At 44.0% G+C, this 144,179-nt stretch overlaps 1 protein-coding gene and 1 non-coding gene across 2 annotated transcripts; one reads left to right on the forward strand and one right to left on the reverse strand.

Annotated features, from left to right (window-relative positions):
- Positions 1 to 14,162: 14,162 nt before the first annotated feature.
- Positions 14,163 to 85,288, forward strand: GCLM (glutamate-cysteine ligase modifier subunit). Its single transcript, XM_077452890.1, has 7 exons — positions 14,163 to 14,462; positions 23,826 to 23,891; positions 48,237 to 48,321; positions 60,256 to 60,312; positions 69,562 to 69,764; positions 82,455 to 82,569; positions 84,666 to 85,288. Exons 1-7 carry the CDS (start codon positions 14,343 to 14,345, stop codon positions 84,836 to 84,838), a joined length of 819 nt encoding a protein of 272 aa, XP_077309016.1. The 5' UTR covers positions 14,163 to 14,342; the 3' UTR covers positions 84,839 to 85,288.
- A 35,614-nt stretch (positions 85,289 to 120,902) lies between these two features.
- On the reverse strand, positions 120,903 to 120,987 carry TRNAR-UCU (transfer RNA arginine (anticodon UCU)). The gene is given in 2 exon segments: positions 120,903 to 120,938; positions 120,951 to 120,987. It is a non-coding gene; the product is annotated as a tRNA-Arg (tRNA).
- Positions 120,988 to 144,179: the final 23,192 nt, after the last annotated feature.

Below are 144,179 nucleotides of genomic sequence, written 5' to 3' on the forward strand. Positions count from 1 at the left end.
AATAATTCTAGTCCTAGACCTCCTCTGCAACTGAAAACATGTAACCAGTAAAAAAAAAAATTTAAGTGTCGCCTATGGGGATTTTTTAAGTAGCGACGTTTGGCACCATTCCACGGGCATGTGCAATTTTGAAGAGTGACATGTTTGATATCTATTTACTCAGCATAACTTCATCTTTCACTTTATGCAAACATTGGGCTAACTTTACTGTTTTTTTTTGTTTGTTTTTTAAGCACAAAACTGTTTTTCCCCCCAAAAAACGCGTTTGAAAAATTGCTGTGCAAATACCGTGTGAGATAAAAATTTGCAACGACCACCATTGTATTCTCCAGGGTCTTTGCTAAAAAAAAAATATATATAATGTTTTGGGGTTCTCTGTAATTTTCTAGCAAATAAATGATGATTTTTACATGTAGGAGAGAAATGTCAGAATTGGCCTGGGTGCTCCAGAACGCCTGATGGCGCTCCCTGCATGTTGGGCCTCTGTATGTGGCCACGCTGTGTAAAAGTCTCACACATGTGGTATCGCCGTACTCGGGAGTAATAGCAGAATGTGTTTTGGGGTGTAATTTGTGGTATGCATATGCTGTGTGTGTGAAATAACCTAATAATATGACAATTTTGTGGAAAAAAAAAAAAAAGGAAATAGGCCGTCAGTACTTCAGGTGTGATCAATTTTCAGATATTGGCACCATAGCTTGTGGACTCTATAACTTTCACAAAGACCAAATAATATCCACCAATTTGTACTTATTTTTACCAAAGATATGTAGTAGTATGAATTTTGGCCAAAATTTATGAAGAAAAAATGACTAATCTGCTAAATTTTATAACAGAAACGAAGAAAAATTCATTTTTTCGCAGAATTTTCGGTCTTTTTTCTTTTATAGCACAAAAAATAAAAAACCCAGCAGTGATTAAATACCACCAAAAGAAAGCTCTATTTGTGTGAAAAAAGGACAAACATTTTCTATAGGTCCAGTGTTGCATGACTAATTGTCATTCAAAATGTGAGGGCACCGAAAGCTGAAAATTGGTCTGGTTATTAAGGGTGTTTAAGTGCCCAGTGGTCAAGTGGTTAATAATAGAGCTTGCAGTCAGTAGTGTTAGGAGATAGTGCGTGCTATCTGCGTGCTCTGTACCCAGTACATACCGCTATAATATAGGGCAGGCCCCTACTTTCAAACATCCAACTTACAAACATCTCCTACTTGCAAACGCAAGGAGACAGCAGCAAGTGAGATGAAAAAAGATGGACGACAAAACAAATTATACAGGGGTGATAACCCTTCCCTATGTTTTCCAAAAAGCTTAAAAATCGTTTTTTTGACTGGAGCTACACTTTAAAAATGTAACGGTTGAAAATGACAAACAGATTCAACTTAACACAACAAACCTACACAGTCCCTGTCTTGTTTGCACCGCCTGTATACTGCTGTTCTGAGTATATAGGGCCTGGGGGGCCACACGCATTTCCTTTTTTTAATATGGGTACGGGGTTCCCCTTAATATGCGTACAAGACCCAAATAGGCTGGTAATGGGCAGGGAGGGCTACCCATGCCATGTTTCTCAATGATTTTCAACCATATTGCAGGAACCAGATATAACACAGTGGCGGCACAGTGGTGTAGTGGTTAGCACTCTCACCTAGCAGTAAGAAGGGTCGCTGGTTCAAATCCAAACCACGACACTACCTGCCTGGAGTTTGCATGTTCTCCCTGTGCCTGCGTGGGTTTCCTCCGGTTACTCTGGTTTCCTCCCACAATCCAAAGACATGCAGGTAGGCTAATTGGCTTCTCTCCAAAGATTGGCCCTAGTATATGAATGGGGACCTTGGATTGTGGGCTCTTTGAGGGTAGGGACTGATGTAAGTGTGCAATGTACAGGGACAATTGTAGACACTCAGGTTGAACTGGATGGACTGGTGTCTTTATTCAACCTTACTAACTATGAAACTATGAAACTATGAACATTAAAACCGCAAGCAGTTTTAAATGGTGTTATTTCCGTTTAATGTCATTTTGTGCAGGGACTGTTCTAAACACGGGAAACACGTGGCACTTCACAGGCATACTACAGACACCCCCCAGGCACCATATTTAAAGGAATATTTCACTTTTTTTTTTTCACTTTAATCGTCATTAAAATCAGTGCTCCCGCCAAAACAGCAGTTTTTAAAACTTTTTTTTGCAGTGACCCATGTCCCCTGAGGCAGGAGGCAGGTCCCCAAACCCTTTTTAGGACACTATCTTGCATATTAGCCGTTAAAATTAGCACTTTCCATTTCGAACGTTCGAGTCCCATAGACTTCAATGGGGTTCTAACGTTCGTACCGAACGCGGGGGTCGTTCGCAGGTTCTGGTGCGAACCGAACCGGGGGGTGTTCGGCTCATCCCTAATCAAGATGCAACATTAGAAAGGTAGCACTTCCCCTCTGGGGAAAGGGAAGCCATGAGCCCTAAGGCCTGGAGAGGACATGTTTGAAGACTTTATGTAGTAGGTAACAGTACAGTAAGCTCTCCTGTATAGTTAGTGGTAATGTACATTTATTACAACCAGAATATGTAAGTAGGAGTTTGCACCCCCTTTAGAGAGGTCCCTCTGTGTGTAATTGAGGGTGGAGTTTGTACCACTTTATAATCAGGTGTGGGCATACCCCCCAACATTTTGATATGGGAATGAGGGACACCTACTAGCAAATGTAAGTAGGCATAGGACACGCCCCCTGCCACACCCCCTTAAAGCAGAATTAACCAAAAAAAAAGGTTAATTAAATCTTTTTTTACCACTACTATTCCTTTATATTGGCATTTGAAATGTACAAATGCAGCTATTTAGAATTTGGATAAAAGATTTAGCACTGGGAAACACTTTTGAAAAATAAAAAGTGCATTTTATATACAACTATATAGATCAGACCAAAATGAGGGACAAATGAGGAGGAATGAGGGACACAGGGACATTGCTCCAAATCAGGGACAGTCCCTCAAAATCAGGGACAGCTGGGAGGTATGGGTGTGGGTGGAGTCCTGGGCAGAAGGTGTATGGGAACAGGTTACCCCTAACATACACATTGTAAGTTTGTAGTCTGGAAAGGAAAAGGCCTTTTGTACCCAAGACCAGAGAGAGACTCTAGGTGAGGATCCATCGTAAGAGGACTGATGGTGGAGGATGGCTACACTTTCTGAGTTCAAATTATTTAAACTATTATTGCTTGTATGGTTGATTTGGAATGTGGACATAAAGAAGTTGTTGATATCATTTCACAGTAAAATTGTTAAAAGGATACTTGTGTGGACACTCCTTTATTTGTATAGGTGGGCCTTATGCCAAGAGAATGTCAGTACAACATGGTGGAGTTCTTCTCCTTAGGCTACATTCACACCCGAGGTTTAGGCTGGTGCGAAGTGGACAGTCCACTGGTGAATCTATATGTTGAGGGTCTGTTTTTTTCTTTTTTTCTTGGAATTCAGCTTTAAAGTGTTTGTAAACGATCACCTTGTAAAACAACCCATTCAGTTTAAAATAGAAATGAAAAAATATTTGTGTGTGTTTGTGTGTATGTATATGTGTGTATATATATATATGTATATGTGTATATATATATATATATATATATATATATATATATATATATATATATATATATATTGTGGCAGCAGGCAGGTAAAGTCACCTGGTTGTATCCAGGATGGTAAATATGTGTGTCCTAGATTCAGGCTTTATGCAGACTTTTACAATTAGAGGGGAAGAGTTAATGAGCCCAGCTGAAGTAAGTGGGCTCATTAAGGCCTCTACAAAAAACCCCAGCATGCATAGGGAGATGCTCCATCCTGGAACCAGTTTTGTGTGTATAGACTGGGGAGTCTGAGATCTGTTCTGTGCGGTGAGTTAACGCCTGTGTGGCAAACCCCTACAATAGAGACAGGGACTGGGGCAGCACAAGGCTGCACCCAGTTGTTAGACAGGGAGTCTACGTGTGTAGTTAGAGGTCAAGTTGACCAGGATTTATTTTCTTGTTTTATTTTGTTTGGCTGTTATATGTATCACTGCATGTAGCCTAAATAAACCGGATCTTTTGTTTTTTGCACCTACACCGCTGTCTGCTGTGCCTGACTTTGTGTTGTGAACCCATCCAGGGGGTCACACACACCCGCTACCGAGCTAACCCCTCACAATATATATATATATATATATATATATATATATATATATATATATATATATATATATATATATATATATATATATATATATATATATATATACATATACATACACACACACAAGTTACTGGGATCTATTGACGGTCTCAAGTTACTGGGCCACTTACCACGGGACATCCCCTAGACGTGCAACAAGGAGAATGGAGGGTAACGGTAAGCCCAAAAATAACCAGCAGCTCCTTCGGGGGTTAGTGCTACATATATAAGCATGTGCAAGATTTGGTGTTGGTGGTGCATGATGGGTAGACAGCTGCACAGAAAATCAGGCAATTAACATGAGAGGGCTTCAGATGCCCACAACTAAAATGGAACCTGCCTGCTTATGAGATCAGTAAGTAAACAACTATTTTTAAAGAAAGTAAAGGCAAAAAAAAAATATGACATGTTAGAAATGTTCATTTACAGGTTGAGACAGTTCCAGAGCAGTCTTTAAAAATAAAATGTTTGAGTGACTGGAACTCTGCTTTAACCACTTGCAGACCGGACCATTTTGCTGGTCAAAGACCAGACCACTTTTTGCGATTCGGCACTGCGTCGCTTTAACTGACAATTGCGCGTTCGTGCGACGTGGCTCCCAAACAAAATTGACGTCCTTTTTTCCCACAAATAGAGCTTTCTTTTGGTGGTATTTGATCACCCCTGCGGTTTTTATTTTTTGCGCTATAAACAAAAATAGAGCGACAATTTTGAAAAAAACGCATTATTTTTTACTTTTTGTTATAATAAATATCCCTCAAAAATATATAAAAAAACATTTTTTTCCCTCAGTTTAGGCCGATACGTATTTTTTCTACATATTTTTGGTAAAAAAATCGCAATAAGCGATTATTGATTGGTTTGCGCAAAAGTTATAGCGTTTACAAAATAGGGATAGTTTTATAGCATTTTTATTAATAATTTTTTATTATTTTTTTTTTTTACTAGTAATGGCGGTGATCAGCGATATTTTTATTGTGACTGCGACATTGTGGGGGACCCATCGGACATTTTTGACACATTTTTGGGACCATTGTCATTTATACAGTAATCCCTGCTATATAAATGCAGTGATTCCTGTGTAAATGACACTGGCAGTGAAGGGGTTAACCAGTGGGTGGCAGTGTGGGTTAAGTGTTCCTAGGGGTGTGTTACTAACTGTGGGGGGGTTGGGCTTTCATTTAGTGAACACTGATCTCTGCTCCAATCACATGGAGCAGAGATCAGCGTCACTAGTTGCTAGGCAGAATGGAGAAATGCTGTTTACACGGCATTTCCTCCATTCAGCCGTCCCGTGAGACGATCGCGGGTATGCCCGCGCTAATCGAGTCCGCGGGTCCCGCGACCGGACTCACGGGGGTCCCGACCAGCGTGGCGCGCTCCCGATGGCAGGGCGGCATTGAAGATTGGACGTACCTGTACGCCAATATGCCTGCCCGTGCCATTCTGTCGACGTACATCGTCGTGCGCTGGTCGGAAACCGGTTAAGTGATCACATTCCCTTTGTTCTCAGCTGTGTAGCAGAGCGTTTTAGAGAGAGCGGTAAAAGTCCTGTTCGGTTTTTATACGTCTCTCTGGCTCTGCTCATACATTTTCAGGAATCTCTGATCCATGATCCAGTTTGGGTCTTGGTCCTCTCCAAAAGCCAATTTAAACTCACCTGAGACAGGCAGCCTGTGCTCTGGGCCTGGGAGCCTCATACAACTTCTGTCTAGTAGAGCATCAGGTTGGTAAAAGCTATTAAGCTGGGTATGTGGAAGCTGACAAGCTGAAAGCTTGCTCCACCTGGTAGTTAGAATCTGTAAATAGTGTATAGTTAGTGCCGAGACACGGCTAGGTTTTTGTTTGGCTAATTTTTTCCTTTTTGTTTTTTTGGAACACTGTACAGCACCTATATATATCACAAATAAACACCACACTGTTTGTCACTACCTCACTGGATTTGGTATCTATGCCTGAAAGACTGCTCATCCCATGGAGCTTTATACCTGCTACCTTTCCCCTAGGGTCCACATGGCTACTGAACCCATACCAAATCTTCAGGCCCTCCTGGCTGCAGCTGCTTCTCTCCACTGCCTGTGCCACCCCAGCCCACTCCACTGGCTCTGCACCCATCTCAGACTGCACTCTTCTAGTCCTTTCAGGCATGCCACTCACCAGCCCTCTTGGCTGCCACCTGTTCTTCCCTGGAGACTTGCCCGGCAGTGCTCTCTCCCGCTGTACTCTTGCTCCCGTGTCACCTGTCCAGGACACCTTCGTTTATCATGAGAAGGGTCCTGTCTGCACCCGAGCCCCAGGTCACCCCCCCCCCCCCCCCAGACTGGGGAGCTCTCTCAAAGGCCCAACAGCCTAGCACTCCATCTCCAGCTTCCTCCACATGAACAACTCCTCCAACTGGGCTGACCCTGCATATTTAAGGAGGCCTGCCAATCCAAGGGGATTGGTTAGGGCTCCTCTAGACACTGCAAGCAGCTCCCCCACCACCCCCCACCTCCTTTCCTTCCATGATATTCTAGAAGGCTTTGGAAGGAAGTGGTAGGTCTTGGTGATGCTACTTGAGTCACCAGCTCTACGCTGAGACACGCCCAACTCAGATCAAAACACACCCAGGCTTGGCTGCCAGCCAAGCCTGGAAATCTACCCACTCTCAAAAAAAAAAAAAAATCACAATCCTTCTAACATACTAGAGGGTGCTACACACCCAAAATGGATATTCCGCTTTAAGGACTCCTCGCCCCCTTTAACATTTGGCATGTAATTTTTTTTTTGGGGGGGGAGTGGGGAAGCGGGTACCTAGTTTTGACAGGTACCCAGCTAACACTTCCTGCTCTCGTCGCCTAAGCGACTCCTTCTCTCCCCCTTCCTGCAACATTCTGGGACACATCACAGGTCCCAGAAGATCGCCTAGCCATTCAGGACATGCAGCATGACTTGTGCATGTGCTGTGCGCACCCGACTGTGGAGCCAAAAGCTGTAACAGCCGAGTGCCCACACTAGTGATGCTGGTGCCTGGGAGAGAACCGAAGCTTTAGGCCACTGGATCAGGTGAGTGTTTAAAGTCAGCAGCTAAACTTTTTGTACCTGCTGACTTTTAATAAGAAACTGCAGAAACTCTGCTTTAAAGGACAAGCCCAGCCTGAGCTTGTTTTGGCTGTGCTTCTCCTATGGGTCACAGGAGTGTAATTCGTTTTGCACTCCTGTGACCCGTTTTCTGCAGAGAGCGGACTGAAGTCCGCTCTATGCTCTCAAGTGATGTCTGGGAAACCAGTCCAGGCATCATGTTATCACGAAAAAGTCAGAATCCACCAGTTGCCTGGACTGATGCCTGTCTCAGCCTCTCAGCGAGCCACCGAGACGGCCGCTCCCCACCCCTCCACAACTCAGAGCTCCAGTGAGCATGGAGGAGCAGAGTGGAGAGCTGCTGACTGACTCCAGAGCTGTGAGAACTGAGTCATGGGGACGGATAGCCTCGTGCGTATCGACGCCACGCATATGCCGCACCAGTGACGTCCTTTTTGGTTATTGCTGTATTTTTCCGTCTGGCTGATGTACTGCTGGGAATAGGTTTGATGCTATTGGCGGGCAGACGCTTCCCGCCCGTCATCACGCTGCGTGACGTTGGTGTGTTTCCCACCCTATTTGACCGGCCCACCTGGGCATCCCCAATCACTGCACACCAATACTCTGTACCTGCTATTAAAGGGTAATTCTATATGTCACGGTCTGTTCATCCTCTATTATTTCACTCCTTTCACTTTACACCTACACTGATTTCCCATGAACCTCACCTAACAGGTGTATGTTCCTTCAGGATTCTTCAAATGGTACTTGTTCACTTTTTTCTGGTTTGTTTATACATTTTCACAATTTTCACTGGTCCACCTTATATTTAACTTCTATCTCTGGTTTGCACACTATCCAGTAGGTGTATTTTTACCTACGCCTTATCTCGCACTTTTACGCCACTCTCTTTCACCCTTTCTCCTCTACGTATTCCAATCCTCTCAGCACTTGACAGTGCTGCCGGGTTTATTGTATACAATTCTTTTGATTTATCTTGCAGATTTACTTGCCATCACTGGCATTATACTGGCATTATACTCAATACACTACATTTGTTCACTGGTTGGGGACTTTTCGGTTTGGGCCTGTTGTTACGGGTTTTTATGTGGTGAGTTTACACTTTTCATTGAACAGAGTTTGGATAACACAGGGTTAAATGGAAAAGTCATAAATTAACTGCACATTAGCTGGACAGAATGCTTGGGGAGATAGTGATGTGTTCCTGCTTAGGAGATGTATGTTAGCTTGGGGGGCTGCAAACTCTGCAGGGCTCCAACACACACACTTGCTGCTATTCCAACCCTTCACATACTTCCACATGAACTTTCCTCCTGGCATTAAACTTTGCCAGGTATTGTGCTCAGCTTACCACCCCAAACTGATGCTCCTCCCTCAGCTCACCTCTCTCCCTGCATATCCTGTGAGCAGAATAGCTGATCTACCCGTCAGCTAGACCTAGACCTGATCTACCTGTCAGCTAGCTGTGATTGACAGGTAGATCGAAGCGGAAGCTGTCATGGGGCCCCCTACTGGCAATGCCTGAATGGTCAGGTGTGTGGCACTTACTATTGCGAGCTGTGTTGGCAGCTGCTGGTGTAGCACCTGCCGCACAGCTCCCATACTTCAAAGTCTTGCAGGACACGGCTGCTAACAGGAACTGAGTTCCTGTTGTGGAGAAAGTACAGGAACTCCGTTCCCATGCTTTCCCGCAGGACTTGAGCCCTGGTAACCATGTTTTACATCCTGTTTATATGTACTGTATGCTATGTACACTCTAAGATGTCTACATATGCTTTAAGTAACTATTTGTCATATACAACGTTACGCAATTTGACATTCATGTGCAATAAAAAATTCTTTACTTTTACTTTGTGTTTGAGCCTGCCTCATCTAAAGTCCCATACTCTTTTATTATATTTTGAGAACCGAGCCATCGGTGATGTTCGATCGCTCGGCTCTCAGTGTAGAGGCACCAGGGGACCGATGCAGCATCGGACCAATGTTGCATCCACCTAGGTAAGTATGATCGGAGGGGGGGGGATTCAAACCCATACTTCTCTTTTAATTATATATTTATTAATTATATATACATAATTCATTTTTAATAAACTGTCCTCTAGATGGCGCTTCTCCCTTTCCATACACACAGGAGCTGTGGGACAAATTGCATGCACCGCATTCCAGTTCAAATTGCATGCAATTTTTTATTTATTTTTTGCAGTGCAATTTTGCCCATTTATTTTGTATTGACGCAAATCGCACCACAAAGTATCAGCACTCAGTATCGGTGAGTACTTGACTGAAAGTATCGGTACTTGCTGATAAATAAATATGGTATTGGTGCAGCCCTAGTGAAGGGTAATTTCTCATATCCCCCCCCCCTCCAAATAGAGGGCTAAATATTTCTGCTCCAATGGAGGTGCGTCTATAAGGATGCACTGGCACCGCCCCCTCTCTCCAGCCACCCCCTCTATGACCAATGGATAGAGTCATGCATAGCATGACTCTATTGGTGGCCACCGCTGCTGCCCTCTATTCACGAGCCTGACCCCTTTTCAGGTGCCTGAATTACAGCGGCTGGGAGTGTTTTTGAAGTACCTGATTAGAGCCATAGGCTCTAATAGGTGTCAAAAAAGGTGCACTGCGAGCGCCATAATTGGCGCTTGCTGTTCATCCATGTGTGTTAGAACAGCTAATGAATATTTGCTTTTCTAACACTGATCCACCTCTCTGCCAATCAGGTGCTCGGGTCTGTTATCCGTCATCTGATTGGCTGAAATGCCAGGTGCTGTGGGAGAGGACGGGAGAAGACGTATGGAGGACACTGCTTGCCGCTGTCACCCACTGCCACACTGAGACCAGGTGAGTGACGGGCAGGCAGCGGGTTTTTGATGGGCACAGTGGGCATTTAATGGCACAGGGAGGCTGCAATTGATGATTTTTTTTTTCAGTTTGTCTGTGCCCCCCAAATTTTTTTTAGCATTAGCCGCCTCTGCTCTATGCCCCAGGTGTTGCCTTGCAGTGTCGGCCAGAAGTTCAGGGAACAGGGGCAGAAGGGGATGCAGGTTGAAATGCTCTAAATTGTAGGTGTCTCTTACTTTTTCCAGAAGAAAATGCCTATCGCCTGTTGCTTAGCTGACTAAGTGTGAAATAATTGCAGATAATGTGAGGCTCTACCCAGGGCCGTCTTTAACCACCTCAATACAGTGCAGTTACACCCCTTCCTGACCAGACCAATTTTCAGCTTTCAGCGCTCTCACAGTTTGAATGACAATTACTCAGTCATCCTACACTGTATCCATATGAAACTTGCGTCCTTTTTAACACACAAATAGAGCTTTCTTTTAGTGGTATTTAATCACTAGTGGGTTTTTTATTTTTTGTGCTATAAATAAAATAAAACGTAAATTTTGTGAAAAAAATGCCTTTTTCTTCGTTCCTGTCATAAATTTTTGCTAATTAGTAATTTTTCTTCATAAATTTTGGCCAAAATTTATACTGCTACATATCTTTGGTAAAAATAACCCACATTAGTATATATTATTTGGTCTTTGTGAAAGTTATACAGTCTACAAATTATGGTGCCAATCACTGAAAATTGATCACTTCTGATCAGGCCTTCAGTACATCAGGTGTACCTCATTTCTTGAGACACTAACAAGTCAGGAAAGTACAAATACCCCCCAAATGACCCCTTTTTACAAAGTAGACATCCCAAGGTATTAAGTAAGTAGCATGGTGAGTTTTTTTAAGTTGTCATTTTTTCCCACAATTCTTTGCAAAATGAAGATTTTTTATTTTTTTTTATTTTTTTTTACTAAATTGTCATATTATCAGGTTATTTCTCACACACAGCATATGCATACAACAAATTACACCCCAAAATACATTCTGCTACTCTTCCCGAGTACGGCGATACCACATGTGTAGGACTTTTACACAGCCTGGCCACATACAGAGCACTAACATTGATGTAGTACCTTCAGATGTTCTACGAGCAAAAATTACGCATCTCGTTTCTCAACCACCTATTACACTTTTGAAGGCCCTGGAGTACCAGGACAATGGAATTTCCCATAAAATTACCCCATTTTGGAAAGCAAACACCCCAACGTATAATCTGTGAGGCATAATGAGTCTTTTGAACGGTTCATTTTTTTCCAGAAGTTTTTGGAATATGTGGAAAAAAATTAAAACGCATTTTTTTTTTACACAAAATTGTCAATTTATAAGATATTTCTAACACATAGCATGTATATAGCAAAAATTACACCCCAAAATACATTCTGCTACTCCTCCCGAGTATGGCGATACCACATGTGTAGGACTTTTACACAGCCTGGCCACATAGAGAGGCCGAACATTGAAGTAGTACGTTCAGGCGTTCTAGGAGCATAAATGACACATCTCATTTCATTCCTACCCATCACACTTTTGAAGGTCCTGGACCACCACCAGGACAGTGAAATTACCCACAAAATGACCCCATTTTGGAAAGCAAACACCCCAACGTATATTCTATGAGACATGGGCTGGAGATAGGTACTCGGGTACTCTGATGGCCTGGTGACAGGTACTCGGGTACTCTGATGGCCTGGTGACAGGTACTCGGGTACTCTGATGGTCTGGTGACAGGTACTCGGGTACTCTGATGGTCTGGTGACAGGTACTCGGGTACTCTGATGGTCTGGTGACAGGTACTCGGGTACTCTGATGGTCTGGTGACAGGTACTCGGGTACTCTGATGGTCTGGTGACAGGTACTCGGGTACTCTGATGGTCTGGTGACAGGTACTCGGGTACTCTGATGGTCTGGTGACAGGTACTCGGGTACTCTGATGGCCTGGTGACAGGTACTCGGGTACTCTGATGGCCTGGTGACAGGTACTCTGATGGTTTGGTGACTGGTATTTGGGTACTCTGAAGGGCGGTGACAGGTACTCATATGGACTGTGACAGGTACTCGGGTACTCAGATGGACTGTGACAGGTACTCTGGTACACAGATGGACTGGAACAGGTACTCGGGTACTCAGATGGGCTGTGACAGGTACTCGGGTACCCTGATGGACTGTGACAGGTACTCGGTACTCTAATGGACTGTGACAGGTACTCGGGTACCCTGATGGACTGTGACAGGTACTCGGTACTCTAATGGACTGTGACAGGTACTCGGTACTCTAATGGACTGTGACAGGTACTCGGGTACCCTGATGGGCCGTGACAGGTACTCGGGTACCCTGATGGGCCGTGACAGGTACTCGGGTACCCTGATGGGCCGTGACAGGTACTCAGGTACCCTGATGGGCCGTGACAGGAACTCGGGTACCCTGATGTGCCGTGACAGGTACTCGGGTACTCTGATGGGCCGTGACAGGTACTCGGGTACTCTGATGGGTCGTGACAGGTACTCGGGTACTCTGATGGGCCGTGACAGGTACTCCGGTACTCTGATGGGCCGTGACAGGTACTCGGGTACTCAGATGGGCTGTGACAGGTACTCGGGTACTCTGATGGGCTGACAGGTACTCTGATGGGCTGTGACAGGTACTCGGGTACTCTGATGTGCTGTGACAGGTACTCAAATACTCTGATGGACTGTGACAGGTACTCTGATGGACTGTGATTGACAGGTACTATGAGGGGTGGTGACAGGTCCTCTTTATTGGGGGGGGGGGCAATCAGTATGATTGGTGTACACTGTATGTGGTAACGAGATGTTACCGCAATCTCCTCCTCACACACGATCGGTGTGTGAGGAGGAGAACCCGGTAACATCCCGTTACCGCAGTTTGTTTACATTTTTGTGATCGGCTGTGAAAGGATCACAGCCGATCACGTGGGTAAACAGCCGGCCAATGGCTATTTACCAGCGTCGGTGACGAGCAGTGTTCCCGGGGAACACGCCGCCACCGACGTGCACGCGCAGCGCGCTCGCGATCGCGCACATGCGCCGTGCACGTTCGGGGTGTGACCATCTGTGATGAAGTCACGGCCGATCACGTGGTAAACAGCCATAACGAATGGTTGTTCACCCCCTTCGGTGGCGAGCGGTGTCTCCGTGACACGCCGCCACCGAAGAAACAGGGATGCGCGCGCACGATCGCGCGCATTCCCTGTTTAAACGGGAGGCCGTCCTATGACGGCCTCCAGCCACAATAGGTGCGCCGCCTGGCCGTCATTTGACGGCCGGCGGTTAGCAACTAGTTAATATTGATTGGACCCTGGGCAAAACTTTTCTTGCCCACCCCCCTCCATGCAGTTTTGCCCTCCACCTGCTCTGAGACATACAATAAATAGCAGCTAGACCCAAAATCAGTTTATTGAATCAGATCAGGCAGCTATTGCGATTGGTTGCCAGTGTATCATTACCGCTCACTGACTGGTTGCTAGAGGTTACAGCACACATTACAGCTCACTGATTAGTTGCTAGAGGTTACAGCACATCATCAGGGGTCATGCTATACATATGGATGCCACCTTTATTTACATATCGATGCAGCTATTTACATATGAATGCTGGTTATTTACATGTAAACACAGGGTCTGTAGGTGAGTCATCTGTACACAACAACAGGGCAGAGCTGGGCAGCATTAGTAGCAGTACTTCACACTGAGATATCAGGACACAGCAAGAGACAAGGAAATTTAAACTGGCATAGTTGGCAAGTATGAGGCAGCTGCTTTGGGCCCCACAACAATGACAGGGCAGCTGCCCCTTTTGCTCTGCCTTAAAAACGACCATGGCTCTACCTAGACTCAGTCTCATCACTCTGTTCATATACCGGTACTTATGTATTGCAGTGATGATGTAGGTAACACTCCCGGACAGCAGGGGGCGCTGCTCCGCTCTGATGATAATAATAGAAGCGGCGTGCGCAGTGTTGTATTAGAGTGCGGCGGGCGCACGTGTCTCGGTGCTCGGGGCTGGCCGGCTGGTGAGTCACTATTACGCAGCACTTTTTCTGTGGAGTCACCGTGCTACGGCTATAACAGCGGAAGGCGGAGAGTCGCTCAGCACACCGAGGAAGGCAGCGGAACGACAAGGAGCTCACCTTCCCTCATTCATAGAGGAGACATGGGTACCGACACCGCCCGGAGCCTGCTTAGCACAGCTCACACCCTCATCCTACACACCGGCAACCTCATGAACTGGGGCCGCCTGAAGAAGAAGTGTCCGGTCGCCCCCGGCGAGGAGGTGAGGAGACCCCCCGTGACTTCCCTATAAGTCTGTCTTGTCATTTCTTATTCCTCCCACTGCCATACATAGACCGATGTGATCGGATCATTGTCCCGGGACTAGATCATCAATAATCGTAATATGTGACGGGGCCCTCGCCCAATCATTACTTTATTTTCTATGGGAATAGTATCTGAAACCTTCTTCAATTCTCATTCATCATATTGTAAAGCTCTGCGCTATATAAATTCTGAATAGTAATAATAACGACCTGATGTTGTCCTACGTATGGCGATCATTGTCTCCTCCTTATCTGTGCCCAAAAATGTCTGTCATTCAGAATTTTGTTTTGGGGTGTGTGTACAACTTCCCCTTTTTTTTTTTTTTTTATCACTAGATTTTGATACATCAGTATGTATTTTTCAAAATCTATATTTATAAAAATATAGTGTGTGTAAATTCTCTCTCTCTCTCTCTCTCTCTCTCTCTCTCTCTCTCTCTCTCTCTCTCTCTCTCTCTCTCTCTCTCTCTCTCTCTCTCTCTCTCTCTCTCTCTCTCTCTCTCTCTCTCTCTCTCTCTCTCTCTCTCTCTCTCTCTCTCTCTCTCTCTCTCTCTCTCTCTCTCTCTCTCTCTCTCTCTCTCTCTCTCTCTCTCTCTCTCTCTCTCTCTCTCTCTCTCTCTCTCTCACTTTTGTATACAATAACTGCCACTCACAATCCCACTAGGAGTACACGAGGTTGCACCTCACCTGCTACTGATTGTTGTGTTTTCTGTGCATTAAAGGGCTAAGCATGACTTACACAACACAGGGGGCGGTTCCAGTTGTCAGGGGAGAACACTCATTGGCCTGCAGTGGGCACACCCACTCATTAAATGCTCGCCTACATACATCCATCATTTCAGAACGTTGTTACTTATGCTTTCATTAGTCATTTCCTCTCTCAGGATGACTTGCTTTTTGCTTGTCTTATGTTCAGCTCTTTTCTATGTCCAGGCTTCCTTAAAAGTGTGTGTTTAAGTTAGACCATTTAATTAAAGAAGAACTCTGAGCATCTAAATAGGAAAATCTTTTAGATCTCCAAATGTATTGTTTAGCAGATTTACTAATCCAGAGGGAATAAATCATTGCCTGTGCCCATCCTGCATAAACCTGGCATGAGAAGGCAAAGTTTGCTTATCTTGTTGATTGCCGTGTCCTTTTTGGATCCTGACTTTTGGCCACGTGTGTGTGTATACAGCCACGCTGCTTCTTGGGAAAGCTGCATATACCAGGCTCTGTGAGAACGTGCTGAGGTGTCAAAGCCAGGGTCCAAAAAGAAGTGTGTGTGTATAGCTATCAAATGGTGTTTTCATGCAAGGTTTTCTTTAAGGTTGCTTTTACAATGAAAGTGACAGCCATTAGCAGTCAAGCTCACTTGTTTTACTAGTGCTTTTGGCCGCTAGTGTGGTGCTTTTAACCTCAAGGGGCTAAAAACCCACATGTTTGCGGCGCTTCCAAAGCACTGCCCATTCATTGCAATGGGTAGGGGTGTATTGGGAGTGCTGTATACAATGCTCCTAAATACCCCAAAAATGCTGCTTGTAGGACCTTTTTCTATTGTCTGGCAAGTGGGTGTGAAAGCACCCATTGCAATGAATAAGAGGTAGTTTTCAGGTGCTTTACGGGTGCTTTTTCTAGCACTAAAATGCCTGAAAACTGCCTCAGTGTGAAAGGGGTCTTGCATCAATTGCATTTGTTGTATGCCCCTCCTTCCCGCTGCTGTATTACATGAAACAACGTAAGCTTCTGTTAGCAGCAAACACATAAAAGGTGACCGACTGGCTCAAAAAATCCTGAGTCAGCAACCTAGCAATAAAATGACACTATGCCTACACCAGCCAATTGCCCTATGTATATATTCACTACAACCTTAAATAAAATGTAATCTCTTTGTAATAAGACTGTTTAAAGCTGAATCCTGGGGGGAAAAAATATTTTTTTGGACACTTGCTATGTAAAAGATTTGCCTGTAATGTGTGCATAGTACTGCATTAGGTTTCATTCATCCCATACATGACTGTAAGCACCCAACTTCCAGCACTGCAACTGACTGTTCAGGCTCTTCAATGGGGCATATGGTGGTTGCTTGCTCTCAACATTCTTATCCCCTCATCCATTCACAAAACGTGGATTAGGGGAGGGGCAGATTAACCCATGATCCATTTTGTTCATTCATAGAACACCTTGTAGTCTGTGAATAGACTACAAGACATTTTTGTTAAAGAGGAAGTAAATCCTGATGGGTGTTAATATCCTTTGTTTCCCTGCAAAGGTAAAGCGTAATGGGCTACTGGGATACATAACCCGAGCTAGAAACGGCACAGCGTGCCCTTTCTAACTCCGGCTCATGCACAGAAGGAATCGGCATACAGCATTTTGCAAAAAAATTGCATTTTGTTGTGGGGTTGTGTTAGGGTTTTTTTTTATTTTATTTTTTTTTTCCACCAAAAGGTGAATTTAAACTACTTTTTGTGAAGCCAGGTGCTTGCAGGGTATCCAATTTACACATCGGCTGATTCAGCAGAAATCCACTGAAATTTAAGCCCTCTGGCTAGTTTTAGACGAATGCAAACTTGCTTTAGCGCAAAGTATTTAAGCCAGTAGTATAGCATTACAGCCAAGAAACCATCGGCCCTAATATCTTGACCACTGATAAAATGAATAACATTGATTCTCATTAGTGGCATCTGAAAGTGGGTGGGATATATTGGGCAGCAAGTGAACATGTTGTCCTTTTTTAAGTTTGTTTTTTGAAAGCAGAAAAATGGAAAGGATTTCAATGACTTTGACGAGGGACAAATTGTAATGGTTAGATTACTGGGTCAGAACTGCTCCAAAACTACAGCTCTTGAGATGTTTACAGTCTGCACTGATCAGGACCTACCAAAGGGGTTCAAGGAAGGAAAACTGGTGACAAGCTCATAGTTGGCCAAGGCTCATTGATGCGCAAGGGGAGCGAAGTCTGGCCTGCGTAGTCCCATCTAATAGAAAAGCTATGGTTAGTCAGATTGCTGAAAGGGTTAATGCTGGTTCCAACAGAAAGGTGTCAGAACCAGTACATCGCAAATTGTTTATGGGGCTGTGTAGCCACAAACTGGTAAGGGTGCCCATGCTGACCCATGTCCACAGCCAAAAGCTATTTACAATGGGCTCATGGTCATCAGAACTGGAGCAATGGATGAAGGTGGCCTGGTTTGATAAATCGCATTTCATTTCCCATGTGGGTAACCGAGTACGTGCATGCAAGAGGGCACCAGGATGCAGTATAGGAAGGAGGCAAGCCGGCGGAGTCAGTGTGACGCTCTGGGCAATATTCTGCTGGGCATCTTTTAGGTCCTGCCTTTTCATGTGGATGTTACTTTTGGAGTCCATGCCCTGATAAGTCAGGACTGTGTTGGCAGCAAAAGACGAACCTACTCAATATTAGGTGGGTGGTCATAATATTATGTCTGATCTGTGTATTTCTCTCAGTACAGGTTACCTTTTATCATAGTTGATGGGTGTTTACCAGCAATCCAGTCATAGCACAGCCTTTCTTTGCAGGGGCATGCATCTTCATGGGAGACCTTCGTGCACGTGTTGGTATTTCCTAATCTCATTATGTTGAGTAAAAAAGTAACTGCCTTGAATAAAACACTACTCAAAGCAGCATTAAACCAAAAAAGTCATTTATTGCAGGTTACCAATCATTAGATGTGTGGTGGCTGCATTAGTCATTAGGAGCACAGGGAGCAGATTTGGACAGCAGCATTGTCAATGTGGGGAGGAGAACATCGTATATACTAGCAAATTTAGATACACTAATAAATTTGAAGCTGAACTCCAGCTAATGCCTTATAAACAGTTAGACCCCTTTCACACTAAAGCGTTTTGCTAGTGCAATATTAAAAATGGTGCCTGCAAAATGCCCTAAAATGGCTGCTCCGTGCAGGCCAGGACGTCAGAAAAAGTCCTGCCAGCAGCTTATTTGGAGTGGTGAAGGAGTTGTGAACTCGCAGCTCCTCCACTGCTGCTCCCCAGTTAAATCAATGGGACAGCAATGCGATTCCGCCGTTGTTTTGCGGGGGGATTTAACCTGTTTTTGGCCGCTGAAAATTGTTTTTAAAAATAATTATTTTTTTCTGTTTTATAAAATTTTGTTAATTGGTCATCACTTTTTTTTTTATATATATATTTTGGCCAATTGCTACATATGGATGGGGGAGGTTGCAATGGGCACAGATCAGTGCTGTGGGCACTACAGATCCAGCCCACGGCGCTGCTGTGCCCGATCTCTCCCCTCACTATACTGATCAGTAGAGCGAAGGGAGCGAGTAACCAAACGTGACGCCAGTTTGTTTACAAGTGATCACTCCGTCATTTGACGGAGTGTTCATGTGGTAAACTGCCGCTGTCAGCTGCCATTTACCGTGATGCGTCTCCTGTTATCGAACAAACAATACCCGACAGGCTGGTTGTACTGAAGTCGATTAGTTGATCAACTTCAATAGAACCAACCCGTCTATAGATGGATTGAAATTCAGCAGGAATCAGCCGAATTGTGATCAGTCCATGGCTGGCTTTATTGAATCACTATATGAAAATAACAGAGCCTAAAAAAAAAGAAACAAATGCAGTCATCTAATTGGTAAGGTGCAGTATAATAGATACTGCTTCAATCAACCAGCATAGATTACGTGTACTTGTCAGTCATTGCTGCTGAGTCTGTTGGTTTTAATCAATATTGAGATAAGGGGATCAAAAGTGCTAGCGCCATGCAAATAGATCATTACAAACCATTCATGCAAAGAAGTGTGTGTGTGTTTTTTTTTTTTTTTTTCTTCTCAGTAGGTTGATCATTTTCTCATAATGTAAAAAGGGCTGTGACTTCTTGTATGTTGTGCAAGCTTGCATGCCTGTGTGCACAGCGGACAACCCTGTGCCACCTTATCTTGGGGATGCAATGTACAATTTATAAATATCAAATTTTCCCACCTGACCAATAAACGGTTACATTAAAGTTGGCCATACATGTGCTGTTAGTCAATGCTCCTTGCTAGAAGCATGATAAAAAATCACTTTATGGGTATGAATGTGGCGCTTGCCAATCTCTCTAATCTAACAATACAAAAAAAAACTAACTATATAAATGGTCCTCTGAAGGTACTATGAGAAAAGTAGCTCCACAGGAATAAAAAGTGTCTGGGGCTTGATATCACAGTTGTGAAGAAGCAAGGGAAAAAACACTTGCTGTCAATAGACTCTCTAAATGGCTAAATTGACTCAATAGTGCTCAATAAAAAAACACCTCAATAATCAATAGAACCTCAGTGATCAGTATAGATTCTCATAATAAAGGTAGTGTTCTCATAAAAATATTAATCCTCAATAGTATTCATGCAACTAAAAAATTTATAAACCATGAAGTATAAATAACAAATGTGGGGGAAAAAAATTGTATACCTAAAATCAAGTCATACAATATAATTGTCCACAATCAGCAAATAGCTGACACAATAACGTTCTTAGATTAATAATATAATGTAAACAAACATGGATTCGTGCAAATAAGCAAAAAGATGTGCAATTATGCAAAAAACAAAAATATGAATATAAATCATTCCATCGTGCAAACAGCAAAAATAAGTTTTGTGCAAAAGTCCCATACACAGTGCAATTTCAATTGTGGTGATATTTTCCAATGTTATTTTGAATGCCACAAAGAGCTTCTGTGCTCTTGTGTGAACCAATCTGCAGTATTCATGCAGAGTGTTTCCCCCCTAAACTCACCAGTTTGGGGGAAACACTCTGCATGAACACTGCAGATTGGTTCTATTGATTGAGGTGGTTTTTTTTTTTTTTTTTTTTTTCTCCCCCTCTCCTATTGGTTTGTGCATTGATCTCCCCTTATTTACATGATCACAAATTGGTGGTGACTGGGGAGGCTGCTTTTAAAAGAAAGGGGTACTGGGTATCTTTTTTTTTTTTTTTTTTTTTTTTTTTTTTTTTTTTTTTTTTTCCTTCTGACCTCTGCGCAAATGCCGTGTGACATAAAATGTTGCAACAACCGCTATTTTATTCCCTAGGATCTCTGATTAAAAAAACATATATCATTTTTTGGGGGTCTAAGTGATTTTCTGGCAGAAAATACAGGACTTTTACTTGTAAGCAACAAGTGTCAGAAAAGATTTAGGGCCGGTTCACACTGGGGGCGATGCGAGGCGACACCGACTTGCCTCGCCGCGACCTCAGCGGCGATTTGCAAGTGACTTCTGTATAGAAGTCAATGCAAGTCGCCCCGAGGTCGCCCAAAAGTAGTACAGGAACCTTTTTTCTGAGTCGGAGCGACTCGAGTCGCTCCTCTCAGAACGGTTCCATTGTACAGAACGGGGGCGACTTGTCAGATCGCGGCGAGGCAAGTCGTGTCGCCTTGCATCGCCCCCAGTGTGAACCGGCCCTTAGTCTTTAAATGTTTAAACTGAGAACTCTACACACAGAGCTGAGTTAATTCAAATATAAACATTGTATCTTTTTGCTCTTTTCTTGGCAGACAGCTTCTTTCAAGTGCTTTACAGGTGCTTTTTTTTTTTTTTTTTTTTTTTTTTTTTTAACACTAAAGCGCATTAAAAGCCCCAGTGAGAAAGGGGTCTTAAAGAGGAAGTAAACCCTGATGAGTTTACTTCCTCTTGCATTCCCTGCAAAGGTAAAGCATAATGGACTACTACCGGTATGCATCGCATAGTAGTCCATTATGTGTCACTTACCTGACACAGGAGCCAGCAAAGTCACCGCTGTCCCCTGTAGTCTGGCGCATACATCTTCTCGGTGGGTCTCGCTGCTCCTCCTCTGTCATTCGGCGAAGTCGTGATGACATCACTCCCGCGAATGCGCAAAGGGAGCGGCCACTCGCGGCATATCCCCGTTGACCGTGGCGCACTCAGTGCGCCTTCGCGCTGCTGTCTACGGCACATGTGCCGTAGACAGCGGTGCCTGTCTTTCAGCAAATCTCTTAAACTGTGTAGGTTTAGGAGATATTTCTTGGACCTTCAGGTAAGCCTTAATCTAGGCTTACCTGTAGGTCAAAGTGTGTTGTAAGGCAGGGCTCGACAAACCCAGGTCGCATTTGCGCCTAGATTTCGTGTCCTGGCGACTGGGGCAACGCTGCTGGGGTATCCTGTCTCCATTTGGACCCCGAACTCCGCCGCGCAATTCCATCGGGCCGCGCCGGCCAGTAATTGAGGCCGCGGCTTTGCGGCCTTCTAAAATCTTTCGGTAGTCTGGCGCCATGTTGTGGTGGATGTAGAAATTACACCCTATTCCAATAATGCTAATTCCTAATGGAGTGAAGCTCCCCTGCCTGTTTTTTGCCCAACGGTGAGTGTGGTGGCTGGTAAATGGCTTATATATATATATATATATATATATATATATTATATATTTTTTTTGTAATCCTCCCTGCTTGACCCCTTTCACAAGGGCTGTCTGATCAGGTTCACCTGTCAGTTTTTCAGGCGGACCTGATCGAACCCTTAGCAGGGAAATGGCAGTAAATGAGCGGGAATATGTTGGAAATAATAGTCACATTCTTTTGTTAACCACTTCGTGCCCGCGCTATAGACTAAAGATGTCTACAGCGCGGACACCAATTGCCGGGAGGGCGTCCCTAGACATCCTCCTGTTTACTTCCCCTCTGCACGCCGCCATGGGCGAGCATCGGGGAAGTTCTGTGTTGGCCGTGTCCCTTGGATACAGCCAATCACAGATCATGCTAAATGACCAATCACAGCGGCCATTTAGCACTCGAGCGGTGTGTCCAATGAGAAGTGATCTCATATGTGGGGGGCTGGGGGCTATCTTCCCCTCACTCGTCTCCATGTCAGGCCAGGGACAGGTCCAGATCGCCGTCACGGACCTGGCTCCTAACTTTTTTAGCTGGCTCCTAGATTCCAAGCAAATTTGTCAACCCCTGTTGTAAGGGTTTACAACCACTTTAAAGCACACTTTAGTTCCGTTATGAAAGCACAAACTGCCAGTAGGCTTTCAACCAAGTATTGAAGCCTTGTTTAATCACTTGACCTCCAGAAGAATTTTTATTTTTTGATACAGCACTTATTTTGACTGATCCCACAAATGGAGCTTTTCTTTTGGTGGTATTTTGATCATCTCCTGCATTTCTTCCTTTTTTTTTTTTTTTTTTTTTTTTTTTCCCCCTGCTATAAGGCAAACCTTGAGTGGTTAAAGTCAGTGTTCCCGTTTTTGATCTGTATTTAACCTAACAGACATAGAATGAGATGCATGTATGTATTTTTATTTTTATTTATTTTTTTATTTTTTTTTGGGGGCAACAAGTTGTCAAACTGGCTGAAATCTTGTGGATACCCTTGTTCCCGTCCTACCTAACCCAGGGGTGTGGGGGGCGGTATGGGGAGGAGGGGCTGACTATGAGTTTACCTTAAAGCGGTAGTAAACCCGCACTTTTTTTTTTTTTTTTTTTTTTTTTTTTTAAACCTGCAAAGCAAAAGGCATAATGAGCTAGTATGCACCGCATACTAGCTCATTATGAAATACTTACCTTAGAACGAGGCCCCGACATCTGGCCCGATCCACGCCGAGGGAGCTGACATGCTCCCTCTGCGTTTCTTCCGGGTATCGCGGCTCCAGCGCTGTGAGTGGCCGGAGCCGCGATATCGTCACTCCCGCGCATGCGCGCGGGAGATTTCAGTCCGGCCGCTCGGCTGCTGCCGGATTTTGACGGCGAGAAACCCCTTGTGCGCATGCGCCGCTGCAGTCAGCGGCGCATACCAAGGGGAATATCTCCTAAACGTACAGGTTTAGGAGATATTTTTTTTTTTTTTTACCTACAGGTAAGCCTTATTATAGGCTTTCCTGTAGGTAAAAGTTAAAAATGTGGGTATACAACCACTTTAAGGGACCCGAAGCCTCAGAATAGGAACTGATGGTTGGGAAGAGCCTTGGGCACTTCAATAAAGGCTCCTGAGGCCTGGAAAGCGGATACACAGGATTGAAATGTTTCTTACTGTGAATGATGTCCCCTTGCAGGTTTATGTTGCTTATGAGGACCTCCTCCTTTCCCTCCGTTACTTTATTGTATGTTTTACGTATATGCTGTAGCTACTGTTTTTGCCCAGTTTGGGCATTAATAAAATTTGTGGTGGTGGGGAACTGCAAACAAAATTCTGCCGGCTTAAGAGAAGTGTTTTCTGTGGTCTTTTACATGCCCTTAAACATCTGTTTGCTTATTTTCTATGGGATGACGATAATGTAATGAATGTTGAATAAGTGTAGTTAAAAATACTTTTTATGAATATTTTATCCTAAAGCAGTACTTTTTTTCTTTACAGTTGGGAGATTGCATCCGGATTACACTGAGTGAATGGAGCTCGAAGGCCAGTCATGAGCATATACAGGTACTATTGTTGCTCTTAATCTTGTGGATGAATGGTCCAAGTTGTATAGCGGTTTCTGTTTAACAGTTTCATAACCCTGGAGACTGGCCAAAAGTTATATTTTTATGGTCTCCTTTTTCTCCTGGTTCGTCACCACCCCTGCAGATACTTTCTATGCTCGTAATGCCTGTATAAAGCTGGCCATACACTGTTTGAAGTTCCACTAGTTCAGCAGGGACTGGCTCAATTTAAATCAGTGTTTTGGCAGTCCCTGTTAGATTGAAGTCGATAATTTTATCAACATCTGTTAAAGGGACATATTGGAAAATGTTGTTCTTAATCTTTACTCTTTTTAAATGTTCTTTACTAAAGGGTGTCCAACTTTTAGAAAACTGCAATGATGGTAGCAGATAATCACAAATGCTTTGCTAGATAGGCATTCCCGCAACAGTTGGGGTGTGCTTCCCATTGTCTATCTCTGCAGGAGATCACGGGCTTGGTGCATGTGTATCTATAGCTGTGAAGGCCAGGATGTTTTATAACAAACTGGCCAACAAGGTAAGCATATGCTTCTAGATCAGCCTTTCTCAACCTTTTTTAATGCTGATGAAACACATGAATAACTTTCATGTCTCAAGGAACCACTGGTAAATTAATTTAGCTGCTATTCATGATACATTTGCATTTGAGGCAGTAAGTTTTTTATTTTATTTTTTTTTTTATCTATTAATACTTGAAAGAATGTAGCTTACCTAGCAAATTTAACACCCAAAACTCTCCCCTTCATAACAAAAAATTTCAATCATGAAATGAAACAAACTGAAATTGTACCCTTCACATTGGTGGTTGATGGAAAAGCATCCACTTGTATCGGTAGTCTGTTTTAAAGGTTCCATACATCGGTGGCCAGAAGGACCACCTAATATTTAATGGTGATTTAGAATAAGTGGGAAAAATTGCCCGCTTGCCAACAGTTAAAAAGATAATTGGTATCAGTGGTTACTGGGAGTTAGAAACTCTTCATTGATCAAAGAATCCCTAGCAACCTGTGAAGGAACCCCAGTTTTCCACGGAACTCTGGTTGTGAAGCCCCGTCCTTGATCTTTCATAAGGAATGGCAAGTGTTCTTTTACAAAATACAGGTTTTAGTCTCCCAATGGTGTAACTCATTACTAGTACTCAAAAATGAAAAGAACTCCCCTATAGTGGGGTTTTTAGGCAGCCAAGGGGGGGGGGGGGGGAGAAAGTAGTGATAAATAGGCAATGTATGAATAATCTGTATTTATTGATATATGCAAAAACCCTTTACATGATATTTAAAACATGAGCTTCAGTGTGGAGTTGTTAATGTCGTCTACATATTAGACAGTGGTTACATATCAACATTACACAGTGAATGTCAAGTTTGTCAACCACTTGTAGCCCTGATGCATTTCAACCCACACTGGGGTCTTCTTCAGAGGGACTTTCTGCTAGAAAAATGTCTAACAATTTAGTTATTGTACACATCATTGACATATAATCATGTTAACTACACACAGTTGATATAGTTACCCATAGGATGTATCTGAAACCAAGAAGTTATTCCCACATGAAGCACCTCTTAATTAAAAAACCGGCTGATTCCCCAACTGAGGTTCCAGACTACTCCACGGCTGTCACAAGTGGGAACTGGCCAAAGCCACAGTATGGCTTGTGAGAGGTCACACTTAATAAGGCCTCAACCACTTTCCAGATGGAAAGAAAGGGGGCACAAACACCCAGTGGTGTTTGCGCAAGCCATACTGTGGCTTTGGCCGTTCCCGCTTTGTGGCGGCTGTGTAGTAGTCTGGAACCCTGGTTGGGGAATCGGAAGGTTTTCTTTTTAAGTAAGAGGTTCTTCATGTGGGAATAACACTCCTTTTTCTTGGTTTCGGATACATCCTATGTGTAACTATATCAACTGTGTGTAGTTTACATGGTTATGATATGTCAATGTGTACAATAAGTAATTGCTAGACATATTTTTCTAGCAGAAAGTCCCTCTGAAGAAGACCCCAGTGTGGGTTGAAACGAGTCAGGGCTGCAAGTGATTGACAAACTTGACATTCACTGTGTAATGTTGATATGTATCCGGCATTATTAACTCCCCACTGAAGCTCATGTTTTTAAATATCATATAAAGGGTCTCTGTCTCCTCTCTGTCTCCTCTCTGTCTCCTCTCTGTCTCCTCTCTGTCTCCTCTCTGTCTCCTCTCTGTCTCCTCTCTGTCTCCTCTCTGTCTCCTCTCTGTCTCCTCTCTGTCTCCTCTCTGTCTCCTCTCTGTCTCCTCTCTGTCTCCTCTCTGTCTCCTCTCTGTCTCGTCATTTTTTTGGTATGTTTATTGCTTTTCTCATTACTAGTACTGGGCTCAGGTGGTGACATATCTGTTGAAGAAGCTAAGCTCAGTCTCCTACTGCTTCCTTAAGACCCCTTTCACACCAGGGCGTTTTGCAGGAGCTATAGCGTTAGAAATAGCGCTTGCAATCCGCCCTAAAAAAAGCTGCACCATTATTTGTAGTGTGAAAGCCCGAGGGCTTTGACACTACAGAGGTGCTCTGGCAGGATGTCAGGGAAAAGTCCTGCCAGCAGCTTCTTTGGAGCGGTGTGTTTACCGCTGCTCCCCATTGAAATCAATGGGGCAGCGCTGTAATACCGCCGGCAAAATGCCGCTTTTGAGGCGTATTGCCGGTGGTTTTAACCGGCGGTAAAACACCGCTAAAAAAAAGCGGTGTTTTACTGCCCACGCTATGGGCGGTGTGGTGTGAAAGGGGGTCTTAGACGTCTACCTTGATGGACAAATGGTCTTCAACAGAAGAATACTAAAACGGGATTGGACAGAACTCTATTACAGGAGTCAATTAAGATTGCAAAAATGGCAGTTTGGGTTTTGGGAATTGGCTCTCCCAGTTACAGTGCATGTTAACATGCATGCAGGTGCTTCTTGATGCCTCTATTGGCATCACGATACTGTGTGGCTTCACTGGTAGTGTAGCGAAGGGGACTAAGCCAGTGCCTGTGACCTTGGCTTTTCATCAGCCTTTCTGTTCCCCATCCTCCTTTTTTGGAGGGAACAAATTCAGAAGGCAGATACATGGAGGTTTCAACTACAGTATGTAAATCGTTGTGGCATCCTTCTTCTTTTTTTTTTTTTTTTTTTTTTTCTTTTCGATGATAATGGTTTGTGTGAATATCTGTCACGTTTTTAGTAAATGTCTAATGTATTTCACACAGATGTCTAAAATCTAAGGCTGACATAAGTGTTATACACCAAGAACCTGTAATTTAACCACTTAAGGACCAGAAGGATTTGCCCCCTTAATGACCAGGCCATTTTTAGTGATACAGCACTGCATCTCTTTAAGTGACAATTGCACAGTCGTGTGATGTTGTACACAATTTTATGTAATTTTGTTTTTTTTCCCCATAAATAGAACTTTTTTTGGTGGTATTTCATCACCTCCTGCAGTTTTTTTATTTTTTGAGCTATAAAAAATTGACAATTTTGCAAACTTTTTATTTTATATTAAATTTTTGATTATATCCAGAAAGTCTTCCTCTGTTTAGGCCAATATGTATTCTACATTTTGGGGGGTAAAAAAAAATAGCAATAAGCGTATATTATATTGATTGGTTTGCACAAAAGCTATAGCGGCTACAAAATAGGGAATAGATTTATGCCATTTTTTTATTTTTTTTTTTTGTTTTGTTTTGTTTTTACTAGTAATGGCAGTGAATCCGCAAATTATAGCGGGACTGCGACATTGCAGTGAGCAGATCGGACACTTGAACTTTTTTAAAATAGCCACCGATTACTGTCGCTGGCAGGGAAGGGGTTAACACTAATGGTCATCAAGGGGTTAAGTATTCCCTAGGGAGGTGTTTCTAACTTTGGGGGGAGTGGGCTGATTGGAGGAGAGAGATGGCTTTTCCTGATTCCCTCTCCCTCAGAAAAATTAAGATTGGTCCTGAACTTAAGTCACCTGAACCTGTCTCTTTCCTACAAAAGGTTCCGTATGGAATTGATCTTTACAGTTAGAGCATTGCTACCGCACAACTGTTAGACGATGTCACTAGATCTCAAGGACGCCTGCCTCCACGTCCCTATTGTGGAATCTTTCCAGAAATATCTCCGTCTAGCGGTGAGCGTAGCAGAAATGACCATCTACAGTTTCAGGCACTTCTTTCAGCCTATCCTCGTCACCCCGAATGCATAGGAAATGGTACCAAAAGGCCGACTTATGTGCATCCGGCTCACACTGTGGAGGTGGGGTGAATAATTAGCGGTAAGTGTGTTTTTCTTATGGGGCACTGTTTTCCAAGAATCACAGAACAATTTGAAGGAGCACATTGTCACTTTATTGGACTTTTTTTTATACACCAGGTTTTAAGGACGGTATATGCATATTCCTGAACCCACAAGTATTTAGAGGTTGTAGGTAACCTCTTAATAAGAGCAGCTCCATGCCTATCCCCTCTTTTTCACATCTCTTCAAAACAACCAACAGGTCTCTAAGGTCAGCAATGTCAACTATCCCAGCAGTTCAGGGGCAGGGCTACGTTTTCAGCCCTTAAAGCTTTTGTCCTAAAAGAGTGGAATCGCAGCCAGGGGTCATTTAGACACTGTTCTATGTGTTCCAGGGTGGTAACCACAGATGCAAAGGCTGGGGAGCACACTTGGGAACCCTACTGGCACAGCTCACCTGGAGAGACGAGGAGTTCAAAAGGTCATCCAATTGGAAGGAACTAAAAGCCGCCAGGTTGGACTCAAGGCACCAGGAGGGAACTGCAGGGCGACCACATTAAAGTGCTCTCAGGCAATTCATCAGTCGTCGCTTATGTAAATAAGGCGGTACGAGGAGCGGAATCCTGTTATCCCTAGCAAAATAAGTCCTGAGCCTGGCCGAGGCCAATGCACTCTCCCTATCCGCGGTGATTCTAAGAGGGGAAAAGAATGTGGTTACAGACTTTCTCAGCAGAAAGCGGCTGAGAGAGGGCAATTGGGTCATCAACCAGCAGGTCTTCAGCCTTGTATCCAAAAGATGGGGACCCTCAGAGGTGGATTTCTTCGTGCCAAGGGACACTAAATCGGTGGGAAACCACACAAGGAGTAGATGCACTAACGCAAAGATGCTATGTCTTCCCACCCCTGGTCTTGCTCCCGGCCGTACTAAGAAAATTTCAGACAGAACCTCTCTGATGTTGGTGGTACCACATTTGGCCCAAAAGGGCTTGGTTCTTGATCCTCAAATGGTTAGCAGTAGAACTTCCTTGGTTCCTACCACTTCAGAAAGATGCCCTTTCACAGTGACTATTCCTGTCCCTGAGTACACCGTTGGAACTTGGCAGCCTGGCTACTGAGGAAGGAATATTAAAAACCAAGGGGTTTTCAGAAAGGCTGATGACCGCTCTCCTTAATAGCAGAAAGACACTCCAAATCTCCAAAGGTCTCGGTTTGCTTTAATGAGTGGTGCATGGGGAAACTCCTTCAAGGTGCAGAGCCCCATAGAAGTTTTTTGGAGTTTTTGCAGAGCAAATAAAGGTTAGTCCTTTCTATACTTAAAATCCTGGTATTGTACTAAGTGTATATTTGGCAAAATATCTGGCCATCAACCCTTGGGCAGTCAGATTTTTCGGAGCTCTAGCTAGGCAAAGACCAGTTCAAGGTCCACCCTTCCCCTAAGTGAACTTAATGGAGCCACCATTTGAGCCTTTTAGAATATTTGTTCTGTCAGGCCGCTTTTTTATTTTATTTATTTTTTTAATCTATTCAACATTTTTACCTAAAGTGGCCTCAAGTATCATAGAAGCTAGGAGATGGTCTTATCTACTTTATGCCCTAATCCCCCCAGGAGAAAGGGCATTTCTTCCTTGCCCCCTCCCCTTTTATTTTTTTTTATTTTTTTATTTTTTTTATAATATGTAAGGAGATGTATCCTGCAATACTTAAAGCTGATGAACAGTAAGGAAGTCAGACTTTGTTTTTATTTTTTCTGGGACAAGAAAGGGGTATAAAGCATCTCATCGCAAAATTGCCAGATTGCTTCAAGTAACCATTGGCCAGGCCTGTAAGTTGGCTGGAAAAGAGGTTCCTATTGTTATAAAAGCACACTCTACTAGGGCTATGTCGGCTTCTCAATCGCAAAGGGCTGGAGCGATGCCAGAGCAAATTTGCAAAGCAGCAATGTGGTCTAGTTTTGCCACTTTTTGTAAAACTTTACAGGGTGGACCTGATGTTGGTGAATGAGACAGGGTGGGACTATGGCCTGCAAAACTTAAGTTGTAAGCGCTCATCTATTCTCTCATTGTGGCTGTCCTGAAAGATGGGGAGGGAATATTAAAGTTACGCTTACTGGTAACGTCTTTTCCAGTAGTCGCAGAACAGCACTAGTTACCCTCCCAAAATGTATGGGGGGGGGGGGTCTTGAACACCTGAACGCAGGCACAATAGTAGTAATATGTGATGGTATGTTATTAATGTGTTCGTGTCTACCCAGCTGGCTGGAGGTGCTCATAGAAAAGCTGAAATCCGGCAGGGGGAAGTGAAAATGTATTGGCTGGCAGTGTTTCCTAAAGAAGGTTCTCATTGTGGCTGTCCTGAGACTACTGGAAAAGATGTTACCCGTAAGCGTAACTTAAGCTTTTAAGGTCACAGAAACCTGGCATTTTAAGAGGGGTCTATACTTGTATGAATGTAAAAAAAATAAACCATACCTGGATCTTATTCCTAACGATCTGCATTTTACTTTCAGTGTAATGGACAACCCCTGAAAATTCAGTTTCCAGCTCAGTGGGCTGAGATCATAGTACAGTCTGTATATAGTATGTGTTTTAATAGGGTTGTTTTGAATGTAGGTGGACAGTGAGTAGAGCAGATTGCCTTTGTACTGTTGCCAGCAGTGCAGTTAATGATTCCATCAGGCTTCTGAGTGTTTTTGCAATTCTATATGGCTCGCAACCCAGTCAAAGCTTGGTGTTTTGTGAAGAAAAATTTTTTTTTTTTTTTTATTCCTACCCTGTATTACTTCCAAGGATTTAGATTGTGATAAATTGTTTTTATGTCAGCAGTTATTAAAAGTCTAGCTGATGACTTTTAATAAACAGACGCTCACCTGTCCTATGGTCCAGCGACGTGGCCGTCCGGAGCCTCTCTGCTCTCGCTCCTCCTCTCCACCAGCACAGTCATAGCCACTGTGGGCACCCGGCCGTGAACGCTTTTGACTTTGCGGCCGGGCGCGCACTGCGCATGCGTGAGTCGCGCTGTGCTCTGCTGTTAGCCAGGCAATCTTCTGCGACCTGTCATGTCCTAGAAGATTGCTGGCAGTGAGGGGCTGCCTAGGGATAGAGGAGTCGCCGCCTAGGCGGCTAAGAGCAGGAAGAAGTAAGTGGGACAGGAAGTGCCACTCTAACTATCAACTCCAAAACGCCTCCCCAAAAAGACATGCCAAATGTAGCATGTCAGAGGGTGAGGAGTTCTTAAAGAGGAAGTAAATCCTCTTTTGCTCGCTGCTGCAGCCTGCAAATGAAAAGCTTAATGGGCTAGTATACATTGCATGCTAGCCCATTATGTACCACTTGCCTGCAAAAAAATCCAGCGATGTCCCCCTGTGTGGGCACCATCCATCTTCTTTCTGTGGCCTTACCCTATTTCCAACGTAATCAGCTTCTGTGTCTTTTTTTGGGGGGGGGGGGGGGGGCAAGGCATTGGTTTATTGGTCATAAATGAACCTATGCTTCTTAGCAGTCATGGGTTTACAACCACTTTAAAGCAGAAATTCCACTTTTGGGTGCAACTCAGCTTTGTTACACTCCTCCCTATCCCAAAAACGTTGTCAGTTTTGTGTGATGCACTATTGGGCTTCAGTGGGGGTAATCTGCCTATCCTTGCTTTGTATGGACTGAGTGGCTGTTCGCATATGCCTGTGATTCCAGCTGCGGTATTCCCTTATCTGGCCCTAATAAGTGTAAATGTGGCCTAATTGCAGTGGGCGAGCAGCCCTATATTTTGCAGAGCTGCAGGTGTGTGCGGAATACTAACCTTATAAATACGGTTGCCTTGTCATAGAGGATTGACAAATTAAAACTCTGCCCCTATTTTTGTTTTTAAAGCTGGTGATTAAGAGGAGGAGTAAATCTCGTACCTTTTTGTAGGAATATAAATGATCTCCCTGCAGGTTTTCTGCAGTATAAGAAATGCTGCTTTTGTATTTTGGTAATCAAGAAAATTGTCAGATTCATGTGACTGCTTATTCTGCAGTGTAAGGACAGGCTATGACCTTTGGGGTATTGTTACTCTGTGCATAGTGCTGTTGTTAAATTAAATTAAAACATCAGCATTTTGCTTTCCTGCCAAAATAACCTGAAGCCTAAATTCAGAATATAGTTGAACTTTTGCTAGTAATTGGTCATAGAAGGTAGAACAAACTAGTGGGATGGTGACTGCAGTGTATCTCTGGGGGTGTCACAGACATGAGATCATTGCCTTATCAGTCAGAAAATGGCTGGTTCATGCAACTTGCTCATGTCTGGATACCTTTTATTTTATTTTTATTTTTTTTTTAAGGCCTCTTTCACATGGCTGATCTGTTCAGGTTCCGCCTGTCAGTTTTTCAAGTGGACCTGAATGGATGCTCCATAGAGGTCTATGGAGCGTCGGATGTCACCGGTGACATGTCCGCTGACATCCATCCTGCTCCCATCCGAACAAAGTGTGACTGAAGGAAAAAAATATTATTTTTCCATCGGATCAGGTGACGATGGACTCTGTGGTCCGTCGTCACCTGATCTCCCATAGGAGAGAGCGGCGCTCTGACAGGTCTGTCCCGTCTCCGCACACTGTGCAGGATCTGTCATCTTCCTGCTCAGCTAAGATCGCTCCGGCGATCCCCCGCTGAGCACGTGGATATCCACAGAAAGAGGCCTTGGAGTGACTTTTTTGTGTTTGTTTTATTTTTTCCTATTTAAAGAGGGATTTCACTGTGAAAAAAAAATATTAAAAGCCAGCAGCTACAAATATTGCAGCTGCTGACTTTTAATAAATGGACACTCGCCTGTCCCAGCATCCAGAGATGTTAGCAGCCGAGGCCGATCGATCTCTCGGCTGCTGTCGCCACCATTCTAGGTGAGGGAATCAGGAAGTGAAGCGTTGCGGCTTCACTTCCCGGTTCCCTATTGCACATGCGTGGGTCACGCAGCACAATGGGAATTGTCCGCGCTGTCTCTGGGACCCATGTGTCCCCCAGCAGACAGTGCGCAGGGACAGGAAGCGGCATAGACTCCAGTGGGAGTCTATGCCTGGAAGTGGGTGCAAATGCCTATCTTCACCCCCCCCCCCCCCCCGAATGGGGGCTAATTGTGACACCGGAGGGGGGGAGGGTTTCCGAGGAGCGGAAGTTCCACTTTAGGGTGGAACCCCGCTTTAATGACCTGTTCTGCAATTTTCTTCCAAACACTGATATTTGCCTTCATCTCATTCAAATGAACCTATAACTTTGTCCTGAAGCTTTAAAAAAAATCTCTTGGAGGGTGTGTTAACATGTTTTTAAACATGTAAAAAAAACAAGTTGGCACTACAGCACGTCGATTCGTGTGAGCCTGGCCTACAGTGTCAATAAGCAGGCCACTAATTTATACTGATGACATAATTTTCAAGCTTTTGTAAATTCTTCTTCGCTTAACTTTTTGTAAAAATCCCACAAAGATGGGTTCTTTCCCCTGCTGTGCAGCAGAAGAAAGGCTCAAAGTATTGCATATGCACAACTGCTGGCATTGGACAAGAATTTTGGCAGGTCTAAGTGTTCTGTCGACGGGTTAGAGTTCAGACATGTTTTGCCTAGGGGTGCACCGAATGGGTTTTTTTGGTGCCAAAACCGATACTGAAAATAACTCCAGTACCGAAACGTATTTTTTTTATTTTTAAATTATTTTTATACAGGAGATGGTCAGGGATTAAGGACATGGTGTCGGAGATTAATGCAGCCAGCCTGTGTCCCCAGTGCAGCCAGCCTGTGCAGGGGAAGACAGAGCTGCCACTGCCTGGTTAGAGTGCCGGGAACGTAACAACTTTCGTTTCAATAGCTTTGTGTTCCCCGCCACGTGCCATCACATATAGCCCCTCACCCTTGTCCAGGCACTTTGATGGGCAGATCACCAGTCCCAGGACTGGACAGGTGATCCTTCTATCAAAGTTTCCCGGACATGGGGGAGGGGGCTGTATGGGACGGCGAGTGGGAAGGAACGCACAGCTATTGAAATTAAAGCTGTTATGATCCCGGCGATCTAACCAGGCAGCGCCAGCTCTCCTCTCTATGGGACGCAACCCCATGATGGTTGGGCCCCAGGGGTGGGGGGAGGAGGAGCCCTGCCCCATTTTCTGCCCCATTTTCTGCCATGTTTCTCTTTCAGCAAACTGGCGGAAAGGCCATTTTCGGCTGACATTTCGGTGCATCCCTAATTTTTGCCTTTCTACAGCCGCTTTACATGTGGACTGATGAGTCTTAGCAATGTAGCCTCCTTCTTCCCTTTGTCTTGAAAAAACAAACCCTAAAAATACAGGTGAAAGGGACCCCTGAAAGTCAGAGGAGGACCAAGCTGCTTATATAGGGGAAACATTATTGCACAGTTTACAAGGACACAAAAACTAGGTACCCACCACCTAGACTCTATATTAAAACAAGGGCTCAGGAGCTGCGCACAGGCACCATTAAATAACCAAATTAATGTAAATTAAAATACATCACACAAATTGATTAAATAATGGAATAGATGACGCTAAATCCTCAAATTACTCATTGATTGACACTAAATTTTGCTTAAGAAATTACTTTAAGGCAACAGTCCATGAAAAACTGCGGATATGTGTCCTATGTATGAGTTCTTATGACACGGTGATTCCACACGAAACGCAGCAAGCAACTGCCCGTCACTGAGAAGTGAATGCGCTTACCAGACGGTAAAATGAATGAAGCTTTAATTGTGAACCATCCGTATCGTTACTGGTACACCGCAACTTATCCATCGACCTTCCACCGGTAACTACATGGTCACTTTAATCACACAGGATCCCCAATCCCAAATAGATAATGCACTAATAGCTCAAAGAGGAGTAAGCCCTCATAGTGTAAAACCGATTTGGATATTTTATTAAAACAAACATTGCACTTACAAAGCTTGCATCAGAAATCGCATATAAGTATATAAATAAACAGTCAGAAAAGCCGGCCGGCATTAGTTTGGGATCCCGTCCTCCCCTTGTGTGACGTCACTGCGTGCCTTCCCAGACAGGTTTTGTTATTGATGAAGTTGTCAGGTTTCTCAGGGGTCCTCATTGACAACGTCCTCTGACTATACTCGTCTGGGAAGGCACGTAGTGACGCAACCACGCCATACAAGGGGAGAACAGGCTCCCGAACGAATGCCGGCCAGCTTTTCTGAGTGTTCTTATATGCGATTTCTGATGCAAGCTTTGTAAGTGAAATGTTTACTTGTATTAATAAAATATCCAAATCGGTTTTACACTGAGGGCTTCCTCCTCTCTTTGAGCTATTATTAGTGCATTATCTGTTTGGGATTGGGGATCCTGTGTGATTAAAGTGTTGCTGTAGTTACCGGTGGAAAGTCGATCGATAAGTTCCGGTGTACCAGTAACGATACGGATGGTTCATAATTAAAGCTTTGTTTTGTTTTACCGTCTGGTAAGCGCGTTCACTTCTCTGACGGGGACTTGCTTGCTGTGTTTCGTGTGGAATCACTGTGGTGTCATAAGAACGTATACATAGGACCCATATCTGCAGTTTTTGATGGACTGTTGCCTTTAAGTCATTTCTTAAGCAAATTTAGTGTCGCTCGATCAGAGTAATTTACGGATTTAGAGTCATCTATTCCAATATTTAATCTATTTTTTTTGTGATGCCTTTTAATTTACATTAATTTAGTTATTTAATGGTGCCTGTGCACCGCTCCTGAGCCCTTATTTTTACGATTGGTGTGTGTATCCCACTTTGAGCTGCGGCCCTTTTTTTTTTTTTTTTTTTTTTTAGACCTAAGCAGTTTATTATTTTTTTATATTTTTATTTTTTTCTATATTAAAATAAGACAATGTTGTCTGTGTAAAGGCGGCTGCCTTGTGTCATACACCAAAATAGGATTAAATACCAAGTACAGGAGGTGGTGGTTAAGTAGGCACGTACGTCCAGGTGTCACGCACTATCAGGGCACGTGCATATCCAGCCTCAATTGGCCAGCGTGTCCCCACCCTATAGAGCAGGTCTATGCAATTAGCGGACCTCCAGCTGTTGCAGAACTAAAAGTCCCATAAGGCTTGGCGAGACTCTGACACCCAGAGGCATGATGGGACTTGTAGTTTTGCAACAGCTGGAGGTCCACTAATTGCATATCCCTGCTATAGAGCCAGTGCCACTGAGAAGCCTAGATTGATTGTAGGCAGTCGGTGGTGTAGGCTGTGAAGGACCAATGGTTCACTCACCCGACCATTAAGCAGGAGTCTGTTGGCTGACAAGTGTCCCAGGTGTCTCCGTAAAGTTCAGACTGTAGGAGAGTCTTGCTGCCCAGTTGCAGTCATTCGGGATACTCTATTGCCAAGTAGAAGTCCAGAGAGTATCAGTGTAGGTCTGCCTGGTGCGCTGTGGCATTGAGGCGTTTAGACGCGTATGGCTCCTTTCCTCAAGGTGTGTTGCGCTGATGTGACATGGTCATCCATGACGTAAAAAATGCCACTGCCACGGTGTCATGACCGACATGTTTCGCCCAATCACATGGGTTTTATCAAGGATGCTAACTTCCACTCCTGTACATGGTATTTAATAGGGCTGAAACAACCAATTGATTAATTGATTATGAAATTAATCAATTACTATTTTCATCGATTAATCGGCCAGTAACCTAAGGGTGTTAAAAAAAAAAAAAAAAACTAAAATGAGCCCTTTATAGTACAAAAATATAATCACTGCTGTAAATATTACTTTCACTGTTCTACGGTAAAAAAAATGAACCCCTTCCAGTAGTTATCTGCTTTTTTTGTACTATAAAGGGCTAATTTTTGTCTTTTTAACCCCATTATGTTACTACACATTTTAGGCCTGGTTCTCATCTATTTGTTTGTTTTTTGCGGAAACGCACTACAGTTCATTTACATGGTTTCCTATGGGACACGTTCATATCTGTGCTTTTGTCAGCCGCTGCATATTTGGAAAGGGTAGGGGACTTTTAACGCAAAACGGTGCTTTTTTTTTTTGTTTTGGTCCAATATACTTCAATGTAGAAGCTGCAGAAAAGCATGTAAAGCGTTTTTGCAGCAATTTGTGTTTTTTAATCTGCCCAAAAAAAAACACAAATTGCAGTAAAATCGCATGCACGAAAATCAAAACGCACTGCAGAAACAGATCAAAAGCAAAAACTGCATAGGTGTGTACCGAGCTTTATGCTGGCCACACCGATCAATTTTCAGGTGAGAATATCCAGATGAAAAATCTTTGTACATTTGCTGAATGAAAGAATTTTGTTTGAAAATTTTCACTTAATTTCTGACAAAAACCACATCCACTTTCTGAAAATTCCTTTGACCGAGAAGTTTTCTATTTCCAAATTTTCCTGTCAATGTGGTTGAAAATGAACGTCTATTTGACCCACTTTTCTTTAAGGTTATTAACCGATTAATCGAAACAATAATCGGCCAACTAATCGCTTATGAAAATAATCGTTAGTTGCAGCCCTAGTATTTAATCCTATTTTGGTGTGTGTGACATGATGCAGCTGCTTTAACACAGACAACATTGTCTTTTATTTTAATATGGAGTCTAGGTGTTGGTGGTGGGTACCTACCTAGTTTTTGTGTCCTTGTAAACTAACTGCAATAAATCTTTTTTTCTTATATAAGCTGCTTTGGTCCTCTTGTGACTTTTTTCAGGGGTCTCTTTCTGTATTTTTCGTTTTGTCATAGCTTCAAGTCTCTGAGACTGCACCTTTATTGGCGAGTCTACAATTTAGGGACGTTGTACCTCCAATGCATAATTGAGTTGATGGTTTTCTTTTCTTTTGCAAGGCTATATTGCTAATGCTGTTAATTCAGCACACAAGAATTGACAAAAACGCTGCATTTCTGGCAAGATTAACCAGTTTTCTTTATTGATAAAAATTGTTTGTCTTAAAGTAAAAAATGCAGCCTCCACATCTAAGTACTGGTATGCTGCACTATATAACAATTGGGTACCAGGCAACAATTGGTGTCTTCTTTGGCTTTTAGTTGAAACGTTTTTCGGCAAGAATAGGGTCTTAAAAAATATAGTATGGCCCTTCAGGATTTTACATTTTGTACCCCCCACATCACAGCTATATTGCAGTGTATTTTCTACTTGTAAAACAGATTTGTCTTGTAGTTGAAGTATGTTGAGAGCCTGTCTGCGGTGATGGATAGCTGGTATGTACCAGGCCATTGTTTCAACCCAGACAGTTATTTTTACTCAGACATGCCTTGTCAATGTGTATTAGCTCGAAAGATTATTAATCTTCCACTGTAATCACTATTTAGGTCATGAATTAATTGACATTGCCACTGAAAATTGTTCTCAAGCTTTAAGGAAAATGTTTTACGAAGTTGCACAAGTCATGCTACTAAAATTATGTAATGACAGTTCTGTTCCACTATTGAACAGTCAGGTTTCTCAGGGGTCAGATCTAGCCCTCATGCTTTTAATATCTTTTTTAAAAGAGTTCTTATGGATCCAGTCACGTATTTTTAACAATACCAGTTTTCAAATTGGTAATATAGGGGCATGGTTAGGGCTGGGGAAAAAAATCTATTTTAATCTTGAATCGCGTTGAGTTTAGATTTGAACCTTTTTTTTTATTTATTTATTTATTTTTTTTCTTTTCTCTCCCCCTTCAGCGTTTCCATAGCAGGGGGTGTATTCGGAGTGGCACTTGACACTGGGAGCAAACATGCACTGTGTCTGAGGCTCTGAGCTCCCCACCAGCGCAATCCTCCTGTTGTTGCCCTCACATACAACCCTCCTGTGTCCCCTAGCCTCTCCAGTGTGACCGTGTGCAATGGAGAAGTTGAACTGTCAGCCGCCCGCTATCCTGGCCTAGTCACAAACTAGACCCAAGCCGCTGCCTCTCCTTAATCCTGCCCGCAGCTGTGATTTAACAGTTCCTAGCAGTTAAATAGCTTACATTTGGATTATTAAGAATCGTGCACAAAGGAATGTCAATCTTTGCTGTCTAGGCTATGAACACTTTAGTAAATTATGTCTCAATTGCTTAAATACCACTTTTCTTCCAAAATGTCAGTAAAAAAACCTCAATCCAAAAACGGTATAAATTTGGATGTTTAAACACTTTCAGACCGGACCATTTTGCTGGTCAAAGACCAGACCACTTTTTGCAATTCGGCACTGCGTCGCTTTAACTGATAATTGCGCGGTCGTGCAACATGGCTCCCAAACAAAATTGACGTCCTTTTTTTCCCACAAATAGAGCTTTCTTTTGGTGGTATTTGATCACCCCTGCGGTTTTTATTTTTTGTGCTATAAACAAAAATAGAGTGACAATTTTGAAAAAAACGCATTATTTTTTACTTTTTGTTATAATAAATATCCCCCAAAAAAATATAAAAAAAAAAAATAAAAATTTTCCCTCAGTTTAGGCCCATACGTATTCTACATATTTTTGGTAAAAATGATTGGTTTGCGCAAAAGTTATAGCGTTTACAAAATAAGGATAGTTTTATAGCATTTTTATTAAGAATTTTTTATTTATTTTTTTACTAGTAATGGCGGCAATCAGCGATTTTTTTTTTTTTTTTTTTTTTTTTTTTTTTTTTTTTTTTTTTGTGACTGCGACATTGTGGGGGACCCATCTGACATTTTTTACACATTTTTGGGACCATTGTCATTTATACAGTAATCGCTGCTATATAAATGCAGTGATTCCTGTGTAAATGACACTGGCAGTGAAGGGTTTAACCAGTGGGTGGCAGTGTAGGGGTTAAGTGTTCCTAGGGGTGTGTTACTAACTGTGGTGGGGTTGGGCTTTCATTTAGTGAACACTGATCTCTGCTCCAATCACATGGAGCAGAGATCAGCATCACTAGTTGCTAGGCAGAATGGAGAAATGTTTACAATGGCATTTCTTCATTCGGCCGCTCCGTGAGACGATCGCGGGGATGCCCGCGGCGATCGAGTCCGCGGGTCCCGCGACCAGACTCGGGGGGGGGGGGGGGGGGGTCCCCGACCAGCGCGGGAGCGCGCCGCCGGCGTCGTGCTCCCGATGGCAGGGCGGCAAATTTAAAGGGACGTACATGTACGCCCCTTTGCCTCCCCGTGCCATTCTGTCGACGTACATCGTCGTGCGCTGGTCGGCAAGTGGTTAATCTTTTTTGCACACTGTTTTCAGTTAGAGGGTTTGCTATTGCAATTTTTAGGTTGTAGTGCACTTTTTAACCCCTTGACCACTGGGCACTTTAACACCCTTAATAACCAGACCAATTTTCAGCTTTCGGTGCTTTCACATTTTGAATGACCATTACTCAGTCATGCAACACTGTACCCATATGAAATTTTTGTCCTTTTTCACACAAATAGAGATTTCTTTTGGTATTTAATCACCGCTGGGGTTTATTTTTTGTGCTATAAAAGAAAAAAGACCGAAAATTCTGATTTCTGTTATAAAATTTAGCAGATTAGTAATTTTTCTTAATATATTTCGGCCCAAATTTTATACTACTACATATATTTGGTAAAAATAAGTACAAATTGGTGAATATTTGTTTTTTGTGAAAGTTAGAGTCCACAAGCTATGGTGCCAATATCTGAAAATTGATCACTCCCGAAGGACTGACGGCTCATTTCTTGAGACCCTAACATGCCAGAAAAGTACAAATACTCCCCAAATGACCCCTTTTTGGAAAGAAGACATTCCAAGGTATTTAGTAAGAGGCATGAGGAGGTTTTTGAGGTTGTCATTTTTTCTACAACTCTGCAATATTAAGATTTTTTTTTTTTTTTTTTCACAAAATTGTCATATCAGGTTATTTTTCACACAAAGCATATGCATACAACAAATTACACCCCAAAACACATTCTGCTATTACTCCCGAGTATGGCGATACCACATGTGCGAGACTTTTACACAGCGTGGCCACATACAGAGGCCGAACATGCAGGGAGCGCCATCAGGCGTTCTGGAGCACCCAGGCCAATTCTGACATCTTTCCTACATGTAAAAAGCAGCAATTTTTCGAACGCGTTTTTTTTTTTTTTCTCAAAAAATAAAATATAAATTTTGTGCTTAAAAATAAAACAAAACGGTAAAGTTTTGCATAATGTGAAAGATGAAGTTGCGCTGAGTAAATGGATACCTATAATGTCACCCTTCAAAATTGCACACGCTCGTGGAATAGTGCCAAACATCGCTACTTTAAAATCCCCATAGGCGACGCTTAAAATTTTTTTATTTTTTTTTACTGGTTACATGTCTTGAGTTAGAGGTCTAGGGCCAAAATGATTGCTCGCAGTGATGTCTCACATGTGTGGTTTGAACATCGTTTTCATATGTTGGCGGGAATTACATAGGCATTCGCTTTTGCATGCGAGCACATGGGGATGGGCGCTTTAAAAAAAATTTTTTTTTTTTATTCATTTTACTTTATTTTAGTTTGACGTGTTTTATTTTATTTTTTTATTTTTTTTTTGATCACTTTTATTCCTATTGCAAAGAATGTAAACATCCCTTGTAATAGGCATGACAGGTCCTCTTTACAGTGAGATATAGGGTCAATAAGACCCCCGCATCTCACCTCTAGGCTGGGAAGCCTGAAATAAATAAAAATAAATGGCAGGGTATGGGCGGGAATTAAGGTGTTAAATTTTGGTGAGCAGCGATGTTGGCACTGCAGATGCAACCCACAGCGCTGCTGACACCGATCTCTTCCCCCTCCGCTGTACCGATCGGTAGGGAGAGGGAGGAATCAGCGTCCTAACATGATGCTGGTTTGTTTACAAGTGATTGCTCCGTCATTTGACAGAGTAAACGGCCGCGATGGTCATGGATGCTTTCGAGTGCGCGCCCCAGAGCTGAATTCTGGGAGGCCGTTAATCGGCTATGGGCCAATTGTTAAGTGGTTGGTTAATATAATAGAAGAAAAAATGTGTTTTTTTTTTTTTTTGTTTTTTTTTTAGTTCGAATCGTAAATTTTTATTTAATTTTTTGTGAAAATCACCCAGGCATGGTACATTACAAAAAGAAAAATGTTTAAAATGTAGTGCTTGTATATTCCATGTTTAAAGTGGTTGTAAACCCTTACAACACACTTTGACCTACAGGTAAGCCTAGATTAAGGCTTACCTTTTTAGGTCCAAGAATTATCACCTAAACCTACACAGTTTAGGAGATATTTGCCTGAAGACAGGCACCGCTGTCTACGGCGCACTGAGTGTGTGTGTGTGTGTGTGTTCCAGGAGAGGCATGAATATTGGAGATACACCTAGCATTGTAGGGGAGAAATACCTTCTGCCAAAATGCTGATGTTTGGTGGGGTTACCACCGAAAATGTAGAAGGGGAGACCTTATCTTCCATGCACCTCCAACATGTGGTGGGAATGGATGGGTACAGTCTAAACACATGTGTAGAGATGATGGAGAGAGATTTATCAATATTTTTATTTTTTTGCTATCCAGCGAACACTAAAGTGTGAGAACCTACTTAATTTACCTTTTATCATACATCATGGGACACAAAGCCTAAGTAATTACTTAATAGATTATGGGCCACCTTCAGGTTTTTAGTGGTATACCCAATACAGAAAGTTCAATCCCCTATATAACCCCTCCTCCTTCCAGGAGTACCTCAGTTTTTTTTCATTAGTGTCTAAGGTGTTGGTCACAAGTGAAGATGTGCTCTGAGGAGCTCCAGGGGGTTCATGCTGGAGTTAAATAACTGCCACAGCTGGTTCCATCCAAGCCACTGAGGCCACAGGATGGTACCCGAGCCTCACATAGCGCAAGGTTTTGCCTGTAACACTTCTGTTGGAGGGCTGGAACCTAGGAACCAGGCGCTTTTTTTTTTTTTGGTCTTGCTACGTTAACTAAAGTTGTCCAGAGGGGTGCTATACAGGTCTAAAGGAGTGTAACTCCTATTAAGGGAACCGGTCTTTCAAGGTTTACTAACGCAGCCCGCCGTGATTGGTTAAGTTTTTGGATCTGTCTGTTTCAGCAGTATCTGCAGTGAGGAAAAGGTAAGGGAAGAAACCTAGGAACGGTGAAAAGTCCACCCATGCCTTTTCTTCTATATATCAAACATTCTATGCCTTAAAGTGATTGTAAACCCTTACAGACCACTTTGACCTACAGGTAAGCCTAGATTAAGGCTTACCTGTAGGTCCAAGAAATATCTCTTAAACATACACGGCAGCGGCGTAACTAGAGCATTTGGCACCCGGGTCGGATCCTATGCCTGGCACCCCCCCCCCCCCCCACCTTAAAATGTAAAAACACCTCACTTTGCCCCCTGCATACCTCTGCATCCTTCAATATCTTTTTGTCACTACTTTGTACCCCCCCCCCCCCTCTGCACAACTGCACTTCTGGACCCCTTTACATTACACAGCACCCTTTACCTCTGCATCCCTTTACATTACACAGCCCCTCACAGCTCTGGACCCCTGCATGTTACACAGACCCCCTACAGTACAGACCCCCCATCTTCAGTGTAGACCCCACCAAATAAGAGGACTACATATCCCAGCATGCAAGGCTGCAATGCATTAGAGGAGGGCTACAAGTCCCAGCATGCACTGTACTACAGAGGAGGGCCACAAATCCCAGCATGCAAGGCAGCACTGCATTATAGAGGGCCACAGGTCCCAGCATGCAAGGCTGCACTGCACTATAGAAGGGGACTACAAGTCCCAGTATGCAAGGCTGCACTGCATTACAGAGGAGGACTACAAGTCCCAGCATGCACTGTACTACTGAGGAGGACCACACCTCCCAGCATGCAAGGCTGCACTGCACTGTACTACGGAGGCCTACAAGTCCCAGCATGCAAGGCTGCACTGTACTACGGAGGCCTACAAGTCCCAGCATGCAAGGCTGCACTGTACTACGGAGGCCTACAAGTCCCAGCATGCAAGGCTGCACTGTACTACGGAGGCCTACAAGTCCCAGCATGCAAGGCTGCACTACGGAGGACTAAAAGTCCAAGCATACAAAGCTGCTTTGCTCAGCAGAGGAGAACTGTAGCCCACACAGCCCGGTATGTTGGGACTTGTAGTTCTCCTCAGCTGCATCTTGCAGTTTGGGATGTTGAGGTTACATAATAAGAGCTGCAGAGAATCTCTTCACACACCCCCGCCCCACACTTAGTACGCCACTGATACACGGTTTAGGAGATATTTGCAATAAGACAGGCACCGCTGTCTACAGCGATTTTCCACTCTTGCTAGTTATCAGGTGATGCTCGCAGCCTCTTCCTCTTCGGGTCTGCGTTTGCAGACCTGAATGCCGTTGGCGCGTGAACTAGATTATTTTTATTTATTTTTTAAAAAGGAGGGAGCGGCGAGGATTAGAGGGGCGTGGTAAACAGGCGGCGCTGTTTGCGGGATGTAGTGTCGTCGTAGAGCACATGGCGCACACGCATGGCGGAAGCACTGACAAATGGCAGGTCAAGCTCACCTGAGGCTTTTAAAAGGACAGATTCCCTCAGATCAGTAATGAAGGAGAGAAGGTCTGACACGCTAGCGCAGGGGTAGGGAACCTTTTTGGCTGAGGGCCATGAATGCCATATTTTAAAATGTAAATTCGTGAGAGCCATACAACATGTTTAAAACTGAATACAAGTAAATGTGTAAGACCAACACTTTTAAAGTACAATAAGTCTCTAAATTAAACAATCGGGTGTTCTTTAAGAGATAAATCACAGAACAAAGAAATACGGTGGCGACCTGACCTCTGAATTATTTTTAATAAAGTTATGCTGTTGCTAACCAATGATGAATAAAGTACTTCTTACCGTTAATGCCACTTCTGGTTCTGCATGGTTGTGCTGATGGCTTTGTAGTCTGGTTGATACGTGGTGAGGTTAACGTTCATGCAGGCGTTGAGACTTCCATCCATTAAACATGATCGTAGGTTGGTCTTAATGTTGTGTGGGTTTTTTTATTTTATTTTTTTATTAATCCATTGATTATAACTGTAATGTTGTCAAACCCCCACCCCCACTGTAATATCCATGTCTCCCCCTCTGTAAAATGCACATCTCCCCCACGTCTGACTCTGCTTGCTTACCACTAGCAGGCAGATCCAGGAGCAGATAAGGTGGTGGTGATGTCAGTGCACTGCTCACCTAGGCCGCCGCCGGGTATACCATGATGGCTGCAGCTCCGGAGCTAGGCCGAAGCTGCGACTTTTCCTATGGGCTCAATCCGTGGATCGGCACACCACGCGATCCGTGGATTGAGAGGCGAGAGCCAGCTGTAGCCATCAAGAGCCACATCTTGCTCATGAGCCATAGGTTCCTGACCCCCTGCACTAGAGAATACGAGCGCTGGGGAGCAGTGTATACAGGCATTTCTAGTACAGGAAATTGTTGTTCAGTACCAAAAGCTGATTCTTATGGTGGCGTTTGTGTTTCCCCCCCCCCCCCCCCCCCCCTCTTGAGTGCCCCTGCTTTTGTGCTTGGCACTATGACTTCCAGAACTACCACAAAGGTACCAAAAGTTCCACCTCCCAGGTGCCGGGAAGTCCAGTCAGGCCTCCACACTGTCATCCTCTCCGGAGATTCCAGACATGGCAAACCAGGGTGAGCCATTGGAAACAATTGGTGGTACAACTGCTTCTCACACTTCAGCCACTGTATACGTGACTGAAGATGCATTTTCCTCTGCCCTGCAGGGCTTAGAAGGAAGATTAGCGACTTTAATGGCATCCTCCATCCAAGGGGATAGGAAGTATAATAGATCCCCCCTCCCCCACTCCAAACCCTTTACTAAGGGGACAGGATGAGGTATTACCCTCAGGCGAATGAGAGGGAAAAACAAGCCAATTATTACTCTGCAGAGGAAACAGTTGATTCAGCTTCACAATCTGAGGTACAAAGCCTTATGGAAATGGTTCACTTCGCTTTCATGCAACCCCTAACGGGGTCCTTGGGTTCTTTTGAAACCTTTACAGCCTTTGCCATTTGTTTCTTGTCCCTGCAATACTAGAAAAGCTTATGCTGAATGTGAACCGTCCAGATAAGCATTTTCTCCCACCAAAGATTTTCGATTCTCTATCCTATGGAGGAGAAATTCACCAAAAATGTCAGTTAACGCTGCGATTTTTCCAGTGTGAATAAAAGTTTAATTTGTCCTGTAGACAATGCACAAATGCTTAAAGATCCAACAGATAAAAAGTTGGAATTCTTGTTAATCCTTTTTTTCCCTGGCAGGGACCGTTACTCAGCCTGCAGTCACAGCAATTGATATCGGTCAGTCCCTAAAGGACCAGTCCAGAGGCCCTTAAAGAGCTCCCTAAACAGCAGGCCCGTGAGTTGGCCGAACTACCAAAGGCATTCTGTTTTGCCATAGACGCTATGAAGGACTCTATTCACCAGGCATCCCTCCAGCCTTGCGGTTGTGCTAGTACACATGCATAAGACCCTTTGGTTAAAAAATTGGTCAACCGAAGCACCTTGCAAGAAGCATGGGGAGCAACTATTTGACGATAAATACATCCAAATGATTTCTAGTGGAAAAAGAGTACTTTTGCCAGTCAAAAGAAGGTATAAATGTCCTTCATTTAAACAGACTTTTTCCTCCTGCACCAGGGGCATCCGTCTCTAGGCAGTGGCGACGGCCTCCGACGTCAGACTCTAGAGGAAAACCTCAGGGTCAGATCCAAGCACAAAAGACCTGGGGCTGCAACTCTGCAAAGCAGAATACTAAAGCCTCATCATGAAGAAGCGCCCCCCTCACCAGGGTGGGGGGAAAGACTTATGAAATACTCTGAAGTCTGGCAAAGGGAAATTCGGGACAGATGGTTTATCTCCACGGTGTCTCTAGGATACAAGCTAGAATTTCGTCAGTTTCCACGTCTCTTTTTCTGAGATCAAATGTTCCCAAAGATCCAGGGAAAAGTATATCTTTCAAGCTTTAGACTGATTATTCACTCAGGGGGTGATCATACAGATCCCCACAGGTGAGCCAGGTTTGGAGTCTTATTGAAACCTGTTTACGGTACCAAAACCAAATGGTGTCAGATTCTAGATCTAAGGACTTTAAATCAATTCCTGAAAATCCGCTCCTTTCGCATGGAGTCAATCAAATCAGTAGCTTCTATCCTACAGGGAAGAGAACTGGCGTGCATTCAGTGTTGCCAACCTACCAGATTGAAATTTGCTGACATGACGCCCAAAATTTACTGGCACAGCCAAGTTTTTACTGGCATTTCTAAAAGTTATAAAATTACAGTTTTAAGTGCAAATTTCAGTATTTGGGCTACAAATAAGTATGTCTACCAGGACGGTTAGTGATCCTTGAGCAGTGCGTCACCAGGCCTCCATGGCTCACATCTGCAAGGCCGCAACTTGGTCTTTATCACATAACATTTTGTGAGTGAATGTATCAGGTGGATGTAAGGAGGTAGGAAAACTTCCTGTGTTGGGTATACCAGTGTCAACACCTGAAGGTGACCCATAAGTAATTACGTAGGGTCTGTCCCATGATGTACTCCTAGAAAGGGATTTTACAGGTTGTTATAAAAAATTTTTTTTTTTAAAAAAGTGGTTGTAAACCTCAGACATGAAGAATTGAACAAGGCATATCCCACTATAGTGTATACTAAGCTGAATCCAAGGCACCAAGTCTGATTCCTTTCTAATCTCTCTATCTGCATGACTCACTATTAATAGTTTAAGCCTACCCCACTGCCTCCCAGGAGCTATAGCCCCAGCACAAACCAGATGACTCTGGCTCGGTTTCTCTAAGCCTGTGGAGAAGGGGTGTGTAATTTTTCTCATATAGGCTCTCGGATTACACTCTGCTCTGTGCACCAGCTCTGCTGTGTGTGTGTGTGTGTGTGTGTGTGTGTGGTCAGATCCCTGCTTTCTGCAGCTGAGAAAAATACTTTCATCGTTGTGTTGTAGAAGGATGTACGGGACAGATAGCTGTAGATAAATGGGTACAACTTGTGTAGGAGGATTTTTCATCTGTGTAGCACCTGAGTCAAGTCATTTCAATGGGTATATGCGAGGGGTTTACAATCGCTTTTAAAGCCAAACTGCTGGCAAATTTTTTTTTTTTTTTTTTTTTTTTTTTTTCTGGTTTTATAAATTGGTATTTTCTCATTTTTTAGGACTCGTCACAGACCTTGGAGTGTGCTGTTAATCAGGCTTTGGAAACCATAAATCCAGAGGAGAGAGAGGAAATGAAAGTATCTGGTAAATACTAACAATAGATGTATTCTACGTCATTTATTGTAGTTCACCGAGTGTGTATGTGTATTTATGTGTGTGTTGAATGGTGTTGGCTTAGTGCCTAGCTGCATTTACCTGTATGGACTATAGCTAGAATTGATTTTCACTAGAAAGTACTGGCCTTCCTATAGCCATTATGTTTTCAGGAATATTAATAACTTTGGCATCAAGTCTTTTTTTTTTTTTTCACCAGCCAGTGAGAATAAATGTATACGGCACGACAATCCCCTGTCGGCTGTAAAACTGTTAAATGTGCAGGAGTAGCAGAAATTTGCCATAAATATGAAATAAAATATTGTCCGGTTTAGTAAAGGGTACAATATATAGTTGGTGCCATAACTAGTATTTATAATTTATTGTATGCTGAGAATTTTTATATACACATACTGAAATTTACCATTGTTTGGCTTGGGTTCACTAAAAGGGTATGAACACTAATTTCTCCTGTAGTAAAACTCGATAGAGATGTAAGCTGCTGTATTTCCTTGTACAAAGGGTTTTATTATTTGGTTCAACAGAACAGCTCATCACATCTATGGTCACATAGGAGATTAACATAAAATACCATGAGCAAAAGGAGTGCATTGATATGTTCAGATCCATAAGGTAGAACGATTGGGGGGCTAAGTATCCCCTCCTAGAGCTACAGTATCCTGGAACACGCTGCTTAGAGTGTAGCTACAAAAGCCATCATGGGGTTTTTGCATGCAGCATATTATCAAAGCACCTATTCTAAAGAGATATGGTGGGTATACAATATAACATTAACAATGCTGAAAAATAACAATGTCAGCCAGGTTTGAGACTGGTGGCCTGAGGAGATGGATATGTATTAAAAAAATAAAAAAAATAAAAAAAGTAAGGGGGGGGTGACAGACCAGGAGAGCAATAGAGGGTAGGAGTAAGAAGGAAAGGGGGATCCGCTGGGTGGGGGGGGGGGGGGCAGGTATTGGATTGATAGGAGCGTAGAATCAAATCTGGTAGGTTGTATGTAGGTGACCCAAGGCTGCCAGATCCTAAGGAATTTATCATGAGGGTCTGAAAGTATGGCTGTCAGCTTTTCGTTTTGCATAATGCTGTTCATACAAGTATGGGTGTCTTCCAAGCTCTTGCTATAGTCAAGTTTCAGTAAACCGATGTAGTCCTATAATTGGGACATAAGCGTCCCTTTTCAGATTGGTATGAAATGAGGTGTGGAGAAGGGCATAGACTCTGACCCATAATCTAATGCTCCTGGACATGTCCACCAGGTGTGACATGGTGCCTTCTTGAGAGTATCCCCAGAAGCAACAAAGGGAATAAGTTGGAATAATACAAGCCAATCTAACCGGGGTATAATACCATCTATATTATAGGCATTTTTTTAATTGGCTTCGGCCAATTGTGCTGATAAAAAGTCTGTTTTTATATGTTCAGCGTGATTTACAAAAGACTTCTGTAATAGAAGTCAATGTAAGTTGCTTGAAGAAATCAGTGAAGCCACTTTCCTCTCTGGGCAGTCTGCCAAGAAAAGATCAGAGATGCAATGTTTCTTCTTCAATGGACTGAACTCCCCTGTGTAGGAGTTCTCAGTTTAACCACTTGCCGCCCGCCCTATAGGCAATTGACGGTGGCAAAGTGGTTGCATAATCCTGATCGGACGTCATATGACGTCCTCAGGATTATGAGCCGCTGCGCGCCCCCGGGGGCACGCATCGCGGCGATCGTTGTTACGGGGTGTCAGTCTGACACCCGGCAACTACGATCTCGGTAAAGAGTCTCCGATCAGCCGTGTCCAATCACGGCTGATCAGTGTAAATGGGAAGAGCCGGTGATCGGCTTTTCCTCACTCGCGTCTGTCAGACACGAGTAGAGGAGAGCCGATCGGCTGCTCCTCTGACGGGGGGTCTGTGCTGATCGATTATCAGCACATCCCCCCCCCCCCCCCCCGAGGATGCCCACACTGGACCACCAGGGACGCCACCAGACCACCAGGGAAAAGGTAATCCTCGCTAGACCACCAGGGATGCCAGTCAGCATAATGGATGCTAATCAGTGCCCATAATGGATGCCAATCAGTGCCCACAATGGGCATCACTGATTGGCATGCATTATTGTTTGGCATCCATTAGTACAGTATAACACCAATGCTGCCTATGAGTGCCCATCAGTGAAGGAGAAAACGTACTTATTTACAAAGTTTTGAAACTGAAACAAAATATTTTTTTCAAATTTGTAGCGCAAAAAATAAAAACCGTAGAGGTGATCAAATACCACCAAAAGAAAGCTCTATTTGTGGGGAAAAAATGATAAAAAATTTCATTTGGGTACAGTGTAGCATGACCGCGCAATTGTCATTCAAAGTGCGACAGCGCCGAAAGCTCAAAATTTGGTCTGGGCAGGAAGGTGTTTAAGTGCCCTGTATTGAAGTGGTTAAAGACTAAATCTTTTCTGACACTTGTTGCTCACATGTAAACATCCTGAATTTTCTGCTAGAAAATCACTTATAATCACAATTTTAGCAGAGACCCTAGGGCAGTGATGGCGAACCTTGGCACCCCAGATGTTTTGGAACTACATTTCCCATGATGCTCATGCACTCTGCAGTGTAGTAGAGCATCATGGGAAATGTAGTTCCAAAACATCTGGAGTGCCAAGGTTCGCCATCACTGCCCTAGGGAATAAAATAGGTTGTTGCCATATTTTATGTGATGCAGTATTTGCGCAGAGGTCTTTCAAACGCAATTTTTTGGGAAAAAAATACAGATTTAAAAAAAAAAACTGTAAAGTTAGCCCTTTTTTTCGTCCAAAAGTTTTGAGTACCTGTTTTTGTGTACTTAATATAGTTTTTTTTTTTTTTTTTTTTTTTTTTTTTTATATCTAAAATTATACATACAAGTGAACTGATTGAAGGTTTGTTTTGTTTAATGTAAGACATTTTCTGTTTCACTTATTACTTAAGGCTGCTTTCACACTGGAGCGGGCAGGCGTTGACGGTAAAACGCTGCTAGTTTTAGCTGTGCTTTACCTTCATTTTAGCGCCACTATTTGGCTGCTAGTGGGGCACTTATAACCTAGCTAGTGGCCGAGGAAGGGGTGAAATGCGCTTGTGAAGTGCTGCTGCCAAATTGCATTGCATTCACTTCAGCAGTGGTGCCCATTCATTTCATTGGGCAGGAGTGGTGGAGGAACGGTTTGCATGCTCCAAAGATGCTGCTTGCAGGTTTTTGTGTGTTTGTTTTTTTTTTTTTTTTAAACGTCCTGCCAGTGCATCGCCTCATTGTGAAAGTGCTCAGGCTTTCACACAGACTGCAGGGGAGCCACTTTGAAGGCAATTTTACAGGTGCTATTTTTAGCCCAAAAACGCCCCAGTGTGAAAGGTGTCTAACTTAGATTTTATTAATAATATAAGGGGGTTAAAAAAAAAAAAAATCGGCATCATATATTGGCCGCCGCGATTTCTAAATATCGGCATCGGCCAGAGAAAAACCCATATCGGTCGTCCTCTAATCTATATAGTATTTTATATGCATTCTCCAAAATTAGAACATTTTTTGGAGCATTTGGACAGAGCAATAGTCATGACCTGCCAGTCCTCTGGATCCAGTGGCCTCTCCAGTTCGGCTTCCCACTGGAGGTGGTAAGGTTTGATCAGGGCTGTTTTTTATTTTTTTATTTTTTTAGGAGATTATTGCTGCGTAGACTAAAGAAATTGAGGCCGGGATCTACAAAGGCTTTCAAAAGGGGTCAAGATGTATGGAGTAGGTCAGGACTTGATGAGCTGTTGTAGGAAGTGGCGAAGCTATAATGTTCACGGAGTGGAGGATCATTTTAGGAATACAGCATATCAAATGCACTTATCCTAGTGGGGATGAATAAATGGATATCAAAAACTTAGTCCACCAAGAGAACTGTTGTGGGTTATCACAGCCTGGTGGAAACAAAGGGCAATGGCGGAGGCTAAGTAAGGGAAGATGAGGAGAAATTGGGAGTATTCGAGTCCCACAAGCGGATAGAATGTGACAGGCAAGACCCAAACATGTCAGGACAGTGTTTGTGTGAGGGAGCCAGGACAGGGAGGCAAACGGAATTGAGGCGATGCAGGGGTTAGTTGGGGACATCGGGATATCTTAATTGTATGAGGTTCCGCTACATCTACTCCTGTTATGTCTAGGAGGGAACATATTGCCTCCGCTAAGGGCTCTAATGCTAGGATAAATGGAAGTGCGGAGAGTGGGCAGCCTTGCCTGGTTCCCCCCCCCCTCCCCCATGGGGGGAAAAAGTCAATTCAAAACCGTAGTACTTGACCTTGGCCTGTGGAGTCGTCTGATGCTGAGATCCATCTCAAAAATGAGGTTCCAAAACCATAGTGGTGATGTACCCTCATCGAGTAAGGCCAAGACAAGGTGTCAAAGGCTTTAGTCATGTTGAGAGATAAGATCACCAAGGATCTGCTATATAGTACAGGGCTCGACAAAACCTGGGCGCCAGGTCGCATTGGCGACTAGAAATAGCGACCTCGCGCCTGGGGCAGCACAGCTGGGGGTATCCTGTCTCTGTGGACCCCCCCAGCGTGATCGCGTCGGGCCGTTCCGCCGGCGGCCGAAAATTTAGGCCGCGGCTTTGAGGCCTTCTGCGGTCCTATGATTCCTTATGGAATCTGGCGCCCTCTTGTGGTCGCCGTTGGTATGACAAACCAGCAATGCTAATGACTGTTTTATATAACCTGCCTCTTCTTCCCTTTATTTAGAACCCCCTAAACATTATATATATTTTTTATTCTAACACCCTAGAGAATAAAATGGTGGTCGTTGCAATACTGTCTGTCACACCGTATTTGTGCAGCGGACTTACAAGCGCACTTTTGTTGGGAAAAATAATTTAGTTATTAAAAAAATAAGACAACAGTAAAGTTAGCCCAATTATTTTTTATATTGTGAAAGATAATGTTACGCCGAGTAAATTGATACCAAACATGTCATGCTTCAAAATTGCACCCGCTCATGGAATGGCGATAAACTTTTACCCTTTAAAATCTCCATAGGCGACGTTTAAAAAAATTCTACAGGTTGCACGTTTTGAGTTACAGAGGAGGTCTGGGGCTAGAATTATTGCTCTCGCTCTACCGATCACGGCGCTACCTCCTATGTGTGGTTCGAACACCGATTTTATATGCGGGCAGGACAGGGCGCGTTTAAAAATTATTTTTTCTGCTTATTTTTACTTTTTTTTTTTTTTTTTTTTTTTTTTCCACTGTTCTTTTAAAAAAAATGTTGTCACTTTTATTATTACAAGGAATGTAAAAATCCCTTGTAATAGAAAAAGCATGACAGGTCCTCTTAAATATGAGATCTGGGGTCAAAGAGACCTCGGATCACATATTTACACTAAAATGCAATTGAAAAAAAAATTGTCATTTGAAAAAAAAAAAAAATGTCCCTCTAAGAGCTATGGGCAATGACTTGGAGACGGGGGGGGGGGGGGGCGGCGACGGCGCTGCTATCTTCCCCTCACTCGTCCCCATGTCAGGCCAGGGACAGGTCCGGATCGCCGTCACGGACCTGGCTCCTAGATTCCAAGCAAATTTGTCAACCCCTGATATAGTATATGTTGGATTTGAAGCAGCCGTCTAATGGCGTCTCCTGCCTGTCCTCTCTAGACAAAGGCCATCTGATCTTTTTAAATCAGATGTGGTAAAAAGGGGTTCAAGCGGCTGGGCAGAATTTTTAACATTTTCAGGTCTCTAAGGGAGATCGGCCTAAAATTGGTCCTTAAGGAATGGTCCCAGTCAGGTTTAGGAATCACTATATTGGCGGTCAGGAGGGTTGAAGTAAAAGTTTGAACATCTTTTACAGATTTAAACATGGTCCTTAAATGGGGGGCTACAATGTCAGCCATTTTCCTATAGAAAAGTGCCGTAAAGCCATCTGGGGCCCAGTCTCTTGCCCACTTTCAGTTCTTTAATACATTGTAAAACTTCGGAGGCCTCTGTCTCGGTCCATTAACGATGTGTGGGTTTCAGGTAAGTGGAGTAGTGTTAGGCCATCCAGACAGGTGTCCAAGCTCTGGGTGGAGAACTGGCTAGGGGGCAAATGGAGTGGTGAGGCAATGTTGAAATTCGCCCAGGAACCGCATGGGGTTGCCTGTGAGGATATTATGGCGAGTGCATAAGGTAATGGGGTTATGGCCTGGAGAGAAGACGGCAACCTATTGGCCAACTGTTTGTTGGGTTTATCCGCCTTGGCGTACCACTTCTGACAAGCCCAGAGAAGTGTGCGTTCCGTCTCATCCATCAATCATAAGTCCAATTCCGTACGGGCTTGGCCTAGTAGTTTCGATTGGCAGGAGTAGAAGTTTGCTTAAGTCATCGATCATGATTCCTATCGTCTCTCCAGGGTTCACCGAGTCCATAAGCCCTCTTGCACTTTGATGCCAGTTTAATAACCTGTTCCCTAAGGACCGCTTTGTATGCCTCCCATAGGGTCACAGGGGAACAAACAGAACTGATATTTAAGACCTAAAGTAGTCAACAGATTTAATATCTGCTAGTATCTTCTTGAAAGATAGAAGGGAGTCATTCATGACCCAGAGGAAATGTTGTCGTTTGCAGAGTGGCAAACAACCAGAACAGGGTCATGGGCCAACCATGGAGCCGCTAATATATAGAGGCTGATGCAATTACAGGAAGCTGTTTCCTGGACACAAACCTATGATCAATTGCGATTAATGAGTGTAGTCCCTGCCCAGGGGATGGAGCTCTCTCCAGACGTTCACCAGGTCATGACTTTGCAGGAAGTGTGTGTAAACTTTTTAGCATCAGGACAAGAGCAGGGTTCGGAGTCACATTGGAGTCTCCTGCCAAAAAGAGTGCCCTTCTGGTGCGCTTTTAACAAGGAGCAAACGGGGGTCAGAAAGGGCCCTGGATTTATATTTGGGGCATAGTATGTCGGTATGGTAATTTCCGTGCCCTGAATAGTACCCTGTAACAGGTGGTATCTGCTGTCTTTGGGTCTGTCATCTGCCCGCTGCAACTGAAGGTAACCTATTTTGTGAAGAGCAATAAGCACGCCTCTTTGCTTAGTCAGACCGATAGACTTGCGGGTACAGAGCGTGAAAATATTTGGCACAAAAGAAGTGGGTTTGCTGCAGGCATGCAATGTCTACTTTTTGTTTTTGGAGGCATTTAAAAACCTTGATTTCGTACCCTGAACATTCAGGGACAGCTAGTTCAGAGCCATGACATCAGGGAGGTCATTGTGCTGCAGTAAATCTGCATGAGCTGGAACCAGTTAAAGAATTTGTCAACTTTCAAAAGAAATGTGGGACACGTTTAACCCCTTGCGCACAGCAATAGAAAAAACTTGCAAACCCCGACCAAAGAAGCACTTGGCAGTAACCTCCGTCCTCTGACTCCAACATAGGCTTAGGATGAAGAGGAAGACCCTCAAAGGTTACTCTTCCCAACAGAGGGGACAGAGAAACTGAGGGCAATAACGGATACACTAGAGATAAAAACGAAAGCCAGCGCCGTCACTACACAAGATGTATAAAAGCCTAGGGCATTCCCTGTACACCAAACATTAAAAAATATTAAGAAGGAATGTGAAGAACCTGAAAAAATACTTTTTTACACCTTCAACAAAAAGCAGGTACCCATTTGCTAAAGACACTTAATCCTGGGCTAAATGCCCTATGGTAGACACATAACTGTCAAGAATAGCAAACAAGTCAGACCTCTCGTTTTGAAGACTCCAGCATGCTAAAAGATCTCATGGATAAAAAAGCTGAATCGTTACTAAAAGGCATGGGAAGCAGGGGCAGTGAACCTCAATCCCACTATTGCATCCACATGCACAGGTACCCTGCTGCTTTGGCTAAACCAACTGCAAGGACTCCTAGGAGACCCCCCCCCCCAGAACAGATACTAAAAACCATGCCCACCCTGACGCAGGCAGCAGCCTTCGTAGCAGACGCATCAGCTGAGGTAATTAAAATTACAGCAAGGACAACAGCCTTTATCAATTCATCCAGGAGGGCACTATGGCTTAAAGGGGACGGCGCCTCCAAAAACAAATTGTGGTATCCCTTTCACAGGCGACCTTTTTGGAACAGGTACTAGACAGGTTAGCAGATAGAAAAAAGGAGTTCCCGCAGTAAAAGAAAAGCGAAACGCCTTTTGGTCAGCAGAAAAAAAAGGCTACAACAAAGCGAAAACCGTAAGATGGTCCTTTCAAAGGAGGAAGACTAGGGAAAACTTCAGCCTTAAGCCTCCCAGGGACAACACCAAAAACAATGATGCCCAGCAGGTGGGGGGGGAAGTCGCCTCAAATAAGTTTGTCCTCCACACGGTGGAACATTCTATGGGATACGCTTTAACACCCCAACAACCAGATACTTGACGGCACTCCCCAGAGAGAAAACAGAGGGATTCCTGTCATCCCTATAAAACCTACTAACGCAATGTCTTCATATGTTAAAAAAAGACACAGAACGTCATTAGTGATTCCACAAGACGAAATAGATGAGGGTATTTACTCACACATTTGCCAGAAAAAACCTCTCCGGGAAGTACAGGCTCATTGTCAGTAAAATTCCATTCCTCTTACTGATCAGTCAACTCCGGTCATTTTGATTAGAAGACAGATTTATTAGATGTACAGTACAAACGGATGAGGGACCCTTCCAGCAGAAGATCCACAGCAAAATCACACCAGGAAATATGTACACAGTCATTTTATAGTAGTATTTGGCAACCTGCTATTGGCTAAGGCACACTGGTGACTCATGGTGCATTGTCGGCTTCATTGCCAAAGTGCTTTCACAAGCTTTCCTAATATCTGCTAGTTTCTTAAGTATTGCCCCAGGCCTTGGTCAGGACTTAATAAAGTTGCATAAACAATAAGCCAGCACCCTTTTTAGCTACACAAAGTACATATAAGGAACAAGGCAAATATCTATCACCTATAATTCTTTGCATATTTCTTATCACTCATTTTGAACCCCACAAGAAAATGATAAAATGCCAAAAATTTCAGATGGAATCAATCTACTCAGTAAGGAACCTACTACCACCAGGGGCTTTTATGGCCACGATAGGCTTGCAGGATGGCTACCTGCACATACCGATACAGAGACCACCACAAGTTTCTAAGATTCACAATACAGGGTCCAAAGGCTACCCTGCACTTCCAGTACACCTCCTTGCCCTTTGGAGTTTCGTCAGCACCCAGAATATTCACCAAAATACTGACAGAGGCACTAAAGGGCTTAAGACTAGAAGGTATAGGAGTATAAAAATGTTTATTTAAAAAAAAAAAAAAAAAAATAGTCTTACCATATCTGGACGACCTCCTTTTTCACCAGCACAAAAGAGAACTTGGCAGCCAACCTCCAGTCAAGTCTCCAACTTTTTAAAGGAATTAGGATGGATAATATGTCAGAGTAAACTACCTAGGGCAGTGATGGTGAACCTTGGCACCCCAGGCATTTTGGAACTCTTTTCCCATGATGCTCAACTACACTGCAGGGTGCATGAGCATCATCATGGGAAATGTAGTTCCAAAACATCTGGGGTGCCAAGGTTCTCCATCACTGACCTAGGGTATGTGCTAGACTCAAGAGAAACAAAGCGCCTTCTACCACAGGACAAGGTACTGCTACAGAACTTCATTTTGGCTCAGTGGGAGTCCTGGGTCACAATCCCACAAGAGATCAAATCGTTGCTGCAATGGTGGCACACACACACACACACACACACACACACACACACACACACACACACACACACACACACACACACACACCTATATATCTATATCTGCCAGCACCACAGGCTGGGGAGCACACTTGGCAGAACACCTCGCCCAAGACTCTTGGAACCAGGACTCATTGAACATGAGAGAGGGAGGCAGTAAGTCTAGCGCTGCAATTATTCAAAACAGATCAAAGACAGACATATCTAGATACGCTACAACTGTAGCGTACATAAACGGACAAGGGGGAACCAGATCCCCCCTCAACTCATGTCTACAGCAGAGACAATCCTGAAGTAAAATTAAAGTCCATATCCGCCATACACCTGAGGGGGTCAGAACATCTTAGCGGCTTAAGCAGAAACGAGGTACAGCACATGGAATAGGCTAGAACAGATGACCTTCGATTTGGATAGCTCTGATCTGGGGACACCTTTTTGGTAGACCTATTTGTGTCAAGACACAACAAGAAGGTCCCCAAGATTCTTCTCCCTCTCCCCAGGGGACAGGTGCATGGCAGTGACTGACTGGTGATTCCCACTAGGGTATGCAAACCCCCCCCCCCCCCCCCCCCCCCCCACAACAAGCCTAATCCTCAGGGTCATCCAAAACATCAAGATCAGTTATCCTGGTGGCCCCAAAGAGCATGATTCAGCCATTTTAATATGAGCTGCCAACCGCACCTATTCCCATACAAACCAGAGCTACTAATGCATGGACCAATCCAGCACCCAAGCATCGAAATCCTAAAGCTTTGTCTGGCTCCTGAAAGGATAATGTTGCGAAACAAAAAGGCCTATCGGAAAAAGTGGTGAGTACCATCTTGGCCAGTAGAAAAAGGTCACACAGGGAAAATGACAAAATATTTGAAACATTTGTAGCTTGACGCTCAGAAAAGAGGGTGGGGGGGAAAGAATTATTCCTACCTTCTTGGACTTTCTACAAGAGGGCACAGATAGGAATATATCGCGCAACACCTTTAAAGGTACAGTTGGCAACTCTATCCTCCAAAGTCGGCAAGGGCTAATTTCCCTCATGGGACCCATCGACAGTATTGAAGGGGTTCCTCTCCACTCCTTTCAAGCCTATAGACGAACGCTCAGATAAAACATTAACACTAAAAAACGGTGGTATTGGTATCCCTGTTATCGGCAAGAGTCAGTGATGTTCAGGCACAGTCAGTCCTGGAACCGTCTTATACAATTCTGTTGGACAAGATGGTCCTCTCGCCTGATCTGGCTTTCTACCGAAAATTCCCCTCAACATTCCACAGGTCTCGGAACATTATCAGAACCCTCCCTCCCAGCTAACCTTTTATAGCAACAAAAGGGAATCGTATGACAAAAAGCTGTCCGAAGAATCCTGATAGCCTATCTAGGAAGGACCAAGGACTGGCTTAAGACCTTATCTTTGTCCTATAATCTGACCAAGATCAAACTTTCGGTAGGCAAGTGCTAGTAAGTATTCCTTGCTACCTCCCCTCAGATGCTGCCCTGAAACATGACTTGAGAAAACAGTTTGGTACCTGGTAACTCCTTTTCTAGGAAGTCTACCAGGGCAGCACTCATTCCCACCCTAAATAAAGAGAAAATTATTGAAATTCTGTGGAAAAGCATGATCGCCTGTTCCGTGGTTACTTTTCGATTACTGAGGCATGCGGGTATGTGCAATCTTTTATAATGATGGACATTTCCTATAGGAGGAGCCTATCAGATGCTGTCCTGGAAGACTTCCTAGAAAAGGAGTTGCCAGGTACCTGTTTTGTTTTTGTTAACTAAAAAAGTTTGCACGATGAGGAACTACTCTGGTTCCTGATCATCGGTGGGAACTGGGACTGTAGTGACTAGCAGAATTGAGAGCCATGCAGAGGGTCAGCTGGTGGCTCTCTCAGGGAAGATATGTTACTGTCCGTGGTGGGCCTCACGTAGTGAGAAAAAAAATTGCAAAAAGTCTGAAATTGAACAGAAGACACGTCATTGTCTGAGCTTTACCTTGTAATGTATTTTAATTTTGTTGTGCGATTGCAGCCTACTTTGCATGTGCTGAAAGTCAGATTTATAAGGACATATGAGCCTTGCGTTCTTAACGATGCAGAATACTGTAATACTCTGTATAAATCGTATGTTTGACCGTCTTTTTTTCTTTTTTTTTTCTTCTCCTTTTACAGTGAAATTGTTTGTTTTGGATTCTGGTCTCTCGTCAATCGGGCATGCTGTAGATATGGGTAAGTTGATATAAATAAAATGGGTTCATTCATTTTGGAGCAGTTATCTACTTCTGTATAAAATGTTATCTTTTTATAGTTGATCATGTATACATGATCGTATAGAAGCCAATAGGCTTGAATTAAGGTCAGCATTCTGATGGTGGTGTGCTCAGAGAGCTGTAAGCCTGACCTCGTTTGAACTTGGTCTCTTTTTACACTATAAATCCTGTGGTGGTCAAGAGGGATGGAAATGGTGATGTAAACCACATTGAAAATAAACAGCTATTTTGGCAGATCATGTGGCTGGCTCCAGCACTAAAGGCTCAGAACACCATAGCTTAGCAAACATATGTTGGTATTGTTATACACAAGTTCAGATTCCATGAGAGTCTGCCAAAAAAGGCTTGCAGGCCATTATATCCATTGTGTTTGTGATCAAATGGTGTGCTGGGGTCTGGTGTACTGGGAAGTTTAAGTTTAGAAGTTTAAATTGTTTCCCGTGAAATACAATGGCATAAGGGATCAATGTATAGCATTTTGGCTAGCCATATTATGCAATCTGTTTACTTGCCTGCATATAATAGGCTGTATTAACTGCATTTCTGTTTTACAATGGTTACCAAAGGTAGCGTGAATATGACCTTATTTTTGTAAGATTTCTGGTTGTTTCAACAGTATTTCTCTGTACAGTCACCGATACCGTCACAATACTTTAATAATTTAAAGTGATTGTAAAGGATTTTTTTTAAAATCAAAAAAGTTATATTTACCTGCTCTGAACAGCCCAGATACTCCTCTTCTGGGGTCCTCTGCCAGCCCTTTTGGCTCCTCCTCCCTTCCGAGTACCCCCATAGCAAGCCAGTTGCTATGGGGACACTCACACAGGATCGATCCTGAGCAGCTAACAGCAGCAGGCGCAAATGGCTACCACTACTGCCTCAATGTCAAGAAGAGAGCCATTGTTGTGGGGTACATTGCTAGATTAAGATTGGCCTCCAGTAAGTATTTGAGGTGTAGCTGAACAGTGGGCGGGGGGGGGGGTTGTTTGGGTTTTTTTTTTTCTTTTTTACCTTAGTGGTTGTAAACGTAAATGGATAAAAAAAATAAACATCTCCATACTTACCCGCTCTGTGCTCCTGGTCCCTCCTCTCCATCCAGTGCACTTGTGCGTGCTTGCACCCGAACCCCACTGCTGCATCCCTTGACACAGCGTGGCTCAGCCCCGCCCCTCTCCTCCCTTGTCACTGGCTTTGAATGTCAGCACTGGGAGCCCATGGCTCGAAGTTCCCTAGCAAAGTCAGTGAGACCCAGAAGTGAGGGGAGAAAAGAGCTGCAGAGGGGCACAACACTGGATCGACTGAAGGCTCTGGTAAGTAAAAGAAGGGTGAAGGGGAATGCTGACACCTAAATTCCATCATAAAGTATGAGAAAAATAACGTCTCACCCCAAAGAAGCTATAATACAGCTATATATATACAGAATATGAAGTACAATTGGGAGCTTCGTTTGGTTTATGGTGTCTTTTTGATAATTGAAGACATAAGGTGTCTTGGCATATAAAAAAGGGGAGCAGTTGTTGCAAAGAAATGCGACATCTAAAACTCTGGTACACTGAGCCGTTCTTAAACCACTCATAAGACTCCCTGCATAACGTATATAATGTAGTCCTCTCCTGTGGAGGCCTCTGCTGGACTCACCCAGACCCAGTGGATGGAAAAAGATGTGGAGTTGGTTTGCTTCTATCCCCACTGGGCACCTTTCAAGTCCTGTCGACCCCTTCTTTTCTATCCTTCTCTTTCAAGACACATTGTATTTGTGTGTTTTTTTTTTTTTCTCCCATTTCTCTGTAGATTGCAGTGATCTGTCGGCCTCCTGGATCAGTGTCGTGCTTCCTTGATGACTTCTCTGCCTTGCTACCCTACTTTCTCTCCTCCTATAGTACCCACTATTATCCTTGGTAATTTTAACAGCCCAGCTGCATCTACTTAATCTCGTCCATCCTTAAACAATGGACAGTCTACCACTCACTGTGATGGTAATAACTTTGACCTTTTCTCCCATCTTTGCACCCCCTACAACCTCAAACACCCCTTTTTTTTCTCATTGTGAATTCAATGAGGTTGTGGTCAAGCAGAAAACAATTACCTGCAGAAAACTTTTCCAATTTGCCAATTAGCAGCCTTTGATACTGTTGACCATTCTCTCCCACCCCCCCCCCCCCCCCCCTCTTGACCTTCAAGACTGTTCTCTCCTATCCTTCACAGCGCTCCTTCACATTGTTTCCACCTCACCACTTCCTCTTTTTGTAGGGGTACATCAAGGTTCTGTCCTTGGACCCCTTCTCGTCTCCATTTACACCTCCTCCCTTGGTCTGTTAATAAACTCCCATGGCCTCCAATACCACCTCTATGCTGACGACACACAAATCTCTCTACTCCTAACCTCACTCCTTCAGTTTCCTCTTGCACTACTAACTTACTGACATATCAACATGGATGTTGCACCACTTCCTCAAACTCTCAATCTTTCTAAAAAAAAAAAAAAAAAGCAAGCTCATAATTTTTCCTTAAGCCCATGCCCCTCACCTGGACTTCTCCATCAAGGTCAATAATATAACCATAAGCCCCTCCCCCCCTCATGCCAAGGTACTAGGTGTAATCGTAGACACTGACCTGTCCTTTCAGCCCCAAATTCAATCACTATCTAAGATAGGAGTATGGGAATAGAAGAGATATCAGAAAACACTTTGTGGCTAGCTAGTGGATATCTCAAATATATCATTGTAAGGGGGTGCCATCATCCTTAATGAATAGAGGAAAAAAAGGATAAATGGGGACTTTGGGATTTTAAAGGCACCAGGTAAATTCAAAAGTATAAAGAGTAGTAGTTTTTATTTTTATTTTTTGTATAAATGTATTCGAAATTTGAAAAAACATACGTAATAGGATAGTTAAAAGTTTTGACACAGAAAATGTATCCACACATAAAGATCTACCTCAGCATTCACATCACAGATCAAATGGTATAATTCAAAATATATACAGGAGATCTCATCACCTAAAAACATATAGATTAGCGTATATAACCGCTATGGTGATGAGCTGATGTAGCATCCACAAAACTTGCCTGACATGTTTCGCGTTATTGGGAAAACGTTTCTTCTGGGGCGCGAATAAAAACACTCTTAAAAATTAAAAAAGAGAGTACATAAATACATAAGTATAAATTTCAAAACTTTTAGAAGACATAAGTTTGCTGCATACATTTTAATCGGCAATATATATAACAGGACAATATGCAAGAAATAGAAAACAAAAATACTTGTCAGAAAGGGATCACGCAGGCATAGGGGCCATATGTGCCGGTCATATATGGGGCACTGTGGGAGCATGCACACTATTATGAATATTTAATGTTCGTTGGAAAAAGGATATAGACAAAAACGTTCCACAGATGTATATCAAGATTAGAGCTGTATACATGTAGTGTATAAAATATTTGTATAAGCACTCACCACGCTGGGGGAGGTACAGCCAAAACAAGCCAGAAAGATGGGGGATACACTGATGTGTTTTTTTTTTTTTTTTTTTTTTTTTTTTTGTGCAGCAGGTAGGACTGCACAGACCAGATCTCTGGGGATTCAATGTATATAACAATGTAGTTATCCCAAGAGAGGAAAAGAAGGGAAGAGTAAGGACTGAGGGTGATAAGTGTATAGTTAAGGAACATGCTTACCGTGTGTGTAGTGGCGTAGATTACCCGCCATATACAAGTGTAGTCTGAGGTATAGACATCAGAGACGCACACTGATAATTGCGTCTCTCCAAGTAGGTGCATGCCCCGCCCATTCTCCAATCACTATCTAAATCATTCAGACTTCACCTCCTGAAACCTCTCCAACATGTGCCCCTTTCTAACCATTAACACCACTAAGCAATATATTCACACCCTTGTTAACTCACCTTGATTACTGTAATGCCCTCCTCATTGGCCTACCTCTCTGCAAGCTATCCCCTCTTCAGTCCATGAATGCCGTTGCCAGACTCGTCCACCTTACCCAAGCATTCAGTGTCAGCCACTCCTCTCTGCCAATCCCTCCACTGGCTTCCCAGTGCCCTACGAAGAAAATTCAAAACACTAACCATAACATACAAAGCTATTCAAAATTCCTCCTCGTGCTACATCACCAATCTTCTCAAAATATCACTCATGCCATCCTCTCTGCTCTTCCCAAGACCTTCTGTTCTCTAGTTCCCTTCTCTCGAGGACTTCTCCAGAGCCTCTCCCATCCTCTGGAACGCACTATCCCAATCTGTCTGGCTATCTCCTACTCTGTCCACTTTTAGGCGATCCCTGGAAACTCATTTTTTCAGGGAGCCCTATTCTGCCTTCAGCTAACAACCAAATCTTCTACTCCCCTAATCAGTCCTTCTCCTCCTTCTTCTCCTTCTCCTCCTCCTCCTCCTCCTTCTCCTCCTTCTCCTTCTCCTTCTCCTTCTCCTCCTTCTCCTTCTCCTTCTCCTTCTTCTCCTCCTCCTCCTCCTCCTCCTCCTCCTCCTCCTCCTCCTCCTCCTCCTCCTCCTCCTCCTCCTCCTCCTCCTCCTCCTTCTCCTTCTCCTTCTCCTTCTCCTCCTCCTTCTCCTTTTTTTTTTTTGTTTCATCAGCCCCACCCTCTTAAATTGTACGCTTGCAGGGCTCCTCCAACCTTGTTTTGAATTGTAGGTGTAGTGTCTCCCTACATTGTAAAGTGCTGCTCAAACTGTTGGCATTATATAAATCCTGTATAATAGTCCTCAGTGCAAACTTTGAAGGTGGTGTTTGGTGTGTTTTTTTTTTTTTTTTTTTTTTTTTTTTAAGAAAAGGGGGTAAAAACAATAGGTTATGCAGTGGAATAACATCCTTTACAGCAGGGCTTGACAAAACCCGGGCGCCAGGTTGCATTTGCGACTAGAATTAGCAACCTGGGGCAGCACAGCTGGGGGTATCCTGTCTCCGTGGACCCCCCCCCCCCCCCCCCCCCCCCCCCCGACGTGACTGCGTCGGGCCGTTCCGCCGGCAGCCAGTAATTGAGGCCTTCTGCGGTCCTATGATTCCTTCTGGAATCTGGCGCCCTCATGTGGTGTCCGTTGGTATGACAACCAGCAATGCTAACGGAGCTTCCTCTGCCTGGTTTTTTTTTTGTTTTTTTTTTATTGCCTGCCTATCTCCTTCCCTTTATTTAGAACCCCTAAAATATATATATCCTAGAGAATAAAATGGTTGTTGCAATACTGTCTGTCACACCGTATTTGCGCAGCGGACTTACAAGCGCACTTTTTTGGGGGAAAAATGTATTTAATAAGACAAAGTAAAGTTAGCCCAAATTTTTTTACATTGTTAAAGCGGGAGACCGCGGTTTTTTTTTTTTTTTTTTTTTTTTTTTTTTAAAAGCCAGCAGCTACAAATACTGCAGCTGCTGACTTTTAAAATGACACCCGCCCAGCGCGCCCGCGATGTCGGCACCCGAAGCTGATCTCTCGATCATCTCTCGGGTGCTGCCGCCGCCATCTTGGGTATGGGAATCAGGATGTGGAGCCTTGCGGCTTCATTTCCCGGTTTCCTACTGCGCATGCGCGAGTCGCGCTGCGCAATAAGGATGGTCCCCGCTGTCTCTGGGATCTGTGTGTTTCCCAGCAGGCAGCGGTGGACTTTTGGAAAGGGGCGTAGATTCTGCGGAAAGGGGCGTACCTTCTGCAGAATCTAAGCCTGAAGTGTGTGCAGATACATGTACTGTACAGGTACCTGCACCCCCCTCCCCCCTGAAAGGGGCCAATTGTGGTGCCGGAGGGGGGGGGGGGAGGATTCCAATGAGCGTAAGGTCCACTTTAGGGTGTACCTCCGCTTTTAAAGATAATGTTACGCCGAGTAAATTGATACCTAACATGTCACGCTTCAAAATTCGCTCATGGAATGAAGACAAACTTTTACCCTTTAAAATCTCCATAGGCGACGTTTAAAAAAATTCTACAGGTTGCATGTTTTGAGTTAGAGGAGGTCTAGGGCTAGAATTATTGCTCTCGCTCTACCGATCACGGCGACACCACCTATGTGTGGTTTGAACACCGCTTTCATATGCGGGCGGGACAGGGCGCGTTTAAAAAAAAAATTTTTTTTCTTATTTTAACAATTTTTTTTTTTTTCACTCTTTTAAAAAAAAATTCTTATTATTACAAGGCATGTAAAAAAAAAAAAAAAAAAAAAAAAAGACAGGTCCTCTTAAATATGAGATCTGGGGTCAGAGACATATTTACACTAAAATGCAATAATAAAAAAAATTGTCATTTTTGAAAAAAAATAATAAAATGTCCCTCTAAGAGCTATGGGCAATGACTTGGAGACGGGGGGGGGGGGGTCGGCGCTATCTTCCCCTCACTCGTCTCCATGTCAGGCCAGGGACAGGTCCGGATCAGTTACCAACCTGGCTCCTAACTTTTTAAGCTGGCTCCTAGATTCCAAGCAAATTTGTCAAGCCCTGCTTTACAGGATGCCTCAAACTTACACGCTAATCACAGTGCATGGTTTAGTTGGGCAGTTATGTGAAAGATTGGGTTTAATGTTGATGGATGTAAAGTTGTGCACTTGCGGATTAAAAAATTCCACATAGCATACATTCAAGGAAGTGAACAGTTGGAGGAATCTATGTTTTGAGAAGGATCTGGGTGTTCTGGTAGATCATAAACTGAATAATAGCATGCAGTGCCAAGCTGCAGTTTCTAAAGCTAGAAAAATTGTTTATAAAAGGGTTTAGACTTCAGACCGTGAGATTAATTTTGTCCCTGTACTGGAACATGCAGTTACATTTTGGGCAGCAGTTCACAAAAAGGATATTTGAGAACTTGAGAGTGCAGAGGGCAACAGCCATATTGATGAAAGGCATGGAGGAGATCAGCTATGAGGAAAGGGGGGTTTTATGACAAAAAGTATGTTAACCCCTTGTCATTAAGGGATGAGGAAAGGTATGGGATGGGTCAAGCTTCAGCATTTTGAGGAGGATACATCATTTCCTTAAGAGGGTAGCGCTAATTCCGGGCGTTATTGGTGCTGCTTGTACAGAGATTCAAGTCTTTGAAAGAGCGATCTAGTCTTTTTACGAAGGACATGGTTTCTCTGCTGATGTGCACCAGTTCCTCCATCTGCTCGATTCTGTGGAACCATTCCGAGATCTCGGTTATCTTTTTGGTAGAGTTCTAAAACCTTGTTGTTTAGTTGTTCTAGTCTAAACAAATGTGCAGTATGAGCGCTTGATTGAGATGGGAGACATTTTGTTATGGTGAAGTAGGAAGGAGATAGGAAACCTCTCTGGCTACGAGATTCCCTGCTGTTCCATCAGGCGGAGGACATGTGTCCAGAAAGGGTGTATTTTAGGGCAAGACCACCATATGTGTAAAAGTGTACCTCTAGCATCTGAGAGAATGGGTGACATAGCGTGAAGACATGGAAGCTTGTGGTACCATGGGCATCAGCGTTTTGTAGTTTGTCTTTTGTATATTTACATTCATCCTCCTGAGGTGGTTCATATGCGATCAGTCTTCCTCTGCAAGTCAAGGTCTCTTGCCCATGCTACAGCAGCTCTATCTCTATTGGATTTGTGGGTTTGATATACTGTAAGGTGGTATTGTCTAAGCTGCAGCATTTTTTTAAATTTCTGTGAGGCGCCAGCTATGATGTGGGTGTTGAGGAGGTAGGCCTAGAATGGAAGGTGTACAGTCAGGTTGTGTTCCTGTAGGGATTGGCAAGTATGAAAGTGTTCTGTTCAAAAACTATATATGCCGGAAATAAATGCTCATCAAGTATGTATGAAGGATGAAAAGTCTGCTAGATAGAATTGTGGACCTTCAAAGATGAGTGGGCAGATCAGTCTACTATTTGGGAGAGATGGCTGTCCCAATATTTCTGAATGTCTGGGAGGCTTGATGCCCCTGAATTATTTTGGAAGTGGGGGTTTCATGCCTCACCTGTGGGCATTTATTGCACCATAGAAAGGAGCAGGGTTTTTGCTGGAGGGCAGTGAAAAAATGGGAAGGTAGTGTGATGGGGATGGTTTGGAAGGGGTAAAGCAACCTGAGATTTTTTTTTTTTTTTTTTTTTTTTTTTTATATGGCTGCCTGCCTTATTTGGGAGAATTGCTAAGTGGGAGCAGAGATGTGAAAAACTGAGCGGAAACAATATTAATAGCTCAAGGCTGAGGTAATCAGTAAATTGTCTTTACATTGTGTCGCAGAATTCAATTATTTTTATAGTACAGTATATCAGGAACTCTATCCCATCACTTGAGCACATGTGGAATAAATAGAAAAACACTTGAGTTATTGTGATCGAAGGGTATATTCTCAATGGCAGTTAACAGTAGCCGAGCACGGTACACCCACTTGGTCTGGTTTGTGTACCAATGTAAGCACACCAAAAAGTGCTGAGGTTCAGTTGAGTGGAATCTGTCCAGGACTGCTTAGAAGTGGTCTGGAGCTTAGTTTACTTGGGAGTCCAGTACAGTTTGCTTCAGTGTTAGTACCAGGGCCATCTTTAATATTGCTTGGACCCTGGGCAAACTTTTTTATATGAAGGAAAAAAAAAGCAAGAGTAATTATCTGCACCAGGAAGGAAATAGAGCTTTAATTCGCATTTTGCTCAAACATGGTAACCAACAGATATCTATAAACTAACTTTATTAACCACTTCAAGTCTGGACACTTTCTCCCCTTTTCAGTTAAGGCCATGGCTGAGCGCTGTGTCCCTTTTTTTTTTTTATTTTTTTTTTTTTTTTTTTTTTGGCTACAGAGCTTTTTGGTGGGCTGTTGTGCCTGAGCAAACACGGGCCACATGGCCCACACAAGTGTGAACCTAGCTCAAGAGATTCCAGATTCTAAAACTTTGATGTGGTATATAATCTGTACTAGAATAGCTAAGCTACACCCCAAGCTAAAAGTGTTACAAAGGCGGTTACAAAAGCTGAGCACCAAATTTCATATATGATGATACTCAAAATGCACACATTCTGGATTAGTTTTCAACTGGTTATATTCCATAAACCATGTCACCTGAAAAAGCCTTGTTTGTGGAAAGACTTACTCCTGGTTGTAAATGATCAGATTTCAAAAGCTTATCTCCAGATAACTCGACTGCTTGAAAAAGCCCCTTTGAGAAGGTTTTCCTGTTCACAGTAGTGAATGTGTAAAGGTTCCGTGTAATTTTGCTGCCTGATCATCTTCTTTCATATCTCTGTTCTTCTAGCATGTTCCACCTTGGCTGTTGGCCAGTTGGATTCAGTAATCATTGCACCACCCCCTCTGGAAGATGGAGTCGTTCTTACCTTGGAGCATTTACAGCCCTACTGGAGAGAGCTGGAAAGTCTTGTCCAAGACAATAAAGTTGTTGCTATAGGAACCTCAGATCTGGATAAACCACTCTTGGAGCAGCTTTACCTCTGGGCACAGGTGAGGCTCAGCACCCACTATCTTAAGAGTGCAAAAAAAGTCCCATTAATTATATTTCATGAAGATTGTAATAGAATTAAAGCAGCAGCAACCTATTAAAAGGCCTTTCACACCTGTAGTAATGTATTTTCCAGGACCCCCACCCCTTTCCAGGTTTCATACCCAGTTCAATTTTTTCATGTAGTTCTCAGTCTCACTATGGGACCAGAATATTTATCTGGCATTTCCAGTGGGGAGTGCTTCATTATACAGTGCATTTCCAAATAATTTTATGTGAAAATGTTTACTTAGTCTTATACCCAGTAACTGACCTTGAATATGTTCATAAAAGCATATATGTAATGGTTGTGCACATTGAGCTAATGAAAAGCTGTATGCAACATCCCATTTCGTTCATGTCCCCAGCTCAGACATGTCATGTGAAGGGCACACCACAGTGACCCTGCACCTCTCCCCTTCTGTCGGTTATACAATAAACACACTTTGCTAGCTCATGCCAGGACCTTTTTTCATCCATTTATCGTACACACAGAGACCCTTCTCATTAACCAATCAACACTCCTGTCTGGAAACGCTAATAAACCGTCACCCTTGCAAGCTTGCACGACCTGAGTTTTCCAAACACTTGCAGCTCTTCCCCCCATTGTAAATTCTGTAGCAATACACATACCTGAAAGACCAGTTAGCAGCCATAACACTTCTGCATATTTCATAACGTATGAAATCGCACAGCTAGAATGTGGACATATTTACCTCCTTCAGTTAATTTATAGCATTTTGAGCCCAAACACCACTACCCTAGGAGTAATGGCAGCAGAGTCATCCCCCAATTCCTCTCCTAGGCGAACTGGGTATCCGATACCTGTCAAGGTTATATTCATTTCAAAGCTAAATTCAGGCTGGACAATCTGCATGTTAGGCTGTACCTGGTAGGTACTCAGTGATATGACTACCTAATGAAAAGCTATTTGGGACATGGTCCTAAACATGATATCCCAGGAACCACTCCTCAGACCGTTGGTCAGTTGTTCTGTCAACAGCCCTTTGATACCAGAGAAAAGGGGAATGCCAGGATGGTTTGACAGCTCTCTGCATCAAACCAAGGAACACTTAATGGGACTTGAGAGCCACTGCTCAGTTTTTGCTTATTCGCTGGACTCTGCTGAGACCAGATTTTGCAAGTATTCTTCCTTTTCAACTCTACTTCTCTGTTGCATTATTGTCTCTTTATAACACCCTTTCTCATATTCACTGACCGACACAGCTCTTCTCTTAGCCATTGGGTTGTTACGCCCACCTTTGGGAGAATACTAGGCATTAATTGTTATGTAACACACAGAACTTTCCAGTTCCGTCCAGCGGGCGGTCCCTTATGTAACAACCCTCCTGCCTGCCATGCAGTCATCCATTTTATTTTTCCTAGTGAAGGAGGACCTAGGAACCCTGATGGGCCCATCGGCCCATGTGTGGGGTTTTTTTTTTTTTTTTTTTGCGCAAGATAGATCCTATGATCTATCAACCGGCTGGGTGACAGGCTGGATACCCTTATCCTTGTAGTCTCCCCAGTCCGGCAATCAAGCGTGTGCAGGTCGCAGCTCCTCGCTAGGCTGGCCATGACGTAACCTCAGCTCCAGAGGTGGTCGGTGAGCGTTTGCTCCAGGGCACACATATGACCGGGCTACTCATGTCTGCATCAGTGTGCCAGGCCAACAGCCACCCTGTACTGATCAGAGAGTGGGTCTGTAATGGAATGTCTCCCAGCTCTTCAGGACTGGAAAGTACAGCTCTCCCTGCATCGGTGGGGCTGAGCAGCTGGGAGGTCGATTCGGGGGTTTCTCATCTCCCTCTCTTCTCTCCCTGGCCCTTTCTCCCTCCTCTTCTCCCCCCCCCCCCCCCCCCGGGGGGGATTCTGCAGAGCAGTGTCTGTACAGGGGCTCGCTGGGGGTGGCGCAGGCTGGCTGTGTCCTGGGTCCTGTTTTTTCATGTCCCTGGAGGTGCCTGTGAGGCTGTGGCTGTGTTCACCGCCATTGTTTTTCCTCCCTGTCCCTCATGGTTTTGCATTCGGCAGCCATCTTGGGTGTGGGTATGGGAAAGCATGCTCTCCTGGGCTTCAGTAGCCATTTTCCCTGTAATTGTCCCTATACTGGATGTCGGTGGCCATTTTCTAGAAGCCTGAACATGTTTTTCAGTGTTCTCTAGCGGCAGCATGTGCTCTGGTGGCCATTTTCAGTGTGTTATGTCATTATGCTGGACGGCCGTTTTCTTTGAGCCTGAGCACACTTCAGAGCTGTTTCCTCTGCACCTGGGAGTCAACAGTCTACAGGCACTACCTGCTGGATAGCGCAGAACCCCTCAGGGTGGTGAGTCCTGTGAGAATGAGCCCCTCAGCCAGCAGCAGTAAAGAGGGTGGGACTGTCGCTGTCTTAAGTCCCCTTCGGGTGGCTGACAGGGTAGGGTCAGCATGGCTTCAGAAATCCAGGCAATTGCAACCGGGTCGCCTGCGCGGTGCCCTTGGACACCTTGTCGGCGGTCCTCAGTTTGTTGCCAAGATGGAGGTGGTGCGTGGGCGCAAGGGTGCTAAAAAGTGGCCCATGCACCCCCCCCCCCCCCTCCTCCTCTGGGGAGAGCTCTGACGCAGACTCGGGTCCTGCTGAGTCTGGTGACTCCTATCACGTCAGATGACGCTGAACAGGACCATTCAGACAGTGAGGATGATTTCCCGTCCGGGTCCGTGCGTGACAAAGTGCTTGTTGGAGCACTTATCACAGCTGTGCGTGATAGCCTGAAGATTCAGGAGCCAGCAGGTCCCTTTTGGGTCCCATAAGCTAGCACATTCACCTAAGGTGTTCCCATATCTGACTTATTTTGACAAGTTCATTTACAAGGAATGGGGTCGACCGCAACAGATTTTTTTTTTTTTTTTTTTCGATCCCCCAAATACATGGCAGTGCATTACCCCTTCGAGGAGAGCCTTCTCAAAAAGTGGTCAGCTCCTCTGGTCGTGGACCCCCCCCTCCCAGTATCCAGGTTAAACAAAGTAACCACGATCCCGATAGAGGAGACTCCTGCATTTAGGGGTTCCACGGATGGGAAGGCCGAGGCAGTGGCTCATTCCTTGTTTACGGTTGTGGGGTCAGCCGTGTGACCAATACTGGCACCTGCATGTGTGCCGCAGACACAAACTGAGTGGGCAAAACTGTTGCACTGCGAATTGGGAGAACAGGCTTCTCTTGTCTACGTGCAACTATCGGACCAACTAGTGCAAGGCCTTAAGTACGTTTGTGACGCGGCCCTGGATACTCTCCCCCTGTTATCCAGGGCTTCAGTGTCAGCAGTGGTGCTGAGGCGCCTGATTTGGTTGAAATGCTGGTCTGCTGACCAGGCATCCAAAAATCCCTGACTGATCTTCCCTCCTGTGGCGACCGGCTCTTAGGATGACATTATTAACGCCACAGGTGGTAAGATTACACTACTCCCACAGGCCAGGAAGGCTAAAAAGCCACGCCGTAAGCAAGGGCCCTCTTTCACCTCACAAACTGCTTTTTCATCCACCCGGAGCTTCAATCAAACGCCCCCAGCCCGACAGGACGACCACATCCCTGGAACTGCAAGCCTGCGAACAAAAGTGCTACCGCATGAAGGCGGATCACCTTCCGGAGTTTGCAATCTGGTGGTCCTCTCAACTATCCGACCAATGGGTCTGCGATCTGATTTCCTCAGGCTACAAGATCGAGTTTCTCTTGGCCGCCAAACAGATTCTTCCCCCTCCAGCATACCCGTATCCCTGGCTCGCCGGGAGGCCCTCTTGGGGGCAGTAAGGGACCTGCTGAATCGCAGGGTGGTTGTACTGGTTCTAGAATCTATCGTTTCCAGGGATTCTACTCAAATCTGTTTGGACGTACCCCTTCCTTCTTGGGAACTACATTCTTGGGCCTAAAAGCCCTCAACCCCTTTGTGAAAGTGCAGAGGTTCAAAATGGAATCGGTTCGCTTAGTAGTCGCTGCACTCCATCACGGGGACTCCCTGGCATCCTTGGACATCCAGGATGTGTACCTGCACATACCCATATGCTGCCTCCGGCATCAAACGTTTCTGGGGTTTGCAGTCGGAAGCCCCCTACCAATTTGTGGCTCTCCCTTTTTGGTCTGGCATCAGCCCCCAAGTCTTTACCAAGGTATTGGCTCCAGTTTTGGCGTTGCTGCGGCAACATGGGATCGCGATCATGGGATACCTAGACTATCTCCTCCTGAGAGCATCTTCCGCCTCAGAATTAGAGGAGGATGTGGCGATCGCCATGCAGACCCTGCAAGAATTTGGCTGTTCAAACGCTGAGTCGGTACCACCGCCGACTTTTAGTTTCGAGTACCTAGGCTTACTGCTGGACTCCAGGGAAGTGAGTTTCTCCCTTCAGACAAGCTGCAGACTCTCAGATCCGCGGTAAAACTGCTAAACTGCAAGTGGTCGTCGCTTCGCTTTCGCATGCGAATCCTGGGACTCATGGTGGCCTCCTTCGAGGCAGTACTGTATGCCCAGTTCCACACCAGAGTTCTGCAGAAGGAGATTTTTAACAAAGTGGGACTAATCTCAGTTGTCCCTGGATCGGGAGATCCAGGTGAGCCAGTTAGTCAGATTCCCTGATCCTGGTGGCTGAGGTCCTCGTTGCTTCAGTCCGGGAAGTCGTTCCTACCTCCTGAAATGGACAGTGATCACAATGAATGCCAGCCTATCTGGCTGGGGTGGAGTGATGGGGGTTCAGTCGGCTTAGGGGAATCCAAGTTGCTGCTCGAGCTAAGAGCGATCAGGCTATGCCTCTCAACATGGTCGATGAGACTACAAAGACATCCAATCAGGATCCACTCAGACAATACCACTGCAGTGGCATACATAAATCGCCAAGGAGGAACAAGTTCAGCCACCGCATGGGAGGTCGCTCACATACTTCAGTGAGCAGAACGACATGTACTGGCCCTGTCGGCCATTTACATCCCGGGGAGGAGAAATGGCAGGGGGGGGGGGGGGTTGGGGGAACAGGTACCTGGTTTTGATAGGTTCCCACTTCTGGGTAAGATCGCCACGGAAATCTACAAAGCTGTTTTGCCATCCCTCCTTCCCCCTGCAGCCTTCTGAGACGCACAGATGAATGCGGGACTGTTCACAAAGCACAGCGCGACTCACTCATGCGCAGAAGAAAACCGGCTGTGAAGCCGAAAAGGCTTCCCTGCTCCGTTTCCCTTAGTGAAGATGCTGGCACCTGCATTCGAAGCCGTTTGAAGAATCTGCTCGGGTGCTGACATCACTAGATCCCTGGGCAGGTAAGTGTCCTTAAACATCAGCAGCTACAGTAATTGTATAGTTGCTAAATTTAATTTTTTGGGGGGGGGAGAATGGAGCCTCTCTTTAGGGGCGGAGGGAGTTTAGCAGGCAGCAAAAATGCAGCTTAACCATGCATTTTTGCCTCCCCCGATTGCAGATTGCAAGTCTAAACAAGACCAAAGGCTTTGTTCACGTGGCGTATACTACAGCACGGCCATGTTTAGCTGCACAGGGATGCAAGGGTGTGTCCCATGCAGACTATCTCATTGATGTCAATTTGGACACAGCAGCTGAACAGGAATGCACAGATTCTGTGCACGTGCGGGTAAACACTGCCCTCCATGGGCGTACTTTTGAGTGAGGCCTTAGTAGGAACTTTGCATAAATGTTATGTTGTGGTTTTATGTGCAAATAAGGATGTGTGGGTTTTTTGTTTTTTCTGTGAAAATAGCAATCTGATAAACATTTGTGCAAGTATTGTGGGGCTAAAAAAAATTTGTAGCATCTTTTTTTATTATACAGGTCATGTGCTTTCAGGAAATGTATGGGGTGGGGGTGGTGTCTTTTTAAAGAAGCTATAAGTGAAAAAATCCAAAAGTCTGGCCGCCTGCGTGTACAAAATGGAGCACCGGGCCTGGCAGTGAGAGGTTTTAATGCAAACTAAAAATCCCTGTGTCTTGAGTGCTACTGTGTATGATAAATCTCTGAACATGCCAGTCTGTGGTGACTGTGTGTACAGACTCTTATTTTTCATAATTTATTTCCAATCTTGCGCAAGTTCCGAGACTTAAGTTTGTGGTGGCATTTAAAGGATTGCTTGAATAACTTAACTCAGTGACAATCGCACTCAGGCTGCAGGCACCTAGATTGTGGGCCCACAAGCTGGAAAATCTTTGTGCAGGGTGGGGCTCAACGTAACATTAACCACTTAAGGACCGCCGCATGTAATTATACGTCGGCACAATGGCACGGACAGGCACATACCCATACGTGCCTGCCTTCCAGCGCGTGGGGGGTCCGATCGTTTCGCTTCAGGTCCGTTTCGCTTCAGGAGCGATCCGGGATGAGGGGATGGACATTTGGTTTCTGGCCATCCCCTCGCGATCGCACCTGGCGAATGAGAAGCTTCCCCTGCCTGTGTAGGAAGTGATGCCACTCTCCTCGTGGCGGTCTTTTTGACCGGGTTTGGCAAGGAGAGAAGATGACATAGTAAGTGCACCAACACTACACTCACACATGGGTACACATGGGCACATTTTGCCCCCTCCCAGTCAGTGTCACTGATTGCAGTGATCATTTATTTACTGATCACTGCATTTGGTCTCAGTTGTGACTGTAAAAAGTGTCAGGGCAGTTAGTGTTGGGTCCAGGGTAGCCCCCTACCCCCCCCTTAATAAAGGTTTAACCCCTTGATTGCCCCCCAGGTAACCTTTTCACCCCCTTTTGCCAGTGTCACTAAGCGATAGTTTTTCTGATGGCTGCATTAGTGTCACTGGTGCCGCCAGGTAGCTAGTTATTTTTTAGGTTCACCGCCAGGTTTTCCCTAATCATTTTTCAGGACAGCCACTATGAGATAGTCTCCTCCTCTTCCTCTGGAAACACTGCGCCAGTCCATAAATTCTTATTTCCCCTGCCGGACCTCAGTTATTAGCGTTTCCTCCAGCGGGGAGACACTGTGCCGGGACCAGGCCGGTCAGTTGGAGGCTGTGGCCATTTTTTTTCCGTCAAGAACCCCGTTAAAAGAAGCAGGGGCTTTGTAAGGAGAAACTGGATTCAAGCCATTGGAATTGACGTTCGGCTTACTTACAACACCAGGTATTGCCACCCCTTCCTAGTCAAGCGCGGCTTCAGGTCATGGACTCCTATCATGTCTACAGGGACGCAGCTAGCAAGCCGTTCGGATTTCCCTGTACAAGGGTACAGAACGCCTTGTTTTTTCTTGGAACCGAGCGGGCCGAATGATGTCGTATCCGGCGAAAACTAAAGCTTCACCTTGAATATGATCGACTTCTGGTTCCGGGTCGTGGAGCTGATAGGAGGGCCAGGCACAAGCTGGAGACCAGTCGGAAACGTGCACAGGCAGCATGAGACTCTGTAGTAAGCAGCCACCTGCAGTCATGTCAGAAGGTGATGCTCAACCAACAGACACTACCTCCAGCATTCCTAAGGTAAGAGCACCCTGGGGAGGGGTACTCTCCATCTAGGATTGCCCCCCCAATGTATGTATCCTATTAGTGGGGGGAGACGGGACAGACCCTCTGGGTGGCCAGGGGGAGTGGAGGCTCAGATCCCTGCATTTAAAGTAGGGTCTAGTGCTCTCCCAGGGTTGTATCCTGAGCTTTGTAAATGACTTTTTTTTTTTTTCTTTTTTTTTTTTCCTAGCTTTCTGAAATACAAGTCCACGCATGGTTCTAAAAAGTGTGCCTCCTGTAGGGACATTTTAGGGGAATCCTGGACAAAGGTGTTGTGCAGAGACTGTATAGACTCCCTTGTTAAAGCGGGAGTCCACCGGGACTCCGCGTTTTTTTTTTTTTTTTTAAAAGCCAGCAGCTACAAATACTGCAGCTGCTGACTTTTAAATAGTGACACTTACCTGTCCAGCGCGCCCGCGATGTCGGCACCCGAAGCCGATCGCTCGCTCGGCTGCCGGGTCCCGCCGCCATCTTGGGTATGGGAATCAGGAAATGGAGCCTTTCGGCTTCATTTCCCGGTTCCCTACTGCGCATGCGTGAGCCGCGCGGCGCAATCCGGACGGTCCCCGCTGCCTCTGGGAGCTGTGTGTTTCCCAGCAGGCAGCGGGGCACTTGCTGAAGGGGGCGGGCGCTTGCGGAACGTACGCCCCGTTCCGCAGAGAGCTAGCCCGGAAGTGGGTGCAGTTACCTGGATTATCCAGGTAACTGCACCCCCCTCCCCCCTGAAAGGTGCCGATTGTGGCGCCGGAGGGGGGGGGGATTCCGATGAGCGGAGGTCCATTTTAGGGTGGACCTCCGCTTTAAGGAAAGGGAATCTGAACAGGAGTCAAGACTAGCAGCTTCAGTCAAAGAGCTCTTGTCCACCTTCTCCATTTAGATCCCTGTTTGAAAAGTTTCAGCTTTCCACGGGTCCAACTCCCCAGGATACAACCCCACCTCTAGCACAGAGTTCTGCTCCAGTTCAACCTGCTACGACAGGGGGGACAGATGTTGCAGGCCCTTCAGGGACAGAAAGGGAACTTCCAGACAGTTCCTTTTCCATTCCCAGGAGGGTTCAGAGGGGGAGGACCAGGACGGGGGGTTCAGGAAAACCTCCAGATATAAATTATCCCTTGATGAGGTAGGGGACCTCTTAAAGGCGATTTATACAACCCTCGGTATCCAGGCGGATAAGAAACCCCTAACCCTTAATGACTAAATGTATTTGGGTTTAGGGGAACAAAAGAGAAGGGTCGTTCCAGTATACGAGGTACTGATGGAAACAGTTAAAAAGGAGTGGCAGGATCCAGAGAGCCCTTTTCTAGATCCCTTAAAAGAAGATTCCCATTTTCAGAGGACCCGGCATGCATTTGGAATAAAAGTCCCAAATTAGATGCCGCCTTCTCCCAGGTCTGCAGACTCACGGATCTGGAGTTTGAAGACATGGAGGCCTTGGCAGATGTCATGGACAAAAGGATCGACTCTCTGCTTAAAAAAAAGTGTGATTCAGCTATCGGCAATTTAAAGCCTGAAATGGCAGTTACAGTAGTGGCTCGCAATTTAGAGCACTGGCTCTCACAGATCCAACAACATATTGAGGCAGGCACAGATAAGGATACCATTCTGTCGTCCTTCCCTACTATGCTGCGAGGTGTTGCTTACATAGCAGACTCCTCTCCTGAGTCTGTCCGCATGTCAGGCAGAACAGCGGCTCTAGCCAATTCCGCCAGAAGGGCCCTCTGGCTAAAGACTTGGCCAGGAGATGGTGCCTTTAAGGTAAAACTGTGTGGGATACCTTTTTAATGGGGGACCTCCTTTTTGGCCCAGGGCTAGAGACTGTTCTAGACCGCACAGCCGGCAGGAAAAAATCCTTTCCTCTTAAACGGAAAACCCCCATACGAACAAAAAAGTGGTTTTGTCCGCAAGGGCGCAGGGAAACCCCCAAACCAGAGGGAAAGAAAACCTGGCCCCAAAAAGGCAGGGGCAGAGGGGCGGTTTTTCGCCCTCCTGACCAGCCCCGTAAAACCCAGTGACGTTACAGTGGGAGGAAGACTGGGGAGCCTTTCTCCCACAGTGGGAGGCAATATCCCCCAATCAATTTATTTTAGGGGTGATAAGGGGGTACCTCTTGGAATTCTCAAGTCCACCCCCACAAAGATTCCTTGTCGCGCATCTACCCAGGTGCATGGCAAAGGCCGAGGCTTTGCTGGAAGCACTGAGGGAATTGGAGAATCAGGATGTTCTTCTCAAAGTCCCAAAAGCGGAAGAACGAAGGGGATTTTATTATGTCTTTGTAGTAAAAAAACCTTCAGGAAAATTCGGATTAATTCTGAATTTAAAGCCCCTGAACAGGTCAGTGGCATACAAAAGATGCCGCATGGAGTCGCTCTTTTCAGTAAGGGCTCTACTACCCCGCAACTGTTGCATGGTATTTTTGGACCTAAGGGACGCTTTTTTACATATCCCTATAGCGGAGGCCTCGCAGAAATTTCTACGCCTTGCCATAGATCTAGGGGGAGAAACGGTACACCTTCAGTTTCAGGCCCTGCCATTCGGGCTATCCTCATCACCCCACATTTTTACCAAGGTCCTGGCAGAAGCCATGGCATTTCTTCTGGGCCTTTGAGCGAAAAGTTTTGCAAGCTGTAGTCCCACCCTAACTGGTAAGTGCTCGTTTATCCTCTCATAGTGGCTGTCCTGAAAGACGATTGGGGAAAATTAGAGTTAAGCTTACCGGTAACGTCTTTTCCAGTAGTCTTTCAGGACAGCCCTAGTTACCCACCCGAAAATTGGGGGGGGGGGGGGTCTTACAAAAGACAAGAACCCAGCAGGATAATGGTATTTAACAATGTGTTATTAATGTGTTCTTGTGTCTCCCCAGCTGGCCGGAGGTAATCTCGATCTAAACTGAGGTCCGGCAGGGGAAGTAAGAATTTATGGGCTGGTGCAGTGTTTCCAGAGGAAGAGGAGGAGACCATCTCTCATAGTGGCTGTCCTAAAAGACGTTACCGGTTAGCGTAACTCAAATTTTTATAGCATCAGGGACCTCCATATACTACCTAATAAAGGTTTTAACCCTTTCACCAGTGATCACCGTATAAGTGTTACTGGTGACGCTGGTTAGTTTGATTTTTATAGCATCAGGGCACCCAGCATTTATTACCCAATAAAGGTTTAACCCCCTGATCATCCGGCGGGTGATATCAATTGGGTTTTAGATTCTGCGTCGTCCCCAGGCAGCACTAGGTTAGTGCCAGTACTGCTAACACCCACGCACAAAGCATACACCTCCCGTAGTGGTATAGTATCTGAACAGATCAAGATCTGATCTATACTAGAGTCCCCAGCAGTTTAGGGTTCCAAAAAACGCATTGTTAGCTGGGTCAGTCCAGATACCTGCTAGCACCTGCGTTTTGCCCCTCCGCCCAGCCCACCCAAGTGCAGTATTGATCAATCGTTGTCACTTACAAAACACTAAACGCCTAACTGCAGCGTTCAGAGTCAGACCTGATCCCTGCAATCGCTAACTGTTTTGGTGGCGTTTTATACAGTTGCTCGCAGCCTAGGTGCTTTTTTACCTGTGAATCTCACTAGTGTACCACTAAATTTAGAGCCCAAAATGGCAAAGCGAAGGTACACTGAAGAGGCCTACATGTTTCTGAGCATGACAGATGAAGAGGAAGTCACTCATCTGTCAGATTCAGGCTCAGTGAAATGAATGCCCTTAGAAATCCTGAAGGCGGTGCTTGGTTTTCGGGGTCCCATACGCAGCTAGGCTCTCAAAGTCCCCCACGTGTGGTATCCCCGTACTCGGAAGCAGCAGAATGTATTTTGGGGTGTAATTTTACATATGCCCATAGCATGTGTGAGCAATATATCATTTTAGTGACAATTTTGTGCAAAAAAAAAAAGTTTGTAATATTCCCGCAAAATATAAAATATTTCGTGGACTCCACGTGCCTCTCGGCAAATAGCTTGTCTACTTTCCAAAATGGGGTAATTTGGGGGGATTTTGTGCTATTTTAGCATTTTATGGCCTTCGAAACTGATAGGTAGTGAGGAGTGAAATCAAAAATTTGCACCCTTAGAAATCCTGAAGGCGGTGATTGGTTTTCAGGGTGCCGTACGCAGCTAGGCTCCCCAAAAAGTCCCAAACGTGATATCCCTGTACTCGGGAGAAGCAGCAGAATATATTTTGGGGTGCAATTCCACATATAACTATGGCATGTGTGAGCAACATATCATTTAGTGACAACTTTTTGTAAACTTTTTTTTTTTTTTTTGTCATTCAATCACTTGGGACAAAAAAATTCAATGGGCTCAACATGCCTCTCAGCAATTTCCTTGGGGTGTCTACGTTCCAAAATGGGGGTTTTGTACTGCCTTGCCATTTTAGCACCTCAATAAATGAGAAAAGGCAGTCATAAATTAAAAGCTGTGTAAATTCCAGAAAATGTACTCTAGTTTGTAGACGCTATAACTTTTGCGCAAACCAATAAATATACGCTTATTGACTTTTTTTCTTTTTACTAAAGACGTGGCTGAATACATTTTGGCCTAAATGTATGACTAAAATTGAGTTTATTCGATTTTTCTTATAACAAAGTAGAAAATATCATTTTTATTTTTTTTCTAAATTTTCGGTCTTTTTCCATTTATATCGTAAAAAAAATAAAAATCGCAGAGGCATTCAAATACCATCAAAAATTACGCAAATTTCATTTGTGTACAACATTGCATGATCGCAATTACCAGTTAAAGCAGTGCAGTGCGAAATTGTAAGAAGACCTCTGGTCCCTAGGCTGACAATTGGTCCGGGGCTTAAGTGGTTAAGCAAGTGATAGCACAGTCTGAGATTGGCCAGTCCTTTGTCACGAGTTGGTGAGAAGGGCAGGGGTCTTAATCGGTCTTTGCATCACATTCTGCTATCCTTCTGATGGTGAAAACGCTTGGGAGGAGGATAGTTGGTAATAGTGTATGGCTTGTATAAGTGGCTAACAAATTAGAAGATCTACTTCACTTTTTTATTTTTATTTATTTTTTTCCATTTTAATCATGATGCCCGGCTGGCTGGTAATTATTTTATTTATTTTCAGTCAAGGGCACTGTGCACCTTAGTGTTGCTAGTGATTTTTGGTACAAAGTGTAACTTTAATTTTGATGTATTTGTGACCTAAACGTATTCTGTTTTTATTTTCTTTTACAGATCAAGCCAAGTAGTAACCAAGTAAATCTTGCATCATGCTGTATAATGCCTCCTGATTTAACTGCTTTTGCAAAGGAATTTGACATTCAGTTACTTACTCACAGTGATTCTAAAGGTAACTAAAATGTTTGATTCTGGCTTGCACAGTGCTAGACCTCTCAGTAGGACATAATCTTAGTCGGCTTTGCACTAAAGAGTCAAGACTAGTTTTGTGACTCTTGGGTTTAACCACTTCCCGACCACCTTTCATACATATACTGTGGCAAGGCGGTTCTATTGCGCAAAATCATGTACTTGTAGGTGATTTTCAGTGGCTACCTCTGGCCAATCAGCAGGCCTGGTGGACACTATGTCCGCCGGCCACCTGCAAGCGATCTCCGCAGAGACAGAACGGCGCTCTGCTGATGTAAACAAGCAGACCGCCATGCTGTCAGGCATGGACACTCTGATCCGTGTTCCTTATTAGCAGGAACACTAGATCAGAGTGTCCATGCCATAAATATATCCCCTATATTGTAGACTTTTTGCGCAAACCAATATATCCTTTTTGGGATTTTTATTTTACCAAAAATATGTGGTGGAATACATATTGGCCTAAATATGAAGAAGAAATTCGATTTAAAAAAATAAAAATAAAATTATTGGATGTGTTTTTATAGCAGAAAGGAATTCTTTTATTTTTATATATTTTTTTCAAAATGGTCTTTGTCCACCATGTGGTGGGGCTGTGCCTGCACTGCATAGGGCTCAACTAATTTTTCTCTAGAGGAGAAGCAAAGAGAAAATTTACCTGATCCTCCCAACACCCTTGTGCTCTAGCAGTCTTGAATTATGACTGTTCCTAACATCCTGCAAGCTCGGAGTAGGATCTAAAGACCAGTAACAGTCCACCACTGGACTGCGGGGGAATGCAGTTTTCCAAAATGATCAGTTGACCTGAGCAGTGTGGGCACAGAGCCCCACTGTATGGGAGAACTTTTTTTGCCTGGAGTTGAGCTTTGAATTTTAAAGTGGAAGTAAACTCCCCTATCGTTTTCAGCCAAGGAAGCTGCCATCTTTGCCTCTGTTTAATGTTCAACTGCTATGGTGCTGCACATGTGATTCGTTATGACACCAGCCATTTGGATGGTTTGATAGTTTGGCTGAGAGCACAGCCAATGTGCAGTTAGCATTCCCGGCATGCCTTTTTATTTTTTTATTTTTTTTTTAAACTGTTTAAATCGATGGGTTTACTTCCACTTTAAGTTTCCATTTACTGTAACCTGGAGCTCATCTCTCACATTCCAATGTTCTTAAGACCCCTTTCACACTGGAGGCATTTTTTAGGCTCTACAGCACTAAAAATAGCGCCTGAAAAAAATCATCGGCTGCAAACCCAGTGTGAAAGCACTAGTCCTTTCACACTGGGGCGCTGCGCTGGCAGGGTGTCACAAAGTCCTGCCAGCAGCTTCTTTGCTGCAGTGTAGGAGCAGTGAATATACCGCTCCTGCCCATTGAAAACAATGGAGCAGTGCCGCTGCTGCGGCATTTTGCAGACGGACTTGCCCCTTTTTCACCCTAGCAGGGGGTTAAATCCACACCGCTAGAGGCCGAATAGTGCTGCTTGTGCCGCTGAGGTGTCAGCGGTAAGTGTGAAAGGGTCTAAGATTTATACAGGAAGAGATTTCACTGAGACCGATGGTCAATGAGACATCTGCATGACATGGCATTATGTCAATAATGGTGGTGGTTGCATGTTAAGTAAGCGGACCGTTGACTATACTCAGCCCTCAAAAATTCTCGCATTTTTCAAGTGGATTTTGAGGGCTGGCAAGCTGTCTGCCTGGGAACCGAGAGGGGGGAAATGGGTCACTCGACCGTATATAACGTTGAGCAGAAGGTACACAGCAGTTGAAATGAAAGCTGTCATCGCTGTGTTCCCTGCGCTCTGATCGGGGTGGCTCTCCTGTTCCCCTCATCCCTAGCACGGGCAGGCTGCGTTGGTGGGCACGGGCAAACTTGTTAATATATATTAAAACTTAATTCTGCATAAAACATTTAAGTGTCATTTTCATGAGATAATTTGAGTGTGTTTAGTGGTGGAATTGGGGGGCTGTGTTGGGTGGGTCAACTGGTGGCTAGTAGCTCAGGGCTCAAAATGTCGTGTTTTTTTGTTTTTTTTTTGTAACTTTTTTTTTTTTTCCTATTTTTTTTTTTTTTTTCACAATGCAGAAATCTTGTCTGAAGAGAGTTTTCAAGAAGTTCTGAGAGACAGTGTTGAGGGGAGTGATGCAGATGCATGGTCACCTGTGTGGGTCCTCAGATACTCGGTCATTGTTAAAACCCGTGGGATTATCAAATCAAAAGGCTACATTGTGCAAGCAAAGAGGAAAGCTCCTCATTAACAATTGCTTTGGAACAAACCACTGAAATGTTTTATCAGATGCACACAAATGTCTTTACACATAGAGATGTTCCTAAGACAAATTGACTTGGACGACAATATCAAAGCAATATCTGCAGCCACAATGTTTACCAGCTCCAAACTGCAAATGAAAATTTGAAAATATGTAAAAAAAAATGTATTTACCCATGGGAATCTGACAATTGAAGGGTCCATTGTGTTTTTCACATCACTAGGTGCCTCTGTTTTAAATGATTGCTAATGTTGGAGGGAACAGCCTTTGTTCAGGGCATTGCTACTACTACTACTACTACTACTACTAAAAAAAAAAAAAATCTCCAGTACTTCAAGCTGCTACATTTTTTGATTTTGTATAATCTGACATGCGATGAGAATCACGTCTTCTCCCCAGAAGTGATAAAGTGATACAACCACCTTTTAATGGCTTTTATACGTTGTGCTTGTGTTTTCCTCACTCTCGCATACAAAACCAACTGACAGTGAGACACTTGTAATAAAGGCATACATGTAGGCAACCATTGCTGACCTAGTAGTTGCTTGGCTTCAGAGTCATTGACCCAAAGCAAAGGTGCAGCAGGGTGGGTCAAAGCTCAGATCTGCAGCCATGTTTCGGGTCAGTATTTCAGAAGTTACTAATGCTAATAGATCGGCAGCCAGGCAACTAGAATTTTCAAATGGAAGGGTCTGCAATAGTAGCCATGTTTCCCTAAGATTGTCAATTTGCCCTAAAAATTTCTTTAGAGAAAAGCTAGTGTCATTTCAGAGGGCACCCTGACCAACTTGCTCTCCATGCCTGCACTATACCTGCCATTCCTTCCTTCATCATGGTGTGCAACAATATCCAATATTTCCGGGGTATAGGGGAGCATGTGATCACCTCCCAAGTGACTGACTTATGTAGTCTAGTAGTCATTTACTAGGCATGAGTACTGTCACCTGACAGATGGAGTAATGTCACAACCCTTTTTTTTTTTTTTTTTAGTGTAGCCCACTAGCCAGCACTGGGGTTTTTGGTGCCAGGTGAGTGGAAGGGGGCACTAATTGGGCAAGATGGTAGTATCTCTCAAGCTTAAAAATGGTGCTCACTAGCTATTATAATACTGGATTCATTCCTATAACTGTATTTATAAAATCGGCCGGAACAAGACCAGTAAAAATTATTATAATACAGTTGTGAAGGCTGTGTTCAAGTACTAAAGGCCACTTAAGATGTGTATGGGTGGCAAATTAACAAAGCCTGGCAATCCCCTTTTCTTGGGAGTATCTGCTCAGTTCTATGCTGTGACTGGCACAGACCAGTTCAGTTAGAGCCACATGCTCTGATTCCTCTGCCCCTCCCTGCCCTTGCTCTACTAGGAGAAGACAGTTTTTAACCCTGCCAGCTCTGCCTGTACTGTGTAGCTACTGCACAGGCAGAGAGGGATGTGAGCTTTTTGCAGACAGCTCAGAGTCTGTATGCCAGGTCTAACCTGGCTGGGATCTGCAGTTTTCTATATTGAAAACTGCTGCATTATCTTAAGAGGGTGCAGACACTGCGCCAATTTAATTTTCACTCTAAAATAGAAACTGACATGGGTAACCTAGAGAGGGACCTGAATCGGGTCCATCTGCTTAATCTGATGCACACTGCTCACACACCAGTAAGCTTAGGCAGGCCATTGATGATGCGATCCCCCCCCACAACCATGGGTTGTACATTCAACACAGTCAGTGTTGATGGGGAAATCCCTCCTGCAGAGCTATTGTCTACTCCCCAGTGGTGGGGGGGCACGCGGGAGCTGTCTGTCGGGAGAACATAGTGATTATTGCTAGTGGCTATATAGCTGCTGGCAGTAATTGCATACTAGGAATCAGACATGCTGTTTGTACCAAAGTCAATTGATGGATTGACCTAGGTACAGTCGGCCTGCCCATATATGGATCAAATCTCAACCAGTCTCTATTGAAGCGGCCAAGATTCTAACTGCCTATGGCCAGCTTTAGTCCATGCCCTTGTCAATCATTTTACTGCTTTACAATGAACGAGTACAAACCATTCAACCTGCAGAGAATAATTTGATTTTATTTTTTATTTTTTTGTCTAAGGAATATAGCAAGCTTTTTCTGTAGCAATATGATCTCTGCTCTTTTATAATATCCGCAATCAACTACTTGTTTTTGCGTGGGAAGCCTTAATGTACAATGTAAACATTTCACTTTGAAGGTTAGTCTGGTTTTTATTGTCCTTATCTCTGGAGCTGTACAAACTTAATATCATGACCTTAGTGCTTGGCTAGGAGAATAAGTCTTTTGATTATTACAGGATCTTACTGACAATTAACTTTTGTTTGTCCTGGCTTGTATACATTGTTTATCTCTCCAGTCCTACTAATGTACTGGCTGGACAATAGCTACTCAGTTACCTCCCAGATGGGCTCCTTGTATTCCAATTGAATGTCATTGCACCAGCTAGGGACTAGACAAACTTCTCTGACCCGCTACATTGTCTTTCACAATTTGAGCATATTATTAAATTCGTGCAGATGTATCGTAGTTCAAAATACTTGACCTCTTTTCTTTAGAATTACCAATTAAAACAATAATGTAAATATTTTTATGACAATGACTCTTGGCAGAAACTGATGCAAAGTAAAAAAAGCTGCTATAACCTTTAGACAAAGCAGACTGTAATACACATTTGTGGCTCTTGCATGCTGAAAGTGGCATTTCAGATAGCTAAGGATTATTAACAACAATTTTATGTTGGAGGGACTTGCTTGACCCTCTGGATGACCTAGTTGCCTAGGAAAGGCCAAAAAAAGGGTACTCTATTATCGTGACAGCTGTGTGCATGAAGCCATTTGGCTTGCTTAGGCTGATGCATATGTTAGTGTAAATGTTTTAAAGCGGAGTTCCACCCAAAAGTGGAACTTCTGCTTATTTGGCACCTTTTTGGGGGGGGCGGACAGATACTTGTCTTTTGATGTCCCCACTTCTGAGAGTCTGGGCTGCGGCAAATTGTCAGTGGCTCGGCTCTCTCCTTCCCCTGCCGCCAGGCCAGTAGGAGATTGCAGCGGTGTCCCACACATTCACAGTAGGGACCTGGCGTGAAGCTGTAATTCTGCACTGCCGGGGCACCCTTAACCGCAATGGTGGCAGCAGCACCTGACAACTGATGGAAACATCAGCTGTGGTGCAGACGTCGCTGGGACTCCAGGACAGGTAAGTATCATATTAAGTCAGCAGCTGCAGTATGTGTAGCTGCTGGCCTTTAATTTTTGCAGGGGTAGGCGGCCCTCTTTAAGTCTGATCTTGTTCATATGGTTATTTGTTTTATATGGCTGACTTTATGTATATGTGAACCAAACGTGGTGCCAGAATCCTGAAGCACCAAAATAGTAATCCTGAAGCACCAAAATTGTATTATGTCATCAAAGATACATATTTGTGTGTATATATGTAGTTGATTTGAAAAAAAAAGAAAATGTATTGTAGGGCTTGAAATCGTTTGTATTTGTGTTGGGTAATCTGTTGCTTGTTACGTTTCAAAGAAGTTTTTGTTCTAAAAAATTGTGTTGTTTTTTAAGAAAAAAAGGTAAAGTGTAAAGGTGTTGCATACACTCAGTAAATCTGACCTATACTGAACAAAATCAGCTGGAATCTGGTTGCTATGAGCAGCACCTTTATTTATTGCCCCCCCCCCCCCCCCCCCATTATTGGGGGTCAATACATGTTGCAATGTAACCATACAGACTTTGTGCAATTAACTTTTTATTTTTCTCAAAATTATGCAATATGAGAACCTACCTATTCTATCCAATTTGTACTGTACAATCTCTAAGATATACCAACTATGTAGTACCTGTCTGATTTGATACAATCAGTTTGTATGTGTGTAGGCTGTAGCGATATTCAGTCTACCAAATGGTCAGGGATCACATTAAAGGAAAACTGTACTGAGGACACACATGGGTTGTCGTTGCTGACCACGCGACAGTACTGGTTCCCTTGCTGCCATACTAATCACTGAAATGCGTACAACAGTGGTTCTCAACTCCTGTCCTCAAAACCCACTAACAGGCCAGGTTTGCAAGATAATTGCAGTACATCACAGGTGATATCATTTGCTGCTCAATGATTGCAGTATTCTAGTCTGCATCTCTCAAGGTAATGCTTAACATCTGTCCTCGGGACTCTCTAACAGGCCAGATGTTGAGAACCACTGCCGTACAACATTCTATATCTCTGATCTGGAACAAGATTGACTTGTGACTAGAGATGCACTGAAATTTTGGCAGCCAAAAAATGGTTTCTGCATTTTGCCAATAGAGAAAAAGGTGCTGATACTGGTGCCAACGCTTTTGTCACAATTTTACTGTGCTGATGGTGTGTTTTTTTTCATGTCACGTGACTCAAACCCCACATCAGAAACTTGACACGGTTGCATTATTGATGCCTTCTTACTGCATTTTCATTGTGTGTTTTATGTGTAGGGGTGTTTCTTTCTTTTTTTTTTTTTCCTCCTGATTAAAAATGCAGCAAGCAAGACTTTAACACCACAATGGAAATGTAAGGAACCAGTGCGAATACATAGAATTTAAGGGATGCACTTCTCTTGCACTAAAGGTGCTGATGATGGCTGACCATAGACATATTTATTTAAATTCATGATAAAATGAAGTTGAATATAATACAATTTATAAAAATGTGTGATATAGATATAGATATAGATAGATATAGATAGATATAGATAGATATAGATATATATATATATATATATATATATATAGATATAGATATAGATATAGAGATATATATATATATATATATATATATATATATATATATATATATATATATATATATATAGATATAGAGATATATATAGATATATATATATATATATATACACACTCACAAGTGAGTACACCCCTCACATTTCTGTAAATATTTTCTATCGTCTCATGTGACAACACTGAAGAAATTACACTTTGCTACAATGTAAAGTAGTGAGTGTACAACTTGTATAACATTGTACATTTGTTCCCTCAAAATAACACACAGCCATTAATGTCTAAACCGCTGGCAACAAAATGGAGTACACCCCTAAGTGAAAATGTACAAATTGGGCCAATATTTTGTGTGGCCACCATTTTCCAGCACTGCCTTAACACTCTTTGGCATTGAGTTCACCAGAGCTTCACAGATTGCCACTGGAATCCTCTTCTACTTCTCCATGACACAATCGCAGAGCTGGTGGATGTTGGAGACCTTGCGCTCCTCCACTTTCTGTTTTGAGGATGCCTCAAAGATTCTCAATGGGGTTTAGGTCTGGAGATGTGCTTGGCCAGTCAATCACCTTTACCCTCATCTTCTTTAGCAAGGCAGTGGTCGTCCTTGAAGGTGTGTTTGGGGTTATGTTGGAATACTGCCCTGTGGCCCAGTCTCCGAAGGGAGAGGATCGTGTTCTGCTTCAGTCTGTCACAGTACATGTTGGCATTCATGGTTCCCTCGAACTGTAGCCCCCCAGTGCCGGAAGCACTCGTGCAGCCCCAGACCATGACACTCTCACCACCATGCTTGACTGTAGGCAAGACGCACTTGTCTTTGTACTCGCCTGGTTGCTGCCACACACTTGACACCATCTGAACCAAATAAGTTTCTTTGAGACAAACCACAGGACATGGTTCCAGTAATCCATGTCCTTAGTCTGCTTTTCTTCAGCAAACGGTTTGTGTACTTTCTTGTGCATCATCTTTAGAAGAGGCTTCCTCCTGGGACGACAGCCATGCAGACCAATTTGATGCAGTGTGCAGCGTATGGTCTGAACACTGACGGGCTGCCGCCCCACCCCTTTGACCTCTGCAGCAATACTGGCAGCACTCATACGTCTATTTCCCAAAGACAACCCCTGAATATGAGGCTGAGCATGTGCACTCAACCTCTTTGGTTGACCATGGCAAGGCCTGTTCTGAGTGGAACCTGTCCTGTTAAATCACTGTATGGTCTTGGCCACCCTGCTGTAGCTCAGTTTCAGGGCCTTGGCAATCTTATAGCCTAGGCCATCTTTTATGTAGAGCAACCATTTATATTATTCATATTATTCATATTATTATTATTATTATTATTATTATTATTATTTTATTTTTTTTCAGTTCCTGAGTTCTTTGCCATGTTGAACTTCCAGTGACCAGTATGAGAGAGCGATAACACCAAATTTAACATACCCGCACCCCATTGACACCTGAGACCTTGTAACATGAGTCGCATGACACCGGGGGAGGGAAAATGGCTAATTGGGCCCAATTTGGACATTTTCACTTAGGTGTGTACTGACTTTTGTTGCCAGTGGTTTGGATGTTAATGGCTGTGTGAGTTATTTTGAGGGGACAGCAAATTTACAAGTTATACAAACTGTGCACTCACTACTTTACATTGTAGCAAAGTGTAATTGCCACATGAAGATATAAAAAAAATTACAAAAATATGAGGGGTGTACTCACTTTTGTGAGATACTGTTAATAGGTATGTGTGTTATATATTATACAATTTTTGTATTTTATACATTTTTCTGTTTTTGTACACATGCATCCTGAATTCCTTTTTTGGCACCAAAATTTCCATTCGATGCACCTCTAGTTTTGACTTCTTGCTGCTTGCTTGTTACAGGTCAGAGATTAAGCCTATATTCTCATAGTAAAAAATGGTTCCATCTGCAGCAAGAATTCAGCTGATTCCTGAGGCTCAATGTACAGGTGGATGTGGATATTTGCAGCTCCTGAACCTGTACAAAGCAATGACACAGGCTGACAGCCACAGACATCTGCTGAAGTTCAGATGAAATCACACAGCCTGTAATTGTGGTTAGGGACAGCTGATCACTTTTGGTGCAGCTGAGACCCTTTTGCTTTATGAATGAGGCCTAAGAAATTAACAATGGAGGATCACTATCACTGCCAAGCAACTCCTGTTTTCCTGAGGCCAGTAATGTACAAAGTTACATGGTTGTCTGCAGCCCCCTGAGCTCAAGGGAGGCTGCAAGAGCAGCATGCAACTTTAAATGGACAACTTCTGTGTAGCTGAACTACCAAAGGTCAGTGTTTTTTTTTGGCTTCGGCACCAGTGACGTCATTAAATCTGGCAACAGAATACAGCTGGCGGTTGAACATTTTCATACTGTGTACACTCTGCCTAGTTTACAATGCATACGTTTATGACTGCTGCATTGTATCCTAACCTGCCTGCTTATAGTAGAAGCTTTAGGGTCCTTTCACACGGGGCGGATCAGTTCTGATCCGCCCCGTGGATGTCCGTTTGCTCAGCGGGGATCACTCCGCCGATCCCCGCTGAGCAGGGAGATGACAGCTCCATCTCTGCACACTGCGCAGGGACGGACCTGTCACAGCGCCGCTCTCCCCTATGGGAGATCGGATGACGACGGACCGCAGTGCCCGTCGTCATCCGATCCGCAGAAGGATGGAAAAATAGCTTTTTCCTCCGTTACACTTTTTCGGATCGGAGCGGGTCGGATGTCAGCGGACATGTCACCGCTGACATCCGACGCTCCATAGAGCTCTATGGAGCACCCGTTCAGGTCCGCCTGAAAAACTGACAGGCGGGCCTGAACGGGACGTTAGTGTGAAAGAGGCCTAAGTCTAGCAAGAGCTGGAGACTAAAACGTTAAAGCTAATTAATTATATACCCGTTCTATAGCTTGAAAGTGGTTATCTTCTTTATGGTCCTTCCTCTCACATCTTTACCATATGCAGACATTAAAAAGCTACACCTCAAGCACCCTAACTACTAAACCGGCTATGGCACACTTAGCCACGTGTACACAAACAGACTAATGGCTGTACCTGGCTCTTGCACTACTGTTACCCCTTTTTATGGGTATGCTTAACTTGCACAAAACCATGACCAGAGAGCACATGTTGCAATGTGCAGGAAGCACAGCCTACGAGCCTGTAATCTGACTGGGCAAGTCAGAATGCCATCAGAGGTATTTAAAAAATAAATATAAATCCTATATTGAGGAGGGCCTGATACACTTTTAAGATTTCTACTATATTTTCTGGAATCCAAATGAACCTGTCATTTTTGTTAAATGTAGATGAATGGATATTGCTGATTGCTTTATTGTAATGGAGGTATATAATATTTAGCTTCTAATTGGTTGCATTGCATTTTGTGATCAGACTGTACTAATGAGCATGGCATGGCGCACATTGCATTTAGTACTGGCAGAGTGGTTACCTGTCAGTGTGCAAAGGAATAGTTTGCTATATGCTGTATATCATTGTAGATTAGTTACAGTGCTATACAGATATTTTATAATAGACAAAAGCCTTAACTTTTTTTCTTTCCCTTTCTTCCAGTGGATGTCAACGAGTGATTAGATTATTTTAGAAATGTATTTGTTTTTTCATTTTGAAATATTTATGTTCTGTAAGCTTCATGTATGTTTGTGCTAAATAAAAGGCCAATAAACCTGGAATGTTTCCACTTTAATTGTTTAACTTACAAATGACTTTAATAAAGGAAACCTGTCTTTAGGAAATCATGTGATTTGCTTTTATTTACCAGTTGAATTTGCTAGTTGCAAATTCATTGACTCCGGAGTGGCCTGTGTCTCTTAACAGATCAGTAACGGTATCTCTCTATAGCGCACTTGGTCCCCTCTAACCCTTTTCCTGTCAGGTCCGTACGTCATATACGCCTGACAGGAGGGAGGTTTCACACACTACGAAGGCTACAGCTACCGTATGTAAAACTGACAGGCAGACCTGCCTGTCTGGATGCTTTTGTCCGGCTGAGCTGCCACCAGATTACCTCCACGCATAGGAAAATATAGGGTACTGAAGTTTTGTCACCATTTCACAGGTGCACAAATTAGTAGTTGTAAAGGCAGAAGGTGTTTTTTTTTTTTTTTTTAAATCTTCATTCTATGCATTAAGATGAAAAGCCTTCTGTATGCAGCAGCACCCCCTAAAACTTACCTGAGCCCCATCCCGATTCAGCAATGTTGCACGAAAGTTGGCTGTCTGGGACTCTCCCTCCTCCGGTGGCTGAGACAGCAGCAAAGCGTTATTTGCTTCTGCTGCTGTCCATCAAGTCTGTGGGCCAATGAGGTGAGCGAATGGGGCACGCCACTGCTCCATGTCTGAATGGACACATGGAGCTGCGGTGCCCCATAACAGGTTGCCTGCTGTAGAAGACACTCAAGCGGAGGGAGGAGCCAGGAGAGCCGAAGAGGATGATCTGGGCTGCTCTGTGCAAAACCACTGCACAGAGCTGGTAAGTATAAAATACTTAGTCTTCCTGTTTTAAAAAAAGAAAAATTTAAATGTTTGCTTCCTCTCCATTCCCTGTCGACTGCAGTTCAGTGGAGATCCCTCTTTCAGCTTCCTTTCAGCCTGGAGCCAGATCCCCCCCCCCCCCCTTTCTCCCAGGCCACCCTAACACTAGTGCTTTCAACACTCGGACCCCTATCACACTGAGGCATTTTCACGCTAAAACAAAATGCCTGAAAAGCTTCTGAAAAGTATTTCTCTTATGTTCACCAACTGACACAGCGCCTTTCTTGGGCCATCGGGTTGTTACGTCACTTTCAGGAGAGGACTAGGCAGAACATGTTAAAATGTTCTAATAAAACTAGAACTTTCTAGTTCCGCCCAAGTGGTGGTCCCTTGGGTAACAACCCCTCAGCCTGTTTCTACAGCAAGGAGTAGACCAGAAATTGGCGTAATGCACCATTAAGGGATACATTTCAGCTTTGGTTTTTTGGGGGTTTTTTTTTTTCTTTCAGCGACCCCTGGCTTCTCGCACTCTGGTGAGCACCTTTTGTTTAAGGGGTACGACATGTAGTTCCGGTGCATCCAGTTACCCCCATGGGATCTGAACCTGGTGTTATTGGTGCTTCAGAAACTGCCATTTGAAAATATCAGAGATCCCTCTGTTGATTCTTTCTAGTGGCCATTACTTCGGCCAGGAGTGTTTTGGAACTGGCGGCTTTGTCTTGCAAGTCGCCCTACCTGGTTATCCACAAGGATAAGGTGGTGTTGCGCCTGTAACCACCTTTTCTGCCAAAAGTGGTTTCGGTATTGCACATCAATGAAAACATTGTTACAATCTGTGTCCTAAACCGACACATCCCAAAGAGGGGGCCCTTCATTCCCTGGATGTGGTTCGGGCTCTGAGGGTGTATTTGTTTGCTACGGCTCCCTTTCGGAAGTCAGACTCCTTGTTTGTTTCGGTGGCTGGTCCGAAAAAAGGCATGGGGGTCTCGTCGGCCACCATTTCCAGGTGGATCAGACAGATTGTAGTACAGGCCTACGCCTTGAAGGGGCAGGTGCCCCCCCCCCTTCCAGTCAGGGCCCACTCCACCAGGGAAATTGGAACGTCTTGGGCTTTCTGACATCAAGCGTCTGTCGCTCAAGTGTGTAAAGTGGCGACTTGGTCGTCTGTTCACACCTTTACAAAATTCTACAAGGTAAATGTCGGTGCATCAGCTGATGCCTGTTTTGGCCCCAAAGTTTTGTAGGTCGCCGTGCAATTGCAATGCACTTACATTTTTTTTTTTTTTTCATGTTTTGTGGGGAAAAACAGTACCTTTTTTAAGTAAATGCACTGTTGCATTTGTTACTGCAAGTTCTGAGGCGGTTTGGAGGTAGTGACTCCCAGATTGAGGAGCACTCTTTTATTTTTTTGTTTTTTTTTGTGGGTAAAAGAGTTCTTGGTTATTCCCACGCGCTGTTTTTTTGTGGGTAAAATTTTTATACTAGTTCCCATATGCCATTGTGGGTGAAGGGTTTTTATGCTTTTTTTTTTTTTTTTTTTTTTTTTTTTTTTTTTTTTTTTTTCCCTCTCCCCCCCCACCCCTCATTTTGGCACTGCTTGGGGATGTCCCAATGGTCTAAGAAAGGAGCTGTGTCAGTTGGTGAAAGTAAGAGAAAATAGTATTTTTTTTATTTATTTTTTGTACTCACTGTAATATCCTTTTCTCTGTAGTTCACCAACTGACACAGCACCCTCCCCTCCTATTTTTGTTTACGTTATACTGCTTGTTGATGTACTGAGGCTGCAGTAGCAGGGTGAGGGGTTGTTACCTAAGGCACCGCCCCTTGGGTGGAACTAGAAAGTTCTAGATTTATTTTAACATGTTCTGCCTAGTCCTCTCCTGATGGTGGTGTAACAACCCGCTGGTCTAAGAAAGGAGCTGTGTTGGTGAACTACAGCCAAAAGGATTTTATGGTGAGTACAAACAAAAACCTATTTTTCATTAAAACCAATGCTTTCACAGTGGCGCGGTGGAAAAAAACTGCTGCAAGCAACATCTTTGGAGTGCTATAAAAAAAACACCTCAAAATCGTCCCTTTACTTTTAAATGGAGGGGAAAAAAGTGTTTCAAAAGTGACCAGTGTTTAATGGGCAGTTTACAAGCACCACAGTGTGAAAGCAGCCTCAATCTTCTACCTCTATCCTAGCCAGGCTCCTCAATATTTATGTGCTGGTTCAGCCATCCTGCCTGGGTATTAGCCAGATTCTCAAATATTCAGATCAGTACCTTCTGGCCTCTGCCAACTAGCTTCTTGAAACTTTTCCACTCTTCTAGAACCAGCGCGAGGTACCAGAGGCCTGCCCTGCAGCGCCCTCCAGCCTGATTTAAACCCTCACCCAAGCTTCTAACCAGCCTCTATTGATACTACACAACTATGTACACAAGAGGATGCTACACCCATTACAGGTGTGTTTTAAAGCAAATGTAGTAGTTTTGTACATTTTTCGTATTCAGTATTGTGCAGTCTTCTATTGAGCCTGCAGTTGGAGCTCTAGTGTTCTTTCATATTTATTTTTTATTTTTTTAGAGACAACGATATCTTTCAAAATCCGCTATATCATGGTGACAACAATGACAGGGCATCCTATGCTCCGCTTAAAGCGGGAGTCCGCCGGGACTCCGCGATTTATTTTTATTTTTTTAAAGTCAGCAGCTACAAATACTGCAGCTGCTGACTTTTAAAATAGTGACACTTACCTGTCCAGCGCGCCCGCGATGTCGGCACCCGAAGCCGATCTCTAGATCGACACTCGAGTGCTGCCGCCGCCGCCATCTTGGGTATGGGAATCAGGAAATGGAGCCTTTCGGCTTCATTTCCCGGTTCCCTACTGCGCATGCGCGAGCCGCGCTGCGCAATGAGGACGGTCCCCGCTGCCTCTGGGATCTGTGTCTCGCTGCTGCCCCCGCCGCCATCCTCTGTCAGGGAATCGGGAAGTGAAGCATTACAGCTTCACTGCCCGGTTCCCTACTGCGCATGCGCGAGTCGCGCTGCATGTCTCTTATGGTCCCCCGCTGTGTCTCTGGGAACTGTGTGTTTCCCAGAACACAACGGGGGGGGGGGGGCTGGGCATCTGCGGCGGTCTGCCCGGAAGTGGGTGCAGATACCTGGATTATCCAGGTAACTGCACCCCCCCTCCCCCCTGAAAGGTGCCAATTGTGGCACCCGAGGGGGGGGGGGAGGGATCAGATTAGCAGAACTTCCCCTTTAGTGTGAAGAACCGCTTTAATTAGCACAATTAACAATGGGTGAAAGACCCTACAGACTAGTAGACAACAGTAGACCCAGGGCTTTCCAGATCTCATTAACCAGCGTTCATTTCACATACATCTGTCTACTGAGTCCCAAGGTGGCAGAGACAATCATAGCCTCCTTTAATAATGTAATTTTGCATTACATAACAAAACCTCTTCCTAAATGCTTGTAGCTCCCTCAAATGCCAGGGCCCATAGTCGGCAAACCAGAAGCTAGCATTCAGTCCCCTCCAAAAGCCTCTGTCACAACAACGGTTTCATAAGACAATCAATGCTCATTCATTGTAAATTGATCCTAACACGCACATTAAGTATGCTTATAGTGCACCAAAATCCGCAGGTGCATATGCCATTTAAGTGTGCTGCTTTTTAAGAACTTGTGCAGGTCTTATTTTTTCAAGCATTGAGACTGTCGATGCTCAAAATAAATGGACTGTCTAATTTTTTAGCTCAACTCAAAAATGCATGTCTGTTAAAGCACACAGCATTGTGGTGTGAATCGGCCCTAACAGCTGGACTGGCTGGTGTGGATGGATCGATGCTAGTTGGTTCATTAATCCACTGGCTTCTACTGTCTTAGACTGATGCTCCTTCCCCATGTGATCTAAAATATTTTGTTGCAGCATAAGTGCTCATGCACACGGACGTTTTAAAAAAACTGGCTGCAAAGCTAGCTCCGAAGCCTGGAAAAATTGTTGTTAAAAACGTGATTTTTACCGCGTTTTGCATTGGCGTTTTTGCGTGTTTTTTAGCGTTAGCGTTAAGTAGCGTTTTTTAAGAAACACATCTCTTGGCTATAGCACTCAGAAAACAAAGAAAATATGTTGCGCGTTTTTGCGCGTTTATGCGCGATTCGCGTTTTTACAGCTCTAGCTCCACGCCACGGAACGCACTGGTCCTGGGTTTTTTTTTTTACAGCTTAAAAACGCCTATGCCATTTGCAGCTCAAAAACGCCTAGGTGGGCATGAAGCCATAGACTAACATGGACAGCCGTTTTTAAGCTGCAAAAAAAGCTCAAAAAAGTGGCTGTAAAAACGTCCGTGTGCATGAGGCCTAAGGAGCATTCTTTTCACTGACCATCTGTATAATGGGGCCACTCTTCCAATGTTATCTAATGTAAGGTGGTACTTATTCCACTGACCAACAAGGTAATGGAGCTCTTTCGCTGCCAACCATTGTAAGGGGACACTTTTTCAATAAGCGCACTGTGTGGGAACATTACACTTTCACTGTATTTCTTTTCTGGTCATTATTTCCTTTCAATATTACTGGAAATTAATTGTTCTATAGTACAACCTAGGATGTCAACTGGAGGAGCCATGAAGCGTCTTGGGATCACTCATGGTAAATCAATCCTTCTGGGAAGGTGCAGCTCTTGGCCATCATGGTGGGTCCTTCTGTGGGACTGCTGCTTACTCCTGCATGTACCTCCTTCTTGCATGGGCCACCTTGTTGGTGATAAGCTCCCATGGTCAAGATTCAGAAGAGCTGTCTGTCAACGAAGGTAAGAGAAATGAATTGGTATATAGTGCAGCCCGGGGTGTCAAGTGTTTTGGCACCATTGATATTGGCTTATATCAATGTTCCTCTAAACTGTTTGCACCTTAGTGATCTTAGCAAATTATTGACATAGCTCCATAGACTAAACTTGTTTTTCTGTACTGGTTTTCAGCTTTAGCATTGTAAATATATATCTAAAGACTGCTGACTTTCATTATCTAGCTATAGGTACACTGTAATAATCTTTAGGGAAAGAAAAAAAAAGTTCCAAACACCACCTCAGCTACATACAGATCAGGAACACTTAACCTAATTTTATTTTTCCTCACTTAGAGACAACTACAATAGGCAATACACCCCTAAACACACCACTATTTTTCATTATTCTAGCACCTTGAAACAAGTAGTGCTGTAATCTACAGATTGAAAAAGGCAAAATGAACAGTTTAAAATAGTGGGCAATTTTTCAAATGTGCTTTACTGCAACACAGCCTGCCTGAAATTGGCTCCTGCAATGTCCCCCCACAGTGTAACCACCAATGTGAAATACCTTCGACCCATTTATGGTCTCTGTAATACCTCCCAACAGTCCCAGGTTGGGGAGGGTGACCCTCATCATTGTTTTCAGCCTCAGTGTCCACTGGGGAATGTAATTGCCAGGAACCACAGCACACACATTACTCCGCCCGGCCTATTTGATGATTTTTACCTGTGCTCCATGGCTTTTTTTCTGGCAGAAATGCCAAAATTCTCAATGGACAGGATCCTACAGGAGGAGAACAGGTACCCGGTAGACACTAAGGGCACTCAAACAATGGAAAACTTTACAGAGAGGAAGAGACCACTAAAGAAGAAATAGTTTGGCTGACAGTCCGCTCTCTCCAGCACCCTGTCAGTGTTCGGGTGGAGAATTGGAGGACAGTGCGCTGGATCAGGGATGGGAGTTCCATGGTTCAGCTGACTGGGAACAGACCCTGCAGGAGACCAGCCCCAGAATCAACTACATCCAGAGTACTTGGCTGGGTAAGAAAACATTGACCTGAGGAGGGAGGGCAGAGGGGGGAATTCTTAAGCCCCGTACACACGAGAGGACTTATGTCCGACAGACTTCCGAAGGAGTTCTGCCGGAGTTCCGACAGACTTCCGAAGGAGTTCTGCCGGAGTTCCGACAGAGTTCTGACTGACTTTTCGACTGAGCGGACTTGGCCACACACAATCACACCAAACTCCGACGGATTCGAACGTGATGACGTACGACTGGACTCGAATAAGGAAGTTCATAGCCAGTAGCCAATAGCTGCCCTAGCATCGGTTTTAGTCCGTCGGAATAGCATACACACGAGCTAATTTTTCGGTAGGAACTGGGTCCGGCGGAGTTCTGTCGGAAAAATTTGAAGCATGTTCCATTTTCTAAAGTCCGTCAGACTTTTGCGAATCAAAAGTCCGTTGCAGCCCACACACGATCGAATAGTCTGACGGAATCATTCCGTCGGACTTTGGATGTTGAAAAGTCTGCTCGTGTGTACGGGGCTTTAGGATTCTTTGTTATCCCCTCTGTGTTGTATATGATGATCGGGAGTTTGCAATTAATTGCAGAGTCCCTCTTTGCCATGAAAATTAATTTAATCCCATTAAAACATTTCCACTGAATTTGTGACGAAGGCTTCAAGGCGCCCAAGAAAGTCCAGCAAGCACCAGGATCATCTCCTACAGTTGATTTAGCTGCAGGATCATGGCACTGCCAGTGCAGAGCTTGCTCAGGAATGGCAGCAGGCAGGTGTGAGTGCATCTGCACCCACAGTATAAGGCAAAGACTTTTGGTGGATGGCCTGGTGTCAAGAAGGGCAGCAAAGAAGCCACTTCTCTCCAGAAAAAGGGACAGACTGATATTCTGCAAAAGGTACAGTGATTGGACTGCTGAGGACTGGCGTAAAGTCATTTTGTCTGATCAATCCCCCTTCTGATTGTAGGGAGATCCAAAAAAACCTTGTCCGAAGAACAAAAAGTGAGCACTACCATCAGTCCTGTGTCATGCCAACAGTGAAGCATCCTGAGACCATTCATGTGTGGGGTTGCTTCCCAGCCAAGGGAGTGGATTCACTCACAATTTTGCCTAAGAACACAGCCATGAATAAAGAATTGTACAAAAACATCCTCTGAGAGCAACTTCTCCCAACCATCTGAGGCAGTTTGGTGTCAAACAATGCATTTTCCAGCATGACGGAGCACCCTGCCATAAGGCAAAAGTGATAACTAAGTGGCTTGGGGAACAAAACATCAACATTTTTGGTCCATGGCCTGGAAAGTCCCCAAGCCTTAACCCCATTGAGAACTTGTGGTCAACTCTCAAGAGGTAGGTGAACAAAATAAAACCTCACAGATTCTGACAAACTCCAAGCATTGATTATGCGAGTGTTTCTCAACTCCAGTCCATGGTGCCCCAACAGGTCATGTTTTCAGGCTTACCATTATTTTGCACAGGTGATTTGATCAGTTTCACTGCCTTAGTAATTACCATGGCCGTTTCATCTCAGGGAAATCCTGAAAACATGACCTGTTGGTTGAGGACTGAAGTTGACAAACATTGGATTTTGCAAGAATGGGCTACCATCAGTCAGGATGTGGCCCAGAAGTTGATTGACAGCATGCCAGGGCAAATTGCAGAGTTCTTGAAGAAGTGGCAACACTGCAAATGTTGACTCTGCATAAACTTAATGTAATTGTCAATAAAAGCGTTGGACATGTATGAAATGCTTGTAATTATACTTCAGTATACCACAGTAACATCTGACAAACAGATCTAAAAACACTGAAGCAGCAGACTTTGTGAAAATTAACATGTGTAATTCTCAAAACTTTTGGCCACGGCTGTAGATTTTACACAGTGTTCTCATTTTTTGGAATTGGGTTTGTAATTAAAGGTAAACTCCAGCTAACACTTTTAAAGCAGTTACAGCGACAGTTCTTTCCTTTTGGGCTAAGGGCTTTACATATATGAATCAAAGCTGATCATTTTAAGCACTGCAGTCAGTGTTAAATGGTTCATCTCAACCCTCTAACTACCATTTTTGCTGAACAGCTTAGTGTTTAAAGGAAGTAGAAATAAAACAGACTTATTGGCAAGATCAATTGGGTCAAAATAAAGGAAAAAGCCAAAAAAAAAAAAAAAAATTAATCTACCAAATCTAAAGTGTTTGTTACACTTCATATTCCTGTTATGTGCCTGCTGTACCATGTACTTGCATGAAAAAGTATCCTGTTCTCTTTCTATTCCTTCATTTGTGTGAAATCCCTGGTGTTCCTGCCAGTCCCTCTGCTTTTCTATTAAAAACAAAACTGACCACACTGAGCATGAGAGCACAGTGTGGTCAGCTATCTAGAAGCACTGGGAACTCAGCCTGCTCTCTTCCAATGATCAAAAAAAAAAAAAAAAAAAAAAGAGATAAAGGTCTGGAATAACCACTCTACCACATCCATCCCTGAAAAAGCGCAAAAAGGGAAAAAATAGCCCTGGGACTTTGAATGAGGTGGGAGAGATTAGGCGCAGGTTCACAAGAAAATGTAATAACGCCAACTTATTAATTACAAAATGCTGTATAACCAAATGGGAACAGCAATAATTGTGCGTTACCCGGCATAGTGGCCTAAGTTAACAGCAATGGTAAAGACAAATATCAAATCATTACATTTACTGCACATCCATTAAACAATGATAAAATTCCTTATAAAGTACTAAACCAGTTGATATATATACATCATGAGAGGTAGAAAGTTCTACATACATAAATGAAACAATGTGTGAACAATAATATAAACAACAAAAGTACCCAGCACCATGAGCACCATGAGGTAGGCGTGTGCAGTAGATGGCTCCCTCTGCCCCAGCCTCCAGCATCCCCGCGTAACATCGCAGCCCCAGGACAAGCGGTGAGCGTGACCGGCGCCAAGGCCGTGGCTGAGACGCTCGGAAGGACCCAGCAGTAATGCACCCTGCGGTGGAAAAGCTCACTTGAGCGTGAGCTAGTCACAGCGCTTCCGGATCAACTGCTTGGTGGAGGGGAGTGGAGAGATCGGATCGGCCCGGTGGATGGAGGAAGGAGTGAACGGCGAGAGCCAGCCACCCGGAGAACGGAGCGAGCGTCCCACCTGACCCGCAGCACACATCCCGCTGGGACTAAGATGCGAAAGGGAGCCCCGCTGAGTGGATAGAAGAGCGGTGGAGCTGAGTAAGGGGAACCAGCTGAGCCAGGCTGCGGAGGACGAGGCTCCAGGGGAAAGGTACCTGACGGGGGTGGGGTGAATTGCTAGATATAGCAAGCAAACAAACTGGCTTAAAACTGTCTTAAAACGGAAATAATAAATGGATGACAGACACAGAGACTCTGGTGTGGAAACGCTGATGGATAACAGTCAAATTGTTTGATCTAAGTAAACTAGCAGGAAGGGAAAAAGTTATCACCCCCCCCCCCCCACAGGTTACTGGAAAGGCAGCGGTAGAATTAGTACACTGATATCCTCCTCAAGCCTGTGCGGCTCAGGCACACCAAACAAAAAGTAATAAATCCAAGGACTGTGGCTAGCCTTGATAATATATAGGCCGATCCGGACGCATACCGGCCTCTGTGTATGTACTTAGAAGACTTTAAATTCCATCCCGACTGGACATAGCCCCAAGAGTAAGGGTACTGCTCACGTTTAAAAGGCGTGAGAGAGAGTGACTGTGGCAGTCGCAAAGAAGCATTTCCCTGGGACCATTAAAGTGAAGGAGTCTGAGTGCCCGCATCCCCCCTGGCCCTTCGTGGACTAGAGGGTCCCCCTCTCTCGCATTATTAGGGTCTGACGTGGATGGTTCTTTTTTGCCTTTTTTTTTTTTTTGGTGTTTGTTCCCCCGTCTTCGCTTCAGAAGAGTATTTAAGTCCCTCCCAAGAAGTAGCAGTAATAAAGCGGAGACCTGCGAAGGAGTCACGTTCACATTATAGAAGGCCTCTACCCCTCTTCCTTAGCCGAAGGTAGAGGTATTGAGGACAGGGGCAATAAACAACCCCCAGCCTAGGAGGAGGGAAATGTGAAGGGGATAGGAGAATCCACGGCTGGAAATAGAAGAAGCCTATGAAGACCCCGCTGTCCCTATATATCTTAGAATAGACCATTTGCATTAGCCCTCTGTCCTCCTCAGGAGATATTCGCCAGTTCTCAGCCTGACTGCCTATGATGATTTTATTCCCCCCTTCTCATGTAGACATTTTTTTATTTGTACTCAGAATGTGTTGATCTTTACCACTCTGCACTTATTTGCATTTATTTGTAAGGGGGTCATTGGCGGATCGCAGGAAGGGCTTATCCCCCAGAGGTCTATCCGTTTCCCTCTGAGGGGATGACTTGGTTATAGAAAGGTGGGACAGACTAAGAAATAGGTTGTGAAAGAATAGTAGGGAGAAAGAATGAGGGGGAAGGCAAAATCAGGCAAAAGTGCCCCACCTGTATCCAGCCCCGGAGGGATTCAGAGATACATGGCAAGCAACATCACTAACATCAGTGCGCTAGAAGAGGGGCAGGAAAGCCCAAAACAAGGAGTGGGAAGGAGGTCAGGCCTGAGCAGACAGAAGTTAGGAGAGGAAGGTAAAGGAGCGAAAGCAAATGGGGCTAAAAGTGGGGGGACTAAAGAGACAAGTCCCATAATACAAAGCTCGGCCAGAGGTCAAAAGGATAAAGAGGGGGAGAGAACATTAGGAGAGCCTGCGCCCGAAGAAGAGACCTTGCGACCAGGTCCCCAAATGGAACCTTCTCTGATAAAAGAGATGCTTGGGGAAATGTTTGAAAAAATGGAGGCGGCCCTAAAGACAGAAATAGCTGGAGTACGTGCAGATATAGGTCGAGTATTGGAGAGGGTAGAGGAGATTGAAGATAGAATTGATAACCAAGAGCTTAGGATAGATGAGATAGCAGAACAGGTACAGAGCCTCCAGAGAACAAATAGGTCCCTCCTTTACAAATTAGAAGATTAGGAGTAGGAGGAAGAACGTACGCATTAAAGGTATCCCCGAAAAATACGGCGCCGCAGAGCTAAGTAAAATAGTGCAGCAGGTCTTCAACCCGTTACTACAAAGGGAGCCCACTGAAAGCCTAAAGTTAGACAGAGTTCATAGGAGCGCAGCTGGGGGGGCAGCAAGTAGGGAAGCTACACGCGATGTGATAGTCAGGTTTCACTACGCAGAGGAGAAAGGGCAAATAATGGAGAAACTTAGGGCAGTGCCAGAGATTTCCTTCGAGGGTGCTGAGCTGCGGGTGTTCTCAGACTTGGCCCCGGAAACGCTGAGGAGAAGGAGACTGCTAAAACCCTTAACGGAAGCCATGAACGCTGTGGGAGTCCCCTATCAGTGGGGCTTCCCAGCGTGCTTGAGGGGACGAAGAGATGGCCGCTCAGCGGTACTTCGGTTCCCTGAGGACTTAAGAAGGTTCTGTGAGAGTCTAGAGATTGCCCCCCCTCCGCTACCAGGTTGGCAGGAAGAATCCGATACGAACCTTTCCCAACGGAAGCTAAGATGGCAGAGAGGGAGAAATAGAGAGACAAATGATAGGGAAGGAGACAATAGAAAAAGGGTGCAGCAATGTTGAGGGCTAGATGGGTCCGGGGAGGGAGAAGGGGGGTGGGGCGGAGGGAGTCGTTGTCGCTGGGCAGGCTTTACCAGGTGTGAACCCCCGGGTAAATATGAAGCACAGACGTTATCAGAGAGATAAAGGTCGGGTTCATATATCCACAAAAGAGAAAGGGAGGAGGAGAGAAAAAAAAAAAGAAACGGGGGAGAGACCCTGACCAACGGCTGCAGTCGCAGAGTTGGGATGGAGGGGGGGAGGGGGGGAGGGAGTGTGTGGTTTTTTCCTTCTTTTTTTTTTTTTGTACGGTGCCCTTCGCGTCCTCCTTGTCCCCCGGAATGGTAAAACCCCCGCTGGGTCAGCACTCGTTGAACGATAGAACAATATATTAGTTGTCAATGGTTCTTATCAATGTGATAACATATAATGTGAGGGGATTAAACACAAAAGAAAAAAGATATAAAATTAATAAGGAACTCCAATTTATGGGGGGAAATGTCATTTGCCTTCAAGAAACATACATAACCAATAACTCAGGGATAAAACTGACATCACCCCAATTCCCAATGTGGTTCTATGGAGACTCACCCTCTGCGCACTCCTGAGGAGTAGCCATTGGCTTTGACAAATCAGTAAGGTTTGAAATCGAGGAACGATTGACTGACCCAGAGGGGAGATATTTATTTTTAAAGGGTAAATTGGGAATTATGCAATGCACCATTGTTAATGTGTACGCACCAAATAGAAACCCAGACACATTTTTAATGAGAGTATTAAGTAAACTGGAGGAATTCAGAACAGGTATGGTAATTTTAGCAGGCGATTTAAATTGGTGTTTAGACCCTAAGATGGACTCCTCAGGGGGAGGTACACGGGGGGCAGAACAGCGATATAGAAAAATAAATAAAGCATTGATTAGTGCCCAGTTACATGATGTATGGAGGATCAGCCACCAGAAAGAACGGGACTACACCCATTTCTCCTCAGCCCACAAAACCTTTACAAGACTAGACTATATATTTGTAGGACAACAATTAGTGGCTAACTTAAAAAAATCTGAAATTAAACCAATCACCCTGTCCGATCACGCACCTGTAAAAACCCAACTAGATATACAGGGCCATATGGGGACAGGAAGTGCCTGGAAACTGAATGATTCACTCATTCAAGAACAGGATGTGAGTATAAAAATCTTACAGGAATTAAGCGACTTCTATGAGGTAAATGATACAGGAGAGTGTTCAAAGGCTACTATCTGGGAGACACACAAGGTGGTTATTAGAGAGATCTTGATCGGAATCGGCGCCGGGAAAAAGAAAGAAAGGGATAAGGTGAAGGTTCAGCTTTATAAGGAGGTGGAGGAATTAGAACAAATGACCAGACCCAGAGGGCTCCAGGAGACCCAGGAATTACTGAAAAAAAAAAAGAGAGTTAGAGGAATGCCTGGAACAAGAGAGGAGGACAGCTTTTCATAAAATAAATAGTGAGAGACACCTATGGGGCAACAAGTCAAGTAAGTGGTTGGCAAGAAGAGTAAAGGAGCAGAAAAATAGGACCTACATACCGAAGATCAGGGACAAAGAGGGGGAGATGAAGTTTGCAACACCTGATATTGCAGAGAACTTCCACGTATATTATAGCGATTTATACAATATAGGTACTAGAAGGGAGGACGGGGGGAAAAGGAAAGAAGCTATCAGGGAATATCTTGAGAAGCTCGACTTCCCAAAAGACATGCGCGACGAGATGAAGGAATTAGAGATCCCTATCTCAGTAATGGAAGTAGAAAGAGTAATTAAAGATACAGCTCTAGGGGGAAGTCCCGGCCAAGATGGCTACTCCATTCTATATTACAAGAAATTTCGAAGTTTCTTGGCACCAAAACTTTGTGAATATTTCAATGAGGTGGGAGAAGGGGGGGCCCTTCGCGAAGAGGCCCTGCTCGCACACATTGATTTTAAAGGAAGGTAAGGACCCCGCAGCACTAGAGAGTTATAGGCCGATATCATTGTTGAATACGGACGTGAAGATCTACGCGAAAATCCTGGCCGAGCGATTGAAAACACTCCTCCCCGAGTGGATCCATACCGATCAGGTTGGATTCGTTCAGGGACGAGAGGGGAGGGACAATTCCTTGAAGTCAATCATGCTGATTCAGGAAGCTTCTAGAAGAGAGACTCCCACGCTGCTCTTGTCTGTGGACCCCGAGAAGGCTTTTGACAGAGCAGACTGGGAGTTTATAATTGGGACGCTAAAACACATGGGCCTAGGAGAGAGAATGATGAAGTGGGTAAAAGCGTTGTACAACAAGCCGACAGCCAGGATCAAGGTGAATGGTTCCCTGTCCCGCCCCCTTGAATTGTTCAATGGGACGAGACAGGGATGCCCCCTATCCCCGCTTCTCTTCGTGATTGCCTTGGAGCCGTTGCTGGCAGTGATCCGGGGCAACCGGGACGTGCGGGGAGTCGTGGTGGGAGGTAGAGAGTATAAGGTCTCTGCATTCGCCGATGATCTGCTATTATATATTACACAACCCAGAATATCGATCCCGGTGGCAGTGAAGGAAATAGAACAGTACGGTCGACTCTCTAATTTTAAAATCAACCTATCTAAAACAGAAATACTAAATTTGAATCTACCTGAAGAGGAGCAGAGAGATTTGGCCGCTAGCCTACCCTTTAGATGGAGTGGAGGGGAATTGAGCTATCTGGGGATAAAACTTACGGCACAGAGGGCGAATTTGTACGAAGCTAACTATATGCCCCTACTTAATAAAATCAAATTACAAATGAAAAACATGAAACACAAAGGAATATCTTGGATGGGTAGAATGAACGTAATAAAAATGTTCATATTACCCACGGTACTATATACATTCCAAATGGTCCCCATCTCGCTGCCGGGAAGTTTCTTCAGAAAACTAAAATCTATGGTCCTCGCATTTATATGGCACCCAAAAAAACCCCGCATTGCGCATAGGGTTCTTGTGAAGGCAAAGGAAAGAGGAGGAGTGGGTCTCCCAGACTTCAAAAAATATTATGAAGCCATAGTATTATCTAGGATAACAGATTGGATACATAATTTAAAGGAGAAGAGTTGGGCGGAGCTGGAAACTAGATTAAGTGGGACGGAATTAGCAAAAATGATTTGGATACCTGTTCAGGCACGGAACCTAGGAACACACACTAGTATAATCACAAGACATACATTTAGAATATGGGACAAAATGAATAAGCTCCACAACTGGACATGCAACTCCCCACTAATGTCACTACTAGACACAAAATACTTCTTGCCAGGAAGAGCGGCTGTACTACAGCAGATGGGCACAGAGAGCAGAAGTAACACTAGGAGAGGTGATCAAAGGGGACAGGATTTTAACGTATAGGGAAATCACGCAAGAATGGGGACACAGACCATTAGACAGATGGAGACACAATCAATTACTACACTTTACACAAGGGCTCCCACAGCCCCTGCGAGGAATGAATGCGTTAAGGCCACTAGAAAAGCTATTTAAGGACACACAGTGTACGGTGAAAAGGGTTTCTAAATTATATAAAATACTAAGAGGTGAGGGAGAGGGGGAGTTGCCTGCTTATTTAGGGAAATGGGAAGGGGAATTGGGGACACTTAGAAATGATGAACACAGAATGAAACTATTAAAAATGACATATGCACTATCAAAAGACTCACGAACACATGAAATGGCATATAAATTAATAGCGAGATGGTATATGACGCCCACAAGAATGCAGAGGTTAAGAGGTGGAGAGGAACCAACTTGTTGGAGAGAATGTAAGGAACTAGGCTCTTTTAAACATATATGGTGGGACTGCCCAAAAATAAGACCTTTCTGGGACAAAATAATTGAAAATATATTCTTGATAACTGGAAAGAGGATTAAGAAATGCCCATGGGCTTGCCTGTTCCACGATACAGACATGGGAGCAAGGCAATATAAAGCCACTCTCGCCCCTTATCTCTTGAATGCAGCCAAAGCTTTAATCCCAAACCATTGGGGAGACCCTCAGGAGCCGACAATTCTTGAGTGGGTGAGGAGGGTGGAGCAGATCAGGCTGATGGAAGAGTCGATCGATAAAATTCAGAAGACAGAAACTGAAATTCAAGGGAAGTGGCAAAAATGGCTGACATTCTTAGAGAGTGGGGACTGCCATGTCTGGTTAGTAGGTGAAGGGGATAGGGAGGAGGACGAAGGACACGGGAGGAGATAGGGGGGCATATCTCCTCCTGTTTTTTTTTTTGTTTTTTTTGGGTGGTTTTGCCCAAGGGGGGGAGGGGGGGGAGGGGTCTTAAATGTATTTTGTAAGAGGAGGGGTATAAGGAGATTTTTGTATTATATTGTAGAATTACTCCCCCCTCAAGAATTGTATAAACGTGTTTGTATACGTTGTTAAAATAAAAATAAAGAATATATAAAAAATAAACATAACAATGAGCATCGATGGTGCCCTACACGTATTGCGAGTCTCTGCTCACTTTTCAGGGGCAGATGCATAGTCATTGTGTCTGAAACACGAAATAGTAAAAAGAATGGATATATGTTGGTGATTAAGAAAGTAGGGGCATGGGGGGTGGTTGGCAGGAGAGGTCAGGGAAGCAGAGACCTCCTACTTACCAATTCACTGGGCTAGGTTACCACTCGCTGGTGTCAGGATGGTGGCAATAACAATGTCCAGCTCAGGAGCTGAGGGGACGCAGCAAATGAACCGCAGCAGGGAAAAATCGATGGTGAACTCCAGTAATTGGGATTAACATACTTGTGTAAATTGGAAGAGCCTCATATGCCAGGGGGATCTCAATACTGATAAATTAATCCTACCCATGTAATGTTGAAGCGGTTCATACAGACCCCCAAAATGGCAAATTTGTAATTTTGGTATTGACAGCCTGGCAACAAAGGTATGTCATAGGAGTTTATATCCCACCACCTTTCTAACCGGAAGTGCTGTACACTATTTTGGAGAGGATTACCCCTTACTGTCCAGCTAAATTGTTAATCCTAGGAGACTTCAATAACTAAATGGCATAGTGGAGGCAACATACCTACCTAGCAGGCTTTCTGATCACTCTCCCCTCAAGATGCTATGCGGACCCGAGACAAACGCAGCGGCTCCATGTGGCGTCTTGGGGCCCACTGGATCTCTCATGACGAGATTTCAGGACAAACTCCACAAATATTGCACGAATTTTGGGAACAGAGCGTAGATTGAGGTGGCATCAGCCACGTTCAGGTCTGACCCCTCGGTTTCCAATTTCAAACTGCTGCAGTCCACAAAGAGAGATCTCCATCTCACTGAGGTTACGCGTTTAGAGTTATTCCACACCAAAGATTCTTTGAGCAGGGTGATAGAAATGGCAGACTACTGGCAATGATGTCCCATCACGACACCCCCATAACTCTGATCCCCAAATTGATCTCTCCCACAGGTGAATCTATTACGTCCCAAGAGGATATCCTAAAGGTGTTTCAGACCTTTTATCAGATACTATACAGTACCACGCTCCCTCAGGATATGATTCCTGGCAAGATGGCGCCTCTCTGGGACCCACTGGCTCTGGGGTGGCTCTCAGACAAGGAGTGGTCCCATCTGATCAGGCCTATCACTGCAGAGGAGGTACATGCTATCATTAACACACTGGCAACTGGGAAGACCCCGGGCCCTGATGGTCTACCCATAAAATTTTATCGTCCTCATGCGGATCTCCTGCCCCCCCTGTTGGCAGACCTGTATACACAATGTCTGGAAGAGGGAGCGCTCCCACCCTCTATGGCAGATGCGCATGTTATTCTAATCCGTAAGCCCAATAAGTGCGCCTTATACAGGCACTTCTTAATATTGATTTTAAATCTTATCTAAACTAATTACTGTTAGACTCAACCCACTTCTGCCCTCCATTGTAGACACAGATCAGACTGGGTTCATGGCACATAAATCAACGGATATTAACTTCTGCAGATTATTCACCAACTTACATGCCATACATGACAATGTGGGCACTAGAACGGTTGCCTCCTTCGATATCGAAAAGTCATTCGATTAGATCAAATGGCCATTTCTCTGGGAAACTCTGCGGAGCATGTGATTTCCGTTGGTTTTGATTGCCTGGCTGCAAACACTATACAACTCCCCAAAGGTGGCAATCAGCCTGGGAGGTAATGTTTCTCCCCTTCCCGCTGTCCAGGGGTACCAGGCAGAGCTGCCCCCTCTCTCCAGCATTGTTCGCCATAGTTATGGAACCAGTGGCGGAGGCACTGCAAGTCTCGGACCATATAAAAGGACTAAAAATACTGTAGTTGGAGGAGAGGGTAGCTCTGTATGCGGACGACCTCCTGCTCTTTCTGAACAACGCAGACTCCTCTCTTAGAGGAGCGCTGCAAGTATTGACTGAATTCTCCAAGGTAACAGGATTACGGGTGAACTGGACAAAATCCCAGTTGCTGGCTATTGACCCTGAGGTAAAAGGACTAGCCACACCATATCTGCAGATGCGGTAGGTGGATGAAATTGTGTACTTAGGGGTACGCGTCTCAAGAGACGCATCCAGCATTATCCCTTAACTTAGAACCGGTGGTCCAAGGAGTCAAGTCCAAACTAAAAGCCTGGGTGAACCTTCCTCTATCCAGATTAGGCCGCATTAACCTAATTAAAATGAAAATCATACCTAAATTTAACTACCTATTTCGTAAATTCCCCACAATGGATACCTTTCTAATTTTTCACAAAATGTAACCAAATTTTCTCCTCCTTCCTCTGGGGCCCCGGTTTCGCAGGGGAGGTTGGCATTCCTGGACTGCCAGAAATATTTTCTGGCGGCCCAGCTGGTCACGGCAGTTTGCTGGCTAGTACCGGATGCATCCAGCCCCGTTCTGGAGGCTGCGGTGGTCCGCTCTGTGGAAGCCCTAACACATTTACCCCTTTGAGGTTCCAAGGCCCCATATGATTTGGCCACCCCCCATGCACACAACTCTAAGGGCCTGGAAGGCGGGACTGGGACTTGAGAAGTTCCCACAGAATGTAGTCTCCCCGCACACCCCCCTATGGAACAACCCTACCTTACCCCATCTCTACTCACTACCAGACCCTAAAATATGGACCAAATGCAGCATAAAACTGATATCTGACCTCACCACCGGCATCGCCATACACCCCTTCAATCACCTAGTATCCCACAACAATGTGCCTCCCTCGCATCTATTTCGCTATATGCAACTGTCTCATGCATTTAAAGCCCAAATAATACCCAACAACACGCAAATAGTGCAATCCGATCTGGATCGGGTCACAAGATATGAATGCATCAGGAAACCGACCTCGGTCCTTTATGTGCATTTCCTCAGAGTTTCCTCTCCAGATCTGTCGAAGCTCCGGCAGCGATAGACTCTGAGGATTGGGAGGACATGTGGGATTTCCCCTTCAAAATCCTGGTCTCACTTTGAGACCATCTCATACAATACAAAATACTACACTGGGCATTTTTCACCCCATATAGATTGCATAAAATGAGAACCTCCCTGTCCTCGGAGTATTGGAGATATACTGGCGATGCGGGTGATTTTATACACATCTTCTGGCCCTGTCCAGCAATAAAAAACTACTGGTCACAAGTACTATCTGTAATACAAGAAGTGATGGGAATAGATATAGCCCCCAACCCCACAGGTCTGCCTTCTAGGTTTGATGCAAGAATTAGCCCCCAGGATAGCAGAGAGAACCCTCATAGGACTCCTGCTCTTTTATGCCAGGAAAATGATCACTCTCTGCTGGAAAAAATGTGCCCCGCTATCCATATTGTTATGGAAAACACATGTCAATAAAGTACTACCACTCTATAAGGAAACCTACCAAACAGGGGATGCCCCAAAAAATACGATAGAGTGTGGGCCAAATGGTTAGCTGAGGCCTCCACCGCAACCGCCGGCTGATCAAACATGCACATGATACCATAAAGTACATAAAGTGATATTGATAAAAAAAATAATTTGTAATGTAATCTCCGATATGGGTTTATTTGATATCTATTATTGTCCCTTGGGTCTCGACTAATAGATTTGATCCTGGGCTACCTTAATTGAGCAGGAGCCAATACAGCACTGCACTAGGTTGTTAGTTTGTTTGCTTTTGTGTTTTTTGTTTTTTTCTGACGTACTACAGCTGTGTGATACTATGCTGGAAGCAGCCCAATGGCCAGCTGGCACTGACTCCTGTGTGGGTCTAGTCCCAATGCTGTGGCAGGTTTACTGTTGTTTGCTTGCATGTCTTATGCTCAATAAAAAGATAAACAAAAAAAAAAATTGGTAGAGCATGTTGTGTTCCACACAGCCCATAACAATATAAAGTCAAAAGATGTTACAATGTGGGCGTGGAAAACATGGCACTGAAGTACGGATGGTGACGGACTGGCGTCAGTGGTGCCAGCCATCACAGGGGGTGTTCGGGTGCAATCACCTTCCCTCCATCCGGGATGTTCCACACAGCTCACAACAATGCAAAGTCAAAAGACATCACAATGCGGGCGTGGAAAACATGGCACTGAAGTGCAGGTGGCCACGCCCATCCAAAGGACAGGCGAGGACAGCAGGAGGTCAGAAGCACCTCCCTTATGCACAACGCAGCCCCCAAGCTGAGCAGACAAAGCCAACATCAAGGCAAGAAGCGAGGGGGGACCAAAGCAGCCCAGAATACACCCGCAAGAGTGACAATGGCCAAAGCCAACTGGACAGGGGATGATGATACACTGGATGTAATAGTGAACACTGGCCAGCAATCAAAACAGACCAGATTTTGGGCTGATTGCGTGTCTTCCACCCGGGTTATAAGGAAAAAAAAGATTAAGGTCTGGAATAACCACTGTGTTGTGTAGTTGGTATTATCCCATCATACAAGTTAGAATGTATTGATCTACTCTAATATCACCCATTCATATACATTGTATTGTCTCTTTGCTTATCTTAGTCACTGCATCCACTATAGCCTCCCTGCACATACCACCTGTCGTTATGATTGGCTATATATATTACATGCGTTAAAAAATGTTATATATTATATATATGTTATATATAGATATAGAACACAACAGGCTCTACCAATTTACACAAGTACGTTAATTCCAATTACTGGAGTTCACCATTTTATGTATTCTTTGTGTCTCCATTCTGTCTTTTGAGACATGTGCATTTCTATACACAATATATATATATATATATATATATATATATATATATATACAGTGCCTTGCGAAAGTATTTGGCCCCCTTGAACTTTTCAACCTTTTGCCACATTTCAGGCTTCAAACATAAAGATATAAAATTTTTATTTTTTGTGAAGAATCACCAACAAGTGGGACACAATTGTGAAGTGGAACGAAATCTACTGGATAATTTAAACTTTTTTAGCAAATAAAAAACTGAAAAGTGGTGCGTGCAAAATTATTCGGTACCTTTACTTTCAGTGCAGCAAACTCACTCCAGAAGTTCAGCAAGGATCTCTGAATGATCCAATGTTGTCCTAAATGACTGATGGTGATAAATAGAATCCACCTGTGTGTAATCAAGTCTCTGTATAAATGCACCTGCTCTGTGATAGTCTCAGGGTTCTGTTGAAAGCACAGAGAGCATCATGAAGACCAAGGAACACACCAGGCAGGTTCCGTAATACTGTTGTGGAGAAGTTTAAATTTGGATACAAAAAGATTTCCCAAGCTTTAAACATCCCAAGGAGCACTGTGCAAGCGATCGTTTTGAAATGGAAGGAGTATCAGACCACTGCAAATCTACCAAGACCTGGCCGTCCCTCTAAACTTTCAGCTCAGACAAGGAGAAGACTGATCAGAGATGCAACCAAGAGGCCCATGATCACTCTGGATGAACTGCAGAGAACTACAGCTGAGGTAGTAGAGTCTTTCCATAGGACAACAATCAGTCGTACACTGCACAAATCTGGCCTTTAGGGAAGAGTGGCAAGAAGAAAGCCATTTCTCAAAGATATCCATAAAAAGTCTCGTCTAAAGTTTGCCACAAGCCACCTGGGAGACACACCAAACATGTGGAAGAAGGTGCTCTGGTCAGATAAAAACCAAAATCAAACTTTTTGCCCACAATGCAAAACGATATGTTTGGCGTAAAAGCAACACAGCTCATCACCCTCATCACACCATCCCCACTGTCAAACATGGTGGTGGCAGCATCATGGTTTGGGCCTGCTTTTCTTCAGCAGGGACAGGGAAGATGGTTAAAATTGAGGGGAAGATGGATGCAGCCAAATACGGGACCATTCTGGATGAAAACCTGTTGGAGTCTGCAAAAGACCTGAAACTGGGACGGAGATGTATCTTCCAACAAGACAATGATCCCAAACATACAGCAAAATCTACAAAGGAATGGTTCACAAATAAACGTATCCAGGTGTTAGAATGGCCAAGTCAAAGTCCAGACCTGAATCCAATCGAGAATCTGTGGAAAGAGCTGAAAACTGCTGTTCACAAACGCTCTCCATCCAACCTCACTGAGCTTGAGCTGTTTTGCAAGGAAGAATGGGCAAGAATTTCAGTCTCTCGATGTGCAAAACTGATAGAGACATACCCCAAGCGACTTGCAGCTGTAATCGCAGCAAAAGGTGGCTCTACAAAGTATTAACGCAAGGGGGCCGAATAATTTTGCACGCCCCACTTTTCATTTTTTTATTAGTTAAAAAAGTTTCAAAAATCCAATAGATTTCGTTCCACTTCACAATTGTGTCCCACTTGTTGGTGATTCTTCACAAAAAATAAAAATGTTATATCTTTATGTTTGAAGCCTGAAATGTGGCAAAAGGTTGAAAAGTTCAAGGGGGCCGAATACTTTCGCAAGGCACAATATATATATATATATATATATATATATATAATTTTTTTTTTTTTGATACGTTTTTGGTACACCTGAGACCGTTGACCGAATGCCTCATGCAGTCCGTGCTGGTCATCCCCATTTTTCCCTGCTGCGGTTCATTTGCTGCCTCGCTAGAGCTACCTGAGCTGGACATTCTTATTGCGGTCACCCTGACACCAGCGCGTGGTGACCTAGCCAACCACCCCCCCCCCCCCCATGCCCCTACTTTCTTAACCACTTCCCGACCAGCGCACGACGATGTACGTCGACAGAATGGCACGGGCAGGCATATTGGCGTACATGTACGTCCAATATTCGTTGCCGCCGTGCCATCGGGAGCGCGCCGCCGGCGGCGCGCTCCCGCGCTGGTGGGGACCCCCGTGAGTCCGGTCACGGGACCCGCGGACTCGATCGCCGCGGGCATCCCCGCGATCGTCTCACGGAGCGGCCGAATGGAGGAAATGCTGTATAAACAACATTTTTCCATTCTGCCTAGCAACTAGTGACGCTGATCTCTGCTCCATGTGATTGGAGCAGAGATCAGTGTACACTAAATGAAAGCCCAACCCCTCCACAGTTAGTAACACACCCCTAGGAACACTTAACCCCTACACTGCCACCCACTGGTTAACACTTTCACTGCCAGTGTCATTTACACAGGAATCACTGCATTTATATAGCAGTGATTACTGTATAAATGACAATGGTCCCAAAAATGTGTCAAAAATGTCCGATGGGTCCCCCACAATGTCGCAGTCACAATAAAAATCGCAGATCGCCGCCATTACTAGTAAAAAAAAAAATAATAAAAAATTATTAATAAAAATGCTATAAAACTATCCCTATTTTGTAAAACGCTATAACTTTTGCGCAAACCAATCAATAATCGCTTATTGCGATTTTTTTTACCAAAAATATGTAGAAGAATACGTATCGGCCTAAACTGAGGGAAAAAAATGTTTTTTTATATATTTTTGGGGGATATTTATTATTACAAAAAGTAAAAAATAATGCGTTTTTTTCAAAATTATCGCTCTATTTTTGTTTATAGCGCAAAAAATAAAAACCGCAGGGGTGATCAAATACCACCAAAAGAAAGCTCTATTTGTGGGAAAAAAAGGACGTTAATTTTGTTTGGGAGCCACGTCGCACGACCGCGCAATTGTCAGTTAAAGCGACGCAGTGCCGAATCGCAAAAAGTGGTCTGGTCTTTGACCAGCAAATTGGTCCGGTCTGAAAGTGGTTAATCACCAACATATACCCATTCTTTTTATTTCATTTCTATTTTAACCTGAATGGGTTTTTTTACAAGGTGATCGTTTACAATCACTTTAAAGAGTAACTAAAGTCACCGTACTTATTTCCTCTCCAATGTTCCGAAGTCCCTCAGAGATCCCTTGCTGGTGCAGGAATCATGTTTATTGACCAGTGTGGGATGAGGTAACTCTTGCACATGTGCAGAAGTCAGTCATCCAGGAACACAGAAACCAAGCTGGCTATGTAAACAGAGTTTCTGATTTACTGTTTTATCCCCGTTACTTAATAGTTGAAAAAAAAAAAAGAGATCACACAAACACTTGTAGGTAAAATCAAACTGTATATAACATTTAATTGAATAATAACAAATTAAGATAACAAATGTAACAATATTGGAAAATGTAACAAGAATACTTAACTCTTGAAGCCTTTCTCCAAGGAGTCCCTTGTCTTGTGGCCTAGCACATGAACAAACCTGCTGAAGAGCTGAAGAGGAACTAGATGGGGAGGAAGAAGAAGATGAGAAGATGAGTACAGGCCTGTTACACCTCCTGGCCCTGTGAGCTGCTGAGACTGCCGACCCGAGGACATAATCCGACCAAGGGATGCTCACGCCTGGTACATTCTTCTGTTCACCAGACGCAGAACAATAAAGTGTCTACAAGAGAACAACTTCCAGCCTGAAACTCCTTGATCTAAAAATAGATCGAGCTGTTTAGTCCTGGATTTAAAAATAAATTGAGCTGTTTAGACCAGGATCTAAGAATAGATTGAGCTGTTTAGACCTGGATCTAAAAATAGATCAAGCTGTTTAGACCGGGATCTAAAAATAGATTGAGAATCTAAAAATAGGTCGAACTATATAGACCTGGATCTAAAAATAGATCAAGCTGTTTAGACCTGGATCTAAAAATAGATTGAGAATCTAAAAATAGGTCGAACTATATAGACCTGGATCTAAAAATAGATCAAGCTGTTTAGACCTGGATCTAAAAATAGATGGAGGATCTAAAAACAGATCAAGCTGTTTAGACCTGGATCTAAAAATAGGTTGAGCTGTTTAGACCTGGATCTAAAAATAGATGGAGGATCTAAAAATAGATCAAGCTGTTTAGACCTGGATCTAAAAATAGATTGAGAATCTAAAAATAGGTTGAGCTGTTTAGACCTAGATCTAAAAATAGATAAAGGATCTAAAAATAGATCAAACTATATAGACCCGGATCTAAAAACAGATTGAGGATCTAAAAATAGATTGAGCTGTTTAGACCTGGATCTAAAAATAGATTGAGGATCTAAAAATAGATTGAGCTGTTTAAACCTGAATCTAAAAATAGATTGAGGATCTAAAAATAGATCAAAGTGTTTAGACCTGGATCTAAAAATAGATCTAGGATCTAAAAATAGAGTGATCTGTTTAGACCTGGATCTAAAAATAGAGTGATCTGTTTAGACCTGGACCTAAAAATAGATCCTCTCAAAAGCTGCAGGTGCTGTAAGCGAGCTTTGTCATAGACTTCTATGGAGGCTTTGAAGACGCTTTGAAGCACCATGAAAGTGACATGTGGTATAATTTTTGAAGCAAAACAAACACAGCATGTGAACAGGTCAGTAAGCCAACCGTTTGATTCAGGTTTACTCTTGAGAATGAAGCGGCTCACAACAGGAGTCCAGTGCATCTCCATTCACAGTTTCAGGTCCGATACCAACCCGGATTTTTGACTGGATTTGGACCTGAAATGGACCATAAGACGCACGGGGCTCCTGTACAATTCACTCCAGAGCTGCTGTGGAGATGTATGAACCGACTCTATAGAGAGCCGGTCACAGTCTCCTGCTATGCGAATCGGTTGCGGGGAAACCCGCATCCAATTTGCATAGGTGTGAAACCAGCCTTAGTTAGAGGTGCTTTGACTGGCATTCAGATTGCTTTAAAAAGCATTTCCAATGTAACAATTTGAAGCAAGTGTGAATGAGCTCTAAGTTTTCTTGAAATCCACACCCCTTCATCAAATTATTCACACTCCTTATCTAAACTGCCCATACCCACTGTCTGTATTATTATTATTATACAAGATTTATATAGCGCAAATGGTTTGCACAGCGCTACAACATGAGGGCAGATAGTACAGTTACAATACAATTCAATACAATCAGCGAACCCTGCTCGTTAGCATCCTTTATAGCCTACTTTCCTGGTGCCAACATGGCACCATACTACCACATGTATGCTGCCATGGATTGGTACTAGAAAACGAAAATTATGGTAATTACTTAATACAATTTTCCATTTCCTGATGCCAACATGACAGCATACATGACGCAATATGCTGCCATGAATTGGCACCAGGAAAATAGAAAATTATGGCAAATATTTGATACAATTTTCCATTACTTTATCACCCTTAAAACGTTCTTCCTGGATTGACATCTTCGATCAATTACTGGAGATGTGCAGTGATGTGTGCCGTTCATATCTGCCCGGAGCGCAGCTTTGGAAAGGAGCAGTAATGGAGGATACAGAACACAGGATGTCCTATGAAGGTGAATATGAACAGTGGGCTAAGCAGATAAAACTCAGCCATTTCCTACCAAACACCAGGATCCCCATTCAAATAGCAAATACAAGGTATAAAAAGAATGCCCGTCAGTATGAGTCCTGCGACTATGAATATTGTTGTCTTGTCCAGACAATGCGATGTGCTAATCTACACAGGCCAGAGATGGCCATACGCTGGGGGATCTGATCGTTTGGAAATAAGTAATCAGATTTATGAAAACTTTTCTATTACTCTCATATGTGCTTTACCATTATATCTACCTGTTTCCCGCGCTCCTCTGATTTGATCATTCATATTCTACGCATGGTGAGTCTGTCAAATGATTGCATGTAAAATATTTGTATAGTGTGATTACACATAAGTCTGTCGTGTATTGCCATATATACTTATTTTGATCAAATGCTATTTAAAAAAAAAAAAAAAAAAAACTGCAACAAAACATCACCAACACAAACAGGCTGCTGTCTGAGCTGCAGAATAATAACAGCTGCAGTATGGAGACAGTCCTAGCCATGTCATCCAGATAGTAAATCTGTTCTTCATCTGACCTTGTGTGCCAGCAACTCTCACAATTCTATGACTTGAATAAAATACAAACATTTACTATTCCACCATACACAGGCATCAATTAATACATGAATCTATTTAGAGGATGAAAAAATAAAAAATTCCCGACTCCGCCGGGACTCGAACCCGGAACCTTTGAATACCTTCCTCCTCTAGAAGTCCAATGCGCTATCCATTGCGCCACGGAGCCACCTGTTGGATTTATAGGAAATAATGTAGATCTCACTAAAGTTTTCTGGCTACTAAATGTAGAAAATGATTAGTCTGGCACTTCAAGAAATACAGCGGTCGCGATAGTCGGAGTCCTGTCACCTCCCCGCTGCACAATCTGGAAGCCAGTCGGAGCTGAGAGCTCTGTGTAACATTCCCCGACACGAACACTCATTCCGTTCTGATTTCGCAACAGGAAAAGAATGGAACATGCGCATTGGTTCACTTTGGTGCCGTAGCTTTCAATGCGCATGCGTGTATGTTTTCTAACGCCTTATGGTTGCATTTATGTCCTGGAAAGAAGACATTTTTGTGTCTTTTCTGACAATAAACACAGAATCACGGTCTTCAAGAAAATGGCCAACAAAAAAATCACTTCCACCACAGAGTAGTACTTCTTAAGTGTTGTCATGCTGAGTTTCTGAGTACACCAGAACATAGGTCACTGTGATATGGAAACAGAAACATACAGTTCCTGATATAAACACTATATATTAACCATTTCAGTATCAGAGACTTTTACCCCCATCCTGCCCAGTCCAATTTTCAGTGCTGTCGCATTTTAAATGACAATTGCGCGGTCATGCAACACTGTACTCAAACTACATTTGTATCATTTTGTTCACACAAATAGAGCTTTTATTTTGGTGGTATTTCATCACCACTGGGCTTTTTTATTTTTTGCTAAATAAAAAAAAAAAAAAAGACTGAACATTTTGAAAAAAAAAAAAGTTTTTCTTTGTTTCTGTTATAAAATTTTGTGTTTGTAGAGGTCGATTTAGAAGACCGACCTTGAGCAGCGTTTTTTTTTCTGCACGTTTTTTCGATGCCTAATACTGCACTTAGATTACGCCCTCTGCTTTATGTTTATCTTGTTGTCAGTTGGAGATTCCACAAAATCTCAGAGAGGGGCTGCAGTGTATATAGTGGATATAGTCTAATAGCCTAGGTGTTCTTGCACTTTTTCATAGAATGACTCATGGACTTTCTGAATAAAAGTTTCCCATAGTTCCATTTCTGGTTGTTTTTCTATCTATGCGTAAAGGGCACTTTTTGCGATATTCCTTTTATGTTTTTTATTGATACATTTTTTCAGCTATAACAGTAGAATCTTTATTTTACAAATAAACATGTATTTAAAACAGGAAACACCCGTGAGAAAGGATTCCCAAAGCATTATAGATTTTCTACACTTCATTAGATCACAGTGTACCAACCCATTGTAACCCATGAGATGGCAGGTAAATCAGTGTTGAAAAAAATATGGAATCCAACTAGTTCCAGTTGGTAACTGCCTTTTACATGCAGCCATTGCACTTTGAGCCCCTGTTCGGGTCCAAATCGCATGACAAGTCGCTCCCTGTTGTCGGCAACTGTTCAAAACGATGCAGCGCCAACTTTTCGGTGCAGCACCAATTTGGAAAAGCAGTTCCTGCACTATTTTTGCCAATATCAGGTGCAACTTGCATAGACATCTGTGTATGAAGTCACACAGATGTCAGCCAAGTTGCACCTGAAGTTGCACTGACATGTGGCTTTGAAATCGTGCGATTTCAAGTGAAGTCGCACGATTTCAAAGTTTGATTCAATGTGAATGGGGACTTACTTAACAAACATATTTGCAGATTCCTACCTTTTGTTATTCTGAAGAAATAACTGCTTGTCTGTGTCCATGTTCTGAATAAATCTGTATGGAAGGGATTTTATATTTATACAACAGCTGCTGCCCCTGCAGGGCTCTAATGAGGAAAGTGTCAGGGTCTCTATCCCTTTAAACATGCTTTCCCTTTGGGAGTATCTCACCAAAAATGAAATTTTGGGAGTTGCCTCAAACCCCCAAAGGTTTTTCCTCCTCCTCTCTTTTTTCACCAGGGATGTGCAGCCAGGGGAGGCAGGTAAGGCAGAGCCTCAACTGCCATGAACTTTAAAAAAAATAAAATAAATTGAGCTTTAAGGGTCATAGCTTGGCGACCTGGGGTCATAGAAACCCAACATTTGGGGGATATGTAGCCTAAGTCCTACCCCACCACTGGTAAAAATAGGGGCTCCTATGACCTATGGTTCCAGAGATATGGGGCTCCTTGCACAGCCTGCCAGAAACTAAATACAGAGCGGCCACTTTAAATACAAGCTGACACATTCTGCAGCAGACTGAGAGGATGAGCTCACAGTGCCTCTCCTTACTTCTTGTCAGAGGCACTGAGCTCAATAGACAGCTTGGAGTCTTGGACCAATAGTAAAGTAACAGTGGTCCCGACTGTCCAATAAAAATGCTGCAGTGGAGGCATGCCTCTGACTGCAGTGTCATAGAATGGGCAAGACAAATACTTCCTTCCAGCCCAGCCCTCTTAACTACAAGGTGTAGTGTCATATTTTGCTCCCCATCGTAGAATGCTCCGGAAGTGAAGTTGCGGCCAGAAATTTATCACTGAGCATGCGCGAAGCATTCCAAATGCTTGCACCATGCGTTCCAGAGGATTTTCAACAATGTAGTTCAGTGAAACCGTCATATAATGTCACGGGAGTGAGGGGAGGTAATCGTGACGTTAATTTTAGACAGAGCGGAGAACGGCGGAGAGAGAGCGGGTAACCTGGCTCAAGGAGGGGATTACCTCCCCTCACGTCCGTGAAATTATCTGACAGTTTCACTGGTCTGCATTGTCGCAAATCCTTTGGAACGCATGGCGCAAGTGTTTGGAACACATCACGCATGCTCAGTGCTACGTTTCTGGCCATAACGTCACTTCCGGAGCATTCTATCAAAATATGACACTACAAAGGAAATAACATGTTTATGGGTGTAAGATTTACCCACAATCCCATGTTTTTCTCACACAGTTAAGAGGGAGAATGAGAATCTGCTGCCTGCTGAAAAGGTACTGTTATATTCACACTAAATCCTATATTACTACGCTATATGTTATAAGATAATAATTTTATTATTTGAAATTACTGGTTTGACGTTATAACTTCAAACTTCAGTAATTTGTCCGTTAAGCCACCTGCTTGAGTACAGATTTTGATAATATAGTAAATTACATTAAAAACAATATATAATAATTATTTGTATATTACTTATGATAATTAACCCCTTGCCACCCAGGCCAATTCACTTCTTTCCTACATGTAAAAATCATCATTTTTTTTTTTTTTTGCTAAAAAAAATTACTCAAAATCCCCAAACATTATTTATATTGTTTTAGCAGACACCCTAAGGAATAAAATGGTGGCCGTTGCAACTTTTTATGTCACATGATATTTCCACAGCAATTTTTTGAAATGCATTTTATTGGGGAAAAAAATGTTTCATGAATTTAAAAAAACACCACTGACGTTAGCCTGATTTTTTTTTATACAACGTGAAAGATGATATTACGCTGAGTAAATAGACACCTAACATGTCACACTTTAAAATTGCACACACTTGTGGAATGGCGCCAAACTTCAGTACTTATAAATCTCAATAGGAGACGCTTTCAATTTTTTTTACAGGTTACATGTTTAGAGTTACAGAGGAGGTCTAGTGCTAGAATTATTGCTCTCGCTCGAACGATCGCGGTGTATATAACCTGTGTGTATCTGGCTCTGATACTAGCCAGTGCCTCACCAGCCACTGACCCCACTCACCAGGGTTTGGCTCAGCTATCCTTCTCATTAATCCATTCTGTTCAGTACACAGGAAAGTTACAAGCTCACTAGATTTTTCACAGGATCAACGGGTACTTGTATAAAATGTACTTGTCCTAAAAAAAAGAAAACAAATACAATCAACACAATGATGAAACTAGTACTAGTAACTATTAGATCTTTCCTTTATATACACTTTATTACTATTTATAAGCAATCTAGTAATGGGGATTTTTTTTATTTCAGTCATATTTATATTTATAAAATCATAGTTATAACTTTTATTTAATTTTTTTCCAGAATAAATATTACATTAATATTGAATGCAAAGGTAAGCGTGGACATTTTTAGCAAGAAGGTGCAAAACTGTATTGTATTATCAATACGTAATCAATTTTAGTCATCATTGCAATCCCATGAGTAAGTCATGATGAAGAAACGCATCAGGAGGTGGCTGTACGGCAACCATTAGTGACATCAGACACAATACCAGCGGTGACGATTGCGGTGTGGATGAGATACTACTATACACTGAGTTCATTGTGACCATGCTTTGCCAGTCTAACGCTGCTGCAGTGGATGTATCACATGCGTAATTTTAATTCAACCTGTGTAAGTGCAATGTTTGAAATCGTTTTTAAATACATTTTTGATCAAACGTTACTGTTACTATTGTAGCACTTTGTTTTCTTATATGTGGATCTTTCCATAGGATCAATCACATGGATGATTTAACCCTATATGGGTTGATGCTTATTTGCCGAGCATGAGAGTGTAAGGCAACTTCATTTTGTGAGTGGACACCCCGAGGGGAGTGGAATCACCATTTGCACGTGGAGTGGTGGATGAACAATATTGAATCTACTGTCAACGCATTATCAATCTTTTTTGATTAATCACCTTCACATTTAAGGACTTATTCAGTCAGTGGACTTTGGTCTTTGTTTTGTTTCCTTATCACTTGTCACTGCTTGTATTACTCAATGTTATTTTAGTTATTTATTTACAGCACCACTATTCACTTTAGTAGTTCATACAGCATGTGATGGCTGCCTAGCAAATATTTGTTGAGGGTTTCTGCAGTAACTAAACCAAGTTCCCAGGTGAGCAATGCCATTTGGACATTTTGCAATTACTTATAGTTGCAACTGACATATACTTAATGTCCACTAGGTGGCGCTATAACACAACCAAAATTATTTTAGTCACTAAGCTAAGGAAACATTTTATACCTATCATTTTCCGAAAATCCTTTGTGTGGAAAATCCAGTAATTCCTAAAATGACATCATTTTTTAAATTAAATAGTAATTCATATATTAAACTGAGGGCCATCTGGGGTAATTTTTTACTTGGTGATGTCATCCACAATATTATAGATTTGCTTATTATTTACATATATTGGAATTGTTGTGACAAAAAATATAGTTGATTTTATGTGCAAAGGCTGCCACCTCAGGGTTTTTCTACTAATACCTACAGGAAAGAGCTGACATCTGATTGGTTGCTATAGGGAGTACGCTTTTCTCTATATTTTTCTAATTCAGCTTTTAAGTATCAAAGCTATAAGAAAGAAAAATTTTTTGATGCACCTTGCCATAAAGCTCCGTTCACATCTAGGCATTTTTGGGCGATTTTCTGATCTAAACCTCAGGTCTAAAAATGTCCAACAAGACAAATCCCATTTATTTCACTGGCCCCTGTTCACATCGGAGCTTTCTGTCACCTTATGCAAAATGCCCGTCGCTCAAAACAGTACATGAGCTTCTTTTTTGGCAGATTACAGGCGTTTCTACTGCTTTTCATTGGTGACTTCTCAACTTCAAAACACCTGTACAAAAACGCTGCAAAAACATCAGAAAAAATGCCTGAAAATATGCCCAAAAAATGCCTGTAAAAAGGCAACGCCTAGATGTGAACAGAACCTTTAGGCCCCATCCACACCTGAGCGTTTTGTAGCTTGAAGCCTAAAGCTACCAAACGCTGGAGGGGAAAAAATCAATTATTCTCTATGGAGAGGGTTCACATCGCCACTCCAAAACGCCTGAAGCCAGATGCCTGAATCGCAAAAAGTTCTGGAGCTTTTTTTGTAGCTTCAGGCTTCAAGCTACAAAACGTGTGGTGTGACCCGGGCCAGGTCATACCACATGCGGTCCAGTGCATTTTTTTCTGCATCAAAAACGCATGGAAAGTAGGTTATATGGTTTTCAATGGCATAGTTTACACCAGTGCCTGCATTTCCAGAAAGAAAACTAGAGCATACTGCATTTTTCCTGCACTGGACTGTACTGGAATGCTGTAAAACCTAAAACGAACTGGAATGCACATGTCCTTAAATTTTTTTAAAGCTGAACTCCAGTGGAAAAAAATGGACAATTGCTATGTAAAAATAACTTATCTCTAATGATGTGTCCCATGTGTGATTGTGTGTTAGATAAAACTCTTCCATAGCTAAAGCTTACATTTTTGGCTAGCTGCTCGCTCCCTCTCCCCCTCGCCCATTCACAAAATGCCTCCTATTATTTTCAAAGAATACAAGGCCTCTGTGAATAGACAAGAGAGGATCCATTGCTATTTCTGGACATCTGCCATGTTTTGTATTGAGTCCTTTCATGGACACTATCAACATACATTTGTGTTAGAACAGAGTAACTGGAATTGCAGAAATATGATTGGCTCTGAAGAACCGAACCCACGCTCATCAAAAACTGTTCCGGTGTGTTGAATGGACCATCAAGAGTGACATATTATTATCAGATCTGAAGGCATCCCATTTATACTGAGATTGTATATGTGCACACAATTGGGGGATTTTATATGGGCACAAGGGGTTTGTATTTATAATTATTGTACTAGAGATATTAACCACTTCAGCCCCGGAAGATTTGGCTGCTGAATGACCAGGCCATTATTTGTGGTTCGGCATTGCGTTGCTTTAACTGACAATTGCGCGGTCGTGTAATGCTGCACCCAAACAAAATTCACATCCTTTTTTCTCATAAATAGAGCTTTCTTTTGGTGGTATGTGATCGCCTCTGCGGTTTTTTGTTTGTTTTTTTTTTTGCGGTTATAAACAAAAAAAAGAGTGTAAATTTTGAAAAAAACACAATATTTTGTACTTTTTGCTATAACAAATAATCCCCCCTTTTTTTTTTTGAAAAAAGCAAATTTTATGTATTCTTCTACATATTTTAGGTAAAAAAAAGTTGCAATGAGCGTATATTGATATTTTTTTTGTGCAAAAGTTATAGCGTCTACAAAATAGGGGATAGATTTATAGCATTTTTATTATTTTTATTTTTTTACTAGTAATGGCAGAGATCAGCAAGTTTTATCGGGACTGTGACATTATGGCGGACACATCGGACACTTTTGACACATTTTTGGGAACATTGGCATTTATACAGCAATCAATGCTATAAAAATGCACTGATTACTGTAAAAATGTCACTGGCATCGAAAGGGTGGGAGGGGACTGACCTAGAGGAAATGACAGATCGTGGTTCCTAGCTAATAGGAACTCACAATCTGTCACTCCTCACAGAACAGAACAGGTATTTGTGTGTTTACACACATACGTCCCCATTCTGCCTTTCATGGCTGTGATCGCTCGTGGCCATCACAACCATTGACCACGAGCATTGGCACCCCAGCTGTGCAGTGGGCGCGCGCACGCCTGCTATCCCGATCCCGCAAGCTGATGTATAGCTGCGACAGCTCGCGGTATCGTGCCTACCTGCTGCCGTAAAATGATGGCGGCTGGTCAGCAAGAGGTTAAAATTAGTTTATATTGTAGAAGATGGTGTGAGGGCATTGGTTTTGGATACATTGTTAGATTGAGTGTAGGGTTCAGTCATTTTGAGAGAGAGTCAGGGCTGAGGCAGCCATTATGATGCACACTATCCCCCTCATTGGTTGCTAGGATGTTGGTGGCCAGACAACGCAGCATCATTGGTTTCTTGGATGCAGATGGCAGCCTGCACTATAACAACCAATGATTCCATGCAGCCCAGATGCTGAACATGCACCAAGGACAGAGCGGTTGATACAGTCTACCTCTAGCTCAGTCTCCCCCCCCCCCCCCCCATGTGCTGCCACACCTCAGTATGCCTTAGGTGGCACAGCCTTATGGGGAGTATTGTTTTCATTTTTTAGTTTAAATTCATATTCCCCCATTCTCTGATAAACATTTATGTGTTAGCGAGATCATATACTAGCCACTAGGTGTCCGCGCTATAGCCGAAAGATGGGCTACAGCGTGGAGCACAATTGCCAGGAGGGAGTCCCTGGACATCCTCCTGTTTACTCCTTCCCCGCGTCCTGCTGCAGGAGCTCATCGGGGAAAATCTGTGTTGGCTGTGTCCCTTGGACACAGCAAATCACAGATCGTGCTAAATGGCCACAGTGACCATTTAGCACTCGATCAGCACGTCCAATGAGAGATGATCTCCAGTGTAAACATATGAGATCATCTCTCATTACCAGCTCTCCCTCCTCACACAGAGACCACGTGTGAGGAGGGAGAGTGACCTGTGCTGCAGATCTGTGAGTGAAAACTACATAAAACACAGGGCCAACAGTACATTTCAGTGCCCAATGTCCCCAGTGCCATCTCTCCCCAGTGCCACCTGTCCCTAGTGCCACCTATCAGTGCCATTTGTCCCCAGTGCCACCTGTCAGTGCCATCTGTCCCCAGTGCCACCTGTCAGTGCCACCTGTCCCCAGTGCCACCCCTCAGTGCCATCTGTCCCCAGTGCCACCTGTCAGTACCATCTGTCATCAGTGCCACTTGTCAGTGTCACGTGCCATCTGTTATCAGTGTCACGTGACATAAGTGCCATGTATCAGTGCCATCTGTCATCAGTGCCACATCAGTGTCCCGTGTCATCAGTGCCACGTATTAGTGCCATCTGTTATAAGTGCCACATCAGTGTCACGTGCCATCAGTGCCACTTATAAGTGCCATCTGTCATCAGTGCCACATCAGTGTCATGTGTCATCAGTGCCACGTATCAGTGCATCTGTCATCAGTGCTACATCAGTGTCATGTGTCATTGTCCTGGTGCTCTAGGGCCTTCAAAAGTGTAATAGGTAGTCAACAAGTTAGATTTGTAATTAATGCTCCTAGAACACCTGATGGTGCTCCCTGCATGTTGGGCCTCTCTATGTGGCCAGGCTGTGAAGAAGTCCCACACGTGTGATATTGCCATACTCAGGAGGAGTAGCAGAATGTATTTTGGGGTGTTATTTGTGGTATACGCATGCTATGTGAGAGAAATAACCTATTGCATTGACAATTTTGTGGAAAAAAACTAAAAAAATCTTCATTTTGCAAATAATTGTGGGAAAAAATTACAACATCAAAAACCTCACCATGCATCTTACTAAAAACTTGGAATGTCTGCTTTCAAAAAAGGTGTAATTTGGGGGGTATTTGTACTTTCCTGGCTTGTTCGGGTCGCAAGGAATGAGATCGGCCACCAGTACATCAGATGTGATAAATTTTTTATGATTTGTAACCATAGCTTGTAGACTCTCTAACTTTCACACAGACCAAATAATATCCACTAATTTGGGTTATTTTTACCAAAGATATGTAGCAGCATAAATTGTAGCCAAAATGTATGAAGAAAAATGTATAATTTGCTAAATTTTATCACAGAAACTAAGAATTTTTTTTTTTTTTCTCGAAATTTTTGGTCTTCTTTCATTTATCGCAGCAGTGATCAAATACCACCAAAAGAAAGCTCTATTTGTGTCAAAAAAAGGACAAAAAAATTATTTGGGTACAGTATTACATGACTGAGTAATTGTCATTCAAAGTGTGAGAGCACTAAAAGCTGAAAATTGATCTGGGCAGGAGGGGTGTTTAAGTGCCCAGTAGGCAAGAACCTTTTGTTTTCATTTGCTTTGTTCATAATTTAAAGTGGTTGTAAAGGCTCAAGGTTTTTTTACCTTCATGCATTGTATGTAAAAAAAAAAAACTTCTGTGTGCAGCAGCCCCCCAATTCCTACCCGAGTCCCATCTTGATCCAGCAATGTGCACAAGATCAGCAGCTCATTGAGGTTTCTGCCTCCTCAATCACAGCAAGTGAGCCAATGAGGAGAGAGCAGGGGCGGGCCAAACCGCACTCTATATCTGAAGCTCAGAAGTGACCCTGATTGGGTGCCGCCATAGCATGCAGCCAGTGGTGGACCCGAGAAGAGAAGGATTGGAGCTGTTCTACTGCACAGAGCAGGTAAGTATGACGTTTGTTATAAAAAAAAAAAAAAAAAAATCAGCCTTTAATATCACTTTAAAAATGTGTAAACCCAATCACTAAAATCTCATATAAGCTTTAAAGTGGTTGTAAACCCTTACACACCACTTTGACCTACAGGTAAGCCTAGATTAAGGCTTACCTGTAGGTCCATGAAATATCTCCTAATCCTACATGGTTTAGGAGATATTTGCAAAAAGACAGGCACCGCTGTCTACGGAGCATGCGCTCTATTCAGCGGCACGCAGGCGCACTGAGCATGCCGCGGCTAACGGCGTGAAAATCAAAAAATCATCACATGCAAATTGTTATCAGGCCGAGAGGAAAATCTACCAATTAATCTAAAATCAATTCTTGAGATGATCAGACAAATCTTCCAAAACCAGGGTCAAGGCTAGGGATGGCCGAACGGTTCGCCCGGTGGTTGTTTCGCGGCGAATTTCGTCAGTTCGCCGCCCCGCCTGATCGACGGCGGACTTCCGTGTTTACTGTGTAAAAGAACTTTGACCTATGATGACACATCCATCATGGGGTACAGGACAGCCAATTGAGACATTACAGCACATGGACACTTGGACATTCCCCCTAACTTATAAATAGACCCGATCCGGCGGCCATTTTACATTCTTTCGTATGTCACTATAGGGAGAGGTTGCTGTGTGGAGCAGGGAGAGACTGCAGTGACCCAAATCGCTAGCTATTAGGTCCACAACATTTCTTTTCAGGACTGGTATAGGTGTTAGGTGTAGTTCAGGATATAGGTTTGAGGCACTGCTGTGCTAGTGATTGTTGCAGCAGCCTGTCTTTTGTCAGTGTAGAGAGAGGGACAGGACGCTGTGTGCTTTTCAGGACTGATATGGTAAAGTAATACAGGATATAGTTTTGAGTGCTATTCAAGTTATTGTTCCTGCAGCCTGTGTTTTGTCAGTTTAAATAGGGACAGGCAGGAAGCTGTGTGTGGCAGTGAGGGACAGTCAGTTTAATCAGTAGCTGTTACTATTAGGTCCACAAAGGTTCTTTTCAGGACTGGTATGGTAATAGGCTTGTACACGTATAATATTCGTAGAGAAACCTTCCGCCAGGGGCAACTTCACAATGAAATCCATTGAAATCATCTTCCAAGGTCTTTCTGGAACTGGCAAGGGTCTTAGTAGACCCCAGGATCTTGTCCGGCTAGTCTTGTTCCGGGCACAGGTGGTGCAGGACTCTACGTACTTCCTGCAATCACTACTTAGCTGCAGCCACCAGAATGCACGCTGTACCAAGTCCGCCGTCTTCAAAGTGCCAAAGTGGCCGGCAAGTTTGTGGTCGTGGCAGAGCTCCAGAACAGCCATCCTCACATCATCCGGGACTAGAATTCTGTCCCTGTACCGGAACATGCCATCTTGTGACCTCACAACATTCTCAACCGGCGGGGACCACCCCACAGAAGCTTGTCTAATCCGGGACAGGAGGTCCCCCTGAAGAAGCAAAAAATTTCCAACAGGGAGGATGGTATCTGGAAGCAAGGTATCCTGGGAGTTATGAAACATGCGGGAGAGGGCATCTGGCTTGATGTTCTTGGAGCCGGGTCTGTACGTGATGTGGAAGTGGAATCTGGAGAAGAACAATGCCCACCTCGCCTGCCGTGGTTTCAATCTCTTAGCCATTCTCAGATACTCCAGATTCTTATGGTCGGTTTAGACCAGGATTGGATGTGCAGCACCCTCTAGTAAGTAACGCCACTCCTCCAAAGCTGCCTTTATAGCCAGTAGTTCCCGGTCCCCCGCATCGTAATTTCTCTCTGCTGCGGAAAGCTTGCGAGAGTAAAAGGCCACAGGGAAGAGAAGGGCCTTGGAACCTTGTCGCTGGGAGAGTACAGCCCTTACCGTGATTTCCGAAGCGTCCACCTCAAGGACAAAAGGCAGGGCAGGATCCGGGTGCTTTAGGATGGAAGCAGAAGTAAAAGTTCCTTCAGTTTCTGGAAAGCAACTTGGGCCTTAGGGGACCAACAGAAATGGTTTCCTTGCTTGGTTAATTCAGTGATGGGGGCGATTATAGTTGAGAAGCCCCTAATGAACTTCCGATAAAAATTGGCAAAGCCAATAAAACACTGGACACCCTTTTTATCGGTAGGAGCGGGCCAATCCAGAATAGCGGACACTTTCCGAGGATCCATCTTGATACCATCAACAGAGATAACCAGGCCAAGGAACTGTATGCTTTGGAGCTCAAATTCGCACTTTTCCAACTTGGCGTAAAGTCTATGATGCCTAAGGCGGGTCAACACATTTCGGACGTGCCTGCGATGGTCAGAGACTGAGGAAGAGAAGATTAGGATGTCATCCAAGTAAACGATAACATATAAATCTAACAGGTCATGAAAGACGTTGTTTATAAAGTGTTGGAAAGTGGCGGGTGCATTACACAGACCAAAGGGCATAACAAGGTATTCGAAGTGCCCGAAGTGCCCCTACAACTTGCGGATCAAGTTGTAGGCACCGCGGAGGTCTAACTTGGTGAACACAACAGCGGATCCCAGTCTCTGGAAGAGTTCGGGCACTAAGGGTAGCGGGTAGCGATTTTTGATGGCAATTTTATTTAGCTCCCGATAATCAATACAAAGTCTAAGAGAGTGGTCTTTTTTTTCAACGAAAAAGATGCCGGCCCCAGCTGGGGAAGTAGATGGGCAAATGAAGCCTTTCTTGAGGTTTTCATCCAAATAGCCCTTCAGAGTTTCCAGCTCTTGCTCAGTTAACGGAAAAATCCTTCCAAATGGGACCTCAGTTCCGGGTAGAAGCTCTATCGGGCAGTCGTAAGATCTGTGCGCGGGTAAGGTTTCTGCTCCTTTCTTGCTAAACACATCCGCAAAATCCCGATAGGGCTCAGGAATTGCTTGAGGCGACTCAGGATCAGAGTCCAGACTGAGAAGCTGAGTGGACGTGGAAGGGACTTCAAGAAAGCAGTGCTGTTGGCAGTAGCCGGAAAGAAACTCAACCCTCCCTGAGGCCCAGTCGATGTTGGGGTTGTGGGCTTGTAGCCAGGGCATTCCCAAGATAATGGGAAAAAGAGGGGAAGAGATGGCGTCCAAGCAAAGGAGTTCACGATGGTTAGGACCCATGGTGGCCAGCAAGGGGACGGTTTCCTGGGTGACAGGACCAGAACTTAGGATGGAGCCATCGGCAAGGTGCACCGCCAGGCTCTGGATCTTCGGTCGGAGGGGAATGCGGTGATTGGCAGCAAATGTCTGGTCAATAAAACAACATCAGGCTCCGGAATCAATTATGACTGGAACTGGGATATCCCTGTCGGGAAGCTGTAGAACAACAGAGAGAGCAAGGTGAGAAGCAGACTTAGGCAGATTAGGAGCATGCTTGAAAGGAATCAGAAGAGACTTACGTGTCTTGTTAGGATAAGATCTCACGTAGTGACCTGGTTCCCCACAGTACATACACAGGTTACTGTCTCTTCGACGTTGCCGTTCCTCCAGAGTGAGGGAAGGACGGAGCAGACCCAGCTGCATGGGTTCAGGGGGTTCAGGTCCCGGAGCCGGAGGAGCTAGGGTGGTCGGCCGAGAAAAGCTGGAAGCACTAGGAACCTTGGGGAGGACCCACGTAGGCCGAAACTGGCTGGAGGACCTCTCAGAACGACGTTCCCTAAGGCGTCGATCGATTTGGATGGAGAGATTGATGAGCTCTTCCAGTGACTGAGGGACACCGACCCGTGCCAGTTCGTCCTTGAGTGAGTCAGACAACCCCATGCGGAACTGGTAGCGCAGGGCGGCATCATTCCATTCTGTATCAGAACTCCAATGTCTAAAGTCCACCACATAGTCCTCAACCGCCCTGCGCCCCTGCTGTAGGACATGCAAGGCAGCCTCCATAGTTGCTCTCAGCTGGGGATCCTCATAGAGCTGGGACATAGTGGCGAAAAAGGTATCCAGACTGTCAAGAGAGGGCGACTTCTGCTCTAGAAGACGATGGGCCCAGGACTGGGGTTCACCAGACAGAAGAGAAATCACGAAGCCCACTTTAGTCGCTTCCAGGGAGAAGGTGCGAGGTTGTAAAGCGAAGTAAAGCTCGCAAGCATTGCGGAAGGACCGGAACCTATCGCGGTCACCAGAGAATCTCTCTGGAGTTGGTACCCTGGGTTCGGGAGGAAGCATTACTACGGAGGGTGCTGGTCCGGCAGCGGAAGCTCCTGGTTGGTGTGCAGGAGATGACAGTACCTGGATTTGGCCTTCCAGTCTGGTGTAGCCTTCTTGCAGACTCTTCACGGCTTGAGTGAGACCCGCCAGGTGTCTGCACAATTCCTCCATGGGGGAGGCTCCCTGCTCGGGCTCAGACATGGCTGTCCGATACTGTCAGACTCACGTACCTGACAGGTGAGCCCGAAATAGCAGGGGAAAGTCTCCCTTATGGGTCTGGTTCACTGATAGGATGGACAGGAGGCACGGGAGCGCAGACGGGTATGGGAGCCTGGCGGGTTAGTTGCTGAAGGAAGGATCCGACGGCAGGGTTCAGACAGGTAGACAGACTCTCACAGCTGGATGCAGGAGCAGACGCAAGCAGAAGGTGGTGAGCAGGTCCAGCCACAGGCACAGATGACAGCAGGCAGGTAGTGCAGAAAAGGGATAAGCAGGTTCGAGTCCGGGTCACAAGCAGGGTTGGCAACAGGAGGGCAGCGTGGTACAAAGGAGCAGGCAGATGCGAGGTCAAAGACAGGCCGAGGTCAAAGGCAGGCAGCAAACAGGAAAATCCAAGGAACGAGCCGGGTAAACAGGAGTTCAGGAACACAAGCAAAGTCACAGGTAACAGGGCACAGGAAGCTGCAGATCGGACAGCACCGAGCACACCACGGGGGAACACTTAAGTAGGCCGATTGGCGCCAACGCGCACCGACGCGCGCGCCCAGCAGTGCCAGCGCGCACCAGCACACACCGACGCCCCGCAGCCCACCCAATGACAAGTCCGCTACGGGCAACTCTCTGACAGAGGGGCTCCCACCATCCCTGTGCTATGCTCATTATGAGGGGCTCCCACCATCCCTGTGCTGTGCTGACTTCCTCCTGGGACTGCTTATTATGAGGGGCTCCCACCATCCCTGTGCTATGCTGACATCCTCCTGGGGCTGCTTATTATGAGGGGCTCCCACCATCCCTGTGCTGTGCTGACTTCCTCCTGGGGCTTTACCTCTGCTGTGCATATTATGAGGGGCTCCCACCATCCCTGTGCTATGCTCATTATGAGGGGCTCCCACCATCCCTGTGCTGTGCTGACTTCCTCCTGGGGCTGCTTATTATGAGGGGCTCCCACCATCCCTGTGCTATGCTGACATCCTCCTGGGGCTGCTTATTATGAGGGGCTCCCACCATCCCTGTGCTGTGCTGACTTCCTCCTGGGGCTGTACCTCTGCTGTGAATATTATGAGGGGCTCCCACCATCTCTGTGCTATGCTCATTATGAGGGGCTCCCACCATCCCTGTGCTATGCTCATTATGAGGGGCTCCCACCATCCCTGTGCTGTGCTGACTTCCTCCTGGGGCTGCTTATTATGAGGGGCTCCCACCATCCCTGTGCTGTGCTGACTTCCTCCTGGGGCTGCTTATTATGAGGGGCTCCCACCATCCCTGTGCTGTGCTGACTTCCTCCTGGGGCTGTACCTTTGCTGTGCATATTATGAGGGGCTCCCACCATCCCTGTGCTATGCTGACCTCCTCCTGGGGCTGCTTACGGTGCAGGTATCAGTGCTGTATATCACGGTGCTGATGTCAGTGCTCTCTATCATGGTGCTGGTGTCAGTGCTGTATATCACGGTGCTGGTGTCAGTGCTTTATGTCACGCTGCTGATGTCAGTGCTCTCTATCACGGTGCTGGTGTCAGATCACTCTATCACGGTGCAGGTGTCATTGCTGTATGTCACGCTGCTGATGTCAGTGCTCTCTATCACGGTGCTGGTGTCAGTGCTGTATATCGCGGTGCTGGTGTCAGTGCTTTATGTCACGCTGCTGATGTCAGTGCTCTCTATCACGGTGCTGGTGTCAGATCACTCTATCACGGTGCAGGTGTCATTGCTGTATGTCACGCTGCTGATGTCAGTGCTCTCTATCACGGTGCTGGTGTCAGATCACTCTATCACGGTGCAGGTGTCATTGCTGTATGTCACGCTGCTGGTGATCATCTCCTGCCCCCTCTTCTTTGCCTACCCTGACCTTCCCTCTCCTCCATTGCCTTCATGCGCTCCACAGTCCTGAATTGTCACAACAATTTTGCATATAAAAAAAGAATGCTTGTAGTTGTCGATCCCAGATTCACCTCATACATGTGTTATGTCATTGGCCATGTGGTGGTACTATGTTTGCACAGCTAGTAATTATTTTGTGGCTGCAAATTTGACCTGTAGGTTTGCAAAGTTCGCCTCCCATTGAAGTCAATGGGGCCTGCCGCGAACGTTACGGTTCGCGAACTATCGGCCGCATTCGGGAAACGTCCCGTCGGAAGTTCGTCCATCACTAGTCAAGGCTATCAATTCCTATTACCATCACTCCAAGAGCCACAAACATAAGAATATTGGAGTTGATATTTATTAAATCCTCAACAACTGCAGATGGGAGTCTATGTTGTTTAGATAGAAGTGTGAGGATGATATGAAATTTCAGCTAACATATAATGAATGCTGGGATATAATAATAATAATAATACTATTGTAATTTTTTTAAGCCTATGCTTAACATTTTACAGTAGTACATGTGCTCTAATTTCCTGACTGTACAAATTAAACAATTTTAAAGTAATAGAATATGTTGCTATCATGTTTCAACTCATACTGCACTCCTTGAATTCTTGTGAGCTTTAACAATATCCGCCAGGCATAATTGGTACGTTTCCTCCTAAAAGCATTGAGAAATATTAATATAAAGACTACTTGAATGTAACTGGTGGTATGTGCTGAAAATATAATTTAAAAGAAAATATTTTTTCTTTAGCTACCAGTGAACTTCTGCTTGCTTCCCAGAGTGGTTACACAGCTGTCATTTTTCTCTATAGCTTTATCAGTTAATTAGGTCACTCCTACCAAAAAGTACAAAATGACTTATCTGATAATTCAGTGTGCATAGTTTGGTACCCCACAGCAGCCAAGCAGAAACCATGTTTCAGTGTCTGGTTGTACTGCACATACTGTATTATCACACTGCTATGCCAACCACAAGTCCCTGGTGCCCAACCTGCAGCTCAAGGGCCACATATGACCCTTTGGTGATTGCAGTACAGCCCTTGGGCCCAGCAGACAGCAGTAGGAGTTATGAATTGTAATGGATCTATAATAGCTGTGATCACCAGCAGTTTCATGTAACCTGTGCCCAGTCTCTGACAGCTTGACTCCAGTCTCCCAAGAACTCTTGTAGCAAAGTCTATAACCATCTCCTCTTGTAAGTCTTCAGTCTTTGACAGGCTTTTATAGCAATACATACAATAAATATTGTATGCGGCCCTTTAGGAGCTGCATTTAGGGCCCCATATACCTTGTAAGTAGACAACCAATGTCATAAGGCGTCTGCCCCCTCCTTCTGCCGGCCCTGAAAATCATATACAAATACAGACTTTCTGAAAGAATTTGCATAGACCTTTGGGAAGGAGTGGGGGGGTGGTACACATGCCCCTATATTCAATAGTATCCAAGGCACCATAGGGTGGCCATACCCACTACAATCCAATTGTACCATCCCTGTAAAATCTCATTTAAATTGATTAAAATGTAATATGGGGAAAAAACAAATTGCAAATATATTATAGATTCTGGTAGGAGATTGTACAATCAGATTGCATATTAGTATAGTTAGTTTTGGTAGATCGGGACAGTGGGGGAACCCAGTGCAGGGGGGATGGGGGGTGCGGACAGCCAAGAGGTGGCACCAAATAAATGCTGGGGGGAGGGAGGCCTTATGTCTTAATAGGTTAGCAGCACCCTTACAAAGAAAGAAAGAAAGAATAGGAAAAGTTGGATTTAGGATGTAATTTATATTGCATCCAAATGCTCGCCATTATGTCTAATGTGTTTGCCTAGTTTGGATGCAGATTTGCATTAAAAGTCAACCTTAGTTTTGGGTAATAGGTCTTAATTTACAGATTAAACAAATGTTGCCCAATCATGCTTACTTCAGGTACAACAGTTGGCAATTGTTAAATTTGGGGGCACCAGTAGTTTATAACAGACACTTGGCAGATCATTATCCAGTAGCTAGCTATTGGAGACAAGTCTATTGGTTGAGTTGGGTCTCTCATGTAACCATCACTGTTCTATCACATCAGGGATGTTAGCTCACTGCATAAAGATACATAATCAGGCAAACAAATAATGGTTATTTATCATTAGGAGGAAAAAAGGATAATCAAATATTATTGTCATCTGATTTCCCTTTTCAGAGTAAACTTGTTATATCTAATGTTACTAAAACTAACATAAAAAGTTAAAAGAAGAACACATTTATCTGTAGTTCCCTTAGTGCCCCAGGGGCCCCCGAATCTGGGACATTCGTTTTACAAACATCAGCTTCCAGCTCTAAATTCAGAGCTCTGTCGTAACCATATTCTCTACGGTTATGACAGTTTTTTTTAAATTAGATAGATAAATATGAAAAATTGCATATTATTTGTCACAGATCAGCAGCAAAGCTTACCTGTAATGCAGTTCTATCACCATATAATCTCTATTACCTTATACTGCCACCTGCACCATATTACAGGACTCGAGAGTATAGGCTTGGCCAGATTCCATCTGCTGATACACAGCCAGTCTCCAATCAGCTTTTTAATCACGATTTAACTGTGCTCAGGCCAACACCCAAAGAATTTCCTAGCCCAAGGTTCTAGTCTGTGTTAGCACCCGCATTCCTCCTTTTCTAATTGCAAACTTAAACTTGTATTGAGTACTTGTGTTTGCTGCCCGTTCTGACCCTGTTTCTCTATCTGCCTGTCAACTTTGTACCATGCTCTGGTTCTAACTTTAAGTCAGCTGCCATATATCTGCACCGGTGTGTGCCCAAGGACTGCAACCTGGTACATCCTTGGGTAAAGTACATCATCCCTTGAAGGGTGCTCTCATGAAGATCTGGCATGCAATTAGACTATACATCTCAGCAATTTTAAGGGCTTACCCCCTTTCCAGCGTGCAGACAACACAGAGCAGGGCTTTTTTTTTTCAGCTGGAACTTGGTGGAACCCATTTCCACCACCTCTGGCTCAGGCTCTCTGCTCACCACTATTACTTGAAAACACAAAAGTCTAGATTCTATGCTTACAAGTGACAGCTTGTTCCCCAACAGCTCCCACAGATCAGATCTCCTGAGTGGCTCCCACTAAGTGGGATGAGGGCAAGGGAGATGCAGGTGCCTGGGATGCAGTACAAATGTCAATATCACTACTGGATGATCTCCCCACAACTGAGAGACGGAGCCAACTACCGTATATGGGGAGGTACTAGAGCCGACTGGGTGTTTCCCCTTAATACAGCAACAAAAATAAGACATGTGGAAGATGGTGGAGCTTTTAAGGTGATGGGGAGAAGACGGGGCAGTCGAGAGGGGTTGCATGCAGAGGTAAAAGCTGAAGAGGGGTGAAAGTGAGATATGGATGGGGGATGCGGAGGTAAGCAGCTGTAGAAGAAGGCTGAAACCTGCACTCTGTGTGTAGCACACCCCGAACTCTGCACTCTGTACATAATGCACTTCTGATATTTAATGGTCCTGTTAAGACCCTCCCACTGTCAGTGAAATTTTACCATACCCACTATTTAATGCGGTTTGGAGGGTGTGTGTGTGTGTGGGGGGGGGTCATGAGTGAGTTCTTGTTTAAAATCATTTCGGAGTAAAAAGCCCTGGCATGAGAGTTCACTATCCATTATTGTCCATAATATTTATATTTTGTACTAGGGACTAACCCCTTTTTATTCTGATTCCATTTATTGTAATAGTGACGTATCTCCTCCTGACACCCCTATTCTTGGCCTAAATATATCAGAGACAATCACTGCAGACAATCTTAACCAGCTGAATTCACCAAACATTAGTCACCCACAAATATCTTTATTGCATGCAGAAGGTTGAAGCAATATGATGTGGTAGATGTAATATTGAATTGTTTAAGATGGTCAAAATGAATATTTTGTTTTCCTAGCCTCAATGCAAGAACAATACTGGAGCTCACAAATGAAGAAAAATAAATGACATCATACAACAAAGGGGGAGAAATAAAAAAAAATTGTAAATGAAAACAATGACCATAAGGTGACAGCATAACCAAAAACAATCAACTAATGAACAGCATAGACCAGGGGTCTCAAAACTTTCTAAACAAAGGGGCCGTTTTCTGCCCGTCATACTTTTAGGGTGGGGCAGACTATGGCTGGTGGGGGTAGGGAATGCCCTGTCAGTGGGGGTAAGTAATACCCTATCATTGGTTTTAATAGGAAGAATAGTGCCCCATTTTTGGTGCCATTGGAAGGAATAGTGCCCCATTGTTTATTTAATTGGGAGGAATGGTGCCCCATTGTTGATTTAATTGGGAGGAATGGTGCCCCATTATTGGCATCAGTGGGAGTAATAGTGCTACAATGGTCGGATAAAGGCAAGCAAAGAGTCGCATCCGTCCCTGTGGCCACAGTTTGGAGACACTGTAATAGACTATATGAGTAAATGCAACTGCATTACCCATAGAACTGATGGAGACAGGCACTTATCACACAGTTTTATCTGCAATTTCAGTCAGAAAAAGCCAGCCCTAAAGTAATTCTAAAGGCACAAGGTTTTTTAGCGTAATGCATTCTATACAGTAAACTCAAAAAAACATTCCGTGTGCAGCAGCCCACTTTGCCCCCCTAATACCCGATCCCATCTTGATCCAGTGATGTTGCACAAGAACATTGGCTGCCAAGGACTCTCCCTTTCGGATTTGCTGAGATTTTCGGTGGCCATTGGCTCCCGCTGCTGTCAAAGTCAGTAAACCAATAAGGAGAGAGAGGAGGTGGGGCCAAGCTGTGGCTCCGTGTCTGACTGGACAAACAGAGCAGTGGCTCGGTTTGGGTGCCCACATAGCTAGCTGCTTGCTGTGGGTGCACTCGGTAGGAGGGAGGAGGGAGGGGCCAGGAGCACAGACAGGAGACCCGAGAAAAGGAGGATCTGGGCTGCTCTGTGCAAAACCACTGCACAGAGCAGGTAAGTATAACATGATTGTTATTGTTAAATTAAAAAGAAAGACTTTAATATCACTTTAAGGCAGACAATTACTTCTGTGCTGTTATCCCTGTAGCTAACCCATAGTGCTTTGTCATTTAATAAATGCTTATTTTACAGGTCTTTACTTTGGGGCATGAAGATAATGTATTTTCATCAGAACCAAAATCTTAAATTATGCCAGTCAAAGTCAAATACTTATCCTTAGTTTTGGATATAAAAGTTTCTTTAGGTCATCTGTACTCCAGTGGGCACATTTACCTTTACTTCCAATAGGAAGTCCAACAGAAAGTAAGGGAATCTCTTCTTAGCCCCTGTACACACGGTCAGAGATTTCGACAACCAAATCTATCGGATTTTCTCTGTCGGATTTTCTCCGTCGGATCTTGTCCGAAACTGTTGCATACACACGGTCGGACTAAGTTGTCGAAAAATCCGATCTTTCAGAACGTGATGACGTAATTTCGTTACGATGGGACTACATTCAGGCTAGTAGCCAATAGCTTTGATGTAGGAATTTGATCTGAGCATGCGTGGCACTTGGTCCGATCAAAATATGATCGGAGTATGTCTGACCGGCCCAGTTGGTCAGGAAATATTTCCAACATGTTGGAAAATTGGGTCCGACGGATATTCCGATGGAATCAGTCCGATGCATACCACACACAGTCGGATTATCCGACGACACGGTCCGATAGGACACATTCCGACCGATTCTCCGACCGTGTGTACAAGGGCTTAGACAGGTGTCATTGGAACAAGTGTCTATCCTCATTGGAAGATTTTCCTTCTATTACTGTCATGGTGACAATGTCAGATTGTCAGTCCCTTTAAGCCTCGTACACACAATTGGATTTTCGTCAGAGAATTGTGTGATGACAGACCGTTTGCCTAAAATCCAACCGTTAGTATGCTCCATCAGACAATTATTGGCCAACTTTCCGCCAACAAATGTTCGATGGTAGGCTAGTAAATTTTCGGCGGGCATCGGTCTGTTGTCAGATTTTCCTCTCGTCTGTACACAAGTCCGTCACACAAAAGTCAAAAGTACAAATACGCATGCACGGAATCAATGCTCACCAAACACAACATTAGCAGAAGGTACCAAAAGGGTAGCACTCAAGAGCTGAAATTCCTCGTAGTATGCCACTACGTTCGTGTTTGTTGGCAGACAATTGTGTGCCGTTTGCAAGACAAAATCCAGGCACATGCCCTTGGGACAAAAGTCTGAGGCTCTGTCTGCGGAAAATCCGATCGTGTGTACGAGGCTTTAGTGTCAGTGTTTCCTAGTATGAATAGAGAGAATGAATCTCCCAGCAGGAACACAGACAGCAAAAAAATATGACGGCGTTCTAACCAGTTCCTACTTTATCCCAAATTTAAAAAAGTTATGCTTTATATATTTAATACAATCACCAGAATCTGAAGGTTCTAGTTTGTCATAACTGTCTATACTATACACTATTTTTTATTGTTATACATTTTATGTAAAATCTAAATGACTCATAGGCGAGGGGATTTGTTTTTACAGTTGACAATTTTAGAATTGTCTTTTAATACTTATTTGTTTTCCTACAAATATTTCAGTTTTGAATTGAGGCTAGACAAGTGAATCACTCACCTGGGCGTATAGCCAGGATATCTAATACAGCGATATCTCCAAATGCTCTCTTTAATCACTAACCTCCTTAAGAAAATCCATTTTTGCCTGACTATCATGCTGAGACACTGTATTCAGGTCTTTTGGGGTCACTGACCCAAAATGGCAGACTTAGCATTTATTTTATATGTACGGTATATTTTAAAAAGAGTTTTGCATTTTCAATCACTCAGATTTGTAGCGGAAAATGTTTACCTTTGCTATTGGAACACAGCCACTGGCCTGAGCCTTAAGCCTTTTTCTGTATAGTAAATGTCTTGTGACAAAGAGTAAGGACACAGACGAGATCTGATGACTCTGATGAGGAAGGACAAAAATAAATAGAACAGAAAAAAGGGAAGATGGGCTATACTTAGAAATAGCGGTTTTTGTAGCTAAAAGTAAACATTCTATTATTATTAGCAGCACATACGCAGGGTG

The sequence above is a fragment of the Lithobates pipiens genome, unplaced genomic scaffold (genome assembly GCF_037356315.1).
Source record: "Lithobates pipiens isolate NorthernLeopardFrog02 unplaced genomic scaffold, aLitPip1_a1.2 Scaffold_23, whole genome shotgun sequence".
Taxonomy (NCBI): domain Eukaryota; kingdom Metazoa; phylum Chordata; class Amphibia; order Anura; family Ranidae; genus Lithobates; species Lithobates pipiens.

Coding starts and splice junctions, on each gene's coding strand:
- GCLM (XM_077452890.1), top strand. CDS start 14,343: ATGGGTACCGACACCGCCCGGAGCCTGCTTAGCACAGCTCACACCCTC. Junction 14,463..23,825: donor CGGTCGCCCCCGGCGAGGAG/GTGAGGAGACCC, acceptor TTTTCTTTACAG/TTGGGAGATTGCATCCGGAT. Junction 48,322..60,255: donor AGAGGAAATGAAAGTATCTG/GTAAATACTAAC, acceptor CTCCTTTTACAG/TGAAATTGTTTGTTTTGGAT.